At 38.4% G+C, this 129,893-nt stretch overlaps 4 protein-coding genes across 8 annotated transcripts; all 4 read left to right on the top strand.

The window, feature by feature from the left end:
• Window positions 1-23,000: 23,000 nt before the first annotated feature.
• LOC117288152 (nuclear hormone receptor E75-like) lies at window positions 23,001-30,727 on the top strand. The gene is made up of 4 exons (XM_033768872.1): window positions 23,001-23,128; window positions 24,812-24,922; window positions 27,094-27,216; window positions 28,892-30,727. Exons 1-4 carry the CDS (start codon window positions 23,032-23,034, stop codon window positions 29,113-29,115), a joined length of 555 nt encoding a protein of 184 aa, XP_033624763.1. The 5' UTR covers window positions 23,001-23,031; the 3' UTR covers window positions 29,116-30,727.
• Window positions 30,728-40,775: 10,048 nt separating this feature from the next.
• LOC117288608 (condensin-2 complex subunit G2-like) lies at window positions 40,776-73,290 on the top strand. Its single transcript, XM_033769528.1, has 27 exons — window positions 40,776-40,943; window positions 42,328-42,422; window positions 42,891-43,043; window positions 43,830-43,950; window positions 44,121-44,190; window positions 44,696-44,918; window positions 46,701-46,795; window positions 47,603-47,672; window positions 49,423-49,515; window positions 50,744-50,836; window positions 51,725-51,850; window positions 55,313-55,492; window positions 56,020-56,172; window positions 56,687-56,909; window positions 57,433-57,674; window positions 58,652-58,729; window positions 59,605-59,675; window positions 62,142-62,307; window positions 63,055-63,216; window positions 64,669-64,791; window positions 66,309-66,506; window positions 67,177-67,276; window positions 67,866-68,062; window positions 69,579-69,814; window positions 70,723-70,823; window positions 71,370-71,490; window positions 72,864-73,290. Exons 2-27 carry the CDS (start codon window positions 42,333-42,335, stop codon window positions 72,928-72,930), a joined length of 3,552 nt encoding a protein of 1,183 aa, XP_033625419.1. The 5' UTR covers window positions 40,776-40,943; window positions 42,328-42,332; the 3' UTR covers window positions 72,931-73,290.
• A 1,898-nt stretch (window positions 73,291-75,188) lies between these two features.
• LOC117288340 (myosin-2 essential light chain-like) lies at window positions 75,189-84,898 on the top strand. Its single transcript, XM_033769159.1, has 6 exons — window positions 75,189-75,268; window positions 75,379-75,403; window positions 77,173-77,313; window positions 79,792-79,956; window positions 81,383-81,460; window positions 82,779-84,898. Exons 1-6 carry the CDS (start codon window positions 75,266-75,268, stop codon window positions 82,805-82,807), a joined length of 441 nt encoding a protein of 146 aa, XP_033625050.1. The 5' UTR covers window positions 75,189-75,265; the 3' UTR covers window positions 82,808-84,898.
• Window positions 84,899-86,798: 1,900 nt separating this feature from the next.
• LOC117288379 (microtubule-associated protein 4-like) lies at window positions 86,799-128,694 on the top strand. Of its 5 annotated transcripts, none has more exons than XM_033769218.1 (10): window positions 86,799-86,851; window positions 89,850-90,122; window positions 106,119-106,486; window positions 107,391-107,553; window positions 109,181-109,302; window positions 111,678-111,776; window positions 118,801-118,896; window positions 126,748-126,840; window positions 126,957-127,142; window positions 127,549-128,694. In XM_033769218.1, exons 2-10 carry the CDS (start codon window positions 89,918-89,920, stop codon window positions 127,696-127,698), a joined length of 1,482 nt encoding a protein of 493 aa, XP_033625109.1. In that variant the 5' UTR covers window positions 86,799-86,851; window positions 89,850-89,917; the 3' UTR covers window positions 127,699-128,694. The 5 variants fall into 5 exon arrangements, with proteins under 5 accessions (XP_033625109.1, XP_033625112.1, XP_033625110.1 ...); XM_033769219.1 differs by lacking the exon at window positions 86,799-86,851 and adding an exon at window positions 87,111-87,157; XM_033769217.1 differs by lacking the exon at window positions 86,799-86,851 and adding an exon at window positions 88,838-89,020.
• Window positions 128,695-129,893: the final 1,199 nt, after the last annotated feature.

Genomic DNA, 129,893 nt, shown 5'->3' with positions numbered 1-129,893 from the left:
TCTGGAGCATTCTATATGGTTTTCTCTTGAGGTAGTTTTTATTTGCAAATCAGCTGAAATTTGCAGGTTATCTGCTAGCATATCGTGCGTGAGCATTCTGCTAAGCAAACCCTAATCAGGGAACCAGTCAAAAATAGGGTGTGTGATAGGGTACTTTAGCTGGGAACCTGATTCTGGTAAGCGTAGTTGTTTCATGCTTAGCTAGGGCAGCTCTATGGAAATTGCCACTGGTTATAGAATCCAGTGGGGTTGAGTTTACAGTGGGTAATGTATGGTTTTCAGCGTCAATCCGTTTGGGTTTACATGTAAAGTAAATTCCTTTTATTTTACACCAAGCTGCCAGTCTTCTTCTCACGGTATTGCTTAGCTGTTGATGGATTTTCACTTGTACTCAACAATGTTGGCATGAGGCCAGATCTGCAGGCCAAGAATACAATGATGTAAAAACTTTGTACCTCATTAAATTTGGTGACTGTTTATTATACCTCCACATTCAGAAATGATGATTAACAAGCTCGTTCAACCCTCTTTAAAACATGGAATAAACAAAAACAAAAGTCTGAAGGAGTTATCATAATATTTTCTTGACACAAAAGTTCAACGAATTGGTTCCGTTGGCATAAATATTCTGTGAGTTGTTTAAAATATGACAGATTACACTTATCATGAATGAATAATTGACATTCAAAATCAATCAAGCATAGCACAACTTTTTTGTTTGCACGTTTTGTTCTGCAACGTACGTACAAATTTTGTACCAGATTGTAGTACACAACATTTATTACAGTGGCGGACTAATACTATCATCAACGAAGCATGAGGTATGTTTGATACGAAATGTCAGCCGCCGCATGGGGTTCACATGTTAGGTTTTCGCTTCGGTGTGTTTTACTTTTTTAAAGGTGTGATACAGTATAGGTGAGGATGAAAAAAACATTTCTCAATTATAGTCTGAAAACTATACACTGCTCTAGAATTGTAAAGGTCGTGGGTTCAAACCCCACCTGAGTAATATGTCTGTGATTTTGTTTATAGAACTTGGGATAAGACAGTGCTAACACATCGTTGTACAATGGATATGGGTAAAACCAAAATGAGTTATTCTTGATTACCATGTAACCCTGTTTTTATCTGGGAAGAAATTTCATGCTTAGCAAATTTTTGTGCTTAGCAGCTCTATGCAATTGGGCCCTGAGTAGACAGTGCCAACACATCGGTGTACAATGGACATGGGTAAAACCAAAATGAGTTATTCTTGATTACCATGTAACCCTGTTTTTATCTGGGAAGAAATTTCATGCTTAGCAAATTTTTGTGCTTAGCAGCTCTATGCAATTGGGCCCTGAGTAGACAGTGCCAACACATCGGTGTACAATGGATATGGGTAAAATCAAAATGAGTTATTCTTTATTACCATGTAATCCTGTTTTTATCTGGGAAGAAATTTTTGTGCTTAGCAGCTCTATGCAATTGGGCCCTGAGTAGACAGTGCTAACACATCGGTGTACAATGGATATGGGTAAAACCAAAAATGAGTTATTCTTTATTACCATGCAAATTTAATAAGATCTATTAGTAGAACATCTATCAGTAAAGCATTTCCATCTGAAATGAATAAATATTCAAGAAAACTGTATCTGATAAAACTAAAGAACAGAATTTTTTTTAAAATATGATTTTGCTTGTTACAACCCAAATTAAGGACAGTGTGTTTACATGCTGAAAACTGCATGATTTTTTGTACTAGTTCCTCAAGACTCGCACAATGGATGAAGCCCAAATTTTCACAGGTTTGTTATTTCACTGGGTGTTCACACAAAACAACTCTCTCTCTCTCTGCAACCAATTATCAGCTCTACAAATCCTTTTTAAAAAACCTTTAACTTAAATTTCCACACTGAAGTGTGTAAAATCAATTTGAAAAAAAAAAAAAAACGTTAGTATAGTAAGCCTTTATGTAATGTGTAAGGCAAGTTGAGAGGTTTTCCCTCTAAAGATGTCTTAAAAGATAACCCTTTGAATATCCTTGCCCTTAATAGTTATTGGCTGTCAACATACGCTTGTTTTGTATGCCACATAAATATCACAGTTTACTATAGTTTCTGACCTACTGCACCACACATTATTCTCTAATTTTAATAACAGCAAAAAAGGTAAGAACTAAAACTTAAAAAAAAAATGAATATTTGGAATGCCTTTGGAAGAAAAACAACCCCCTAGTTGTTTCTGTTGGATTAAGATGTTCACTTTGTTGTATGACGGGTGGTCGTACTTTACCCAAAACATGTGACACCAATGAAATCCGTAGAGACACCATGCTAATAAAGACAGAGCTGACATACAGATGAAAGTAGGGCCTCCATGGTCGCCCAACCACCTACATACGTGAGAACCTCACCTTGGAGTATGACGCGCTATCTCAGCCTTCAAAATGCGAGGTGTAACCAAGCGTGACACGGCCCATGCTTGGCCTGATTTGCCACCATTGATCATAATATAAAAGTAACAATTATAAACTCCACTAGGAATTTTGTCCACCTTGAATGACGGTAGTCATCCATCCATCCATCCCCCCGGCCTCCAAATGTTCATTTTTCTGACAGAATCGGGTCGGAATTCGGGTATATGTGATCCAGATTCACGGGGTTAATGGATTGTGGCAGTTAAGGAACATGGGAGAATAGGGGGAAAATGACAATCAATTATTAATATACAATTACATCAAAAAGGGCCATGGATTACGCCGTCATGCTTGACCTACAAATTGTCCAATGTAGCTGGAGGTGAAGAGAGCTCGCTCTAATTAATACCGGTATAGACTGCTATGGGGGCTCTGTTAAACAGGGAGCCAGTCAAGCAGCAGTTGCCTTGAACTGTCTACTCATGCCCGTACAGTAAGCTAGTCTGTTCTCCATTTGCTAGATTATCCCATCATGACCAGGATCCATAATTAGAACCCCGTGACACAAGTCCAGCTGTGCCTTCCAAACCCCAAGAGAAACCACATTTTTATTACCTGTATGTGCGACAACGACGACGCTGTATACATGACCCACTTCTCTCCCCAGCGTAATTTTTGTTGAGAATGGCCGTGACTTTTTGCCCAAAGTACAGTCTGTGATTAGGGAGTGCAAGTCTCGACACAAAAGCTGCAAAGTGCGTCTTTTGTCCGGCTCCATTCTTTCTGTATTAAGGAAATGGCACAGCTTTCTCCCCCCTTCCATTTTGTTTTCTTTTACGTTTGTGGCTGGGAGCTTTTTCTCAGCGAGCTCGTGGTGCTGGGTATCCATGAGCGATGTTCGTCACACACACTCGTAGCCTTAGGTGAATCTTGACGGCTAAATAGATCATGTTGTGCTATTCAGTCATACAGCTCAGCTAGTACATGACCTGGTTTCTAGTCACGCAATGTACAAGGCTCAAATCTATGTCATTTACGCCACTGTGCGCAGCCTGGTGCGACAGCAATAACATACTTAACGGATTGTTGCCTAAACGATTAACCTATATCGCGCGGGAGATATATAGGCCCACTAAATTAATCAGAATTCTAATTTGATATCATTCTTACCATGACATCGGTTGGGAAATTATTGAAAATAGGAACATTCAACTCGGATTTCACCGATATTTGATCAGGGTTAATATAAAAGCAGTTTATATTTGTGACTGTTGACATTGGATAGTCAGTGCCGTGCACGGAACAGGTGTGAGAGGGGCCAATTTAATTAAGCACATTTTATTCGCGGCTGTTTGTTTTGCTGCCCTTGCCTCAACTCTTTAAAACATGTCCAGGACATACCTTTTTTGGAACAAACCCAGGTCAAACATTGGCCTACTTTCAATTTCATTTTTTCCCCCCTTCATCAAGATGATATAGAATTACCCAAGTTGTATAATGAAAGGTTCCTGATATGTAGAGTAATATCATTAAGGAGGAAACATGGCACGGTCCATTTGTAGCTGCAGGGGACAGCTGTATTAAGCCACCCTAGGGTCATTGTTACCTTTCATGAAATTGACCCCTCTTGTTATTATAAGTAGTTTCGGTCCCCCTCAGAGGAATCTGACCTGTACCCATTCATTGCCGTCAATTGTCAACAACCCACAAATTCATTATGACATGCAATAGTTGTCCATGAATAAAATAACACAAATGCATGACCGATTTCAACTATTTTTTAATTAACTGTATAATAACGGAGGCTAATCTCTTTCGTCTACAAAAAAATAGAGTCAGTGGGACCAATAATAATTATATTCACTTTTTTTTTGCCACAAATAAGGTTAATAGATATTGTGTATTTTATGTATTTTTTTGTAAGGATTCTATGCATGGGAGGTTTTACAAGCAGCGCACATCATAGTTGACAAGACCTTTTACCAGAGTGGACAAAGACTACAATGTTGGTGTACACTAACGACATGGAAGTACATGTTGAATTGTAGGGAAAGGATCGTCTTCAAAATGTTATCAAAAGTCTTTCAAAATTCTACTTCTTGGGGTGTTTTTTCCCCTTCTTCTTCTTCTTGGAGTTTGTATCCCATGGGCTTGAAAAAAAGATGACGTGGTTTCATAGCGTTGATCTATCAGCTGTTGGGAGGTTTTCTCTTTTTGAGTTTTATTCATTACTCTATACCTATGTATGTGGTTCCCAGCCGAGGGGTCTTCAGTCTCATGCTGGGTAATAATTGTCCGGTATATTTGCCGCAGCAAGGCTCCCCACCCTGGACTTACAATGTGTGCTTACGGTCCACATTCGCCCCTAAGTATTATTGGTCAAGTCGGTGAGGAGGAGGAGGCACCGTGCTACGTTGAGTCTGACTGATGTGGCAGAACAGGGTCACTGTGTCACGGGGACTTGGCGCCACCCTGTTGATCTCTTTGGAAAATTGGTCGCAAACTGGGTCGTGCATCACTTCCCGAAAATCCAGTCTGACAATTTATTGTCTAATTCAGGTAAAATTGGGGTCAACTGTGAGCACACAAGTAGGATGGTGTATATTTTGGGTTAATGACAACCATGTTTAGGGGGGGGGGGGCTAAGATTGATCAGCGACTGCGCCTGCCTTTAATATGTTTCTGCGGCTTTACCAGCCGAGCTTAAACTGGTCTTATGCCTGTATTTGTTTTCCTTGTTTTCCTTTCCTTCCCCCCCCCCCTTTCTCACAGTTGAATGTGGGCGCCTTAGTCGTGGTCACGAAACTAGCCCCAAGGTATTCAGACTCCATTCTTACTTTGTGAGAATTTTAAGTACTCCGCTCTATGTATGAACATGCCTCACTTATGCAACCTCAACACTTTCTCTCTCAGGAGGCTGGATTTTTTTTCTAATTTAGGTCAGATTTTGAGATTTCAGAAGTTCAGAGAATCTATAATCTTTTTTTTGTGTGCTGTGTGGTTTTTGGCCCTGACATGGTGAATTTCTATAAAGAGTCTGATTGGTAGTGAGTGATAGCCTCTCTGGATCCATGCCAGCCAATGGCTATCAATTAGTCTCCTTGCTTCTTAGCCTTATTCACATCTCTCACTCCTCCTCCTCCTCCGATGTTCCTCCAATCTCCCTCCTCCTTGGCAATCCAATAGTCCGAGCGGAAGATGACGACATGAATCCTGATTCCAGCTCCCTCGTCGTTCCGTCATGCGCATCCAAATGTGGCCATTATGCATGAGCGTCAATGCACTCTTGCATCCAGCGGCCAGCCATCGTGTCTCCACCACTGATAGCAGAGCCTCCAAAACTGTGGCAAATTACACCAGTAGGTTGTATTAGCTTTCAGTGGAAACGGAGGAGATCGGGACAGGAGGCTTGAAGCCTGGGCTTCATGTTGATATTACAGGAGGGTTGTTTGTTTCTGTCCATGGTTGATGGTCAACGTTATTATCCATTCAGTTTGTAATGGATGAGTAACTCCACTATAAAGCGGGGATATGTGTTTTTTATTATTTATGTGTTATTTTTAGCCCCGCAACTGGCCATTGAAAGTGTATCAAATATTCTTTGAGTCAGACAAATTTATTTCTGTGCTGAGAGAGTAGGGCAGTATTCTAATGAGGTATACTTTGTATTTGAAACTTATGCTGTTGAAGTATGAGTAATTGTATGGTTAGTTTGTATTGATAGTTTCATGAAAAATTGAAAGTCAGGAACTCACGTTTGAATTGAGAATGGATTCTCCTTATTATTCATGCTAGGTTTATTACAAATAAAAGATATACTGAACATGCAAACAAGTTTCTTACTTTATCCATGCATTACTTTATCAAATTCTCTATTTACACAATTTTCTATTTTTTTTTTCTTCTTTTCTATTGATTGATTGATAAGTATTTATTTGCTTATTTATTTTATGTTGGCGGTGAGACAAATCTTCAAGTATCATTTCAAGGTAGACGCACAAGTTCATGTACAGGTTGCCGCCATGACCCCCATCAGGGCCCATACTATGTCAATACCCAAATCAGATCTTGAAATCAATTAATTACAACAGGCAAAACGCAGGTCTATAAGATAAGCGCTCATAAAAAATAGTGGTGGGAAGGGAAACTGATTGCGTGTGATTCCATTCTTGTCTGCATGTTTACCCAGCCTGTTCAGATATCCGACATTTCCTCTCCGAGCGGTCGGCTCTACTTCCGGGTTTTTTTTTGTGTTTTATTGCGAACGAGTTATTTAGACTAAGACATGGAACTGATCTACATTATAAATAACTATATTTTTAACTTGTTTTATTTCCTTGAAGCATTAATTGGGCCAAGGGTTGTGTCATGAGGGGGGGGGGGGGGGTGGGTTCTCTGTCGGACATCAGGTTATAAAGCTGGAATGATCGTTTTACCATATGAGTTGCTCAAAGTACAGATTCCTTGATTGTTGGCGTTTTTTCCTGGCTATTTCTGTGGTTGGCAACTACCTTTGTTTTTAAAAATACTGGTTGCAAGAGTTTTACACTTGGTTTTTGGAGCCATTTGATTGTTTTAATACTATGTAAATATAGACAATCAAGCTAGCCAGGCCTGTTGAAACATAAGGTGCTGGTGTTTCTGAGATATTGTGAAATTCACGCAGGAAGAATAGTCTGTAAAGGGAACACAAAATCTGAAACTGTTTCGTGTTTACAATTGTTTCTTAGATTGAAATGTTTTGGATCCATCTCTCTAAAACCAAGGAAATTGTTTCTCAAAATGTATAAATCCATTATCAAAAGCTGAAGTGCTTCTGACACAGGAAGTTTGTTGGGTCACTAATTAAGGGAATCACTGTGTGGTGAAGAGGTTTTCAACTAGTGGTTTAATCCCAGCGAGGCCTGGTTCTTGACAGTTTTACCGAGACGAAGTCGAGGTAAATTAATAAAGAACCAGGCCTCGGCGGGTTTAAACCACTAGTTGAAAACTGATTCAATACACTTTGATTCCCATTCATAAATACCTTTTCGGTCAAAAACATCATCACTTGTTGGTCAAAAAGTAAAATAAATGCAAAAAAATTAATTGTTAAATGATTTCTTTCAACATAACACCCCTCCAGCTATGAAATGGTAGAGCCCTCCGCTTCCCTTATATACAACTCCTTATAAGGGAATGCTGTGGGCGTCGCGCGTATTGCGTGATGTGGCACAACTGTTTCAGCCATTGCTCTCGACCAATAGGAATGAAGAAACTGTCTTATAAGAATAGGTGCAAGGTCGCGTGTCACGTCCATGAATTAACACTTTTACCGGTCATTAACAAAAGGTTTATGCACACCCACGTGACGCGCTCTCCACCAATAGGAGTAGAGAAACTGTCTGGGGTATTATTGAATGTAGAATTAACTGCATACCGAAGTCACGCTCCGTTAAATGAGATTCATAAAAATCAAAAAAATCTAAATGAACAAAATGAAATGTCTGCAAATAGTAAAAATAAATGCTACTACAAATAGTCAAAATAAATGGTACTACATAGTCAGTTTGTCCATGCAAAAAGGCATTAAACTAACAAGTTTATGCTTTCTTGGTGAACAAGGAAACCATGTGCCTTCAATTAAATATTGATTGCACAAGAAGTAGGCCAACTCGTATTGGTTATACCTTTTTCTGCTCCACAAAAATGTCTGTTTATTTTCTGATGAGATAATTGAATAATTTAAGTTAACAATTGATCATGTGAGATGGGTATTTTGCACAGACATCAAAATTGTCTTCCAGTCCAGCGACAAATATTCTGCAAATTAATTTGCAAGCCCCCAGCTTCGTGATTGTTAGGTTTAAATGTGCCATATTTTTTACCGTGTGAGGGCGCTCTCAAAAGTATTTGTTCATTTTCTAGTAATGTACGCGATTCGTCCTGCACAGTTTTAATAGGCGTTCTTTCACTTTTGTTGCTCTGTAGTTTTAAGTTGCTTTTGAGGTGGATTAGAGCGGCTCCTTTAAAAGTCTTATTGTCCGTAATGGATTAGATGTCTGTGGTGGTAATGTGTTCCAGTTTTTAATAACTGGTTTGGGTATGAATAGACCTTTTCGCAAATACCGTTGCGCAAGTGCAAACTGTTGAATGAGGTGCATGCTGGTCTAGCTAGTGATCAAATTTGGTAGCTAGCTAGATCAGCATGCACCTCCTTCCATGTCTATCGTGCGCATACCGAGTATTTGCGAAGTGATTGAGAGCGCCCTCACACGCTCAAAAATATGGCAAATTCTTGTCTGTAATGATTTATTCAATCCTAGTTTTTCTGGTTGGACTACTCTGTTCCATCTCTGAGTCCCATATTTCCTCATGGATTTAAACTTCCCTCAGCCTAAAGATCAAACGCTCCCCCGCCAAGCATTTGCAAAAGAGAGAGAGAGAGAGAACTTAAGATCCAGTCGCAAAAAGATCGAACAAATAAGGTTTAAAATTCGACCCGCTTCCTTTTGCAGTCCATTGAGGGAACGTTTTTAGAAAGTAGACTACCTTGGTGTGCCGATTTCACTATAGGAACTTCCCCGTCCTTTCATCTCATTGAATGCCAGTACAATTCATTAACCCAAATATTTCTAATTCATAAGTGTCTGCCGTTATTCAGGACATCATTTTATTCTCTGCCTGCATGCATACTCTACTCTACCCATTGTTGTATTATTACACAGTAGCTATGCGGTTTTTCATGCCAACTTGGTTTTCCATCCTGCTTCTTTTTTTTTTTGAACGAACCCTTTTGTCCGTTGTGGTAAATGATTTTCTCTGCTTTTTTCTTCTTTTGTTGAGTTTGTGATTATTTTCAAATTTGATGGTTATCTAAACACTGCACGAATGGTGACACATCTGAAACTTCAACTGATTATTTTCTGTGATTTGATATTCATCAGAAACTGCTTCACTAGATAACATAACTTCTTTTTAAACTGTCAGTGTTTTTTATTCAGAAAGTCTAACAAATGTTCAGAAACAAAATCATTTTGGGGGGCTCCAAAGAAATACTTGTTGTGAAATTTGACTTTGTATTCTACTGGTTGAGCTGGAATTGTGTATTAGCTTATACCTGAGCTCGACCATAGATTGATATCTTGGCTTGACACAACGGGTTCTTGGTTTTATAAACTGTTACAGGGAATTTTTTTTGTATTGTATTTTTTGATGAGAATACATGAAACTTGGCCAAGAATGTCAGTGTCTTTGGTTCCCTGATGCAATTTATTTCAGCCTTTCCTTTGTCTTGACCATAAATCAAGATCTTTGTCCTGCACCTTAATCCATGTGACCCCCACGCCACCGATGGATTGGTCATACGATCGGAGAGATTACCCCAGCTCTGCCCTGCCCCGCTAGGTTGGCATTAGCGTCTATCAACGAGCCGCAATTGGCCGACCATCTATTACCGAAGAAAACTGTCTATCTTGTGCTGTTCAAATAGCTCAAACCCTCTGGATCGGTTTCACGGGCCCCCTGTAAGTTATCGTGTGATTGATATGATGGGATTTGTCATTATTGTGGTTACCAGTGAAGACAGGCCGTACTCAGTTTCACCACCAACCTCTTTCAGTTTCCTTGAACTATGAGTTTCATCAAAACCTGCAATTATGAAATGCCATTTGCGACCCTGTACTTTCACCCTTGAAAATGAAAACCGCCCATTTCCAATGTCGAAAACTTGGCTAATCCAATTCTTCCTTCCAGCTATTATTTTTTTTTTTCGGGAGGAAATTTCCATGAAACTAATTTTCATTCATATTTAATTACAAAAATTGTGTCAAAATATGAAGATTGGGATCAGCTGGTTGTGTTGGACCATATGCTTATGACAACCATATGTTGTGATGCATGGTTCTCTAGACATGGTGGAGCCAATTTCACATCCTAAAATTTAATGATAGCTACTGTACTACATCTGGCCATGGCCTCCAACTAGAACTGGTACACGTACTTTTGCATACTATTTTAGTACGTGTACTAAGGCTGTACTCATCACATATTGTAAGTTTTTTTAATGATTGGACATTTTTTGAGGGGTTTTTGTTTGTTTGTTTGTTTGTTTGTTTGTTTCAAGATTTGTTTATGGTTGGGGGCTTTTTTCCTGACTTTTTAATTCAACCTTTTAGGATCCTCACAACAAGTGTGTCTTGTTCTCTGCAAATTGTCAAATGGATACCTAGGTTGGGTTTTTGTTTTGCATTTGACAAACAGTACATGTAGGTTTACATTTGACACGTCAACCATTTGATCTTTCCTGGTAACCCCCCCGGGCAGCAGTTAAATAGATAACTAGTTCATATGCCCTCGTTTCTACATGGACAGAAACCAAGGAAGGAAGGAAATGGTTTTCCAAAATAAGTACGATCAACCATCGGGAAAAGTCATCTGTGTGCGGCAGCCACACTTTCACCAATACAGGATTAACAGGATTTCATGAGTTTTCTTAACCTAGTTTCACTACGCGGTCCAAAGCAGTGTTTCTTGTTACATCTGATGATTTTTTTCGTCTATCTGGGCCTATTTTTATCCCTCTCATTATAATTCCATAAAGTGGCGCCCGGTGTATTAAGTACCTTACGTTAACGTTCTCCCCCTCCGCCAATTAGAGGCCTAATATACATTCACGCCTTGGGGCGGACATGACGGTTTCCATGTTACATGCATTAGTCTAGATTTGTCAGACGTTGTCTTGATTGAGCTCAGCAATTGAGGATTAATGAATGGACGATTTCGGTCTGGTCTTAATGGCCAAGAATGGGACAAACGAGTTTAGTGATTTATCACCGCCCGAAAAAATATCAGGGTTAAATTTGTCATACAATTTTCCAGTCTGTTTCCTGTCAATGGGAAAGAAGGACTTGGTGTTAAAAAGTTCAGAGGGAGCGACTTTTTCTTTGCTCAATCACCAGAAGCGGCAAGTTTTCTTTTGGACTAATTAGGATTGCTCACTCTTGTGTAACCATGTCAGTTTCACTATCCACAGCCATTCAACATTTGTGATTACTGTCTGCTTCGTAAAGGAATAGTACAACGTCGTTATCGTACGCCACATGTCACCTCAATCATCCACGCTGGCGTCATATTCGATTGTCGTTAGAATCTGTAAGAGACTACTTATTTACTCATCAATAATTAAATCCCTGATCCAGTTCTTGTCTACAATCAGTCAATGAGCTGTGCCCCCCTGTATTGTTTTAATTTTTTTCCCGCTTGAAAAAGTTTCTTTGAAGACGGTTGCTCCGAAGCAAACAATCGCTTAGAGATGATGGTAGAATTGAAAGGTTGAGAAGTAAAAGTGAAGGTCAAAGTGTTTCAGGTTTTTTTTCCTTCTCGAATGTCATTTCCTGGAGGCCCGGGTGAGTTGTGGGGGCTGGGGGGAAGGAAGCCAAAGTCTGTAGTCGCAAAACAACTCATTTTTAGGGGACTATTTCAGGTACATTCTGTAGCACGATCACAGTGAGACACGTTCCTTTATAACTCATGACCTTTGGCTGCTGTCTTTTGTTTATGTAACACCGCTCTGCCGGATCAAGGAAAAGATGTACCAAATTACTATTGGAAACGTTTTCTGCGAACCCCTGTGTGATTTAAATTATTGTATGGTAAACTTCAGTAATTATACTTAGTGTTAGACACCAGATTTCATTCCTGTTTCTGGTAATATACCCTGTTCTTTTTCTTAACTGAGGGAGACATGCACAGATAATTTTAGAAGAAATTTGTTCATGTTTGTAAATGGCATGTAAATGTTCCTTGCGAAGCAATTGAGATCAATTTAACATCAAGATAAGTGCGAAATTTCAAGAATTCCTTTCGCCTGCCTTGCAGTTTCAAACATTTGTCTGTTGTGTTTGAATGTTTTGTGATGTTTGTTTCAATTCAATCTTGGCAGACTCAACACTGGACTACATTCACTTTGTTTAAAACTGTTGCGAGTTTTGGGCGTTTTTTTTTTTTTCTTTCTTCGTCTTCTGATCGCGTAATAATTGGAAGACTTTTTGTTTTACATTGTCTGTCTCACCGGAAGATCTGTGGGGTATACGTTTGACATGAAATATGTGACTCGTGGTAAAAATGCATTAGGGACACATCACATGGCAGCGTCGTTAAATGAGAGTCGTGAATGGCCGCTACGTGATTTCCCTCCATCTAGAGCCAGGCCTCGTTGTTAACGATCAACATCATTATCATCAGACAAAACAAGCTGCAAGGTGTTACTCATCGCTCGTATGAAGCCCACCTTCTTATCCATTTTGTCTTGATGAACTCCCCCTCCCCCAAGACCTCCGTTATTTTCTTACCCGAAACCTGAAAATAGAACAAGCCATGTAAATAAATAGTGTGCATTTTCAAAGAAGGGCTATTGTATTCAGCTCCGAGGGGGGTGGTGGTTGGAGAGAGAGAGAGAGAGAGAGAGAAAGCTCTCCCCCTCACATTAATGTTTTATGTGTCCCAATATTCTCATTCACATAGCGTCCTCCTCGCCAGCCGAGCACGTTGCTTCCTGCCCCAATAATTTTAATGCCGCAGTGGAAACGGGGGAAGTTACGGCCGCTCATAAATCATATTGCCTCTATATTGCATTAGTATCTCCCTCATTTGGCCTTAATAGCATTCTCACATAGTGATCGTATTAGCTGCACTTTGATTTGGTCACGGCCGATGCAGAGATTTTCTTTTAATCGCTACAAAGGCTGCACACATATGGAGGGGGCTTTTGTTGTGACCTACATTTGCTTTGCAGCGCCAGCGACTGTCAAAGTCACCGTTGTAATGAAATCTTTTCTCAAAGTAAATTCGTGTTGGATTTTATTTTCCTCTTCTTTTTTGCAACATAGAAAGTACACTTAGTTTATAATTTCAGGCGGATAGGGAACTGGTCTTTTGACAGCACGCTTTTTGTTAAGAAATAAATTCTGTTGCAGTAAATATCGAACCCTCAAACTCCAGTGCATAATGCTGCATTAGGAAATATTACTTTACCAAGATCAGTATTTTGGCTAAAAACAAGTCCTCCCTCCCCCCCCCCCCCCCCCACTTTTTTGTTGTTGCCGGATCACTTAGCGTCAGAAATAGAGCTAATGCCTTGGTGAACTCGTGTTACTTGACGACATCACCCACACCCCGCAGACCTAGACAGAGCCAACGTCAGCCTCTCTCCCTCGCTTCTATTTTTTCACTTTTGCCTCTCGAGTAATACAGTATCACAGCCGAGATAGTGTGTCATTCTCTTGTGTATACGCCATCGCCGAGAATGTAGGTATCGGACGGACATTCACCCCGCAATTGGAACGGGCAGGCTGATGCCGAGCGTGGAGAGGTGTGAATTGTGAAATGGAGGCTTTTACCACCTCATACTGTCAATCAAGTCCAACAGCCCCAGGTTGGGCCACAAGCCCCTCATCCCCAGCTCACTGGACACCACCATAGCTTGAGTAAGAGTTGTTGCTGGCCAACTATCGGATTTAAGAACGTCCCAGACAATAAGACAGTCACTGCCAGTGATATCGATACACAGAATGGATCGCATATTCACAAACAATTGTCTTGAAGGTTTAGGTCTGACTAATAATTGGCTGAGTGGGGAGTGGATCGAATGCGGGCAAATTGTAAGGGTATCCAGAATTTGGCCCGAGTTGGGTATTTCTATAACAATGCAGTATGTGGAGCCATCAGAGTAATAGTGCTTGTCTTACACTGCACTGAACCCCGTTGATCTGGTGACTTCATTACAGGATAGCATTCTTGTTGGCTTCCCTCGTTTGTCTTCTTGATTTTCCATGAATTTTTTTCTCTTTTTTTTGGTGGAGTGCTGATTAAAGAGATGAAATGTATCAAGGTTGATGTCTTGGTGTGGTGTCAGGAAATGTCATCTTATCCTTCCCTCAGTCCAAACTTCCGAGAACTTTAAGGAGTAATAAATGTCAATTGGGCTATTGATGTGCGACTTGAAACTTAAAGAAGATCAAAATGATCAAGTTTGATGAACAAAGCATCAAAATAGGTACTGATAAAGATAGTCAACTGATCAACTGAGAAAAAAACTTCTGTCCGTGATTTGAAAATTTATAGAATATGTAGTCTTCTACTTTCAATATTTTGTATCAAAGAATGTTGCTGACAAGTAACTGCATTTTGGCCTTCATGTTGCGAAGCTAGAATAGTTTGATAATATTTTTGATATATTATTTTGAGAAGAATTGCACCATACAGATCTGTAATTTGTGCAGCAAGAGTGTTTTTTCTTTTATTAATCTCTTGCAACTTTAAAGACCAATTGAGTCAAAATTTCACAGATTTGTTTTTGTACATGCATACGGACATCAAGTGAGAATACTGGTCTTTGTTGTCAAGTGGGATCTGTGTTTCAAAAAAATGTAAAAAGCACAGGTACCCAGGCTTGGCGCCAGCATCATTAACTCCTAGTGCTTCATCTGTAATGAATTTTATGTACTTTCACTGCCCTTGAATGTTTATCCAGTTAAATTAGTCCTAGGAAAGTTAATTACTAATTTACTGGTACAGATGCAATAAAAAAGATTGTTAACCGAAGAGATAGAACTTAAGAATATATGCAGGTTGTTTGAGGGCGTGAGGCGGCTGGGTGTTTTTTGGTCTTTTGTCCTAACCTATTACAGACACTGGACACTATTGGTAATTTTCAAAGACCAGTCTTCTCACTTGGTGTATCTCAACATATGCATAAAATAACAACCATGTGAAAATTTGAGCTCAATCGGGAGTCGGAAGTTGCGAAATAATAGTGAAAGAAAAAACACCCTTGTCACACGAAGTTGTGTGCTTTCAGATCATTGTTCGACCTCAAAATCTAATTTTGAGGTCTCAAAATCGAATTCGTTGAAAATAACTTGTTTCTCAAAAACTACGTTACTTCGGAGTCGCTTCTCACAATGTTTTATACTATTAACAGCTCCCCATTACTCAATACCAAGTAAGGTTTTTTGCTGAAAATTATTTTGAATAAATTCCAGTAGTGTACACACTGCCTTTAACTCGAATAAAATGAAGACGTGAGGTGGCTATTTTTCTTTGGTCTTTTGTCCTATCCTATTAAACACTGGCCCAATTTCATAGAGCCGCATCTGCTTAGCAAAATTAGCAGGATACCAGTCATAGATTGTAGATGTGGGAGGGTAGTTTGGCTGGTATTATGGAGAGCATAATTTTGTGCTAACACACATCGGTGTATGGGTAAAAACCAAAATTAATATTCTTTATCCCCGATGCAAATTTAACATCTATTATAATTTTGTTGTGCTTTAAATAGCTACTTTTGTGTTAAGCTACAGTTAGATTTGAATAATGTCTGGTACAACGACTCGTTTTTGGCCATGTCAAATAGTTCGGGGCAAGCTAGCCTTTGCAACCTCAAGTTGAGCAAACCCTGGTACCAATTCGATTCAGAATTGTGTATCGAGGTCTTTGTCTCTTAACGCAAAAGTCTGCCCCTAATCATGTGACATTGCAACTCTAGGGTGCCAATTTCCCCCTCGAGTGTACTAAACGCCATGGAACCCCATCACGGCGTGCAACAATTGTGAAGTGTTAACTTTTGATCAAGCACGTCATTGTACCAGACAATATTAAAAATCTACCACGCAAATAGCTTGTTGTCCCCCTATCAAAGCCTTTCCAATATCCCTGGTACATACATCTGTTAAATTCATTACGTGACCTATGTCATTCGCAAGTTAATGTTGGCCTCCTTTCCTGGTAGCATGGTAATTTTATATACCTTGAAATAGTTGCAGCATCCTGCGATGACCAATTAGAAGGCAGACCTCTTTGACCTGGTACCCTCATTAATTGTGCTGGTAGAGATCTGGTTGCTACAGGGTCATGGGTGACCTGGTTTTAGTTGTTGTCACTTAGGCTGCCTAAGCAGGAAATAAGTCTTTTAATAAAATATAAAACTGTCAGTTTTTTTTAGTTTAGTTTTCATGTTGAATTATGTGGTTCTTTCATGCTTGGATTGGCCGACACATTGGAGTTTAACAACTTTGTGGTAATAAATTTTCTTTGGATTTTTATTAGTTTGTAATGGATTTGCAGGATGGTTTGAAGTTGAAGTCTTAGAAAAACGAAAAAGAATGAACCATGAAATGTCTTAACATGAATGTATGGTTAATTTGGAAGTTTTGGTTACAGACCCCAGCCTTCTTGGATATCCAAATGCTAACCGTCAGGATTGCCCAAAGATGAAACCAACCACTTAAATTACATATTAATTTTGGTTTTTTACCCATACACCGATGTGTGTTAGCACTGCATACTCAGTACTCTCCCGAGTCCTGTGAAAAAATATCACATGCATCCCACCCGAGTAAGGCCGAGTAGGGGCTTTTTATTTTTTATTTTTTATTTCAAGATGGCCGCCATTCTTTGTTAAAATGTCAAATATCCATTGTTTTTTTCTACTGCTGAAATACACAAAACATAAATGAAACAATTTAGTCGAGGCATTCAGACAAGACATTCAGATTGTTTTTGCTGAGATCATTTAAAATAACCCTATTTAAAAAGAAAAAGAAAAAAAAGAAAAAAAAATGTGCATAAAAAAATAAAATAAACAATAAAATAAAAAAGGAGGCGGCCTGTAAAAAGGAAGCAGGCGGGGACGCGAAACATGTTTTATTTTTTACTTGGCCTAACATGCATGTGATATTTTTTCACAGGACTCGGGGTGGGGGGGGGGGGAAGTACTGAGTATACAGTGCTACACACATCAGTGTATGGGTAAAAAAATAAATTAGTATTCTTTATCCCCGATGCAAAATTAACATCTACATGTATTACACTTTAATTACCATGCGCAGTTCAAACATCACAAAGAGCATCCCCCAACTGCATTACTATAGCCTACCCGCATCCCAGCCCGCCCACTTCCCAATCCCACTCCCCAACCCTGAACCCATACCAATCTCACACCCTATATCCCTACCCCACAAGCCAACCTTCGTCCCTAACCCCCAACCCCACACCCCAACCTACACCCTACTTACCTAACCCTAAAGCCCATCCCACCCACCAACACCCTGACCCTACACCCAACCCACAACTCCTTTAGAATAACATGTCATCCATTGAAAACTGCCAACAGCGCCCCCACCCCCTCCCATCCCGCACACCTCAACCCTGGAGGAGATCGTCCAGTTCAGTTACAAGTGAGCCCGGTCCCCTCCTTCAACAACCACTGAATGAAGTAGGTCAGTTCCTGCTGGTCATTCGTCTGCTCTATATATCAGTCAGTCCGCAGATAGAAGTGCTGGTCTTTTGATGTCACGCACCATTAGTTGTTGAATGAAGTAGTCACTCACCTCACTGGTTTGACCCCATCCATTCAGAAATTGACAACACACAAGAGGGTCGGAATGAAAGAAACAAACAAGTCTTTCTTTTAATGATGCTTGTGTTTTATATCCAATTTGTTGTTCTTTTGATGTTGTTGCAAGTTCACTGACCCGTTCATAAGATTCTATTCATGAGGTTAAGGTGACACATCTGCGAAAAATTTCCATCTTTTCCAAGAAATTTTGAGGATGAGACATCAACAAAAGTTATGATCTTTTCTAAGAAATTATTTCGAAGATAGGTCAGTGCTTGAGGGGAAGCGTTGCAATGCAAAACACTCAGTTGAGATGTCTATATTTATTCTGAAGAAAATCAAGATTAAACAGATATTTTGTTTTGCATTTATCTGGCTGATTTTCTTTTTCACAGACTTTCTTTTTCACAGAATTTCACTTGACTTGAGTCAGGTTTATCCTGCTCTCTTTCCTTGAAAAACACAAAACTTTCAGTTTAATTATCTGGAAAAGGGGGTTTGGATTCTCAATATCAAAGCCAAGAAAATAAAGACTCGTTATTTTTGGGAGTGTTTCTTTGTTATTTTGTACATTGTGTGTAATTGTAGTGACACAAACTGAGAACTTAGAGCAAAAGAGACAATGGGTCCACAAAAGGAAGTCAATAGTATCCACGTTTGTCCTTGTCACATGTGTATCGTGTTCTATTTTTATCTGAATTATTGTCTTTTTGAATTAATAATGTATGCTTGGCTGAGGGGACGGCAGAGTAATTTAATATTACTTTTTTTTCCTCCTCTTTTTTTTTTCATTGTCAAATATCCTTAGGGGTACAACAACAAAATCATTTAGTCTGAAATATATGGGTCATGACTTCCATACATGGAGGTTGGTCTGTCGCTTCATTTACGATTGCCACGGACTACTCAGAGCAATATTAAAAGTGTTGTCAATTTGAGATTTGAATTTATTTACAACTGTTTTGGTAAGCAATCATATATATTCACATTTTGTGTATGAATTGAAATCAAGGTTTTTTGCTTTTCATTCGTTTAGGAGTTATTCAGAATATCTTTTCATGCTTACTTTTTACAAAAAATCACAAATCAATTGAAAAGAGTTCCTTTTCGGTAGGATTATCCCCCCCCCCCTCCCACCCATGTTAAAATATGTGGGCCATTTGTCACAATCACCCTTGACATTTCTGAGTAAGGAGGATGTGTGGCCAATTTAGACGTCTCCTTTATGATGTCACTTCGGATGTTTATGCAGGTTTGCAGTGCAAGTACATGCAGCTCGGGTGTAAATCACTTACTTATCACAGGCGCAGTTTTGAAAAGTACCTTGACCCCTATATACCGATCCCCTAAGGCATCATTTCATTCAGTCTAAACTTAGTTTGTGCACACTTTTGATTCACATTAACAGTCCAGACATTCTCTGGCTATAATACAGAGTGTGGTTGCGCAACAAATGTCTGCATGGTTAGCATTTCTTGCTGTTTACAGCTGATGGGTTCTTTGCACATAGGAGGAGTCTGGCTACGACACCCACCAACATGCCCTTTCTCCCGAATATGTGTTTCCTCTGGCCATGCAACCAGTCGTCGGAAAAACAGACGCTCTACCCGTAGGAAATTGGACCTTGCATGTACTTTGTCCAGAGTGAACTCTTGCACGACAGTACACACGGGGCAGCGTTTATCGTTATTCTTCCCCCTGACTTGACTGGGAGCAGAATGCTTAAGTGCCCGTGGCGCATTCAGGAATAAACTTTGGTAAATCATGAATTTGAGTCGGAGGGTGGCCGGGATTCTCACAGAAGCTGACTTGGGCAACTTGCCATGTTTGCCAAACGACATTTTCACTCTCAAAAGAATTGAAGGCAGTGGGGGAGATCATTCCTGAATGCGCCTCGCAATCTGGCAACTGGAAAATGGGTCAATCCTTCCATATCAAATTCCCTTGCAAAGAGTAAAGGGATTCTAAAAAGTTCTTTGCCAGCGGGTCGTCCGCCCTGGTTCTGAATTTCAAATTCTCTTGGGGTGAACAAAGAGTGTATTGTACACATGCTGTACGTAGCAAATTTGTTTGTAATTGACAGATAATTTCTTTAAAACTGTTATTGTGTATTGATCATCCTTTGAGCCTAGCACTTCCAGTACGTTCCAATTATCATAAAGAAAGGGGATAGTTATTTAAACTATAAATATTCACTTCACAGTTTTTGTATTTTTGATGAAACACAAGTGTCTGCTTTTTCTTTCAGAGGATTTTTTTTATTATTAAGTTGGATAGGCCTACATTTGTTTCAAATAGGCCTAACCCTTTTAAAAACGAGTTTAACAACTTTAGACTGTAGTCACCTCATCAGTGCCCAATTTCATAGCAATGCTTAAAGGCAGTGGACACTATTGGTATATACTCAAAATAATTATCAGCATAAAACCTTACTTGGTGACGAGAAATGGGGAGAGGTTGATGGTATAAAACATAGTGAGAAACGGCTCCCTCTGAAGTGCCATAGTTTTTGAGAAAGAAGTAATTTTCCACGAATTTGATTTTGAGACCTCAGATTAAGAACTTGAGGTCTCGAAATCAACCATCTAAACGCACACAACTTTGTGTGACAAGGGCGTTTTCTTCTTTCATTGTTATCTCGCAACTTTGATGACCGATTGAGCTCAAATTTTCGTAGGTTAGTTATTTTATACATTATGTTGAGATGCACCAACTGTGAAGACTACTGGTCTTTGACAATTACCAATAGTGTCCACTGTCTTTAATGGTTGTTATCAGCACTATGAAATAAAATTTGTACAGCAAGAACAAATCAGCTGTTAAGCAGCTCTATGAAATTGGGCACAGGTTTTTGAAGCACTTTTGTATACGACATTCACTATGAGGTTCAACTCTTAAGAGAAGTTAAAGAAAGTTTATTTGAATGTTTCGAAAACAGGTGCTTCAATTGTGAACTTGTTGTAAAACAGTCACTTGTGGCTATGACAACTCAGTCATCATTGACACCGTTGCCCCCCACCCTCCCCCTTCCTGTCATCACTAGATTATAACAACCCTAGTTTACCCTCCTGGTCTCCTCCCCCCCGCCCCCCCCCCCCCCCCCCTCTAGTCTCACCTCCAGGCACCAGATAACATTCTATGTCACCGGTGGGCCCCACTTTAAACTTTTTGTGTGTCACATCCCTTGGCGATTATGTGTTAACAACAACAGTAAGAGTTGCAGAATCTGTAACATGTAGACACACCCACTGAGATGATGCCCGACTTCTTGTCCCCTTTTTCTTGTTTCTTCTTAGTTTCCGTCTTTTTATGAGAAGTGCGAGGTCGTTGACTTTGTCCCCTATGCCCCAGTGTGATCTTATTTGAACATTTAGCAGTGGAACCTGTTTGGTTTAGTCAGTGTACTCCCTCCCCTTTAGTCGTACAAGCAGTCATCAGACGGGATGCTAGACTCCCAGCTTGACATGATAGAAAAACGTGCCCCCGGGGGTACATTACGCATAGGAAACCAGACTGAGCAACATTGAGAGGAATATTTAATCCAGGTATATTTAATATTGGGTGTTTTCCGAGCGATGTGACAATAGGGGTCGGCAATGCCCTGTTGTCGATAATGTCAGACTCGTGCCTCTTCAATGTGGCTGGCATGTCTCGCTGCCAGAACTTTGCCGTCGGCAAGACTGACTTATTTGGCGTGGCCTAGTTTCTATGCCTAGGTAGGCCACACATTCAGCCGCAACATAAGACACGGAGCAACAGAGAGAAATCTCGTGCTCGGGGACCAGTGAGCAGACTACCGCCTGTGCGGCTCTAATGTTTGGGCTTCCAATTATGCCTCGGTAGTCTTTTTTTCCCCTCTTTCTCCCCTTCGTTTTTTTATTCATCTGATTAAAGCTAGCCGGAGGGGCTTTTAAGATAAACTGTCATTTCATTCAGCTACTATTGAAATAACACCTTTTTATTCGTTCAACAGTTTTATTCTGTTCTGTTATTGATTGTCCTCAAATTTAGCTACTGTATTCTGGTTGTGATTTCCCCTCTTTAAAGGGAAGGTACACGTTTGGTAATTACTCAAAACAAATATTAACTTAAAAACTAACTTGGTAACGAGCATTGGAGAGCTATTGATAGTATAAAACATTGTGGGTAACGACTCCCACTGAAGTAACATTGTTTTTGAGAAAGAGGTAATTTCTCACTAAAATGATAAAAGACTTCTAGCTAGAAGTCTTTTATTCTTATCTGAAAGCACACAAATTCATCCAACAAGGGTGTTTTTTCTTTCATTATTTTCTTGCAACTTTGATGACCAATTGAGCCAAATTTTCACAGGCTTGTTATTTGATGCTTATCATGGGAGAACACTGGTCTTTGACAATTACCAAACGTGTACAGTGGCTTTAAAACAATTCCTGTTGTTATTTTTTTAGAGAATCATATTTTCTCCAAGTCCTGTTTAAAACATTACCTTCTTTTTAATCTCTCTGTGATAAATGAGATGTAAAAATAGATCAGTTATTTCTCTGGTCGTGACCTCAATTATGATCACTACAATTTCATCATCCTGTTTCATCATCCTGTTTCTTCTCGTCTTTCCCCAAGGATTTTTTTCTCCTTCTTCTTCATAGACGGAGTGAATGTCAGTCATTCTGTCGAGTAGTTCTTGGGTTGATAATTATGAGGAGGAAAAAACCACTTCCTTGAGGAATTTCATAGCTAAGGGAAATCTAACTGATTGTTTGGATGCAATGCAGAAAAGAAGAACTTTAACAAGTGGATTTTTAGATTGGTTTTGAAGCTTTAAATAAAATTTAGAAGAGATTTCAAATAAACAAAAATTATTTTTTTCTTCTTTGCTGGTTTAGTGCCCACACTGAGAAATTAAAATATGAAAAATTCACATTAAAAAAGCAGACAAGGGCCCAATTTTAATAAGCTGAAAAATACTGCTTGACCAACACTGATTTTTTGCTCAGCACAAAATAGAGTGGGACACCAGTCACAACAATGTAATTTGTGGCTGGTAACCTATTTCTGCCAAGCAAGATTTGTCTATACTTAGCAAGTTTGAAATTGGGGCCTAGTATTAAATGTGTACTTCACCTACGCATGATTATCCATTTGTCATAATGGCAATTTGTAGTTCTTACTCTTAGTCACCCGTTGCCATCCAAACTAACCCCCCTTCTTATTTGATGTTGATTCCTTTCTCCTGCAGTCCAAGGAAGAAATCAAGGAGCGCCTAGCCAAGCACATGGCAGACCAGTGGGACAAGATAACCCACTTTGCTGAGTGCATCCCGGGTTTCACTGGCTTCAGCAAAGAGGATCAAGACATTCTGCTGCAAGTGGGTAAGTCTGCGACATACGTACCCTAGGGGGGGAGGTGAGAGAGCGAAGGGGGTCGTACAACAAACCCTCACATACTCTAAAAGTCTTACTGGATTTGGGCCGCTCTATATCATTTTACCATTCAGGGAGACGCCTACCGACTGCCAGAACAGAAATCCACTGCAATTTATTTGGGTAAATATTGGCAATGAGCCATGGAAAAAAGGAAAAAAACTGGGTCTGTTGGAGTGGCTAATGGCGGTGGAATCTGGCAGGTTGTAGTGATGGAATGGATTTTGCAGACCATTATTTTTTTTATTTGATAATCTGCCTTCTCTATAAATATTTGCCATACATCAATTGGCTATTTGGCACTCATTTAATTTGTCTGGTTGATGTACTGAGACCGCACCCAGCACAGATCATTCTTCATTTGTTTTTATTCGGTATTTTCCAACATTCAACAAAACATCTGCTATTGTTTAAAGGATTTGAGTTCGTTTTCAAAATGTCCACAGATTTACATTAAACTTACAGGGTTTGAAGCTTCCCTTCAAATATTATTAACTGAGGTTCTGTAGTTTTTGAGAAATTAGTAAAACAAGTCACAAAATAATTTTCGTCTCAGGAAGACAATTTTTTTTTTAGCATGTTAAAACGTTACTAACCAGTTATGATATTATACCATAATCATAGCATAACTGGTTAATACATTTTAACAGCTAAACCTGAGACTAAAATTATTTGTTTTACTCATTTCTCAAAAACCTCAACACCTCAGTGGGTGAAATTTCAAGGGAAACTTTCTACTATCATAATCTTTAAACTGTGTAAGTTTAATGTAAATCTGTGAACATTGTGTTTTGTGTTGGGAAAAAGAACAAAGACCCTTTGAATTTGTTGTTCTTTTTTTCTTTCTTTTTTAGGGGGGAGGGTCTTTTTTTTATAAACTTGCTGTTTTAGTACAAGGAAGCAAGTCTGTATTTCTCAGTTATTGAAGCAAGAAGGGTTTGGGTTACAAATGTGTGACAAATTTCTTTGCTTAGCAAAAAAAATGAGTGGGGCACTAGTCACAACAAAGTAAACTTCATGTGGTTTAGGCTGGCAATATGTTTCTGTTAAGCAATACTGTTCTGGGGATTGTTTTTGTTTTTTTGTTTTTTATGCAAGTGGCCAGACACACAAGGGCTGAAGGCCACTTCAAGGTGTGGGCTACAATTATTTTCAAGAGGCCGTTGCCACCTACTCCTAGGGCTGAAACAGGGTTACCCCCTTTTAAAGTCCATACGGATGAAGGCCTGGGTATCATCAGTCCGAAACCTGGCCGGTAGAGCAGAAAGCACTACCTCCCCAATTTTATGTGGCAATTAAGTGTCACGACCGGGATCCGAACCCACACCCTGCTGATCAAACACCAGTGCTTGAATCCAATGCTCTTAACCGCTCGGCCATGACACGGCCAGTGTAAAACATTGTGGGAAACGGCTCCCTCTGAAGTGACTTAGTTTTAGAGAAAGAAGTAATTTTCCACGAATTTGATTTCAAGACCTCAGATTTAGAACCTGAGGTCTCGAAATCAGGCACTAGCTCCCCAATATAGAGTTTTGGGGGATTACTTTATGAAATCGGGCCCTGGTATTTTCAGATTATTTATTGATTCTGAATGTGATCTACATTAACCAATATCTGTTAATTGTTTTGCAGGGGGTCTGGAGGTTATCCTTCTTCAGCTCGCTCAGATGTACGATCATCGGACGCACCTATTACAGATGTGGGAGAATGAATGGCTGTCGTCAGAACAAGCTTGCAAACTCAGTAAGACGCAAAACTATCCTTGGCTCTTTGTTATTGGAGTGTGATGGCATTTGGGAAAAGGTGGAGCAAAGAACTAGTCGAGGGGGGGTTTATACTTAATACTTGTAGGAGATTTTCATACAGTAATAATCAGGGTATTTTTTTCTCTGTTCTGCTTTTTTGGGGTGGGGGGGGGTGGCAGGACAAAAGTTTTGAGCACAGGGGTTGAATTACTTTATAGACTGTAACGGAAGACTTCGAACGTAAGGTGGCTGCAGCCTTACCTGGTAAATTTCCATTGTTTACATAGTTTTGAGCGTGCGCATATTACCGAGGATGGTGGATTTACTTCCTAAGTCGGCTGCCACCTAGCATCCTTAAAGTCCCCCATTGTACAGTAAAGGCCGAGTCACACTGCAGCAATAACGAGAACGATCACGACGCAAAGAGAACGCGTTCTTTTGTTTGTTATTTTTATAATATTATTTATACATTTTTTTCTGCAAATTTATGTTTTGCTTCTGCTACAAGAACAATGGTCCTTAGCAGATAGACTGTTGGCAGTGACACCCATCAAAAGTCTGTCATGGAAATAAATTTAATTGTGAAAGTGAAATTCAATTCCCACATCTCACAGCCAAAAGACCAAATTGTGTTTATATTATAATTATGAAAGGTCATTGAAATATAAAAGTTCAACAAAACCAAACAACGACCTTGAGGCGCCAATTAAAAAAAAAACAGTTAATATCAAATAATAAAAACAACTAATTTAATCAAGTGAGGCCTTTATATCCAGTGAACTTTTTATAGCAACATCTGAGTCCTATTTTTAGGGTTATATTTTGAATGAACTTGAATATTTTGAATAGTTATAGTTTAAAACTAAACCACTGTAAATGTGTCCAAAGCAGAAGGGGATTATTTTCTTTTGAAGGGTCTGAGTAGTTTTAGTAGAACACAAAACACAATGTCCACAGATTTACATTAAACTTACAAAGTTGGTTAATAATGATGGTAGAAAGCTTCCCTTATTGAGTAAACTTTTGTCTCTAAAGAAAAAAATTATTTTAGCATGTCAAACGTATTTTTGTGACATTGCTTTACTCGTTTCTCACAAACTACAGCACCTCAGCTAGTAATATTTTAACGTTAACTTTATACTATCATTATCTTCAAATGGTAAATGTAAAGTGGTGTGCATAGGTATGCTTGCTTAGAAAATGTACATTTTATGAATGTCGCATGAGTGCAAATCCATTAGTACTCAATTTTGTTGTTGGGCGTTTCTCACACTAGAGAAGCTCTGCACAAAACTGTCATTCTGGGCAGTCAGGTTTTGTGTTTCCATCCGTGCTAGTGTTTAAAGACAGTGGACACTATTGGTAATTGTCAAAGACCAGTCTTCTCACTTGGTGCATTTCAACATATGCATGAAGTAACAAACCTGTGAAAATTTGAGCTCAATTGGTCGTCCGAAGTTGCGAGATAATAAAGAAAGAAAAAAACACCCTTGTCACACAAAGTTGTGTGCGTTCAGATGCTTGTTTTCAAGACCTCAAAATCTTATTCTGAGGTCTCGAAACCAAATTCGTGGAAAATTACTTCTTTCTCGAAAAACAACGTTTCTTCAGAGGGAGCCATTTCTCACTATGTTTTATACTATCAACAGCTCTCCATTACTCATTACCAAAGTAAGGTTTTATACTAGTAATTATTTTGAGTAATTACCAATAGTGTCCACTGCCTTAAACAAAAGGCAACATTGCTTCAGCTTTAAACACCTGAGGTTTTTATATGTTTTATTCTTTTGCACTGACACATTAATTATAAAAGTAGGTGTTTGTCCTGTTTTAGTGAACCGTAAAATTGTTGTTATTGTCTTCCACTTTGTAATGGTTGTTGTGAAGTGGAGCATTCTCCATATACTTTTTAGAAATGCTACGGTTAAAGTAACAAACTGACAGCCTTATATTAATGTCGCACTGAGCCGTAAACACTCTGTCTCCACCATGCCAGCAGTCTAGCATTCTCCTGAAGACCAGCAGAGTATAACTGTTCGAAACGTCAAGACCAAATCGACTCTTTTCAGAGCCAACACTAACTCAAAAGAGAGATTTACACACGGTTTTACCCACGAGGTCACTATTTTTGAATGATTTCTTTTTTACTCTTCTTGTTTCTCCTCACAGCGACTGATTTCAACCTAGCCGTATTCTTTGAGTTGTTGTTTGGGCTGGCTGAGAGTCTTCGGACCATGCATCTGAAGGAAGATGACCTGGCACTCTTTTCAGCTCTCCTCCTTCTTGCCTCGGGTATGACATGATCTTCCCAGACCATTAATGTCCAAAGTTTTTATTTGTTTTATTGTCCCTTGTTTCACGCTATCATTTCAGCCCCATGATGGTATCTGTCTCGGGTTTCTTGCAACTTCTTTAAGGCGTATATTTTTTTGGGGCCTCAAGAGAGGTTGTCCTATTCTTTGTTTATTGCTATCATTTTTTTTTTATTCCCTTGATAGTCTTTCACTCAAGAATTAGGTTTTCAAATCTGGAAGTAGCCTCCTCTCTGTGTTTTTATGCCTCGAGTGGAAACCTGTAAAGATGTTTTAGGTTTTGTCTTAGCGCCAGCCTCAAGTGTGTCACTATCGGTTACATCCCTTGCTGGACTTCCACTCCAGATTCTAGTTTTCTGAGCGTAACCTTCCCCCTTGGGATGAAAACCCTTCCAGGAGAAATCCTTGCAAGTTGTAGAATGTGAGATTTAGTTGTTAGAAGTACTCCCTCACAGCCAAGCTGAGTTGAAAACTTTTACTCCATGCAAATTGCTTTGAGGTTTTTTTGTTTGTAATTTGTTTTGTTGCCCTGTAACCTGAAATAAAGAGAGCAGATTCTCACGCAAAATCAAATGATGAGACAATTTAATTAACTGTTGCAAACTGCTTACCAACCACCTATGGTATAAATGCAAAAACAAAAGTATTTTATGGCCGGGCACTTAAGGGCTAAAGGGTAAATAAAGACTCTTAGAACGTCTTTGAAAAAGACTCTGCTAAAAAAGTCAGAACGTCAATTATATCTTGGCAAATAAATGGATTGCAATTTCTTTCTTTTCCAGTGTGCGAGACTAACTTCAGACACTATTATAAAACACAAACAACCTTCTTTTTTCATTTGTTCTTTTTCTCAGCTGCTCTGTCTTTATCATTTCTTGTCGTCTTCCCCCCCCCCCCCCCCCCCCCCGTTTCTTTTACTGCCGTAGAAAACCCCCAAAACACTCTTAAGTTTGCGCGTCTGGCAATCCCTTCATTTTTACAATTACAAAATTGCATGTCAGCTTTATGTTAACAGGTGTTTTTAATCTGCAAATCTTGACAGATTTAATTCACACAGAAAAATGTTGATAGGTCAAACAGTATTGGAATTTGTAAGTCTTTGTAAAGGGTTGATGAAACAAGTTTGAAGTTTAACACAAATATTGGTTACATGTTTTTTAAATGACCTGCTCACACTTTTTCTGATCTCATGGACTTGTTAAAGGGGTGACCTCATTTCAAAACATCTCCCTCAATCTCTGGGTAAATTTGTTTTGATTCGATTGAGCAAAGTGAGTGGTTTGTCGACCTAGGTAAATTTGAATTTATTTACTCATTTGGAAAGAGTAGCAACTATGCTTTTAATACATGATGGTAGCACCTTGGGTTCAAAGGTTATGAAGGTGGAAACTCAACGAAATGCAATAGAACAACGAGTTTAAAGTCGAGTTTTTTATTGTAAATAAATAGGCACATTTTATTTCAATGCTAACTTTAACCCCTTTTTGATATTATTTGTCAGGAAGGAAGTTGCCAATTTAAAACAAAATATATCTTCACGTTGACAACAGTTTTGAATATTTCACCCCAAAATGTTCAGAATAAATTTGGTATTCCAGAAAACACACACCCCTAAATTCTATCATTTTTTTCTTCTTTTCAAATCTGCTTTTTAGATCACCAGGGCTTGAAGCACAAACGACAAGTGGAAGAAACCCAGGAGAAAGTTCTAAACTGCTTTGCTTACGTTCTGGCTCAGAATCACGTTCAGGAGCCTGGACTCTTAGCCCAAGTGCTCATGTGTATGCCAACGCTACGCACAATCAGCACCAGCTACCTAGAGCTTACATCCGTGTCTACGCCAACACAACAGTGGAGCAACTGGCCTGTTGAGTTGTGACTAGACGGACATAGCCGGGGCACGGAGCCGACCATTTGTGGCCCGGTCGGCCTCCCTCGGTCATCGGCCTCCCCATCCCATTCTACTCAAGCAACGTGTCCGGCATTAGACTCTAATGTGCCGTGTGAGAATGCAAAGATAGACTCACTGTGTGCGCCCGGTCGTCGCTCAGTACTTGTGGAATTGGTTTGAACAACAAAACATTACGCGTTTGGATGGAAACAACGGTGGCGTATTACCCCTCGACCCAACTGGAGATGAGCAGATCATGGCAAACTGTGATTAAAGGCATTTACAAGTAATCTAGATGATATTGACGTCGTCACAGATAAGCAAAAAGAATACAGACACAAGTCAGCTTGCTGCTGAATCTATACATTGTATATTTGCTTCCCTTAAAGTCTGTCGTTAAGCGCGATATGGTGATCAGTTTCCAAGGGTCAGGTGTCTGCAAGTATAGGGCATGCGCATGTAGCACGCCCTCTATAGGCGGAGCCTGCTTATCTCACCAGTCAACAGGTAAATATGTGAATGGAAGACGAAGTCATGGAGCAGAGCATTGTTTAATTTGTCATCTCGCTTTTGTGTGTGTGTGTGTGTGGTGAAATCGCAGACCAACATTACAAGACTAAAGAAAGAGGCAATTGATGGGATTGGAGGAAAGACCATCACGGCTCTAACAAGAACAAAGCCGCGATTAATAAAACGCTGGACATCACAACGGTTATCTTCAAGATGGATTTCCGGGGCGGGGGAAGTCTGCAAAAAAAGTGGAATTTTGAAATGAATTGAAAGGCAATTGTCATGGAAAACCAGAAGAATTGTTACGTTGTTGAGTCACAAACATGCAGCAATAGAAAGAGAATGGATATATATACGAAGAGGCTGCCATTGTATGCAAACGACTTCCCAGAGGTTTCCGTGAATTCGTAGCTGTACTTGTTTGCACAAACCATCCACAGAGCGCTTGTGTGTCAAATACAAAATATTACAAATGTGAAGAAAAAAAGGAGAAAAAAAAAAAAAAAAAAAAAGCTGCCAACTTTTAAAGAACTTTGTGATCGCATGCCACATATGCTGTTGTATTTGATACATGCGTTAGATATGTTGCGTTGAGAAAAGCTATCCCCCAAATGTGTACAAAGGTTTAAAAAATTATATATAAAGAATGTTTTTTCCTTCACTGCTGATTCTAGTTTTTGTGTTAAAGATTTAATGTACATTGTAAAGTAAAAAAAAAAAAAAAAAAAAAAATCTTGGTTTATTTTCCGATTTTATGCTTTAACTTTGAAGAGAGACTTATATTGAGTAAGTGAGTTGTTTTGTTGTTTTGAACCCAGACGTCATAGCCTTGGTGACTCTTTACTTGGGCAAAATACAGGTTTGATATATACACTTACTGCAGTCCAGGCTACAAACTTGAAGGCTGAAGGTGCCATTGGCAACACTTTTTTCAAACGAAATTGGGTTGGATTTTGTTATTTTAAAGGGTTTGGTATTATGGAGCTTTTTTAAAGAAACAAGTGTTCATTTGAGGTTTTGTAATTGAGCTGTTGATCCTTTGACAGAAACCCTGATTTAAACCTTCACTGGTGAATTTTGGGGGTTTTTTTTTGGGGGGGGGGGTAAAGAGGGGGTATGGATAAAGTTTTGATTATGAAACATCTATACATAGTTTTGTTCATCTTTTAAAAAGTTGCCCGATCCCTCTATAAACAAGCTGGTAGGTCTGTTGAGTTTGATGCTAATTCTTTTTGATAGATATGTTGACAAGTGTATGATGCTAGTCTAAAAGACACTGTACACTATTGGTAATTGTCAAAGACCAGTCTTCTCACTTAATGTATCTCAACATTTGCACAAAATAACAAACCTGTGAAATCTTTAGCTCAATTGTTGGTTGAAGTTGTGAGATAATGACGACAGAAAAAACACCCTTGTCACACGAAATTGTGTGGTTTCAGATGCTTGATTTCGAGACCTCAAATTCTAAACCCGAGGTCTACAAATCAAATTAGTGGAAAATTACTTCTTTCTCGAAAGCTACGTCACTTCAGATGAAGCTGTTTCTCACAATGTTATATACCATCAACCTCTCCTCATTACTCGTTACCAAGTAAGGTTTTATGCTAATAACTATTTTGAGTAATTACCAATAGTGTCCACTGCCTTTAACTTCTCACATCCAATGTGACTTTGTGTTGTGTAAAAGCTTGTTAATTTGATTGGCTGCGTTGACATCCTACAGCAAACTGGTCTATGGAGAACCATTTGAGACGCATTCTGCAGCTGTGCGGTTTGCCATCTTAGAGTTCAAATTATTAAATATAATTATATGGTTTTTGTCAGTTGTTCAAACGATGCATGTCAATTTCAAAAGACGTGGAAAAAGCTGGCAATTTGAACATCTTAAAATAGCACAGGCAGTGTGGTGGCGGTGTCGGTATAAGTGGAAATACAATATGACATGTCTGCGCTAGCTATGCATCTGTAATCATAGCTTTATTTAATTACTTGACTAAGATTTCACTAACAAGTGGATTTATACCGTAATGCGCTAGTCATGACACCAACTGTATGCTTCAATCATGACGTCAACTGTATGCTCCAGTCACGCTTGTGTAATAATGGCTTCTTTTTTGTTATTAAGTTCATTAAGATTTTTGCATTGTACCCGGTGGCTTTCAGTGAGGGCTTCATATAAGGCTGACTGGGCCGGTTTTCTCTTCAAGTAATTATATATATTGCAGTTTGCTTCATCCAAAAAAACAGGTAACTTCAAACCATTAAAGGAACACGTTGCCTTGGATCGGACGAGTTGGTCTTTGAAAAGGGTTTGAAACAGAAATGCAAAGAACTAGAACTAGCAAGTATGACTTGAAAATTGCACGGTTTTCCTTTTACAACGCAAAAAAACATGGTCGGCCATTTTGTGAAGTCAAAACTTTGACTCAACAAAATGGCTGACCATGTTATATTCTACTTATAAAACATCTTTCTAACCATTTGCATTTCATAACAAACTGTTTCAAACACTTTTCAAAGATGAACTCGACCGATCCAAGGCAACATGTTCCTTTTAGAACTCAGTATTGAAACCTTACAGAAGGCAGCTCCTCTGTGCCCAGAGCAAGTTCTCAAATGGTGAATGATATGTTGAAGGTTAAATATAATCCAAATATTGCCAATTAAAGGAAACAAAGTCTATCTTTGAATGATGGTCAAAAATGTTTGACATTTCACAATAAACTTCTTTTGCAGAAAATACATATCTTTAATTCTTAAACATTCTGTGAGACATTTGTGTACGCATTAAATCATCTTGGAAGACTGGGTTTATTTTTAGTTCTTTGATAAATGTTGATGCAGTTAAATGAACTCTGAACTTGTACCTAACCTAAGATCAATTTAGCCTTTTTGAGATATGGTGGTCGGTATAGGAGTGCACTGTCTGGTTTGGGTGTATACAGACAAATTTAACCAAACCATTGTCAGTGTGCTGTGCACCATGTCTAAAAATGGCCAATGAAGATATCGTTGGGCTTTAAACTGTAGTAAAGCCTGACCCAACACTGTGACTTCTTTCATAAGAAACAACTACTCTTAACTTTGCTGGAACAGAATACTTAAAACACATGGGTTAACTCTCGGACTGAGGAAAAGTGTTTGAAATCATCAGTCTGTTTACGTAGCAAAAGAAAAACGATTGCTTGGAACAATAGACCGATCCAGTAGGCTCCGCCCACGACGCACGTGTGAGCAAGAACACGTGGGGCTCTCCAATGACTTTCTGCACAACTCTGCCGCGCGCACCAAGATACGCGCACGCATGTCGGACCTTAGTGTCGGACCTTCATTGCATTGTGATTGGTCATTACGCAATGGGGCGAAGCTTAATGGATCGGTCTATTAATTATCCTTTAAAGGTTTATCAAATTCTGAAAAATCTTTCGAACTATTCATTAGACTCTAATCCTGTTTCTGGTCAATGTCATTAAATGGACAAGTTCTCAGCCAAGGTTTGGGTTCTGTCATCAATTGTGCTCAGTATTTCAACATTAAATGAACACGTTGCCTTGGATCGGACGAGTTGGTCTATAAAAAACGTGTGAAACCTTTTGTTATGAAATGCATGTGGTTAGAAAGATGTTTTAAAAGTAGAATATAATGATCCACACAAGTATCACTCAAAGTTGCACGGTTTTCCTTCTACGTCGCAACTAACACAGTCGGCCATTTATGGGAATCAAACATTTGAATCCCATAAATGGCCGACCGTGTTAGTCGTCGAGGTAGAAAGAAAACCACGCAATTTCGAGGCATATTTGTGTAGATCATTGTATTATACTTTTACAACATCTTTCTACCCATATTCATTATTTAACAAACGGTTACAGAACACTTTTCAAAGACCAACTCGACCAATTCAAGGCAACGTGTTCCTTTAAGGCATCGGACCTGGGGCCTGAGCAGAGTTTTGGAACTTTTAGTTGCATTGATTCGAACTGAGAACTCTAAGATTATCTATCATAATATAGGCATATAGAAATGAATTTATGACGCACATAATCTTTTACTGTACCTTGCTGGTTGGTCATTTTCCATATATGGGAATCTTGGATTCTTCTTTTCTCTCTAAAATAACCCATAGACGAGCATTTCAAACCTCATATTATTCTTGAATAATTGTAACCCTTAAGGTAATATACTTCCTTCATAATTTCACTGTCAATCTCAAACAGAAGTGTTGTTGCTATTTCGTTTTTGTCACTAGTTTAACTATTTGTGTCAAATGGCTTTTTGTCAGAGAATGAGCGCATGTCTTGTTCTAGTTTAATACCTGCTTCATTTACCAATTAAATCAACTTAAAAACACATTTAAAGACACTGGACACCTTTGGTAGTTGTCAAAGACCAGTCTTCTCACTTGGTGTATCTCAACTAAAGCACAAAACAACAAACCTGTGAAATTTGAACTCAATTGGTCATCGAAGTTGCGAGATAAATATGAAAGAAAAAACACCATTGTTACACATAATTGTGTGCTTTCATGCTTGATTTCAGGACCTCAAAATCTTATTCTGAGGTCTCGAAATCATATTAGTGGAACATTACTTCTTTCTCAAAAACTACATTACTTCAGAGGGAGCCGTTTCTCACAATGTTTTATACCATCAGCAGCTTTCCATAGCTTGTTACCAAGTAAGTTTTTTTTGCTAACAATTATATTTAGTAATTACCAATAGTGTCCAGTGCCTTTATAAAGAGAAAGAAATAATCATAACGTCTCATCAGTCATCTCTGTACATTTTTCATGGGATGTAAAATTTAATTATAAGAAAATTAGAACAACTTATTTTTGGGTTGCCATGTGGGAAATTTCCTATGAGAGGTAAAGATTAGTGGACTATTTTGTCGGAGGTTTTGTTGATCCTTCCACATCTCTTCAGACGGAAATTTTGTTTGTACGAGTTATGGTAAAAAAAAAATGTTGTTCCAAGATAATTTTGTTCTGGAGATAATGTGTTTTTAATATGAGCATAAATAGAGTAATAACAAATTGTACAGTGAAATGTTATAAAAAAAAATTAAATTAAACATTATTAGTGATGACTTTATCTGGACAAAAATAGGGTTCAACAGATTTTGCCAAAGTGTGATTATAATGTCCCTTTTTTTCGCCCACAATTTAGAGTACCTATCTGTCCTTTTAAGTGATGGTAAAAAAAAGTTTTAAAAAACCTAATTTTTGTTTCCTTGTTTCATGTTTAAGATTTAATAGGAATAAAAACCACTTTTGAGGCTAATAAATCACACTCGATTAACAGTTAGATTTTTTTGTTATGAATTGTGAGGTTTAATGGATGCTTGGTGATTTTGGTTTTTGTTTTTTTTTAGAAAGTTGTCCTTTTTGGGGGTTATATATCATTGTCATATGTGTTGTTAGATTTTGTCTGCTTTTCATGTAATAGAACTACACCATATTGAATAAATAGTGTTATAGCTATGTCAATGTTATCTCTCCCGAAAAAAAGAAGAAAAAACCCAATTTGTAAATCGTCTGCTAATTTATTAGAAATCCTGCATCAAATGCATAATGGAAGTGGGAGATGCTTAGAATCTGTAATCATTTAGCGGCCATCTTGATTCCAGAAACACAAGTCTATGAGATTGAAAGAGAGGCTCAAGTCCAAATAGTTCTGTGCCTAGTTTATCATATTTACTGATTAAGTGTTCTCAATTGTGCCCTGAAGGAACTACACTGTATAGGCCATCAAAGTTAGATATTATACAATCTTATACAATCATTTCGATGTCCGAACTCTCAGAGTTTTTTAATTGTAGGTTTTCTCGGCCAATTTCAGCAACAAGTCATTCAATTTCATTAACAAGCACATTCCAATTCATGCATCTCTAGCTAGGAATACTTGGTAATGCATTCAGTTTCATTGAACATGATTTCCTTTTTCACGTTCAGATTCGTTTCAGTCATTCTGTTATGACATTAAAGACTACTCTTTCACACTTCTTAAGTTGAAATTCACCATTCTTAAGTTGAATTTCACCATTCTTAACAACATTCTTAAGTTGAATTTCACCATTCTTAAGTTGAAATTCACCATTCTTAAGTTGAATTTCACCATTCTTAACAACATTCTTAAGTTGAATTTCACCATTCTTAAGTTGAATTTCAACTACCACTATTAACTTGATGAAATTGAAAGGTTGACCAGCTCTTGCTGTTGGCTTTTACACATTTGAATGAGTCTCGCGGTCTAATGGAATTGAATGACCTTCTTTATCAATGAATGGGTAACTGGTAACATTTCATTTCTCTATATTATTTTTGAATGACGATTCAATAACACAAAATTCAATAAAGCTGAAAATAGCCGGGAAAACCTCTATTATTATTGTTCTTGTTTGTTTTTACAAGAGCGAATGAAGAGAAGGACTATTGAACAATTACTGTTAAAACGTGACTGGTTCATTACTAATCGTTTGTTAATTAGTGAACTGGGAAATTACCAGCTATTACTGTTGACATGGTTACTTTCTAAATCTTTACTTTTTTTAGTGTTGATTAATGTTTGGGATGTGGTGTTAAAAAAAGATGGATAATTTTATTTAGTGAAGATGTTAGACAATAATATAAGACACAAAGTATATTGGACAAGCTGTCGATACCAAAGGCCCTGAAATATGCTAATTATTGGCCTTCTTTATTTGCATAAATTATCTTGTAATTTATTATAAATATGTTAATTGCAAAGCTAAAAATGAGTTGTAAAGAAGAACATGATTGTACTGAAAATACACAAGAGCTGCATTTATAAATATATGTATTGCTAATTTGTTTCCACAAAAATAACATGCTGATTCTTGTAAGCATTGATATAAAACAATTGTACATTTTTAAACTTCAAGAAGATCGTTTCTATCATTCTCCAAATGCCTTGTGGACAGCTAACTTCCAATTTTGTTTTTATTTTGAGTTTTTAGTTGTTGTGCAAATTATTTTGGTTTTGCACTTCTGCTTTTACAATATTTTCTCCAAATGCCTTGTGGACAGCTAACTTCCAATTTTGTTTTTATTTTGAGTTGTTAGTTGTTGTGCAAATTCTTTTGGTTTTGCACTTCTGCTTTTACAATATTTTATTAAACATAAATCAAAACTAATAAATAAGAAGTAATATAAGTTAATGTTTAACGGAAAAATCAACAATGAAGATTGACAGTTAAACAACCGTTTGTGTTAATTTGAATCCAAATGTGCTGAAATGTTTGAAACAAAAAAGAAAATATTTTGGGGCACTTGGCACAACTCTTGGTTATGTTTATAGTAACTAAGGAAATGCGTTCTTTTAATCGCAGGAAGAAAACAAATCCAATCCACTGTTAAAGACAGTGGACACTATTGGTTATTGTCAAAGACCAGTCTTCTCACTTGGTGTATCTCAACATATGCGTAAAATAACCAACCTGTGAAAACTTGAGCTAAATCGGTCATCGCAGCTGTGAGATAATAGTGAAAGAAAAATAACCCTTGTCACACGAAGTTGTGTGCGTTTAGATGGTTGATTTCGAGACCTCAAGTTCTAAATCTGAGGTCTCGAAATCAAATTTGTGGAAAATTACTTCTTTCTCGAAAACTATGGCACTTCAGAGGGAGCCGTTTCTCACAATGTTTTATACCACTAACCTCTCCCCATTACTCGTCACCAAGAAAGGTTTTATGCCATTACTTATTTTGAGTAATTACCAATAGTGTCCACTACCTTTAAACAGTGAAAGTTGGTCCTGTTGTTTTTTGTATATTCATTAATATTATTTTTTGGTTTGTTACTTTTAGATTATGTTTGTTGTCTAGTTGCATATTGTGAAAATTGCAGCCCCTTTTATAAGAGTTCAAACTACTGGGCAATTTGTACACAGGGTATATTGTTAGGGAGTGCACGTCAGTTGCTCTTCCTCATTGAGGCTGTTCTCTTTTAAGACACACTTCTTGTGTCCATTATAACTTATGTAGAAAGGAGTCCCCCCCTCTTCAGTTCTAATAAATATTAAAAAGACCAGCATTGTTTTGGAGCACATGATTGTTTGTTTGTTTCACAGTTTATTTTATCTTGTCTCGTTTTAGAATTGATAGTGGATGTTTTAAATTCTAAAAAGGAAGATTGATAAATGGTCAACTTTTGCACGCAAATTAATTGATATAAAAAAGGGAAACTGAGAGGGATAATTTGGAATAATTGACAAAGATAAATTGGCTATAGAAGGGATATGAACCAACGACCTCCGGATTAACGTGCTGGCACTCTACCAAATAGCTCAGGTTGTAGAGCGTATGCACGTTAATTTAAGTCCCACTCTAGTCAATTTGTTCAACTCCAAATCAACAAATAATTGATAAAACCAGTCTGAGAAGCGTCTTACAAAATGTCTCGAAACTTAAATTTGAGAGGCGAAGCATGATGGCAAATGTAATAACATTAATAAACTGCTAAAACATTTATGTGCAAGAAATCCTATAAAAAAAATTACTTAAAACCTGCTGCCTTATATAACTCACTGATGATGTTTTGAGGTCTGCAATATTATCAACATTTTTCTAGATTACATTCTTGCCACAAAATGCCTCCTCCCATCATGGACTCTTACTCAAAATAAATTATACACATGATATCATATCAGTAGGGCGCCCTCACCTAGAGGTAAAAAAGTGGCCGTTTATTGGTCAAACCTGTGCACCGCGCAGACAAATCTGTGCATTTTCATTGTTTCGTCATCATTTTACAGCTAAGATGGAGGGATGACGTCAATGCATTAGGTCTGTAAGAGCATCCTTTGAGGGAGGACTCGTGAAGACATCTCTGGAAGTTTATTAACAGTGAATGTTATGGCCACAGTATAGTTGTACAGAGGAAACTAACGCAAAAGGGGAAAAAGTGGTCAATGGTCACTGAAATGATCTGATAGGTAGGCCTCTATTACGATCTCCGGGACTTGAATTTTGCACTGATATCACGGGCATGGCCCGAGGTCATTGATTTCAGTGTTTGGCCAGTAAACTCAATACAGGATAAGTGCGATGGTCTTGCTTTTTTCTTCAACTCGGCGTCTTTGTCACTTGTCTCAAAAGGAAATGTTGAGTTTGAGTCTCACAAATATCTTTCAAAGCTGAGTATCCCCAGTAAAACAGAAAAGATAAATCTTAGCCTTGTGTTTTGTTCAAATGAAACAGTTGAGATGATAAAAACTGTTTTTTAATTTTTCTCTTTTTAGTCTCTTCTCATTTTGATTCTGGTCTTTTGAAAAAAATCCCATCCAGTAAATATTCTGAGCTACAAGTTCTGTGGTCTTGTGGATATCCCCCCCCCCACCCAAATTTAAGCCCTGGTTCTGCACTAGTTTCCCCAATGAAACGAGCACAGTATTTTCAAATACAAATAAAGCAGGGACAATATTGTCATTCAGAGTTGTTGATTGATCAAAGGTACGTAATACCGCCTTAAAACAGTAAATAATTTCTTGTCACTAGAGGGAGGTATACAAGTTGAGTGGTGCAATTTTTTTTGAGGGGCTCTGTTAATTTGTTCAGAAAATTACCTCTGTAGACAAAGATTTCACACTTCACCCAACTGGGATCTCATAGTTTTCAATTCACATTGATAAGCTAATTGATTGGTGAACATAAAAAATGTATAAAGGCACCTGGAAGTGGTATTTTTTTTTAAATAAAGCTTTTGCCACTTATATATGTGTTTTGATGAGTGGAATGTGAATAAACAGTTAACTAAGGTTTTAAAAAATCAGTTGTTATGTTATTTAAAAATTTAAGAGTAGACCCCGACCCGAGAGGGCGCTGTTCGTGACGTCAATCGAGGCAGACTTTGCCTGTAATGCGTAGAGTAAATGCGTTTCAAAAAAATGCCGACCAGGTGTATTGCTGCTGAATGCAGAAAAAACACTTTTTGAAACGTACCAACTCACGACTTGGACGTACATGTACTTTGCACGTGTGTTTACTATACGCATTGCAGGCAAAGTCTTCCTCGATTGACGTCACAATAGGGGTAGGCGGAGTCAGCCCCCAAACAACTTTATATATTTTTTAAACATATAAATCGTAACAAACATGTACTAAAAAAAATGTTTTATTGTTCGTAAGCATATACTCTTATGTTTGAAAGAAAAAAATATATATTTCCAGGTGACTATAAAAATGGGTCTTGGATGGACCATTCCTCCATGGATGGACCATTCCTCCATGGATGGACCATTCCTCCACGGATGGACCATTCCTCCATGGATGGACCATTCCTCCACGGATGGACCATTCCTCCATGGATGGACCATTCCTCCATGGATGGACCATTCCTCCATGGATGGACCATTCCTCCATGGATGGACCATTCCTCCATGGATGGACCATTCCTCCATGGATGGACCATTCCTCCATGGATGGACCATTCCTCCATGGATGGACCATTCCTCCATGGATGGACCATTCCTCCACGGATGGACATGGTGGCACAAACTGTTTTGACTCCATGTCAAAAGGGAAGCCCCTTTTTTTATTGCACATGGATTTTGACTTTGACAGCCATCCCCCCCGATCCCCTTTTTAAAATGTAATTCCTTCCCTTGTATTGGCATCGACACTGAGAGCATGCCCATGGAACTTTGTTATTCAACATTATATGCGTCGACAAGATGGCCTGACCATGGATGATGATGATGATGGTTGGTTTGTGTGTACAAAACACAATATGCAAATTTGATGATGCTCTAAAATTTAATAGATAACTTATTTTCACAAAATCTGGTTGGTGGGCCTTGGAGTCACACTAGACTTCACCATAATAGTAACTGTGCTCAGGGTGCAATATGCATTGTTCAGTATCGGGGGTAAACTTTATGCAACTTATGTAGTCATCGCCATTGCCATTCATCAAAACATAAAAGAGATGTTGGGTTGCCTTGATAATGAAATGTTGGTTTTAGACTTCAAGGTTGGAGTTATTGCAGTTGAAAACAATTAAAATTGATTTTAAAAAAAATTACGAAAGTATTTTCTATTCAAATCATGTTTTCATTAAGTGCCGGTCGAGAACGGTCGAGTCCGGTCGAGTGACGCTTGTTGTCAAGCTATGTTTGACTTTAGAACCAAACTCGACCGTCTGTCATTTTGATTCTGCAGTTGACTGGTACCCACACGGTGTATGCTGTAGTACACGAAAACGCCTTGTACAATTAGAGTAACCAGTCAGAGAGAAAAATAACGCGGTGAATTTGGAATTGACCAAAAAGCAACTTTTTAACCGGTAAATATCTGACTATTTCATTATGATTTAGGAATTAAAAAGCCTTTGGATTAACTATTCATTAGTTTAGAATAGTTTTAAGGGCAACCTTTTGGGAATTTCAACACAATTACACGTAATTTCATGGACAAAAAAAATCTTAAGTCGGCGTTGACGTCGTTGTCGTTATTAATTTGGATTTACTTTTGCGTATGGCGCCACCACTTTTTTCACTCATTTTTACAAAAAGGGATATCTAATTTTGAGGTAAATGAGATACTAGCCTATATTACTACTTCATATCGAATGAAAAAGTGGTGGCCCATACGGTAAATTTCCAATAATTTAATAATAACAATAACATTAATTAGGCCTCGCCGCCTGTGTCTTTTCTTTTCTCCTAGAGTCCTAGTTGCGATAACGTAACCCTCCTCGGCTAGGACTACGTGTGTGACGTGTAGTTCAAAAGGTCGGACCACACATGTGTGGACAGTTGACGGGCTACACAATGCACCCCACGCATTGCCACGACCTTTTGAACTACACGTCACACACGTAGAGCCGAAGCTCCGCCCCACGCAGGTTCGACATTTGAACCTGTGAATTTCGCTCCGGTTCTGGTCCATTTTTCTTCGAAATATTTCCTAATGGTGTTTTGAGTATTATGGCAGGCTGCATTAGACATTGCGGATTAAGTTCGTACCCTCAGAATTTGTATGCATGATTTTTTAAAGTGGTAAAAATGGGGCAAATCTGGTGACTAGCTGTCGAAATTGTACGTGTTGGACCAGATTAACCGTTGCCGCTCGAAACAATCTCGTAACCCTCCGGCCTGGCGGCCGTCGGGAGGAGGGTTACGTTATCGCAACTACTTTTTGTCCATATGTTTGTATATTATTAGTATATGATTATGAATCCATAATGATGATGACAAAAAAATCACACAATTTGGCAAACAAATCATGGGCATCGATCGGTTTTTGTACAAATCATTTTCCTACACTGTGTAGAAACCTCCTCTGGAGCATACTGACATAAACTCGGCACCTTGCAAACTCAGCACCCACAAACTCAGCACCTAAGCTAGCCCCAGTTGTGTGGCCAAGGCTAGCTGAATGTAATTGCATGACAATTCGAACATTGTAACTGATTGGAATATTTGCACTTAAAATTCCCTACGCTTTGCATGAATTATGAACCGGGCGTTCATCATCATCATCAAGTCCACTCTCGTCGGACTGCAACAAAAGCAGCTCTATGAAATTGGGTCCTGATCTCAGCTGCAGATGTTAGCTCAGTACCACGAGGCAACTGGTCCACATAGGTTAGCTTGGCTTACAGCTATCTCTAAATGACATACCCAATTATCTTTTTTTAACATGTCTATTTTTGGTTTCATTTGAAGGCACAATGGTGGCGCCAAGCAGTACGCGTGAAATGTTCTTACAAGCTGTGGAGTGTGATGATCGAGATGAATTTATTCGTTTTGTTCAACGCCATGTAAGTCAGTCAAGATGTTATGTGTGAGGTGGGAGGGGGGTGGAAGGTATGGAGTGGGCAACATTCAAGAATACATTATCCACTCTTATTATAAGAGGTTTTTATTGTGCTTTGATCGTGTCGAATTTTAGAGGTAAAAGATCTGCTAACATCAGCCCGAGTGAAGAACTCACCATTGCTAACAGGACTGGAGTTGCATGGAGACCATGATGACTACGACTAGCCAGCAAGACCAGTTAGAATCTCATTTCACTATTCACCAATTTATTTTGTTACAGCTAGTTCATACAAGTATCACATTTTGTAGGGATACTTTTTGACACTTATAAATCTACATTGTAACAAGCCAGACCAACTGGAGAGTATTGTGACTGTTCACAAGGTGTTTTAAATAGCATTTGGCCAGCAGACCATTGTTAAGGGAGATTGATGGAAATAACTTTGTTCTCTCTCTCTCTCACGCTACAGAATGCCAAAGATGATGATTTCACTATGGAAGAGCTACTGCCAAGCTTTGCTCGCAAACAGCACGATCGTATCTGGACTGGTCTCAGTCAGATGTGTACATCATTACTCCTTAATTCACCATTTGAAAATGATGAGGAGGTGGCAGGGAACAAGGTCAGTAGGATAAGTACATACTTGATCAGTTATTTTGTTTATTTACTGCATTTCCGCTTTGGGCACATTGAGGGGGCTGCACTTTCTCTGTTCTGTTGAGAATTAAAGAATATTTTAAAATACTGGACACTATTGGTAATTGTTAAAGACCAGTCTTCTCACTTTGTGTATCTCAACATATGCATAAAAGAACAAACCTGTGAAAATTTGAGCTCAATTGGTCGTTATAATAATGAAAGAAAAAACACCCTTGTATTATGAAGTTGTGTGCTTTTAGATGGTTGATCTCGAGACCTCAAATTCTAAATCTGAGGTCATGATATCGAACTCGTGGAAAATTACTTCCTTTTCGATAACTACGTCACTTCAGAGAGAGTCGTTTCTCACAATGTTTTACAACGTAATTGTTGTAATACTTGATCGCTTGAAACATGTCATATTATTTGATGTAAATTTTTACATTTTATTCCATATTTCTAATATTTCTAATAAAACAGTCAATCAAAAAGTAGGGGGACATCTGGTATGCTGCCCCCCCCCCAACACATCGACGCCCTTGAACACGGTTGGCAATTTTATGGAGTCAAAATTTTTACCACATAAAATGGCGGACCGGTTTCTTCAAGATGTAAAAGGAAAACCTTGCAATTTTGAGGCATATTCTACTTTTAAGTTATCTATCTACCAAATGCATTTCATAACAAATGTTTTCAAACTCTTGTCAAAGACCAACTCGTCCGATCCAAGGCAACGTGTTACCCTTAACCTTTTCCCTTTATTACTCAGGATGCAACCCCCTTGACCCATGCATGTCTCCAAGGTGTTGTCACTGTGGCTACAGCTTGTCTAGCCATGGAGAAACCTGTAGTGTCTGACCATATGCTGGAAACTGCAATTATTCTTCACGGTAAGTGAGTTTTGCTCTCAGTTTCTGCTCTTCCTAAAATTTCTGGTTATATTAGTCTCCATGGAATCCTGGAACACCCATAAGCTCAATATCAATATTAACATTCCAAATTATACAGATATAACAAGTTTCAGTTGATTCACAATTTCTGTGTTTGTTATTGTATGTAGGAGTGCTATTGGATCTTCCAGATTGTGCTAGTAAACTGCAGCAAGGGATTGCCAAGCTTTGTGAAAAGTGGTATGTTTGACTGTAACTTCAAGATTTAATTTCTTGGTAGTGAAATGATTTAATGGAGACCAAGGCGGCTGAAAATAGCTAGTACCAAATTGCCCAAAGCGGCTGAAAAAGGGATTGTAGCAAAATGCCCAGAGCATTTTCTCTCCATCAAAAAGGTCAAAGTAAGGGTCATGTTCCGAAATGACATAATTCAAATGTTTTCCAGGTAAACAAAGTCTCCTGACGACAGACAATACTGTCCGAAACGTTGAAAGAGATTTATCTACATGGTGTCACTGCCAAAAATAATTTGCATCGTATGTTCCCAAAAACAAAACAAAATTTAAGTTCCATATTTTTTTTAAAGACACTTTTAGATGAAATATTGTTTTTTAACAATTCCAATAAAACCCATAGGGGTATGGTGATAGTCTTACAGAAATGAATGGTCTCTTAAGGCTAAAGCAGGCCTGGCTTAAAGGATGTGTACTTACAATTAAACTAAACTCTACTCACATGATTCAAGGTGGACCAATGAACATGCAGGGAGGGAAGAGCTAGTTGCCAATACCCTGATGTACTACCTAGTAAGGAGCCTACAGCCTTCAGCTACAGTCGCTGATGTCAAGAGTGTAGATAGTCTACGTCAAGCACTACTTCAAATCAAGATGGACGATGACAGTAGTACAACAATCAAAGACTTGCTGGAGCAGTGTGTTACGAGACCAAACTATCTCAAGCAAGATAAGGTGTGTTATATGTATACAGTTTGACCAGACTTTATAAAGACACTGAACACTATTGGTAATTGTTAAAGACCGGTCGTCTCACTTGGTGTATCTCAACCTTATGCATAAAATAACAAACCTGTGAAAATTTGAGCTCACTCGGTCGTCAAAGTTGCGAGATAATAACAGAAGAAAAAAAACACCCTTGTCAAACGAAGTTGTGTGCTTTTAAATCTGAGGTCTCAAAATCAAATTCGTGGAAAATTAATTCTTTCTCGACAACTATGTCACTTCAGAGGGAGCGGTTTCTCACAATGTTTTATACTGCCAACCTCTCCCCGTTACTCGTCACCAAGTAAGGTTTTATGCTAATAATTATTTTGAGTTATTACCAATAGTGTCCACTGCCTTTAAGGCTCGCTGAAGCTGCCTGGTTGCAACAACGTTACTTTTTGTGATTTTGTACAAATTTAATTTCTTCACTCCAGATTTAAAATTGTAAAACAGGTGGATTCAGAAACAAAAAACAGCCCAACCATTTTTTGTAATGAATACTGACCTATTGGTGATATTTTGTTACTGAAATATGAAGCAGACGTTGTGCACTGCTTACCAACAAAAATGACTCGTGCCCAGTATCATAAAGCTGTTAAGCAGAAAAGAATGCTAAGCAAATAATGAGTGGGGCAGTAGTTGCAACAGTGTAAACTTTATGGAATTTTGGCTGGTAACCATTTTCTGTTACAGTGGACACTATTGGTAATTGTTAAAGACCAGTCTTCTCACTTGGTGTATCTCAACATTATGCATAAAATAAAAAACCTGTGAAAATTTGAGCTCACTCTGTCGTCGAAGTTGCGAGATAATAACAAAAGACAAAAAAAAACCCTTGTCACACGAAGTTGTGTGCTTTCAGATGGTTGATTTCGAGACCTCAAATTCTAAATTTAAGGCTCGCTGAAGCTGCCTGGTTTCAACGATGTAATTTCTTCACTCCAGATTTAAAATTGTCCAATAGGTGGATTCAGAAACAAAAAACAGCCCAACCAGTTTTTGTAATGAATACTGACCTATTGGTGATATTTTATCACTGAAATATGAAGTAGACATTTTGCACTGCTTACCAACAAAAATGAGCTGTTCAGCAGAAAATAATGCTAAGCAATTAATGAGTGGGGCACTCGTTGCAACAATGTAAACTTTATGGAATTTTGGCTGTTAACCATTTTCTGTTAAGCAACATGTTTTTTGTGCTTAGCAAGGTTTTTTTGCTTAACGTTGATAACTCACTTTTCGACCCTAACATAATCTTTGGAAAGAGAGCACACTTCAAGGGAATGTTGCCTTGGATCGGGCGAGTTGGTCTATGAAAAGCGTTTGAAACCGTTTGTTATCAAATGCATATGGATAGAAAGATGTTTTAAAAGTAGAATATAACCATCCACACAAATATGCCTCTAAATTTCATGGTTTTTCTTATACGATGTGAACTAAGACTTCTATGCATTTTGTGGAGTCAAGTTTTTGACTCCATAAAATGGCTGACCGTGTTAGTTCACGTCGTATATAAGGAAAACCACACAATTTCGAGGCACATTTGTGTGGATCATTATATTCTACTTTCTAAACCATATAAATTTCATTTTAAAAAATGGTTTCGACCGATCCAAGGCAACGTGGGTCTTTAATTTTTTCACAGGAAATTTTGATTTTTGTTTAAATAGTGTGAAATTGGTATTTGTTCCAGTAAGAATCTTAAATATATCTGGTTGATATGATGATGATATCGTTGTTCCTATCTAGGGTCGTCGTTTTTTGAGTTTTCTCTTCAGTTTGAATCTAGCCTTTACAGAGAGACTTCATAAGGCCATCAAGTCTCAACTACCATCCTCGCCAAGGTAATCAATTTTATATTGGTGATTATAATAATAACAAATTATTATATAGTGCATTTCACAATAACCCGGCAGGCCTGATAATTCAGGGAGACAATGAAGGCGACTGCCTCCGTGGCCCCTGGTCATTGCCTCGGTGCCCTTGAAATGCTACAGTACAAATTTTCTCATAGGGTGCCCTTTACCAAAGACAAAATGCCTTGGTGCCCTTGCCCTTTCAAAAACGAAGCATACAGGGCTCTGTATCAATGCGCTTATTGCCCTGCAGCTGATTTCTCGAAACCCTCTGATTAATCCTATCTCGAGTTAGGTCAAGTAACCTGTTCCAACTTAGGATGTGTTCAATGCATCCTATGTCTTTGGATATGGAACTTAACTCGTCCCAAGTCCTGAGATTAACCCTAAGTTAGGAAGAGTTTGGTGAAATTGACAGTTGGTCATGGGGCCAATAACGGCCCTTTAATCTTTCTCAGCTCCCTGGGAAGTATACATGTACAGCCCTGAGCTGCTGTGGCGCTCCATTGGCTTGTTCATACACAATATCACTCTCTACCCTCGCAGGTACCCATTTTTACCCATGGGGAAGAGAAGCAATTATAGTTAAGTGTCTTGCTCGAGGACACAAGTGCCACGACCGGGATACGAACCCACAATCCGGTGACTAAACCACCCGAACTTGAAACCAATGTAATGCCGGGATAGCTCTGTCGTTAGAGCACTCGTGTGCCGTGTTTCATGAGGTAGTTGGTATGAGTCTGCGATAAGCTTATTTTGTGCTGACCTGTTTTTAATTTAATTGTACACTCACAGGGCACAGATTGACTTCTATGGTGAAGTATACTTCAAAGCGTGGAGAGTTGCAACAGGTCCTACTTTAGAGGTAACTTTTAATATTGCATCGACTGACAAAAAAGTTGTTATAGTTTATTTCTCTGAATGAATTTTGACAGATAATGATGCTTCTAAAAGATTGTTAATGGTAGATTTGTTTTCGTGCAACATCTTAAATGAAAGCTTATGTCAACTTTTTTAAAGCCACTGAACACGTTTGGTAATTGTCGAAGACCAGTCTCAACATAAGCATAAAATAACAAGCCTGTGAAAATTTGAGCTCAATTGGTCAAAGAAAATTATGAAAGAAATGATACCCCTTGTTGGACGAATTTGTGTGCTTTCAGATTTAGTGAAAAATTACCTCTTTCTCAAAATCTATGCTACTTCAGAGGGAGCCGTTTCTCACATTGTTTTATACTATCAACAGCTCTCCGATGCTCGTTACCAAGTCAGTTTTTAAGTTAATATTTGTTTTAAGTAATTACAAAACGTGTACCTTCCCTTTAAATCTATAACAATAGCTATTTAAAAATGTATGTCTAAATGTTGGGGTAAAATCTGGCAAAAAAAAACACTTGCATATAAACTTATTATGTTTTTTGACACCATGTCTTTTGTGTAAACGTCTATAATGCTATTTGTCCCTCCTATGTTTGTAGACCTTTCTAGCGCAACGTCACAGCCCAAGTTTTTGCCAACTGAGGTTGGAAAACTATGGAAGGCCATAAATACAAAACAAAAACAGATGGCTACTATTTGTAACAATGTCACACAACTAGTCAAAAATAGTGTTGAGCTTGTTACAACCAAATCAATTAATCATTGGAGATATTCTGTTTAGTTGAAAGCTTGCAATTTTTGTTTTAAATTTGATCAGAACATCTGTTAATACGATTGAATTTTGTTTACTAACATTCAGCATTCCATGGCAACAATAGAAAAGCCTATTGACCCCTTGCACGCACGTCACACATGGCGACTGATGCCATGCTCACCATGTTGGTAGGCAGTTAGGTTTACGTGTACGACGCCTTGTCGCCTGAAATGCGAGAGAAAGTTTTTGAGAAAGAAGTAATTTTCCACGAATTTGGTATCGAGACCTCAAGTTTAGAATTTGAGGTCCCGAAATCAAGCATCTGAAAGCACACAACTTCGTGTTTACAAGGGTGTTTTTTTCTTTCATAGTTATCTCGCAATTTCGACGACCCATTGAGCTCAAATTTTCACAGGTTTGTTATTTTATGCATGTTGAGATACACCAAGTGAGAAGACTGGTCTTTGACAACTACCAATAGTGTCCAGTGTCTTTAATATGAATGAGTGTTTTACTAGCATTCGGTTGCCCATCCAATCAACAATGGAAAGGCCTATAGACCTTTCTTTTGTTGATAAACAAACCGCCTTGGTTGGCATGGTCGGCCAAATGTTAGTAAAACACTCAATCGTAAAAACAGATGTTTCCATATAATTTTCTTATAAATAAAATACCTCTCATGATAAGTTGCTTTGTTTTAAACAACATCAACAAATTTTGAAATATTGTTACCAAAAATAGCGATCTATTCTTGATTTGCACTTATGGCTTTCTATAGTTTTCCAATCTGGGTTGGCAAAAACTCGGGCTGTGACGTTGCAAAAGAAAGGTCTATACATAGAGATCAAGGCTGTCAAGGAAGTAGTCTGGTTCATTGTGTTTCTATTGTTGTGAGCATATAATAATGTACAAGGAACCCAACAAAGATGGATGCCATACGACCAGACGACTGTTTTACTTGACATTCATCTTTTCACTGCAGAAACTGGAGGTTTATTGTATTCAGGACCTAATGTACCATGCTGTACATGCTTCACGTGTAGGTGCACGATCCTTGGCCTCAACACTGAGACAGGTGAGTGGAAACTCTTTATATACAAGCATGATTATATTCCTACTTAATAACAATAGCAATAATCGTTTTTTATATAGTGCTTTATACACCCAATAGGGAGTCTCAAAGCGCTTCAAATATTAGTACCCCTGGTTACTGGTCCATTTAATTCATTCCTTTAACCATCTCAGCTCCCTCAGGAGTATACAGCTGGTGCTGCGAGATTTAATCACAAGAACCATCTCTGCCCACACGGGTACCCATTAACCCCTGGGTGGAGAGACACCATTGTAGTAAAGTATCTTGCTCAAGGATATAAATGTCAAGACTGGGATGTGAACCCACACTCTGCTGAACAGAAACACCAGAGCTTGAGTTCAGTGTTCTTATCTGCTCGGCCACGACACCCCACTATGGCTCATTTCCATTGAAGTTGAACAATCCCTTTAGAAGAACAACAATTTAAAATATCTGTGAGGGGATCTGGGCCCAGGTGTAATAATAGTAATAATAATAATAATAATAATAATAATAATGTTAATATCGAAGTCTTATATAGCGCAAGTATCTACCTCTCGCAGCAAGTTTCTGCTCTTCCTCAAATTTCTGGTTATATTGGTCCCCCCTTTTTTTCCCATGGAATCCTGGAACACCTATAAGAGTACTATAATATCGAAGTCTTATATAGCGCACGTATCTACCAAACAAGGTGCTCAAGGCGCTGAGTATATACAAGCTTATTGTAGTTATTGCAGTGATAAAGTTTGAGACCCAGTTAGTTATCTCCTTATAAGGGTTTACAAGGTGCTACGGCGCATTAAGCAGTACGTTCAGAAAGATAGGTTATTGCAGTGATGAATTTTGAGACCCAATTAGTTATCACCTTATAAGGGTTTACAAGGTGCTGCGGCGCATTAAGCAGCCACAGCCAGGAACACCGGGGCAAACCCCTTCTCTTTCCGATAAGTGCACTGGGTTCTTTTACATGCGTTACACAACACATGGGACCAACGGCTTTACGTCCCATCCGAAGGACGAAGCAATGGTCAAGTGTCTTGCCTAAGGACACAAGTGTCACGGCTGGGGATTCGAACCCACACTCTGCTGATCAGAAACACCCGAGTTTGAAGTCGGTGATCTTAAACGCTCGGCTACGACACTTCCACCACTATAACAAACAAGCGGGCAATAATGATTTCAGCCATATGATTTGCTGACGAGTGTCATTGTGTTTCGTGTTCTCTTACAGCTCTTGAGTTACTTCACCAAGCAGAAGAGGCAGCAAGGAGTAGATAAGATGCTCTTAACTCTGTATGAACCGATCATATGGAGAGCAGTCAAGGTAAGATGGTCATGCAACAGATTTCACGATACGCTAGATTAATCCTGTCTCGAGTTAGGACGAGTAACACGTCCTAATTAAGGATGGGTTAAAAACGTCCTGACGCATTGGATATGAAACTTAACTCATCCTTAAAGATTAATCCTAAGTTTAGGAAGATTTTGGTGAAATCAACGGCTGCTCTTATTTCAGTGCAATAAACAATTCTAAGAACTTCTAAACCATAACTTGGTTACACCATAAAGACAGATAATGGTTTATGTACACACTTGGATTTAACTGCGAATCTATTCTAGAAAATATTGAATAATGAATATGTACGCTCATTTATGGCTCATTTAAATATGCCAGCATATAGCACATTTAAATTTGCCAATTCCAGGGGTTATGATCGAGCAAGGCATGCTGGGGAAAAATGGCGCGGTAAGATCAATCACCCGTGGGAACGAGGTTGGCGCTGCAGCTCTCCTTGATACGTTTTTAGGTTGACATAAAGAATAGATAACAACTAATGTTTCCTCTGTATTTGAAGGTACCAGGTGGCTAATATGTTTCCTCTGTAATTGTACCAGGTGGCTAATGCAAGTGTTTGTGCAAACGCCACAGCTCTCTTTAAGGATACGTTTTTAGGTTGACACAAAGAATAGATATAAACTAATGTTTCCTCTGTATTTGTAAGTACCAGGGGTCGATTTCACAAAGAGTTAGGACTCGTCTTATCTTGAGTTAGGAGGAGTAACTCGTCCTAACTTAGGATCAATCTTAAGGTCTGCATGCTACAGTACAGGGTTGGGACTCGTCCTGAGTCCTAAGATTAGTCTTAAATTAGGAAGAGTTTTGTGAAATCGACGGCTGGTGGCTAATATGTTTCCTCTGTATTTGTACCAGGTGGCTAATGCAAGTGTGCGTGCAAATGCTGCAGCTCTCCTTGTAGACACATTTCCTCTTCAAGATCCTGAATCAAATAAGGAAGACTCAGATGCCCTCACACAGAAGCAGTTTGACATTCTCCAGGTAAAGTTCTCTCCTTAAAGACACTGGACACTATTGGTAATTGTCAAAGACTAGTCTTCTCACCTTGGTTGTATCTCAACATATGCATAAAATAACAAACCTGTGAAAATTTGAGCTCAATTGGTCGTCGAAGTTGCGAGATATTAAAGAAAGAAAAAACACCCTTTTCACACGAAGTTGTGAGTTTTCAGATGCTTTTTTGAGACCTCAAAATCAAATTCAGAGGTCTCGAAACCAAATTCGTGGAAAATTACTTCTTTCTCGAAAACTCTGTTCCTTTAGAGGGAGCTGTTTCTCACAATGTTTTATACTATCAACAGCTCTCCGTTACTCGTTACCAAGTAAGTTTTTATGCCTTAAAATCTCACCTTGAAGCTTCCCAAGGGATGCAAATAATCACACACCTGATCCCTCTATGATGCATGCCTTGTCATTTAAGCCTGTCACAGCTACACGTTTACATTGTTTACTGACCCATCAACTGTACACCTGCCTCTACCAGAAATTTGGCGCTTGGCAAAATCACACGCCTAGAAAAATTAGGTGTGCTTTCTGTCCACACGTCTGTGATTTTCAAATCAGAAGGACTGACTAAGGACATTATAAAGGGGATTGATAAAACTTAGTCTTTGACAGGATAATGATGGTGGTCAGTGTATAGTCTATGGCGGTATATACGCCTCTCTAACGAGTCCCTGCCTGTAAGAATGTACCAAGTGGTGATTCATGGGTTCTCAGATCTTCTTCTAAAAAATTAGAGTGATACATTATCATACCAAACGAATAAATCCAAAATTTTAGTTTGCTGACGCTTTTGGTTTGGGAGTTATCAGTTATCAAAGTTTTGGCTTAAAAGCCTTCGTGAAACGAATAGTACATTCCCTGTAAACACAAAAATGTGCGCCAAGGTCATCCCAACAAAAGTAAAACATTTTTTGAAACCTCCAGTTGAGCTCATAACAAAAGTAAAAAAAAAAGTTTGGGATCTCGTTGGCGCGTCATGTTTACGCGCACCTGAATCTTTGACGAACAGTGCCCTCGTGCCATTTTCAACGCCTCATAACTCAACGCGCCTATACGATCCCATGAATTAAACAACTTTACATGAAAGAGCTTGCATCCCTAAAACAAATTGAAGTGCAAAGTGCGTGGGATCTCGTTGGCGCAGAGAAATAATAGAGGTCAAAGTTCAAATTTAACCAATATATTGCATTTTCGCACCTCTGAACCTTGCGCGCCAACAGCAAAAAGTTGTTTTTATGGCAACCGGCTGTTGGAACAGTTTTCATCTAATGACAAATGAAAAAAGAATCTTGGGATCTCTGCAACTTGCATGTCAAAAGATTTTTTGAAAATTTTCTAAAGTATTGCCATTCCACACATTTTGGCCTAAATTGGCACAACATTCACTTTTTTCATCACTGTAAGTATCTGTGCCAACAAGATCCCATCAATGTTTTCTTGTATTTGGTTCAGTTGAGTGTTCCTAAACAGATTTCAATTGGAGGTTTCAAAAATGTTTTACTTTTGTTGGGACGAGCTAGGCGCACCTTTTTGTGTTTACAGGGAATGTACTATTCGTTTCTCGGGGGTCTTTTGGCCCAAACTTTGATAACTGGTAACTCCGCAACCGAAAGCGTCAGCAAACTAAAATTTTGGATTTATTCATTTGGTATGATGGTGTATCACTCTATTTTTTTAGAAGAAGATCTGCGAACCCATGAATCACACCCCCCCCCCTAATTTTGTACATTCTTACAGGCAGGGACTCTTAATGTTCATGCATTACGTTACAATTCTTACCCAAAATGAGGCCATAGGCGCATGTAACGCCACCACCAGGGTTAAGGCCCGGTCACACAGGCCCTGATAAAAAGCACGCCCTCGATTGGTTGAATAAGCGTGGGCATATTCTACATGGAGCTACTCAACCAATAGAATGCGTTCTCATTGCATTTTTATCGTTATCGTTTTCGTTATCGCTGCAGTGTGACTTGGCCTTTAGGGTTATGGCCTCATTTTGGGTTAGAATACATCATGCACAATTTTTAAGAGAGGCATGCCGGGTGTGCTTACCAAAGGGGTGAGTTATGAGCTTGAGTGCGTGGGGAAGGTTGTGGGACGGTAGCTTGATAATCTTCTCCAGAAGAAAGTCAGGGCACACTGAGCGAATTGTCCAGCAGTGCGAATCGACTTTTCATCGAGCCACCACTACTCACCAAGAGATTTTACATGGTGTCACCGCAAACCTTACTTGCTTACTACGATTAATTGGGTTGGAAACTGTAAGTTTGTATTGGAACTTTACAAAGGGCACCCACATCGAAAGCACAGGGCACCTTAGCAATGCGTTGTATTTTTAACTGCGTGAGGGCGCTCTTGATGTTATTTTTATCACTTCCGCGGGTATACACGATTCGCCCTGCAAATTTATAATGGGTGATCGGTCATTTTTGTTGTGTCGTAGCGTTAGGTTGCCTTAGAGGTGGATTATATCGGCTCCTTTAAAATTCTGTCTTTGTCCGTGATGTCTGTTGTGGTAATGTATTCCAGTCTTTAACAACTCTTTTGGGTATAACTGAATATACCCCGGAAGTGATTGAGAGCGCCCTCACGCGGTCAAAAATATGGCACATTGCTGCGGGTGTCGTCAATTAATTCGAGGCCTGCGGATGATTTAGTAGTTGATCGGTGTCATGTTTGACTGATTGTTTCTATTGAACCTTGACCCCTTAAGGATATTCTAGATGACCCTTGCCCTGTTGTCCGAGTGACTGGTATTCATGGTATATGCTGTATTGCCAGTGTGTTCTGGGAGGTCATACCTTCTACTCTGGAGGGATTCATGACTAAGCTTGTTAGAGACATGTATCGTGCTTATAAAGTGATATTTTCTATTGAACCAGGACCCCTTTAGGATCTTCTAGATGACCCATGCCCTGTTGTCCGAGTGACCGGTATTCATGGTATATGCCATATTGCCAGTGTGTTCTGGGAGGTCATACCTTCTACTCTGGAGGGATTCATGACTAAGCTTGTTATGTTAGAGACATGTATCATGCTTATAAAGTGATATTTTCTATTGAACCTTGACCCCTTTAGGATCTTCTAGATGACCCATGCCCTGTTGTCCGAGTGACCGGTATTCATGGTATATGCCGTATTGCCAGTGTGTTCTGGGAGGTCATACCTTCTACTCTGGAGGGATTCATGACTAAGCTTGTTAGAGAGGTGTATCGTGCTTATAAAGTGATATTTTCTATTGAACCTTGACCCCTTTAGGATCTTCTAGATGACCCATGCCCTGTTGTCCGAGTGACCGGTATTCATGGTATATGCCGTATTGCCAGTGTGTTCTGGGAGGTCATACCTTCTACTCTGGAGGGATTCATGACTAAGCTTGTTAGAGACATGTATCGTGCTTATAAACTGATATTTTCTATTGAACCTTGACCCCTTTAGGATCTTCTAGATGACCCATGCCCTGTTGTCCGAGTGACCGGTATTCATGGTATATGCCGTATTGCCAGTGTGTTCTGGGAAGTCATACCTTCTCCTACTCTAGAGGGATTCATGACTAAGCTTGTTAGAGACATGGCATTTGATGTCAGTACAGCAGATGTCAGAGTTGCCGTTTTTAAGGTAAGAGAAAATAAACTTTGTATGTTTTTTAGTAGGTACTGTAGTTTTTTATTCAAGAGCAGATATTTCCAACTCTGCTTTTAAGAAGGTTTTTCCAAGTAATTCAGATTGGTTATGACCCTTGACCTAAAGACACCACCCTCCCCTCCGGCTTGTCTAAAAAAACATCCTGTTTTAAGTTTCCTTTTCACGTCCACTCTCTCCCGTCCCCTAAATTAGTTAGTTTGCACCAATAATAATAATAATAGTAATAGTAATAATTATAATAATAAAAAAGACTTGAAGTGCGCACATATTCACCCTGCTGGTTGTTCAAGGCGCAGTAAACCAAAAACACAACAAAGAAAAAACATGCACAACAAAAACAGTCCTTGAAAACCTGTGACATAAGATATGTTTTGAAAGGAAATTTGAATTTTGTGGTACAAAGACACGATTTAACATCAAATGGTAGAGAGTTCCAGATGAGTGACACAGCTGATGACCTTGGATGTGATTTGACCTTTGACTTGACTTACCCCCTCTAGGGTTTGACATTCTTGCTGGATAACCACCTCAGTCACCCGCTGATGAAAGGCCTGCTCCTTGTCTTCAAAGATTTCATCCATGACTCGTCTGAGAAAGTACGCGTTGCCTTTGTTGATCTGTTGATCAAGGTGAAAGGACTCAGAACCATAAAGGTAACAATCCAAACATGCTATTGCTTTTCCTTTTTATTTAAGGTCAGCAACTTTGAAAGTGACTTTCTGTCGCTATTGGCTTTCCCTGCCAGGGTTCTTGTCTTTTGTTTTGTCTCTAGTGTGTTGTGTTCCACCCCCACTGGAGGTGTTTCCTACACAATCCTTATATCTGCCTGCGGCCAGGCCAGGTTTCTCAGTAATTTGCTTGTGTTTTTGCATGTTTGTATTCCTATTATAACCATTGTGCCACAAATATTTTGTGTGCTTTCTGAAGCCTGTCTCATGTTCAAATATGTTAGTGAGAAATTACCTCTTTTTCCAAAACTACATTACTTCAGAGGAAGCCGTTTCTCACATTGTTTTATACTATCAACAGCTCTCCATGGCTCGTCACCGAGTAAGTTTTTATGCTTGGAAATACTTTGAGTAATTACCAAACATGGCCAGTTTGAAATTTACTTTGATAACACCCCTCCAACCCCTCCCCTTCCCTTTTTTATCCCCAATAATTTAGTACTGGCATATAGTTCCTATGGAGAATCTCCTTGCCCAGCTCGTTCAAGATTCTACCCCTGTAGCTCGCCGCTTGGTCTCTCTGCTCTTCAATTCACTCCAGCCATCAGCTAAGACTGGAGAGGTACAGATTGAGCGGTGCATAGCTCTGATTCAGACCAACCCAGCTGCAGCCAGGGTGTTTTATCAGTACGCACCAAGGCACATGTCAGTCACTACTGCAGGTAATTCTATCCACACAATGATACTGTACCAGAGTTATAATAATAGTAAATATAAATATAACTTAAGCTTAACTTAAATGCATTTATAAAGCACTTTAACACTGTTTCAAAGCGCTGTACAGTCAAGAAAAACATTCAAATGCAGGATTAAAAAACATGAGAAAAATAGCAATATGGTTTTTTAAAAATACACAACAGTTAAAAAAGTAGCAAGAAATTAGTAAAAATATTGCAATACAAACAATCATATTACACAGAATAAAATACAAAATAATAAGCGTCAGACCCAGTGTAAATCAACCCCATTTCTGAATTAAAAAAAAATGTATTACCAGTCAAGAAGACGGATATACCTTAGTTAGCTGATCAGAAATCCCAGTCCACAGGACAGCTATGATCTCCAGCATGCCTTCCATCACGTCTGTATCTTGAAGAAACACAAAATTAATTAATGTGGTTACTAAATATCATGAATTCTTGTTACCAACTCATCAAATCACTAACAAAAATTCATCTCTTTCAGGTGAGTTTCTTATGCTTCTTGGTCAATGTGTCCTCGGCTGTGTCAGGCGAGCTCAACCCACCAACGGCCGGGCCCGTGCTGAGGCTGAGGATGGGACTGGAGAGGAGAAAGAGAATGAAGCTAGTCCTGGAGACGAGGAGGATGAGGAAGAAACTCTGACAATTCAAGATACAGACGTCATGGAAGGTATGCTGGAGATCATAGCTGTCCTCTGGACTGGGATTTCTGATCAGCTAGCTAAGGTAAATCCATCTTCTTGACTGGTATAAATAGTTCATAATCCTACAGCTAGTAGCTAGATCAAGTCATTTTGGGGGCATGGTTGGCATGTGTGTAAAGCGCTCGCCTCTCACCAAGGTGACCCTGGTTTGATGTGCAGGCCATCCGGTTTTCCTCCCTCAGGAAAAACACTTTCGATCTTGGCTGTGCTCTGTGATCAAAATGGGTTGATGTGGCTGGCTGCCAAAGGCGCCCTTGCATGCCTGCTTCTCGAACACGCTGTAGCCGCATCCTTCACAATTTAGCTCTCCTAAATTATTATTATTACTTTATGATATCTTCATCCCTGTTTATCGGGCATACTCGGACCATTCCTCAAACTTGCTTGACTCACTAGGGAGCGTACAGCCTCAAACTGCTGGGAGTTATCAGTGATGTGGTTACTAAGTAATTTACACTCATTGTTGTTAAAGAAGTGGAAGTGTCGTGGTCGAGCGGTTTTTAACCTCTGGTGTTTCTGATCAGCAGAGTGTGTGTTCGAATCCCCATCCTTGACACTTGTGTCATAACACAAGACACTTAACCACTGCTTCGTCCATCCGATGGGACGTTAAGCCGTTGGTCGCATGTGTAAATGTAACGCATGTTAAAGAACCCAGTGCACTTATCAAAAAGAGAAGGGTTTTGCCCCGGTGTTCCTGGTCCGATCGGCAGCAAATTGCGCCCACAGCACCTTGTAAAGCATTACCTGGTGCTATCAGAATTAGCCCACAGCACCTTGTAAAGCATTACATGGTGCTATCAGAATTAGGTCTCATAGTTCCAACGTAGTCCCACATCTGGCAGGAAATACTGTATGTTACAGCGCCAGGAGCGTCACTGGGTGATGGACATATGCGCTATATAAGAAGCCACAACTATTATTATTACTATTAAAGTATGCTGCAAAAGTCAATGTTTTTTTATATATTTACTGTTACTTTGGTTTTCACTTTTACAGCCTGAAAATCAGACCACAAAGAAGAAACTTGTGAGTAGATTCAGCAAAGCTCTGCCAGAGTTCCTGACAGCATTCCAGGCAAGTATCATGATATGATCATTTCTATGAACCAGTTTGCTTCAGGATTAAAGGCAGTGGACACTATTGGTAATTACTCAAAAGAATTATGAGCATAACACCTTACTTGGTAATGAGTAATGGGTAGAGGTTGGTAGTATAAAACATTGTGAGAAACGGCTCCCTCTGAAGTGGCGTAGTTTTCGAGAAAGAAGTAATTTTCCACTAATTTGATTTTGTGATTTCAGATTTAGAATTTGAGGTCTCGAAATCAAGCATCTGAAAGCACACAACTTCGTGTAACAAGGCTGTTTTTTCTTTCATAGTTATCTCGCAACTTCGACGACCAATTGAGCTCAAATTTTATGCATATGTTGAGATACACCAAGTGAGAAGATTGGTCTTTGACAATTACCAATAGTATCCATTGTCTTTAAGCAATATTTTTCTTGTTACCCGTGCAGAATTATTTTCAGTCAAAAGGCAATTTTTCTAGCCATTAACAGTTTGTTTTGTATGAAACTCAGTTTGGACACCAACATAAAAAGCTTTCGTATCATTTATGTAAATGCACATTTTTTGCTCAAATTTGTTAATAATCATGTTTCTGAAACACGAACAGATCAATGTAAACCCATTATGTGACAGCCAATCATCGACCCTCACCTGATCGAACAGAGAGGGATCTGATGCAGTATAACCCATCGTTACAAAATCTTGGCTGGTATGTGAAAGGAACAGGTCTTTGACATAGGCATCAGACCAAAATCCATGCAAAGAATTAATCCATCCATGGACGATAGGATAATCATAGGTTCCTACACATGCCCAATTTGTAATCACCCAGCAATTGTGATTTTATAATTTGATTGTATGCTTGGTTTGGTTTTGATCAGGAGGGTAGAGCCCTGTCTGCTGTCCTGGTCATAGCTGGTTATGTGCCGTCATCCTCCATCCCAACATTCAGGTAAACATTCAATACAGAAATTACTTGCTTCAGTTTGTTTGTGTTCAATTCAAAACAAAATTTTCTTTTTTTTAAAATCATTTTGGGACCCAAAATACGAGTTGAACTTGATGTTTGTTCCTATTTTTTGTATAACGTGTAAACATTGACAAATATAAGCCATGTTTACCCTAAATTTGCCTTAAATTCACCCTGAATCTATCCTGATTTTACCCTGAATTCACCCTGAATTCACCCAAATTTACCCTAAATTCGCCCTGAAATTGCCCTGAATTCACCCTTAATTCAACAAGAATTTACCCTGAATTAAACCTGAATTCATCCGAATTTACCCTGAAGTTTACCCATGTTTACCCTAAATTTAACCTGAAATTGTCCTGAAATTGCCCTTAATTCACCCTGAATTCCCCCGAATTTACCCTGAAATTTACCCATGTTTACCCTAAATTTGCCTTAAATTCACCCTGAATCTATCCTGATTTTACCCTAAATTCACCCTGAATTCACCCAAATTTACCCTGAATTCACCCTGAAATTGCCCTGAATTTAACCTGAAATTGTCCTGAAATTGCCCTGAATTCACCCTGAATTCACCCTGAGTTCACCCTCAATTCACCCTGAGTTCACGCTCAATTCACCCTGAATTCCCCTGAATTTACCCTGAAATTGCCCTGAATTCACCTTGAAGTCACCCGAACTTACCCTGAATTCGCCATGAAATTGTCCCGAATTTACCCTGAATTTACCTTGAATTTACCCTGAATTCACCCTGAATTCACCCGAATTTAACCTGAATTCACCCAAATTTAACCTGAATTCACCCAAATTTACCCTGAAATTGCCCCGAATTCAACCTGAATTCCCTGAATTTACCCTGAAATTGTCCTTAAATTGCCTTGAATTCACCTTGAAGTCACCCGAACTTACCCTGAATTCGCCCTGAAATTGCCCTGAATTTACCCTGAATTTACTCTGAATTCACCCGAATTCACCCTGAATTCACCCTGAATTCACACTGAATTCACCCTGAATTTAACCTGAATTTGCCTTGAATTTACCCTGAATTCACCCTGAATTTAACCTGAATTCACCCTGAATTCACCCTGAATTTAACCTGAATTTGCCTTGAATTTACCCTGAATTCGCCCTGAAATTGCCCTGAATTCACCCTGAATTTAACCTGAATTTACCCTGAATTCGCCCTGAATTTACCCTGAATTCACCCTGAATTTAACCTGAATTCACCCTGAATTCACCCTGAATTCACCCTGAATTTAACCTGAATTTGCCTTGAATTTACCCTGAATTCGCCCTGAAATTGCCCTGAATTTACCCTGAATTCATCCTGAATTTAACCTGAATTTGCCTTGAATTTACCCTGAATTCGCCCTGAAATTGCCCTGAATTTACCCTGAATTCACGCTGAATTTAACCTGAATTCACCCTGAATTCAACCTGAATTTACCCTGGATTCCCCCCTAATTTACCCTGAAATTGCCCTGAACTCGCCCTGAATTCACCCTGAATTCACCCTGAATTCACCCTGGACTCCCCCGAATTTACCCTGAAATTGTCCAGAAATTCCCCCAAATTTACCCTGAATTCACCCTGAATTAAACCTGAATTCACCCTGAAATTGCCCTGAATTCACACTGAATTCCCCCGAATTTACCCTGAAATTGCCCTGAATTCCCCTGAAATTGTCCTGAAATTCCCCTGAATTAATTCCCCCGAATTTACCCTGAAATTGTCCTGAAATTGCCCTGAATTCACCTTGAAGTCACCCGAACTTACCCTGAACTCGCCCTGAAATTGCCCTGAATTTACCCTGAATTTACTCTGAATTTACCCGAATTCACCCTGAATTCACCCTGAATTCACCCTGAATTTAACCTGAATTTGCCTTGAATTTACCCTGAATTCACCCTGAATTTAACCTGAATTCACCCTGAATTCACCCTGAATTTAACCTGAATTTAACCTGAATTTGCCCTGAATTCGCCCTGAAATTACCCTGAATTCATCCTGAATTTAACCTGAATTTGCCTTGAATTTACCCTGAATTCACCCGAATTTACCCTGAATTCACCCTGAATTAAACCTGAATTCACCCTGAATTCACCCTGAATTCACCCTGAATTCACCCTGAATGCACCCTGAATTCACCCTGAATTCACCCTGAATTTGCTTGCCTGCCAGAAAGGCCCTGGAATGCATCAGTATCAGGGCTTTTTGTAAGCAAAGGTTACAATGTCTATTGTGATTTACTGAAAGCTCGGTACTTTTTTGGAAGTCTGATGGTATTATTTTCCCTTAAAAAACATCTAGACAATAAATTGGGTGGGAAACATTTTTTTTGCCTGAAAAACTATAAAACATATGCAATTTGAATAAATAGAATTTCTTCATGACCTGTTAATAATTTAAGTGCATAAGTTTTATTGCAATGTTTTTGGCATTTAATAGCCGTGGCTGCCTGACAACACTAAAGAACATGTCCCCCTGTGCCACCTCTAATGACTATGCACCCCTACTGGAATGTCTTGTGTCCTGGGGTCATGGGTCAAGTGTGCTGGAGCTCATCTCTGACTGGTTGGTGGCTATACTTAAGACTAGCCCAAAAGGAAAAAAGGTAAGTTTTACATGGAAGTCATTTTCAAATTTAAAGTGATTTAATTTGTTGCAGAAATCAGAATATAATGTCAGGCAGATGTTAACTATGGGTGTTCCAACCTTGATATGTCCTCATAAAAAGGCGTGTTTATGTCCCTTATTCATTTATTTTGTATTTTTGATGTAACTTTTATCTATCTTTTTATCTTCTCCATTGTTGGAGGTTTTGAGGAAACAAATAGAAAATAAATAAAATAAAATAACTTCCCTTGGAGTTTGCATCAGAAGGGCAGTTTTAAAATTGTTTTAGACATGAAAGGTTGTTGTTGCTGCTTTTATCGTGTTCAGTTGATTGTGTTCATTATTATTTATGTGCACTTATTAAATGAATTTTCTACAAAACGCAGCCAATGCTCATGTAATTTTTGTTTATGTTTGGACTAGTTTCCCTAGTCATCCTCAGAACCATTTTACCAGCCTGATGAACTTCTTTCATGATATTTATGCGCATTTAACCATTGTTCAAACTGCCTCTAGCTACCGGGCAACCTCGGTAGTCTAGTTGGTAAGACACTGCTCTAGAATTGCAAGGGTCGTGGGTCGGAATCCCACCCGAGTAACATGCCTGTGATATTTTTTCACAGGACTCGGGAAAGTACTGAGTATGCAGTGCTTAACACACATCGGTGTATGGGTAAAAACCAAAGTTAATATTCTTTATCCCCGATGCAAATTTAACATCTCTTATAACTTATTCTTGATACAGAAATCTAGGAAAGTCAGCTTCAATGAGCCAGTCCAGCCCAAGCCGACCCTTTCTCTGATGTACCTTGACTGGCTCTTATCGCATTATCCAACTCTCTCTGCCCTGCTGACAGAAAGCGTTGATAAATTGCAAGATCTCACCTCTATTCTCAAAAACACTCTGGTAAGAAGAACAAAAAACACTCAAATAATTCTGTTGGTTTGTTTTCAGGTATTACTTAAAGGCACAGGGCTCGATTTCACAAAGCAATAAAATCCATCGTAAGACAAATTTTCAGTATCACCATAGTGATTTGCATTGTGACATCACACTTTACTAAGCAACTACGACTGATTTGCAGTTACGATCAGTTTTAGCTCTTTGTGAAATCGGCCCCTGGACACTATATTGGTAATTACTCAAAATAACTGTTAGCATAAAAGCTTACTTGGGAACAAGCAATGGAGAGCTGTTGATAGTATAAAAAAGAGTGAGAAAAGGCTTCCTCTGAAGTAACATAGTATTCAAGAAAGAATTTTCCACTAAAATATTTGGTTTTGAGGCCTCAAAATTAGATTTTGAGGTCCTAAAATCTAGCACCTGAAAGCACGCAACTTTGTGTGATAAGGGTGTTTTTTCTTCCATTATTATCTCGCAACTTAGGTGACCGATTGAGTTCAAATTTTCACAGGTTTGTTATTTTGTGCATAAATTGAGATGTACACCAAATGAGAGGACTGGTCTATGACAGTTACCAACGGTGTCCAGTGCCTTTAATAATTGTTTTCATATTTTGGTTTAATTCTTTTTCATTTTATGATTGGACAGAGAGTCAAGCATTTTGTCTGATCGTAGACTGGAGGCTTTTTATTTTATTAAAATTTTGTTTAACAAGAAGTCGCCTAACATCACAAGGCTAGGCAGCATTTCAAGGTGAGGGCTACACTTAATTGGTCGACCCAAATCAACTGCCACCAGGGGCACGTTGCCACCATAGTTTGACTTTAGTTGTCTTAATCGCTTGGCCAATAAAACAGAAGAGATGCAGACTATAATATTTGAATAAGTCTCCATGGATGTAGTGTAGCTTGTATGGGTTTGTCTTAAAAATAAAAATTATTTCACCTATATATTTGGTTTGCAATAACACCATGTGTGTATCTACTTGCCAGGTAGAGTCTGTTCTTAGAGAACTGTCTTTCTTTATTCTACTATCGCAGAGTAGATTTATCGGATGTTCAGGAGACTTCTCTGTTCTGAAAAGAACTGTCCTGCTTTTTAACTACAACCCAGGCAGAAGGTATAGAAAAAAGGCTTGGACTACTACTTTAGCTTTATAGGATCCTTATTAACTGTAGTATTGTGGAGTCAGTTCTTACATTGGTCTTAATCCAAGAACTGACTCCATGGTAGTACAGTTAATTACGAAATAAAGAAAGACAGTTCTCTAAGAACAAACTCTACCTGGCAAGTAGATACGCAGATGATATTACCGCAAACCAAATATATATTGATACCTCACCATGCAATGCCTCAAATCATATATAACATTTCACCTATTATTTTTAGAAAAATGTGCCAAAATAAAAACACTATCTTAAATTTGACAGATGTTTGATTTGATTCTCCTCTTAGGTTTGTCTAGAGCAGCGTCTGATGACCCCTGACCTATTGAATGACCTCTTGACCGATGAGGTCATGGTTAAATCACTAGAAATGCATTGCAGGCTTAGCATCCATCTAGCAACACGTACCTCGGTAAGCAAGATAGAAACCAATCATTGAGAGGCTAAAGTCACAGTGGACATAACATGAAAATAATAATAATATAGACATTTGTAAAGTGCCTAATGCAAAAACCTCTCAGTGCAATAATAATAATATCGAAGCCTTATATAGACGATGTGACCTCTGATTTCTCTCATAAACCATAACATGATTCGCGCGCATACCGCAGGGCAAAACCTTTATGTTTTGGCAGCGAGCTAGAAAGTGTATGCAATCTTACCATGGCTACGCGTCTTTTTGCCCGGTGAAACATGACGTATACAGTGTTTTTTTCAACAGAGGGCGGTTTGAATGTAAACATGGGTCACATGGTCTGTATAGCGCACATATCTACCAACGAGGTACTCGGGGCGCTTAGTATATACATTTATACAGAAAGATAGGTTATTGAAGTATGAGTTTTGAGACCAAATTATGTAGCACCTTATAAGGGTTTACAACGTTTTTAGCAGCCACGGCCATGAACACCGGAGCAAACCCCTTCTTTTTTCAATAAATGCACTGGGTGATGCTGCATTATAGTTATCCAATCTTCTTGTACCTTGGACTTATTTTGGTGGCATGGCTGGCTAGTGCTTTTAAAACCATTTAATGCACTATTAGTGATAAATTGATCATATGGATACATTTATTGGTACTCTGGTTTTTAAATGGCGACCCCAACCCCCTGAAAAAAGGGGGTCAAAACAGCACCCTCAAGAGTCACGTTGAAGAGTTCAAGCACTCACCTCTCACAACTGTTCTGGGCCCAATTTCATGGCTCTACCAACCGTAAGCACAGACTCGGTGCTGACGGAAGCAGGGAATTCTGTGCTTACGCAAAGCGTATTTCACGCTTTAGCAGGGAATTTTGGCTATTGCGCTTGCGCACTCTGCATTACTAGGCATTCTACGCTTACAAGGCTAGCTCAGAAATTTGGCACTTGCCACGTAAACCCAGAATGGTGATCCTAAGCGTAGAATTTGGCAATAAGCAGAGCCCTGGATTGATTCCTGGCTAGGGTCACGTTGTGCTTGGGTTCTCTCCTATGCCATATGAGGGTTTTTCCACAGGACCTCTCTTTTATCTCCCAGAAAAATAAAACAACTTTGGCTTTGGTCAATGTAGCTGGCAACCAAAAGCGTCTTAATAAATGCCTTCAACTTGAACAGGTTGTTGCCCCGTCCTTAGCAATTCTGTTTCTTAGCTGCGCGTAAGGATGATTAGCCTCCCAAATTGATAATTAATTGATGTTCATCTTTCATTTGTCTTACTTGTTCTTACCTCAATCAGATCCATAGCTGGTGGTTTTTGTTGTGTTCTCATTGTCCCCATTTATCCTTTCTCCTCATACATGTTGTTTATGATCAATAACATTTTTTTCTAGTTTATGACAGATCAAGAGTTTAAATTTATTTTTGTATTGATATGCTCTCTTATAATTCAATGTTTAATTTTGTTATCATTTTGTTGTAATTCTTGTCTGTTTTGGAATTCACAACGCCAGGGTCAAGATCAAACCCTTAACCGAGATGCAGTAAACTTCCTGAGTGAGCTTATTGCTTGGGCAGATAGGGAGATACTCCCCATGATACACAGGGTGACAGACCCAGGGGAGGATGAGTCTGATGGCCCTGCCGCTAAGAGGACTACGTCAAGTCTATCAGAGAAGACATTACTGGATCTTGGAAAGAAAGTCCTCCAGGTGGGTTGTAAATTGTGCCTTATAAATTGTATGTTATTATTATTATTATTATTATTATTATTATTATTGTTTTCTCTCACATAGGGCCAGATTTCAAAAAGCAAAAACTTGCTAAGCACAGAATAGTATCGCTTAGCAGGAACAGGTTACTAGCCAGAATTACATTAAGTTTGCCATGTTGAATGGTGCCCCACGTACCTTTTGCTTAGGAAAGCAATTTGTCAAGCATTATTTTCTGCTTAGCAGCTTTATGACAGCTTCAGGAGTGTCACAAAGCTGAAATTATTTTTGAAATGTATTTTAAGGGCACTGCAGCCGATTTCACAAAACTTTACGCAACTGCTTTAGTCCACTTGTGCAACGTTTATGGAGCAACTTGCGCCATAAACGTGGCGCAAGTGGACTTACGCAGTTGCGTAAAGTTTTGTGAAATCGGATGCTGGACACCTTTACTTTGGTAATTGTCAAAGTCCAGTTTTTTTCTTTGATGTATCCCAACATTTTGATTAAAATAACTCTACGAAAAAATTTTCCCAATTGGTCAAAGAAGTTGCAAGAGGATTTAAAACAAATTTGTGTGCTTTGAGATGCCTTTAAAAAGCAAATGGAACATTGTGTTTTCAATAGATATATACGCTTTAGTCTGAAGCTTTTTGTGCATTTATTACAGGTTATCCTGAGCATGAGTAGTGAGACCATCATGCTAGGGATCACTGATAGAGAATTCCAATCTGGTGTGGTCGACTTCTGCCAGCTGCTTCTCAGAACAGGTACAACTTTAAGAGAACACTTAGTATGTGATCAACTGTGCGGGGTTGGGGAACAGTTCTATAGCCCTGAAATCATTTAAACAATCTGTATACACTAAACATGTGCATCCAAGGAAACTTGTATATTATAGCTTTCTTAATCTGATATTGACTAGTAGTGAGGGTTTTGGACAAAATGCTGTTGAGGGAGGGTAGTCCAGTGTTCTCTGACAACAGAATTTACTTACATGACACAATTCTTACTATACTACTAATGCATTTTGGGAATTAAAGGAACACGTTGCGTTTGATTGGTCGAGTTGGTCTATAAAAAGCGTTTTTAACCGTTTGTTATAAAATGCATATGGGTAGAAAGATGTTGGCAAAGTAGAATACAATGATCCACACTAATTTGCCGTGAAATTGCGTGGACTCCCATAAATGGCCGACCGTGTTAGTCGAGGAGGTTAAATGAAAACCGTGCCATGTCGAGGCATTTTTGTGGATCATTGTATTCTACTTTTTCAACATCTTTCTACCCATATGCATTTTATAACGCGCGTGCAAGGGGTCAATAAATATGTTGGTTTTGTTGTTGTTGCTGGTTCAGATCATGGTATGGAGTTCCTACCAATGACCACGAGGCTTCTATACCAGATGGGTCAGCAGGATCTTAACAGGAGCCTGATGCCAGACATAGATGCCATGATGGGGGATACAATGCCTTCTCTTCTAGTAGATGTCATTAAGACATTGGCAAGAAGGAACCAGGAGGTCTCAGAGGAAAACAAGAAGGACATTGATGAGGTAAATCAAAAAGCAAATTCCTACCTTTTTTTCCCCAAGGATCAAATTTTCCACATATCTGCCTGTTCAAAATTTATGACACTTTATTCATACCTTAGACGGCTCATCCATTCTGAATGCAGATCTTAAAGACTCTGGACACTATTGGTAATTGTCAAAGTGATCTTCTCACTTGGTGGATCTCATCATATGCATAAAATTACAAACCTGTGAAAATTTGAGCTCGATTGGTCTTCAGAGTTGCGATATAACTATGAAAGAAACAAAAACACCGTTGTCACACGAAGTTGATTTCGAGACCTCAAATTCTAAACTTGAGGTCTCGAAATCAAATTTGTGGAAAGTTACTTTTTTTAAATTTTTTTTAACTACATCCCTTCAGAGGGAGCCGTTTCTCACAATGTTTTATACTAACAACCTCTCCCCATTACTCGTTACTATTAAGGAAGGTTTTATACTGATAATTACTTTGAGTAATTACCAATAGTGTCCACTGCCTTTCAGGCTATGTTTAAACATGCGATATACATATGATGAGAAGTGTTTCAACATGGCCTGAGGAAATTGAGTCAAAAGAGGGCACTGTCGCATTATTGCAAGGAGCACAACTTTCTGGCCCAATTTCAGCTGGTAGGTCACATGTTTGGCTCCTAAACTTATGTGAGGAACTACTTGGTGCTTAAGGTGGAGAGATATTCAACACAAGAGTCAAGGCGAGCTGAGGCTAAACTGTCAGATTTGTTTTCAAGCCACGACCCTGCTGGTTTTAAACAGCCATTAAAGACTTTATCACAGATCTTTTACTCTCTAAGAAAATACCAAAGTAACTTTAAAGGCCTTTTTTAAAACTTTGGGTTAGGCTTGGGCTCTGGTTAAGGCTCTTTCTGTCCATTTGAAGCTCTGTACATTTTCAAAATTATTGATGGCAGCCTAAGCCTAAGGTGGTTTCAAAAAGGGCCTACGTTCCAAGACACACTGAAGAAGTCAATAGGGATTTTACTTCAGCAAAACAGATTGTCTAGTCACTTGGTTTACTGTAAGTCAAATTAAGTTTGAGAACCAATTACATCTGATGAGGTATTTTGACTTTCTATGGTTAGCGGATCAAGGCTTTTATCTTGAAAGCATCCATCTTAGGTGTCGTGGTCGTGCGGATAAGAGCACTAACCTCAAGCTCTGGTGCTTCTGTTCAGCAGAGTGTGGGTTCGAATCCCGGTGGTGACACTTGTGTCCCTGAGCAAGATACTTGACTATCTCTACACCCAGGGGGTAAATGGGTACCTTTGAGGGCAGAGATGGTTCTTTTGATTAATTTTGCTGAGTAGCACATATTAATGTTGCACAGGCTGGATACTCCCTAGGGGGCTGAGATGGAATGAATTAAGGCCCAGTGCCCAGGGGTAATAATGTTAGAAGCGCGTAGAGACGCCCTTCGGGTGCTAAAAGCGCTATATAAAAGCTGGTTGTTATTATTATTGTTAGTATCTTTATCTTTCTCTGTTTTTGACCTTTTAAGGCGCTGTCTGAGATCAAACCAGCAGTGAGGGAAGTCCTTCATTGCTACCACCAGAAGCAGACAGTCATCGGAACTGAGAGTCAGGAGATAATGGCATCCATCCTTACGGCGGTGCTAGATGAGATCACTCGTCATGTACAAGGTGCAGGCCTTGACCGATGCGAGAATGTCGCTGAGTTACCAACGCTGTCTTCCTTCCTTCTTGGATTGATCGCAAGAACTAAATCCATGCTCGGGTAACTCACCTCTCCTTATGTGATCAGTATAAGGATCAGTATAGACCCATTGCAAAACGCGCAGCGCATTTGCACGCGTCTCTGCTGTCCACCATTTTGATTGTCAAAATGCAGGCAAAAGGATAGTACACGTGTTTACGCACCTGTAAACAATGCGTGTCTACCATTTCTGTCTCTTTGTGTGGGTCCATTCCTTTTTGACACAAAGTGGCGGACAGGAGGTGTGCGTGTATGTGTGTTGCGTGTTGTGCAAGGGTCTATTGGTTCCAGTTTGTAGTGCCTCATGTAGGGATGCATCTCATCAATAGGAGTGTCTCATCAGGGCCCAATTTCATAGGGCTGCTAAGCACAAACATTTGTTTAGCATGAAGTTTTTGCCTAGATAAAAACAGGATTACCAACAAAATTTCCTTGTGATTTTCAGGATAAGCAAACAAAAGCTGAATACCAGTAACAAGCAATTTGCAGCAAATGGAAATTTGGTTGGTAATCGTGTTTTTATCTAGGAAGAAATTTCATGCTAAGCAAATTTTTGTGCTTAGCAGCTCTATGAAATTGGGCCCAGATGTTGTTATAAGAATTTTCCTGTGCCTAATTTCATAAAGCCTGTAAAAATAGATTCCCAGCCATAATACCATAATGCCATAATGATGGTTACCATTGCTGTGACTGGGATTCCGGTCATCTCTTGCTTAGCCAAGAATTAAGCAGAATTATTCTCTGCTTAACAGTTTCATGAAATTAGGCCCTGGTCTTCCCATGGTCCCAACTTGTGCTCGAAATCTTATTTGTTTAAAGATTGTAAATTTTTAAAGAGACTTTCTTGCAGTCTGAAAATTTGAACAGGGTTTTTAAACCGAATAATGCTTTAATTCCACTTTGTGGTTATTGTTTGTGTTTGTTTGCAGTTCATTTGTGTTACAAATGGAACAGTCTACATCATCTGGCTCTGTTAAGTCAACAGAGGGCCTCCTAGCTACTCTACATGTGCTACATGCCATCAGTAAAGGTGAGTAAAGAATACTGGCACCACCATCCTGAAAAGTTTATGCATTTTCTTTGTAAAGAGTACACCAATTCAAAGTTTAAAGTCAAAGGATACCTTTTTTTTTTTTTAAGCGTTTAAATGTTTGAGTCCTGTATAAATGTAGATAGATGTATACAAGAAAAACTAGCATGCAAAGATTTTAAGATATCGCCGAAAAACCTGGAGGGAATACGTCCACGCACGAGCCCTCATAGGAGGAATACACCATTTGATAGTAACGCTTCTCAGATTCAATATTTTGGGCATAAAAACCTATTTTTATTACATCATGAAACCACATTAAAACTTTGAAGCGAACTGTTTCTTAAAAAAAACCTGTATATTATTGAAAGCTGCTGTAGGCTTCTTACTAATAGCTTGTACTGCCATTAATTTGAAGAGTGATTACCAAACGAATACCTGCCCTTCAAAGAAACACATCTTCAAGTCAACTGAAGATTATTATCAGATTTGTCTTTCTTTTAAGATGGATTCATCCTTTTTACGATATCTTTCTTATTTTTCCAGGGCCGAAGAAGGTGGAAGGAATTAAGACATGTTTGTCAGCCGTGAGTACAAGGTTGGCAGAGCTAGAAAGGATTAACCAAGAAGGATCTGAAGATGCAGAGCTAGACACTGTATCCGATACGTGAGTCTAATCTTATCCCCTTGTTTCATTTGGCCCAATTGCTCAAACTGCTTAGTACAACAACAAGTCACCTGGAAATATAATTTTTTTTTTTTTTTAACATAAGAGTATAAGTTAAGTAACAATAAAACAATTTTTTTAGTAATTGTTTGTCACGATTTATATGTTAAAAAAATAGTTAAAGTTGTTTTGGGGGTTGACTCCGCCTTCCCTTTTTGTGATGTCAATTGAGGCAGACTTTGCCTTGATGCGTAGAGTAAGCACACGTGCAAAGTACATGCAAGTCCATTTTCTCCTAAAATATCGCGCCTCGACTGACGTCATGAACAGCGCCCTCTCGGGTCGGAGGGCCTACTCTTAAATTTGTAAATAAGATAAGAACTAATTTTTGTAAACCTTAGTTAGGCCCCCCAAAAAAATATGTTGGATTGCCCCTTCACCCGATTTTTTGCTTGGGTCGGTCGGTTGGGATTTAAACAAAAGAATTCAGATGACAAAGAATACCCAAAACTGCATAAACATTTCATGAAAGATCTAATTGTCAAACAAGCAAGGTATATCTTATACATCTCGCTTCAAGCGCTCTTTTTGCGTCTTTATTTGGGCAAATTCCTTCAAAAACAATTTCCAAGAGTCATTTCATTCACCATGTTTTTCGTCCGTTCAATAAACGAGCGATACCATATATGGGCATAACTGGAAACAGCGCTCTCTGTTGTTCAATGGAGTGTTAGACTGGTTCCTTGTGAAATCGTGACGTCGGATAAACGGGCGTGTGGTTTGATATGTGACACAGGCTCGCCCTATCTGTGCGTGTGAGGGAAATCGATCTACATTTGTACGTTGCATTTTTATTAACGTTGAAACCACGACTGTTGCACGGGATAATTATTGTCGACCATAAGTAGTCGGCGGAATACAAAGATTTGTGTCAAATCTACCAATTTGTAAGCAGAAAATATTCATGAAATCGAAATTCGGAAGTAAAAAAAAGGAAGGAAAAAAAACGAAAATATATATATATTTTTTTTTACCGCGACCGAGATGTTGCTTCTATTACAGTCGGTGGGGATAGGGCAATCCAACCATTTTTTTTAAGGCCTTATTCACATTCCACTCATCAAAACACATATATTAGTGACAAAAGCTTTATTTTGACAAAATATAACTTCTAGGTGACTTTAGATCAAAACACAAACACATCACTCACTAGAATCTACTTTTTAACAGCTTGGTGAAAATAGCCACTGAGTCTACTTCCATGAATGTGTTATGCAGAAAATAAAGTTGATTTGTCTGTAGATATTCAACAGCACATTATTGTTTATTGTCTATATTTTTAAAACTTTTTTGTTAATTTGTTTATTTTTCAGTACACTGTTGCAGGAAGCCGCTGTGATGGCCCAAGATCTGACAAAAGCCATTGGAGGAGTGGCATAGTGTTCCTGTATACCTCTCCTGCTAAACTTCCACTTCTCAATGATTTCAAAATGTCTAAATCTGGGACCTAATGGTACAACTTAATGATGCAATTTTTTTCGTAACAAACATAGCTATTTGAAAATGTATACCGATTATTATTGTAATTATGATTATTGCTTAGTTACTTTTTTTAACAGAAAATATTTTTGCTCCGAACAAAATAACTTGATATACATTTAGAATTTAGATGATTTCATCTTTATTTTAAAATAAAATGAAGTTCCCGAAATAAAGACAAAGGTACAAATCTTAAAGACAGTAGACACTATTGGTAATTGTCAAAGACCAGTCTTCTCACTTGGTGTATCTAAACATATGCATAAAGTAACAAACCTGTGAAAAATTTGAGTTCAATTGGGCCTTGAAGTTGAGAGATATGAATGAAATAATAAACACCCTTGACACATGAAGTTGTGTGCTTTCAGATGCTTGATTTCGAGACCTCAAATTCTAAGCTTGAGGTCTCGAAATCAAATTTGTGGAAAATTACTTCTTTCTCGAAAACTACATCACTTCAGAGGGATCCGTTTCTCACAATGTTTTATACTATCAACCTCTCCCCATTACTTGTTACCAAGTGAGGTTTTATGCTGATAATTATTTTCAGTAATTACCAATAGTGTCCACTGCCTTTATTAAAAAATACATCACTTTTGGAGTATCATTTTTGAGAGGGCATGTCTTTGGGAGACTTTTAAAGGGGCACCAAGGCCAAATAGTCATGTAGTTTATTGAAGGAATCGTGACTGACTGGCCCAAAGCACAATATTTGGCAAGTACGCTCTATGGGCCACAGAAATAAACTTTTGGAAGAGGCAACACCTGTATTTTTTATTGTGACTAGTTTGCCAAATTTTGTATTTAAATATTTTTTTTTAATTGTTGATTTCATTTGAAAGCAAAGTAATTAAGAGATCTGTACCTTGGATGTTTTGCTTATCATATCCTGATTTTAAAAGAACATTTTGTGAACAACTGATGTGCCTTGAGTGGTAAATATATATTAGCCTTTTAGAAAACACTGCTAGGGTTAAAGCCACTAACTGTTTTGTTGTTGTAAATATTCAACCATAATAAAGTACCGTGGTAAAAATGCTTCATATTTTGTTGTTACTACTGTCTGGGAATTAAGTGCTGTTGAACTATTGAAATAATCCCACTTTTGAATAAATAAAAAAAATTAAATCAGTGCTTCTGCTGCACTTGCAAAGTGTCATGGCCTTCTTGTTCTTTCAGGCCCGTAGTATATTTTGTGTTTATGAACTTTTCATATCTCAAGTGAAATAATCAAATGACTTAGAAACAGTTGTATTTATTAAAAATGGGAGGGGGGGGGGCAAAGTCAAACTAAATACTCAAAATAAACTTCTTAGTCATTTTAGGAAATACACTTTCACTAGGTTGATAGATTTAAGGTCTTGAACAATAAAATGGTTTTATTTTCTGGATGTGCCGAATATGGTTTGTCAGTCCCAGTTATTCATTGTAGTCCTTGTTTTTGAATTTAGGCCAATTCGATTACTTGTGTACTCTATGAAACACCTCAAAATTGCATTATGTATTATAGCTAAAAACACACAAAGCTGGAAGCTTGGGGGGGGGGGGGGGGCAATTAAATAATATAAAACTAGTGTGCCAAAATTAAATTATCAAGAGATTACAATTTAAGTGTTGGTGTATTTAATGTGGACATGTGTGTAAACAGATGTACAACAACAATTTAACCTCTTTAAAAGAAACTTCATGTCGTTGTTGGTGATTATTTTTGCGTACTTTTTTTTTTTTTTCAAGGCATATCCAATGCAGTGCCATAACCCCTATTTGTTTTGCTTTGTGAAAAGTTATGTGAAAAGTTATCAGTTCTTTTTTTTTAGGGGGGTGTCAATCTTATTGAGATGTGTCACTACTTCCCCATTTGTAATTCAGTTTCATAAAACGATGTGGGGGAAGATGAAACATAATTTTTCAACTTTCGGTCCAGTTGTGGTTGACCTTAAAAATGTCCAAACCACATAGCGGAACAGGAAGTTTAGGGCGTGGCCATGCCAATGTAGTTACTGGACGGGCCTTGTGCACTAAAGAGTGCACACTGCATTGATAAAACAATCCCAAACACTCTCGAATAATTATTCGATTTTTAAGAATCGAATTTGTGCACTCAATACGTTACTACGCGATGCACCAATTCAGTATCGTCCAATCTAGTATCGATACCTTGATAAACTGTTTACGCCACCTACCTCGTCCAATGAGTACGCTTTAGTTTGTTAAGTCAGCGGTCAGGATTGTCAAAATGGTGAGTTCAATGAAGTTATCCGTACATTTTCTTCTGTTTTTCGACATTTTAAATTACTATGAAACATTTGTTCCCTTAATAACAATTTGTGTTCTCTTTTTGACTTACAGTCTCTCTCAGAAGATCAAAAGAACGGTAAGTTAAAACCATTTTATAAAACGATCTTCCGGTGAAGATCGGACGATTTGGTTGTTGGAAGGTTCTGAACATGCCGAATAAAGTTTGCCATGTCCTGCGAGTGCGAGTTTCCGTTTTTGTCACAATCAAACATAATTCAAGAATGAATATTGACGAGTGTCATTAAATAATTTTAGAATTGCTTGAGTGAGGATACAGGACAACAGCAACTTAGCTGACGTTAGTTGTTGTGACAAGAAGTAGAACATGAGAAGGAAAACAAACCATTTTGCCGTCGTGAGGAAACATTTGTTTTTCTGGGTCGCACTGCACTAAATACCGACAACTCACGACAACTCACGACAACAATTTTTAAATGCACTTTAACAGAACATTTGAACATAATTCAACCGGTAAATATATGCACAAGAGTCATATGCACCCAAATCACTTTCAAACTGTTGAAAAAATTGTATTTTTAAGTGTACAAAAAGTGTTTTTTACCCCGAATTTAGTAACGAACGGAAATATCCGCCATGTTGTCTTTCGACGTACTTGGACAATTCCATTACACCGCAGGGGTGATACAATATGCAAGATGATTATTTACCATGTTATGTGCCTTTCATAGTCCCCATAGAGTTTTAAACATTATTATATTTAAATCTTTCCTTTTATTGAATTCCAGAGTGTCGGCTTAGTAACAAAACAAGAAAAAAAAAAAAACAGCAGCTAAAACCAAAAAGAAAAAATACAACTCAGCCCTCAGAAATTACCCATGCCCCCTGCGGCGTAATAGAATCGTCCAAGTACGTCGAAAGACAACATGGCGAATATTTCCATTTGCTACTAAATTCGGGGTAAAAAACACCTTTTTTACAGTTAAAAGAACAAAATTTTCAACAGTTTGAAAATGATTTGGGTGCATATGACCCTTGTGCATTCAATTAACGGTTGACTTATGTTCAAATGTTATGTTAAAGTGCATTTAAAATTGTTGTCGTGAGTTGTCGTAACGGTCGTAAAACTTTCACCCATCAGCGCTGATTTGAAAAACGTGTAGCAGAAAGGAGGACCTAAATATGAGACCCCTATAAGGCTCACAGGGGAGCCTTATAGTTTCTAGAAGTAACTACTCCTCTAGTAGCTAGTAGTAGAACTATTTCGGTTTCGTCCGCTTTCGTTACGGGAGGAGATAGCGGATAGAACCAAAATAGTTTTAGGAGTATCCTGCCACCACTTTTATAAAATAGAGTCACTGTGTTTAGAAAATCAGATGTTCAGTAGTTGTGATAACGTAACCTTTCTCCCGACGGCGGGAAGGGTTACGTTATCGCAACTAGATGTTCAGAGAAGAGGGAAAATTTTGCCTTTAACTGGAATTTCAGTGGTAGATAACACATCTGTCCGTAGTCTAGTGCAGCCTTCATGATTGAAGAAAGTCACACTGCCAGACACACCGGGGCAAACCCCCTTCACTTTGCGATAAGAAGTGTGTACTGCTGGGATCTTTTACGTGCGTTGATAGTTTTTATAACAACACACAGGACCAAGTACCAACAGCTTTATGTCCCATCTGAAGGACGAAGCACTGGTTACAGGCGTCAATTACTTTAAGTTAGGACACAAGTGTCACGACTGGGACTCAAACCTGCTGATCAGATACAGCAGAGCTTGAGTTGAATGCTCTTTGAGGATCCTTAAAGAAATCTTTCGGTGTTTCATTGAGAAGGTTGACATAGAAAATGTTTCCGGTTTTCATATTGTCACTTTTCCTTTGCATGCAGAGTACAAGGATACCTTCTCCCTTTTTGATAAGAAAGGGGATGGTAAGATTGAGACATCTCAGCTCGGAGCGGTCATAAGAGCTCTTGGACAAAACCCGACCCAAGCAGACATCAAGAGATTTGCCCAAGGATTTAGTAAAGGTAAGATAACTCTTGCAACATTGTTAAGGCCGGTTTATAGTCGGTCGCGCGACGGAAATCTTGCGCGCAATCCTAAGACTGAGGCCTAAAAACCGTGTCTTTTTATGATCGCGCGTCTAGATTTCCGACGCCCGACCTTCGCGCGACCGACTATAACTCTGCCTTTACAGGATTATTCTTGGTGTACGCTAACACAATGAACCTTTCAAGTGAATGAACGCTGTTAAATTGTCCCACATAACATGGTTAGCGGATCGAACATCAACTGTACACACACACAGACATTACAAATGTGTGTTCAATGCCTGCTTTTGTTTTGCATATTAAACCTAAAATGCCTGCAGCTTTTTATTTAAAAAAAACTCTTTGAAATTCTGTAAAACAAATTTGTCTTTAAAAAGTCTTTCTCACTAACCAAATGTTTCTTGCTGATTTGTGTTGCCATGGTACATCACAAAGTCTTTATTGACTAAAGTCAATAGTATTTTTCCAGTGATAATGCCCTCTCTTAATAATGTAAACATCAGCCCGATACTTCGGCTTTTAAGGGGCACGGCAGTTTTGCCTTGACTTTTTGTAAAAATGTAGGGCACCAAGGCAATTTTCAAAAATTTGGAAGGGCATCACGGCAATCATAAAAAGTTGCGAAGGGCACGATGGCAGTTTGAAAAAAAAACCTCCGAGTTGCCTGTAAAAAATAGTTCTTCCAATTTTTCCATTTTCTAACTGTTACCCAATGAAAAAAGAAAGCATTCATCTAATTCAACAAAATAAAGAACAACTACTTACAATACACAATATATAATTTTTGTTCATACGTAATCCTACTATTGGTCATGCACGTTGTGTAGTTTTTCGTAGAGACGCTAAAATTCCCACATAACTGCTCCATTTTGACACGATGTTGACAGAATAAATGCATGCGGTGCGCGACGACTATGCTGTACATGATGGTACATCACATGTACCAAGCATGGGGAAAACCACTATCCCAGCATGCACAGACACGTTGAGTCTTTGTCTCAAGGCGTTTAGCGTTGGTTCGCGTAATTTTACCACTAGAGGGCGTTTAATCTCACGCTATCGCTATGTTCCGAAACGCCCTCTAGCGTTCGATATTTCGAGTATTTTTTTGTCGCACGCAAAGAACAACGACTAACGGGCCTGAAATCTGCTGTTGTGCCTTACGTGCGTGAAGTTGGGGTCTATTTCGTTGCGTGAAATTTACACAGACATCGGGACTTTTTGGCTTATTTTCGAACTTTGACAACGTTGAATATAATTTGTTTTCGGAAGAGGAAGGGCACGGGGGCAATGATGAGAAAAGGGCACGGCAATCATTGCCGTGAAAAATTAGGTTTTTGAAGAGCATTGCGGCAATCGGTAGGGGCAACGACGGCAATTGCCGTCGTTGCCGTCGTGAAGTATCAGGGCTGAAACATACTTTAAAGACAGTGGACAATTGTCATAGACCAGTCTTCTCACTTGGTGTATCTTAACATACATGTATGCATGAAATAATAAACCTGTGAAAATTTGAACTCAATTGGTCTGTGAAGTTGCGTGAGAATAATGAAAGAAAAAACACCCTTTTCGCACAAGTTGTTTGCTTTCAGATGCCTTGAATTTGAGACCTCAGCTGAGGTCTCGAATTCAATTCAATTATTACTTCTTTCTCAAAAACTACGTTACTTCAGAGGAAGCCATTTCTCACAATGTTGTATACTATCAACAGCTCTCCATTGCTCGTTACCAAGTCAGTTTTTAAGCTTACACTTATTTTGAGTAATAACCAATAGTGTCCCGTGCCTTTAAGGTCGTTAATGTATGATTAATGACACTTTTTGTGGACATAAAATATATCGTACATGTACGATAATGACGCTTTGGAATACATACATGACATAATGTACAATACAGTGGAACAGGCACAACCTTGTCACTGAAAGAGTTGATGAAATCTAATTTTCAATAAGACAAACGCAATTTCAAATACACATTTATTTCCATGAAAATATCAACAATTACATGTATTACGGAGTAAAGCAAAATATCATTTAGTAACAGTAAACATAAATGTAATAAATAGAGTATGGGCCGTTTTGATAAGCAGGAGCATGTAAAAACCTGCCAGACAGACGAATAAACAAAACAAACAAACAGACAGACATGCAGACAAAATGACAGCCTGACATAAGACATGATACAACAAGTTCAAAATATTAGCGACAAGATGGCAGAACAGCGGTTATAAATAATCGTTGTACATGGTTAATTCCTAGTTATTTATTTATTATTTGCTTTAAGATTATATTGTTTCTGTACAATTTAATGTGTTTTGAATTTTTTTTACATTTCTATGTACAGTTTTACTCTCACAACTGTTCTTTTTATACAACAAGAGTATTATGGAATAAACGTATTATTGAATAAAATAACTAACAAGGATTGATGAGGAAAGTCAATACTCTTTTGCAGATCACCGCATCAACTTTGAGGAGTTTCTGCCAATCCTTGCCTCTACCCAGAAGATCAAAGAGCAGGGTGGTGTGGATGACTACATTGAGGGTCTCAGAGTATTTGACAAAGATGGTAATGGTACCATCAGTGCTGCTGAGCTTCGCCATGTCCTGACAAGTCTAGGTACGTGTCTTTGTTTGTTATAGGGAACCTAGTCAGACAAGTATTGATATACTATCTATAGTGAGCAATCATCATCATCTTGTGCAGAAACCTCCTCCGGAGTGTACTTGCACATTGGTTGAGGTGCAAACTAGCAGGTGCAGACAATAAACTCAAGGCATAAAAAGATACGCATACTGTGCAAGTAAAAGCATTTAAGCATCTTGTGATGGGGGATGGGTAATTAACTGAAGGTGACACCGTTCAGTCTGGTCTTGAAGACATCCAGAGTTGGTGACTCAATAACTTGCTTGGGCAGTGAATTCCACAGGCGGATGGTGTCTGGGAAGAAGGAGCCTTTCAGTAAGTTTGTGCGGGAGGATGGAACAAGGAGTTTCATGGTAAATATTGTCGAAAATGTCCACGCAGGAAGATTTCAAGTGAATTTGAATTAATTGCCTGTATTAATAACTACTGCAGGCATGAAGTAAATTCCCATCTTTGCAGCTGATACTCTGTGGAACTGTATTTTCAAATTCGTTGGCTTTTTGTAGCCCAATTTAATAAACAAATGTTGTTTAGGAGAGACGGTTAAATAACGTGCAGTTTGTGATAATTGCATGGTTTCACACTAACACAACTTCAACTATATTGCTCAGTAGTTTGGATAGTCTTTGGTCGACTATCGAATATTGACATGTATGACTGCACATTTTGATGATATTACTGTTAAATTCAAAACAGAGTCTGTGCTCTGAAATAAGTTCAATTTTATGGCTCTGCTTACCAAAGCAATGAATCGACACTTGCGGAAGCAGGGAATTCCGGGCTTCCGTCAAGCATATTTCTTTGGGAAATTTTGGTGAGGGTAGAAATTCGGTGCTTTCCCTGCAAGTGGAGATTGTGATTGTCAGTAAGCTTAGCCATATGAAATTTGGCCTCGCTCTTTAGATGGCTCAATGGTCACAGGTGGAGGTAACGTTATCAGCAATGGCTCTCCTCTTTCCTAATGGTGATCATTATGTTATGCCTCGTTTGTTCATTGATTCCATTTGTAAAGTTGTATTAATATTTGATCCAACAAAGTATAAAGTAAACTAGTCTAATTTTCCATTTGTTTGTTTGTTTGTTTGTTTTGTTTGTTTGTTTTTTTGTTTTTTGGGGTTTTGGGGTTTTTGGTGGTTTTTTGGTTTTTGTTTGTTTGTTTGTTTGTTTGTTTGTTTGTTTGTTTGTTTGTTTGTTTGTTTTTCTGTCTGTCTGTCTGTCTGTCTGTTTGTCTGTCTGTCTGTTTGTTTGTTTGTTTGTTTGTTTGTTTGTTTGTTTGTTTGTTTGCTTGCTGGATTGTTGGGGTGTTTACTTGTTTGTTTGTGGCTTGGGGGGGGGTTGAAAATATCGGCTTTGAATTTTATACAAAACTTTGTTTTTACTTTAATCAATGTTTTTACAGGAGAGAAGATGTCAGATGAAGAGGTAACTAATCTCTTACTAGGAATGGAAGACCTACAAGGACAGGTCAACTATGAGGGTAAGTTTCCTGAGAGCAACATTCTCATTAAAAAGTATTGCTCAAAAAATTGTCTTCCCTGTTTGTCAATCTTTGCATGTTAGCTTTTGAACAAAATGGTTACTTTTTTATGTCAAGGATGGAGCCTGTTGCTGTACTGGGTTGAACATGGTTCTGTTGTCTTTTGGTTTTCTTGCACAAAGAGTACAAGCTTTAAAAGCAGTGGAAACTATTGGCAATTACTCAAAATAATTGTTAGCATAAAAGCTTACTTGGTCAGGAGTATGGGGAGATCAAGGTTGATAGTATAAAATATTGTGAGAAACAAGTCCCTCTGAAGTAACGTAGTTTTTAAGAAAGAGGTAATTTTCCATGAATTTGATTTTGAGACCTCAGAATAGATTTTGAGGTCCGGAAATGAAGCATCTGAAAGCACACAACTTGTTGTGACAAGGGTGTTTTTTTCTTCCATTACTATCTTGCAACTTAGACAACCAATTGAGCTCAAATTTTCACAGGATTGCTATTTTACCAGGTGAGAAGACTGGTCTTTGACAAATTGCCAATAGTGTCTAATGTCTTTAACCTTAATTTGTCTAAGGGGTCTTGTCAAAAATAATCCAGGCGGCAAAAGTTGGATAAAAATTTTTTTTGGGGGGAGACATGGTTTTACCCGCTGAAACAGTTATCTATTATACTAAACAATATGCCCAATGCCAATGCACCCCACTGAGTGCTCTGTAGTTTGACCCCAGGCACTATGAACTTCTCCCTTGGTTTCTATGACTCCCAACTTCCTACAAGGTGAATGAACGGCAGGTAAAGAACCTTGTCTTGGGGCCAATTTCATAGAGCTGCATGAGCAAAAAAATGTGTAAAGCACGAAAATAGCTTGCTTATTTTACACGTGTTACTGGCCAAAATGTCATGCCATATACATCGCTTGTGACTGATATTGAGCTACTGTTAACTTAGCATAACATTTGAGTGGAGTCTTGGCCGTTTTACTAATTTGGCTGATTTTACTAAGCATTGTTTATTTTGCTTAAGCAGAATTTTTTGCTTCAGCAGCTCTATGAAATTGGGCCCAGGCCAGTCCTTATCTACTAGTTGTCACAGACTTATTTTTGACAAGGTCCCTAAGTTCAAGACAGGGGTCAACCCTGTAATTACGTTTTTTAGTTTTCTTGTGCTGTATTTTATCCAAGGGTTTGGCAGCTTTAACGGTGCATTTTGATTTAGCCTAATTAATACTGCCAACTCAAGTTTGACATTCTTTCAAATCATACTCGTGCCAAGATGGTATTGTGACTTATTTTCGTCTTGTTTTTACTCGCAGAGTTTGTGAAGATGGTTCTTGCAAACTAGAAATGGCCATTGTCTCTCCTAGACAAGTAAAGTGACTCACAATCCCTCTCAAACCATCCAAGTAGCAGATCTTCCAGAAGACCACCAAAGTTGTCGCCAAACACCAAAGTCTTAAAAATGTACATCATGTCTTTGGAGTATCCCAACCAGACATACATCCTCTATGGCATGAACTGAAACATAACTTGTAGCAAGCTTGTTCAACGTCTAGCAGTAATTATAGTACTGTGGCATGCTCTGTTAAAAACAAAACTTTCACCACCACTATGAAAGTTATCTTTCTAGATGTACAAATTCTGTACTTCACAGGAATTTTTCTACCTTTTGTTAGAGCTCAGTTGAAAAATAAATATGCCCTTTTAAAATGTAAATTTGAATCCAACTGTTAGCGGCTTGTGTAATTTTAAGCAACATCCAAAGACACTAAATTTCTGAATTGATCCAAACTGAAAAATACCTTTCATAAAGCAGCTAACCACACATACTTAGCTCAGAAAAATCTGTTTACTGGAAATGAGGTACTAATGAAATCACAATGTGTTGCATGTTGTTTGATGACTGGTTCTCCTTTTAATTTGGTTAAGCCTTAGTTTCTGATTCGCAGCGCTAAGAAGTTAGACCTTCATTGCGACATCTCATCTATGCATCTAATTGTAACAGTTTTTTAGTGTTTGTGTGACGTTTAAATGTGTGTCGAAAAAGAATACTCCAAAGTAAAGATCTGGTTCTCAACATCGTATTTTTCATTTTCATTTTCTGGGCCCTCATCATCTTGCTGTTTAATTTTTATTTTTTGTGGCCCAATTTTGTACTCAAATTAAGTCTCGGTTAGTGTGTACTTTGCATTTTACTTAATTTAACGGCAAGGGAAAAGCATGAAAGCTCGGCAACTTTATAAAGTGTGCTGTCTCACTGATGCTGTCAGATAAGTGAATAGGATCATATTGTCAATGCCTCGTTATATGCTTCTGTTTTTCCAATTTTGTTTGTTGTTTTTCTTTTTTGAGTTCTTTTCTGACAGCTCTGCAACCATCATGTAGTTAACATAAATCAAACAAACCAAACTATTACGCAAAATATTCATATAGGGGCCTAAAAGAGAAAGCTTGACAACATAATTATTGAATAATGCAGTACATCGTTTTATAATCCGCCCTCATTACCATACCTTTTTTATTTTAATGAATTTTCTTTCAATTGTGACTAACAATTAAACAATGTGCTGTTTTTTTCATTACTTTAATTGATTAATTCAAATAATATGCATAGATTTAATAATAAATTCTGTATAATATAATAATTCTGCATACATTGCCATGGTATATGTAGGAAAGCGTAGTTATATTTTTATGGGTAGTTTGTTTAAATATTCTAAAACTTTGACGAATTTTGCTCACAAGATCTGCCTTGACCAGACTGCAAGGCTTTTTTAGTTTTTTTCTTCAGCGATCTTTCCTTTTCAAGAAAATTTAGAATACTATAACTGGGAAAATTATAACAAGTTCAGCATTAGCATTAATGAGTTTTATACTATTTATTTTAGTTGTAACAAAATGTAACGTTCTTTCACAAAAAGTAATTCTATGGATATTTACTGAGCCACCTTGTTCTCAAGGGCAGCGGTCTGTATTGGTCCTCCCCCCCCCCCCCCCCTCACATACAACATGCAGAGAAAAAAACATAAGACATGCAATCTGGGAATGAGTTTAAGCATCACCCGTCAGCCAGAGCACATTCTTAGGCCGTGTCCGAAACGACGACTTCGGCTACAGCTACGTCTAGATCAGCGCGTCTACCAGTGTTGAAGAATAGGCAGACGCGCGCGATCTAGCCGTAGCTGTAGCCGAAGTCGCCGTTTCGGACACGGCCTTATTTGAAGGTCCCATTTTGTTCCATGGAAACTATAAGGTTTACATGATTATATAACGGAACTAAAATAATTATCAAATTTCTGCATGATAATGCTGTAGGTGAGGACATCAGCTAGTTTTGTTGTGGGTATATCTTTGAATATTTTAAACATTCCTACGATCATTTAAATTGTATCTTTTTGTGATAGAATAAATCATCAGTCTTGTAGAAAATTGTAAACAATTGTATCTGATGTTTGTCCTTGCTTGGTCATTTCACATTAAGGTATGACCATGGCTATTGGTTCGTGCAAAAGAATAAATCCATTCCGATCATTAATTTGTCAATTGGATACACCAACCATTGTCAACACAATGGTCACGTTCTTGAAAAAAAAATACAGAGAAACAATTGAATTCGTCTTGAAGCAGGTTCTTATAGGCACTTGCAAAACATGTTGGTCCTTCATTGATGTTGGTTGACAAGTTACTCGCACATAATGGCAGTGCAATTGAGATAGGGACAACAGTTTGACACAGTTGTTTTTCTTGAAGAACGGTTGTGTGTCACTATCAAAGGACAACAATAGTTTCCAAAATCATGTACCCTCGGTACTGGTCATCAGAACAATTGTCTAAGTATCCACACCGGAGTCCTGGCAATAAGTTGTTTTAAAAAAAGCGTAACGTTGGGGCCTGCCGTGTTGGAGTTCTAGATGATCAAATTCAATAGGAAGAAGACAATTTCCATCTTCTGTATTTTTTAGAAGTGATGTTTTTCTGGAACTTATCTTCGATTTTATTGAAAATGAGTTAACTGTGTAACATTTGCAATAATCAGCAGGGGACATCAAGCGAAGTTTAATGATGGCAAGTGCAAACTTTATTTAATGTACACATCGATGTACAGCTGTACACCAGCCAGCGTTTTCTAATGGAGCAGCGGGGGACGTAGGGCAAGGGTTATTAAATTAAATTTCGGTCACATCGGGGGAAACTAAGCCGTAAAAATTTGGAGGGGAGGGTGGGTGAAGGAAGTCCCCACCCTTACGCCGCCCCTGGAAATACGGTGTGAGGCCTTTTGAAAAAGTTTATTGCACCTGAGGTTCGGGACGCCAGCATTGCTCCAGACTTGCTCTATGCACATAACAAGTGACCTAACCGATATAATTGATTTTTAAAAAGACATAATGGATCGATAAGTCGCTTCAGCGTAGCGTCACAACGATGCACGGTGGCACAAAGGGCCCCTATTGTCATTTTAAGCTAAGCTGACATTTCAGTGTAAACGGGCAACGGTGAGGACAGTCAGAAAGAATGTTTAGATAGCAGGAATGTTTTATAGAGGTGTAATAAGTTGATTCATAATATTGCACCGATTGTAATCTAGCCGCAATCTTTGAAAACAGTTCCTTTTGAATTCCCCTTCTTGAGCTTCAAGGTGAATTCCTGAGTGCGACAACGCCGCTGGGACTGCTATTGAAGGTAAGCCCGCAGCAGGGGAGGGAAACCTATCTCTTCTTTTTTTTAAAGGGGGCACTCTTTAGAAATAGATCGCTTGCTTGCCTTTGGTAAGTCCGCACTACTACACTTCGTCCTGCTATTCGTCTCCCGTAACGGGAGACGATAGCGGAACGAACCTCATAGTTCTAGAGGAGGTTAAAAGTCACAGGATTGCGTGAATATTTAAAGGTGGCGGCACAACATTTCAAAGTGGTTTGTGGTATTTCAAATTCTTAAAAGCGTATAAAGGCAAAGAACTTCACATTGTCTAAGAACGAAATAAAGGAAAAGAAGAAGCCATCATTCTCATGATTTGCTTTTTATTAAATTATTAGCAGGTTTTATCATTAAACCATCAAACCATAGAGCAAGGACTAATTGCTATATTGTGCTCTATCGGATCACCTGGAGCGCTGCACAGGACTGATAGTTTTAATAACTGCGCGTGTCATTTACCTGTCAGAATTATATCAATAAATAACATTCGTCCATACTATACTGTATCTCCATGATATTTTTTAAATTAATGATCTTTGCGTGTAAACTCTTTCTGGAACAAAACACCCCACTTGTTTTTAAAGAGCGCCACCACTTGACAGTGTGTACTCATTGTTGATGTTGATTACGTTGGTTGTCGGACGGGATCGAGTTCCTGAAAGTTTCTTTGAAAATGACAATGACAAAACTTACTGTAAGTATTTCATATTCAAATAACCTAAACAATAACAATTCCCCTAGCAGTGGTGGTAGGGACTTTGTTATTTTACAAAGAAACACCTTCAACCACCAATGACATGTTTTGAAAAGCAATCAAACTTAAAAAGGGCCGAGAGGTTACTTGATGACTTTTAAAATGCCACTCTTTTCGTGACCGCCTGTGAATAGCGCGTCGATGGCACTGGTCATAAAGGGGTAGTGGGCAGAATGGGGAGTATTACGGAACTAGCTTGACCTGTTGGCCTCGTGGTCCCTCGGGGGATGGAGTCAAGTGGTACTGGTTAGTAAAAGATTGTGACCTTATCAATTACCCTTGGTATGAAACTCTTTTACATGATTTTGTACGTTTGTGGTTGGAGTGTAGTTGAGTTTGTTTTGCTTGGGTTTTTATCTCTATGATCTAGTTCTATAAATTCTAGGCTATATTATATATAGCCACGCTGTGCATGCCGAGACAAGACATCCACTATCCAGTCCTGCTAGCTGCATTCAACTCACTCATGCCCCACTACATGTCAGTGATGTACTCTCTACAACAAGACATTGACCCAGTCTTTCTACGTCCATGGTCTGAGTCAGAACTGGGGCGCTGGGCTAGCTGCGTTCTTTTTTACTTCGGTGGCCGTCGTTTTCATAGGCAAACTTATAAAAGAGGAGTACAGTGCCCTACTACTTTACTTAACTTTGGTCTGCATCTTTAATTTAAAGTTGAAGTAAAAATGAAAATACAGGGAGTTGGAGGGTTGGTTGTACTTTAGCCCCCATCAATAATGCCAATACACTGGACTCCCTCCCCTTCTTGAGCGGAGGGAGTCCAGCGTTTGGCACTATTGGGAGAAAGGGAGTCCAGCGTATTGGCACAATTGATGGGGGCTAGTTGTACTCTAGAACTTGTGGAGTAAACCATACTTGGTTAATAGTAACAAAGTAATCTGCGACTTAAGTAAATATCATGCTGCGCTAGATGTCATTAAAAAGCGACACACCTCCATGACAGAGGACAGGTTTTGTGCTAGGCTCTGCTACTGAGGCTTTCAGCTAGCGTCCTCATCAATTACAAGTATTATTTTTTAGTATGGCATTTTATTTACCAATTGCTGACAGTTCAATGAGTGTAAACCTGGTTTTAATACTCAGGATTTTGGGTCTTGACCATACTTGAAATGAAGTCCAATAACTTGCCAATAATTAGTCTATTTTAATTTTAATTTTAAACTTGTAATTTTGCAGTATTTTGTAAATCTGTTGTTGCGCATCCAGCATGAAAATGTACTGTAAAACCCATATTTTAGCCATTGCAATTTGAAAAGTGTGCAACTGAGTTTTGATGTATCAAAGATTTCAAGATTGGGAGTTTACAACTCTACACATTTTTTGTTTGTTTTGTTTTGTTGTTGTATATTGAATGGCTTTGAAATTTTGTTGTTGTTGAAAAGTAGAGCCAGAAGGATGTGAAAAAGCTGATGAAAATAAATATTAAAATCATCATTAAATCAATTAATTTTCTTCTAAAAAATAATTTGGAAGTCTGTCAAGAAGCAACCCACTGGTTTCAAGAAATTACTCGATAAGTAAGAAATTCTTAGGTTGATAAAAACCATGATTAAACACATTCACTGTGTCATGAAAGGACTGGGTCCCCAGTTCAATTGGCATCATAATTGAGTCTTATTAAACCAATTGCTAAACCCAAGCCAGCCACTTAAGCGATTTGTCACATCATATAACCACACTACACACAGTCTTTTTGCTCTGCCAACATACTCTATAATCAAATTGCTGGAACCATCTGAGAATGGTCAGTAGATAACCACACTACATACATATTGCTCTGCCAACATACTCTATAATCAAATTGCTGGAACCATCTGAGAATGGTCAGTAGGTCTACATGTATGCTAAATGGATCTTGTGCTTCCTTGCTCTATGGTCTAACGTACAACACTGTACTTGGCCACACTATGTTATGTTAATGAGACTGTAGGGATCTGGCAAGCACACAGAACACTGTGTTCAGCTGCCGTAGATCACTCACAGCAAGTGGGCTTCACTTAAGTCTCGCAGTGCGGTGCACTCTCCTGAAAAGGTGTCCTTTCTCAAGGATTAGCTTTTTTATAAACTCTGAATTGCTCTTTCATCCCGGGTAAGTCATAAAGGATAAATAATAGTTTCATCTTTGGAGTTTCAGATGTTTTTTTTTTTTTAAGAGATAAGGTTTTGATGTTTTGAGAATGTTGTTTTTGTGTGTCGGTCATCTTACAGGTTGTATGACACTACTGTCAGGTGTTCTGTGGTGAGAAAAGCACCTCAATGTGTGTACATAATATCACACTTATCACTATGACGCGTGATGGCACTGCCTGAATTTGTTTTGAATTCCAGTAGCATGCATTTAAAGAGGGTATTCTTTAGATTTTTACAATAAAAATGTATAACTTGATGATTATTTGGATTCTGTTTTGGCCAAGATTTTGAAATTGGTTTTATTTGATTTGCTGATTACTATTTTATAAAGTTGAATGAAGGATTTCTTATTATTTAAAATTCACATTAACATAATTTTTTTATAAATGTGAATTTTCAATAACCAGTGATTTTTTTTTTTTTCGGACTTCTTTTTCTCATCCTTTTCAATTCAAATAAAAAGTTTGTGACAGAATAAAATACTTGTTTTGATGTTGTTGGGGAGGGGGGGGGGGGGGGGGAGGTTTTAAGCATACTAAATGCCAGGTGCTGATTTCGATAGTTTTTATATTTTGATGTTTTTAAAAAAGATTTTGATGGTTTTAAAAGATTGAATTTTGATAAATTATTTTTGTTTAATTTGTTTCAGTGAAAGCATGGTGAAAACCCCCACTGGATGCATTCGTACACTCATTAGTTTGATCATTAGTTTGATAGAATTTTCATCACCTGTAGTTTGACATTCCCCTCTTTTCTTCTTTGCCCTGTTGCGTCTTTTTTATTTGTAGCTTCAACCTCCGACCCGGGATATATAGTTGTCATCGCACGTACGTAGATAGTATTTCCCCCTCACAAGATGGCTGACGCAGTGTTTTTACCGAATGATAACCATGTATCGTCCTTTGAAATGCCAACCCATGATGTGAATGGAGCTGGGAATGAACAGGAATTGATACAAAATGGGGGCATGGTTTCAAACGGACATTCATACACAGTGGATGATGTTAAGCGAGTTGTGAATTCTGGTCTAAGCTTAGATAGAATGGTTATTGAATCGCAGGGTGAGTTGAGTCTTCAGACAGCCATTTTGTTTTCGTGCCTTACCCGATTGCTGTGGTGTGATGTGTTTACTAATAACAAGCCCTTTTTATTATCTCCATCTGGCATTGCATGGTTTATTACTTTGGTTTTCTTTGGGGAAGGGATTCAACTTAGCATGAATGCACGGACAGTTTGTGAAAATAATTGTGTACCTGCCTTTGCATGTTACTTTATCACTTGCATGTAATTTGTGTTTTCTGCTAGTTTAAATAATACAGTGACAGGTATGTTTAACGCTCTGAATATATGCATGAAAAGTGCAACTTTATACTTTCTCGAAAATTGGTTTCAAAAGTCCAATCAAGAGGTAAAACTTACCTTAGAATTAGTTATTGTAAAAAAAATTCAGGTAAAAAAAACAAACTTTTACCCACAATATGACAATTTATCTTGGCTATTTAGAGAACAGAAGTACTTGGAGCGAAAACACAAAATCCTATTTATTCTCTTGCTTAAAAGATAATAGAGAGTCTCAGAATGTGTTGTCATCTTCAACGGCTTCTCGTCTCAGTGGGCCTAGATTCTTACTCCTTAATGACCAAAATCCTGGATCCAAGCTCCACACTGAATAAAGTTGATAGGACATAAGTATATTTATTTTACCCTGACACTGATATGTATTTTTTACTAATCACTGTATACTCAGTACTTTAATGAGTTCTGTGAAAAATTCACAGCAAATCACTCAGGTGGGCAGGGATTCAAACCCACAACCTTTGAATTGCTATCGCTTATCAAGCATAAAGTCTTTACATCTGTTTAGGACATAATATAATTTCATAATATATTTTTCTCACATTGATAATGTACGCATTTTTTACAATGATCCCCCACTTTCCAAGACAGATCTAAACCAACAATGCATACATGTAAACCAGTGCTCCTTTACACGTATACCAAGGGCGTCCACGTTGCTAAAAAAAAATGTCCAACCCATGATCCTAAAAATGTCTTTCAGAGTGAGCTCTTTTGAAAGAATAATTCCTACTGTTAAAATATTAATCAAGTTTGATGTAAAAAAAGAAGAAAAATTACAACACAAGATATTTGTTATTTACTGTTGAACTTAAGTTATTAATCTTGGCCCAGTTTCATAACTCTGCTAAACACACAAACTTGCAGTTTGAGCTATTAAATTAGAATTAAGCCCTACTAAAGAATATAATATTACACTACAAGCTACTCTCTTCCTGATGTTGGGCCTACATGTCAAATTCTACACAATATTTTGGAGAGGCCTTGCCCTCTCTGGGATATTTTGAACGCTGGAATTGCTGATGCTTTCATCTTTTTTACAAAGACCATTCTTCTCACTTGGTGTATCTAAACATATACATAAAATAACTAACCTGTGAAAGTTTGAGGTTAATTGGTCGTCGAAGTTGCGAGATATTAATGAAATAAAATAAAAAAACCTTGTCATACAAAGTTGTGTGCCTTCAGATGCTTGATTTCGAGACCTCAAATTTTAAACTTGAGGTCTCGAAATCAAATTCGTGGAAAATTACTTCTTTCTCGAAAACTATGTCACTTCAGAAGGAGCCGTTTCTCACAATGTTTTATACTACTAACCTCTCCCCATTAATCTTTACCAAGTTAGGTTTTATGCTGATAATTATTTTGAGTAATTACCAATAGTGTCCACTGCCTTTAATGCTCATATTTTATGGAATTGTGGATCCAATATGGTCCGGTTTCTATTTCTTAAAGATCGTTCAAAAGGACCTTTGATAAAAGCCAAAATAACTTTGAGTAAAAAAACACAATTGTTTATTATTTAATTGCTTTATAGCACATCAAATTTCTATGCTCAATTGTAAAACTCAATGTGAAAAATATTTACCCACCGGCTCCTGATATACTAGGAGCTTTAAAACAGATTTGTGAAATTGACATAAAATGAATTATGAATAGAACATGCACAATAAGCAAGCCAACAAATCGGTAGCCTGGGAAAAGGATTAATCTCCGGGTAGATTCTGAAGTTCAGGGGCGCCATTGTTTGCTAGTACAGTGCAAATACACATATTCATGAATTAACAACGGCCACCTAAAAATTGGATTACTGGATTGAGCATTGTCCATACATATTTCCTGACTAAGTTCGCCAAACCACCATAAAGAAATTGTTTGAAACCAATGGCATAGGTGATGACAGTATGAAAAGCACACCGTGATTGAAAGCATAAAATCAAATGATGTATTTGTCATTTCAACTGACCGAGATTCAATCGATAGTGAGCAAACATCTGAAATTAAGCAAATCTGGAGATGTGATTGCTTAGCACAATTGTATCTCACAGTGTTTGTTCAAATTAACATAGAGGTGGGGGATATTTCATTAAAGGATTTGGGTACTTTTTGTAACACAAAACACATATTTACATTAACAACACTGTTAATTGTCAAAGACCACCCTTCTCACTTGATGTTTCTCAGCATATGCATAAAATAACAAAGCTGTGAAACTTTAAACTCAATTGGTCATTGAAGTTGTGAGAGAATCATTAAAGAAAAACACACTTGTCGCACTAGTTGTGTACTTTCAGATGCCTGAATTTGAGACCTCAGCTGAGGTCTCAAATTCAATTCAAATAATTTAGTGGGAACTTACTTCTTTCTCAAACACTACGTTACCTCAGAGGGAGCCGTTTCTCTCGATGTTTTATACTATCAACAGCTCTCCATTGCTCGTCACCAAGTAATTTTGTATGCTAACAATTTTTTTGAGTAATTACCAATAGTGTCGAGTGCCTTTAACGCTGCTTCAGAACTCAGTTGAATATTTCAGTCACATAATGAAGGCAAGGCCCAACTAGAAACCAGGTAAACAAAGTCATGTTTACCACTTAACCTCTTTCCCCACTGCCCCATAAATGAAGTTTCAATGACTTCATAAACAAGGTAGCTCGAATATTCAAGATCCAAATTCTATGAGTTGTGAACCTTCAATTTTTTTTCTTTGTAGGCTTACAAAGGAGTAACCTGTTTCCTTGTCAAAAAATAAGCACTAAAATGACTGAGACAGAATATTAAACAACCTTCAACGAGTTAACTATAGAATCTTTCTTTTTTACCAGGACTAGTTTTCTGATCCTTAATCCGTGTCATAAATTCATCTATTTGCCTTTATAATTTTTTTTCATATTTTCATGTTTTCCCCTTGGTGCGGTAACAACAAATGAATTGGTGAATATAAAATAAAAGTTCTGAGTCTCCAAGTCTCTAGTTGGTTCATTGATTGCAATGGCTGAAACAAAAATATAATTTCTGTTTTCATTCCACCCCAAAACAATGCCCCAAACCCCTGATAAATTGAACATAACATGAAAGGTTTAAAGATGCTATGTCAGATTTTTGGCCCTAAACATTAAAAAATATTTTTTTTTTTAGTGAATGGTAGTTCAAAGAGTATCACCCGCTCTAACGAAAAAAAAAGTTTAACTTGTACTTTCAATGGTCAGGAACCATGACAAAAATTTAACCTGTTAAACACATCAGAATTGGTCGCGTGATATATTGTCGGGATCCCGACAAACACTTATTTTGAGCACTTCCGGACTTTTTCGAGCAATGGCTCAAATGAAAGCTTGTAACTTACTCGCCCTCCATCAAAATACTTATTAAGTTTTGAATCAAAATGTTTAAGTCAAATCGGCCAAAAATCTTACATAGCATCTTTAACATTCTATAAGTGGTTGTTTTGTGCTAACAGAGCATAATTCACACATTAACATCCTTTTTAACATGCAAAATTGTATTTATTGAAATATGGTTTATAATCACCATTGCTATGTCTACATATTCACAGACCCCTATTTTATTGTGACAACTACAAAATAGAAAGTAATAATTTCCCCGATGGCAATAAAACAGAATGCCTGTTCTGCAAGAGAGTGATATTTCATTGCACCTGCTCCCACGTTGGCACCGTATAAAAAACACCAGACGGTCTTTCATTAATGTCTTGTCAGTCAATTTGTGTATGAGCAATTCAGCTAGGAGTAATTAATCAATATAGAAAATGCTTGTGCCTGTTTTCTAGCTACTGAACAAGCATAGCACCATTCTCTGCACCACGACTATAGTTACTATGGTGCTACTACTACCTCCATGGTTTATCCAATAATTGGTTTGCGATGGGTGAAACGCCATTTTGTGTGACAGTTGATGTTTGGTCGAATTAGGTGTTTGGTCGAATTCAGCTGACAACATAGTTGCATTATTCATGATTTGCTTATGATCAGTGGTTGACTTCCCGTTTGACTTTTGCTATGAACTGTTTGTTTTGAAAAGACACAATATGACTATACCAGGAAATGTCTTCTTGTTTGTTTAGTTTCATTTGTCTTGCAATCTCTGTTAAGTCTGTGTAAGACTTTGCTGTAAAAGACTCTGCTGAAGACTCTGTTAGACCCGTGCATAGTCCCTTGAAGGGTCTGGGTACTTTTTGTAGGACACAAAACACAATGTCCACAGATTTACACTTAACTTACAAAGTTTGAAGATAATAATAGTAGAAAGCTTCCCTCAAAACATTACGTGCACAGGTGCGGTAGTTTTTGAGAAATGAATGAAACAAGTCGCAGAAATAATTTTTTTCTCTAAAGACATTGTTTTACTCTTTCTAAAAAACTACAGCACCTCGGCTAGTAATATTTTGAGGCAAGCTTTCTACTATCACTATTTCCAAACGTGGAAGTTTAAGGTTTATTTGGGGACACTGGTTTTGTGTTACAAAAAGTACCCAAATTCTTGAATAATGACGACCTGAATCTTCTGTTTTATTTGTTCACTGCAGATTTCATATTTGTCTTTGTAACCAAACCATTAGTCAACCATCGGTTCTTTTCAGAACAAACACTCCACAAAAGAGATTTATGCATCGTGCTACCACAAACCTTACCTGACAAAACATAACTGACAATCATATTTATAATTGGTGATCGCGCACAGCATATTTCTGTAATTATAGATGAACCTTTTGCCTGTACCAAAAAACATTAGTTGTCAGCCACCGGTTCTTTTCAGAACAAACAGCTACACAAAAGAGATTTATACATGGTGCTACCGCAAACCTGAACTGACAAAACATTACCGACAATCATGTTTATAACTGGTGATCGTGTAATATAAACATAAGAGGTGTTTCTGTAATATGTTTAAACCTTTTGCCTGAAGTCAAGATGTGAAGACTTGCAAGTTATTCTAAATCTATCCCTTTTCCTTTTCATTTAATTTCAATTTAACAATATTATTTACAAACTCCTACTCACAAATAATTTCATCGTTTCATTTTTTCTTTCAATCCATCACTTTCCAAGCGTGCAGTCGCAATGTAATTTTTGACCTGAATCTAACGCGTACAAATATTTAATAACAGTAATAATATATTCGCTCTCATATCTTAAGGGACGAAGGCAACCTCATGTTGTGACCTAACCATGCTAATGATTTATGCAGTGTACTGTTCATTATATGTTACCGAGCCTCCTCTGTGCACATTTTAAATAATTGTTTGATGAGGAGAGGGACATGCACTGGGCGGTGCCATTTCTAGTGAACCATCTTAGCTCCGGGCTGCATTGACATGTGACCATGTTTACACGCACGCCAGAGGCTGTAATTTGCTTCAGTGCTGCTGGCAGATCTACCGCTCTGGTTGTACAATATTGAGGTTTAATTTCATTTTTTCTTAAGAAAAGAAAGTTGAACAGAAAATTAAGTTAAAATTTGTTTCTTGGTTGTCTTGACAGATGAATTCCCCAGGTCATGTTGGATTGTGACGGTGTGTACATTGAAAAAGTAAAGCATTGGACTTAAGATTGCAGTCAAACTGATTGTGTTCTGCAATCTGTTTTCTTTGCATAGCACTACTTCCACAATGACCAAGAAGTCACAGCACCTCACAGCTACTCTTTTCAGGTTTTATGAAAGGGAATTCCCAGATGTCATTTCAGAAATGTCATCTTACAGATCAATTTTTATTTCCAGCTCTAATCGGCTTTACCATACAGCACAGCATCCACCACACTATCCGCATGTTAGCCCTCTGCATGTGCAATGTTACTTATCTTAAAATATTGATTGCTTAATGTGGTTCTGCTTAACCCAGTCTATTATAAGATAGATTTTAATGGACGAGATTATTGTTTTATTAAAGCTGTTATCCCCAACTTTTTAATATTTTATTTGGAAGATATTCTGAAACACATGAACGTGGGTTTCACAGGACTAATTTTTTTTGTACATTCTGCTTGGTTTATAACGATGGAAAATGCAGTTAGACGAGATATGGGGTGTCATGGCCAACTGGTCAAGTGCACTGGACCCAAGCTCTGGTGTTTGTGATTATAAGCTGTTATCCCCAACTTTTTAATATTTTATTTGGAAGATATTCTGAAACACATGAACGTGGGTTTCACAGGACTACATTTTTTGTAGATTGTGCTTGGTTTATAACAATGGAAAATGATGGAAAATGAAGCATGGGGTGTCATGGCTAACTGGTCAAGTGCACTGGACCCAAGCTCTGGTGTTTCTGATTATAAGTCTCAGTCTTGTTCTTAGCAAGACACTCTGACATTATTGCTTTCCCGTTTGTGTTGTGTAACCTAAGTAGGTTCTTTTACATTGTGTAATGCATGTATACAACAAACCCAGTACACTTATCATTAAAGGCAATGGACACTATTGGTAATTACTCAAAATAATGATTAGCATAAAATCTTACTTGGTAACGAGGTTGATGGTATAAAACATTGTGAGAAACGGCTCCCTCTGAAGTGCCATAGTTTTTGATAAAAAAGTAATTTTCCACAAATTTAATTTCGAGACCTCGGATTTAGAACTTGAGGTCTTGAAATCAACCATCTAAACGCACACAACTTTGTGTGACAAGGGTGTTTTATTCTTCCATTATTATCTTGCAAGTTCGATGACCGATTGAGCTCAAATTTTCACAGGTTTGTTATTTTATGCTTATGTTGAGATACACCAACTGTGAAGGCTAGTCAATTACCAATAGTGTCCACTTCCTTTAAGAGATGGGGTTTGCCTGGGTGCTTTTTGGTTTGCTGCAGTTTTTAAGACAAAGAGATAGTATCATAACATCATGGTGCTTTATAAATAAGAGGGTCAAATACATGTATATTGAACACAGCTCTGCATACCTTGTAGAAAAAATAATGAGCGCCTTGACACACCCTCGGGTGTGATAAAGTGCCAAGTATGAGCTGCAAAATAATCTTATTAATAGTGTGGGTGTGTGGAGGGATTGCTTTTTGAAATTTCAAAAATCTGTGATGTTTTGTATGTTCCTGGAAATCTTAAGCTAAAAAGTTCTCTAATCTCTGTTACGTAGGCCTACTAAATGCTGGCCTTGAATTTCGTTCTTGAAGGGGAACAGCAGTTTTCCTCTGATAAGGGGCACTTCTTTGAGGACAATTTTAATTTTTATTGGAATTTTGCAAAAGGCACTGCAGAACGGCATCATAGCAATAGCCGTGGGGGTCGTTGGTTATTTCAAAACCTGTAATTTGCATATCCAAAACAAATCACATACAGGATCGGTAGATGAAATTGACAACATGTAATCTTGCTTCTAAACTTTTCTGTCATCAAGTACACACATGCACTGAGATTATTGAAACTTATCCCTTCAGAAAATTGTTTTTTTTTTTTCTATCTACTCCATTTTCTTCTTTAAATAAATCTGACACATCTACCGGTATTCAAATTACAAACAAGACTTGTAAAGTGACACTTGAGTTTACACTTCCGATGAATTTTGGATTCACATTTTTTTTCAATCAAAAAGTTCATACCCAAGTCACTAACAAGTAGCTGACACAGTAGATTAATTTCTCTGATGTAAATGCCATCAAGAGTGAAACCTGAACTCGTTCAGTGATATGGGAGCCAACATATGTTTAGTTACCAGCGTGGTTACTTCTGCCAAGAGCCAAGAAAACATGAACCCAGGCATTGATTCCAATATAATTACATCAGCGTCGTGATGAGAATATTTCTCTTGAACTTTTCTTAAGATCTTTGGCATGGGATTAGTCACAGGGGACTCATGAAAGATAGCAAGGAAACATGGGCGTGAAATTCTTGAGAGGGATGGATTACTTTTTCTCTTAAAGGAACACGTTGCCTTGGATCGGACGAGTTGGCCTATAAAAAAGTGTTTGTAACCGTTTGTTATAAAATGCATATATGGTTGGAAAGATAATTTAAAAGCAGAATACAATGATCTACACAAGTTTGCCTCAAAATTGCGTGGTTTTCCTTTTACTGTGCAAACTAACATGGTCGGCCATTTATGGGAGTCAAAAATTTGACTCCCATAAATGGCCGACCGTGTTAGTCGTCTAGGTAAAAGGAAAACCGTGCAATTTCGAGGCATGTTTATGTGGATCATTGTATTCTACTTTTACAGCATCTTTCTACCCATATGCATATTATAACAAATGCTTTTCAAAGACCAACTCGACCGATCCAAGGCAACGTGTTCCTTTAAGCACTGGACATGCACTATTGGTAATTACTCAAAATAATTATTAACATAAAACCTTACTTGGTAACGAGTAATGGGGAGAGGTTGATAGTATAAAACATTGTGAAAAACGGCTCCCTCTGAAGTTAAGTAGTTTTGAGAAAGAAGTAGTTTTCCACAAATTTGATTTTGAGACCTCAGATTTAGAATTTGAGGTCTCAAAATTAAGCGTCTGAAAGCACACTACTTAGTTTGACATGTTTTTTTTTTCTTTCATAGTTGTTTCAAAACTTTGACGACCAATTAAGCTCAAATTCTCACAGGTTTTCTAAATGCATATGTTGAGATACACCAAGTAAGAAGACTGGTCTTTGACAATTACCAATAGTGTCCAGTGTCTTTAAGTCTTTTCAGTTTGATACTTTTTAAGGAAGAAATTTGAAAACATGTCAATAATAAAAACAATCGGGTCTGTACATTCCAAAGATGAATTTTTGCATAAATGCAAAGGTCAAATTCAATGCTGTTTTGACTTGATTCTAATGGGAAATGTAAGAATACACAACACATTTTCTGTACACAAAAACATAATCCATATATATGAAATGTGATAATATTTGATGTTTGGGGATTTTGAAAATAGCCTCTTGAGGGGTATCACAATGGAAGTTTTCACAGATTTAATTGAAAGCCATTGGACACTCTCTGAACAGAACCAAAACTAAAAGTTCACAGATTTACAAATAACTTACAGGGTTTACATAAGGTAATGGTGAAAGACTTCCCTTGAAATATTATTTCATGAAATGCTTTACCTTTTGAGAAACGTTAAAACAATTGTTAATTCTTGGTATCGAGAATAACAGATTTATTTTAAACACATGCTATGACATGGCAAACAAGCGGAAACAAGGGTGGGTTTTCCCATTATTTTCCCCCAACTGCGATGACCAATTGAGCCTAATTTTCACAGGCTTGTTATTTTGTATATAAGTTGATACACAAAGTGTGGGCCTTTGGTCAACACTGTTTGCCAATGTTGTGCGATTGCTTTAAAGTGATGAGACTCTTTGGCCACTTTCATAAAAACTTTATTTGAACATGAGTGCATCTCACAACGGAATTTGATCTTGGGGTCCACCCCTTCATTCTTTGGAATGTAATTATTTTGGATCCTGTATTTTGGGTTGAAAATGTACAAAACACAATGTCCACGGATTGACAATAAACATACACTGTACACAGTTTGAAGATAACGACGGTAGAAAGCTTCCAATAAAGTATTAGTTGCTGAGGTGCTGTAGTTTTTGAGAAATGGGTAAAACCCCTTACTCTATGGTAAAACAAGTCACACAAATAATTCTTAAGCATGTAAAATGTCCTACTAAAAGTAATACTGAGAAAGAGATGAGCAATGTTTTGTCTCCCCCATAAACCAATATGTTTCTTAAATATTTGTATGCACATACATTCCCAATGTCATCTCGGCCTGTGTGGAGAAAAATCTTAAAGAAATATTTGTAATTTGTTGTCTTAAAGGGTCTATGTAACTTTTGTAGGACACAAAACACAATGTTCACAGATTTACACTAAACTGACACAGTTTGAAGATAATGATAGTAGAAAGCTTCCCTGAAAATATTACAAGCTGAGGTGCTGTAGTTTTGGGGAACTGAGTAAAACCTATGTCATGAAAATAATTTTCGTCTCATGAGACGAAACTTATTTTGATCATTAACAAACGTATTTTCATGACATTGTTTTACTTATTTCTCAAAAACGACAGCACCTCAGTAAGTAGTATTGAAAGGGCAGCTTTCCACTGTCACTATCTTCAAACCCAGTAAGTTTAATGTAAATCTATGGGCATTTTGAAAAAGTACCCAAATCCTTTAATACTAATAGTACAACCACCTTCACATTCCACCACATGGATTAATCCAACCAAGCTTCACAAATGAATGATTTTTAGAAAGCTGTGCGGCCTTTTTGTTCAAGATGTAAAAACCGCTGGACTTGTTTTGAAAATATCAGCGGTACCCAATTTAAGACTTGTTAATATCTGCTGATCTGTTGTGCATGAGCAAGTCTTATTATACATGGTGCATAGTCAGGGTGAATCAAACTGCACAGGGGGTTGCTAGGGTGTGTTTTGATTTGCGTGGCAGGTGTCAAGGGCAGAACAGAAGGCTTGGTCTGCCATATTGTGATCTCCAACCCCAACCCCCCTCTTAGTTTAAGCAAATGACCTGGGGTTACCACATATTGTTTTCTTACAATGCATATAATTTTAATTTGAATAGTGCCAGACACTTTCTTCATTTGACTTATCAGGTAATAAATCTCATGGGAGAGTACTGGGTATAGAAATCCATTTTGGGTGAACCTGTAAAAATATTACAAAGATGGGACTTGAACCAGGGAACTCTGGATTAACGTGCCTGTGCTCTACACACAGGGTTTTAGCCCTCTGTTGGTAGTCTCTTTATTTGTCAATGTTTTGGGGGCCGTTCAGAAATCATTCAACCTACTGGATCACGCCCAGTTTTACAAAGAAACCTTGGATGTATCAAGGGGAAGCAGCAAATTCTGTGCTTACCATAAGTGTATTTCACGGGTTAGCGGCGAATTTTGGCTCCTGCCTGCACGTGCGTACTCCGCGTAACTAGGAATCCTACGCATACAAGGCTAGCGCAGAAGTTCAGCGCAGAAGTTCAGCGCATGCACGTAAATGGGGAATCGTGATCAAAAGCGCAGAATTCTGCGGTAAGCAGAGCCATGAAACTGGGCCCTGATTTTACCGCAAACTGCATTGATACCTCACCATGCAACGCCTCAAAATCCCAGACAGTATTGCACACGTACATGTGGTTGTTTGGATTTATTTGCACATATCAATTTCTGAATTCCATCAAAGCCTGGCTCAAATTTAAAACAAAATAATACTTCAGAGGACAAAACAGAAACACAACAGAAACTGGGGTTGATTAATGGATTCCCTTGAGCATCGCCGCCAGTATTCAAAAGAGGTCTGTTTCCATAGTAACTCTGAATCTGTTTGCTGTGCTGGCAATACACGAGAGAGCCAAGTGTTTTGCGGCAATGTTGTTGTTGAGCGTGGACCGTTTCTAGTGAATTGATTAGTGCGGGCCACTCTAGGATGCAGGCAGTCAAAATTGCAGCAATCGTACCTTGGACTTGGAGAAACTTGCCTCTCAAAATCACCTCAATCAAGTGTTTATTCCTCTAGAGGGATATCATATTTCTGTTGCTCCGTGTTTTTTTAACTGATTTTTTTTTCTGTAAAGGTCATGTTGGGTGATAATTTCTATCAAATAGAATGAAATTGCGCTAAGGTTTCTGACCTCAAACGAGAGCGGTTACAAAATGTTAGTCATGGGTTGTTTGTCTGCTCCTCCACATGATGTATTGCCTACAATGCAATTTTACACATTTTTGGAATGTGTGTTTTCAATCCCCGGAGAGGTTCATAAAAATGTATTTAATCAGTAAGATACTCATTTAATTGACAAAATAAAATAAAATATCAATCTGTCCTAATGATTATAACAATGATTTAAAGGCACTGGACAGCTTTGATAATTGGCAAGACCGGTCTTCTCACTTGGTGTATCTCAAAGTATGCATAATTAAAACAAGGCTACGAAAATTTTAGCTCAATTATTTGTCTAAGTTGCGAGAGAATATTGGACGAAAAAACACCTTGTCACGCGAAGTTGTGTGTATTCAGATTCAATCAAATATTTTAGTCAGAAATTACTTCTTTTCAAAAACGTTGTTACTTTAGAGGGAGTGGTTTCTCACAATGATTTATACTATGAACAGCTCTCTTTTGCTGGTCACCAAGTAATTTTTTATGCTAATAATTATTTTGAGTAGTTACCAATAGTGTCTACTGCCTTTAATACAAGAGTTTCTTATCAGCTTTGTACTCCACTCAGTAAACTCAAAAAACAAACTATATTATTTTAGGTATCCTATTGATAAAAGAGTCCCTTCATAAGGAATAGAACACCTGTTAAAAATTGTATCTTTGACCATGGCATGTCCTGGCCAAGGGATAAGAAAGCTGAACTTAAGCTATTATAGTGCTGTCGTCCTTCGGATGGGACATAAAGCCATAGTTCCGAGTATTGTGTTATGTCTGTACATGATGTAAAAGATTGTGCACTTATCATACAGAGAAGAGAATCGCCCTGGTGTTACTGGTTTCTTTGGTAGCATATTGCCCCTCAGCACCTTGTAACCCATTACCATGATGCTTTAAAAGAATAGGTCTCATAGCCCCGCATACCTTGTAGGAAAAGACTGGGTGTTTTATACATCCATAAGAACCCAGGGGTCGATTTCACAAAGAGTTAGGACTAGTCCTAACTTAGGACTAGTCCTAAGAGATATACAAATTGCATGGATAGTCCTAAGTTAGGACGAGTAACTGGTCGTAACTTGAGATAAGACTAGTCCTAACTCTTTGTGAAATCCACCCCAGTATTATATTATGAATGATTCCTTCACTGTACCACCTTCATTGTCATCACCATAGAAATATAGGATTCAAACTGCCTCTAGCTACCGGTTAATCTCAGTGGTCTAGTTGCTAAGACACTACTCTGAATGCAAAGGTCGTGGGTTTGAATCCGCCTGTGATTTTTTCACAGAACTCAGGAAAGTTCTGAGTATTTGATGCTAGCACATATCAATGTAAGGTAAAACCAAAATTGACATCACTATAGTGAATGACCCCCTCTCTCAATGGCGGTTCAGTTGTCTGGAGTCCAATCAATTACTGTAGTAAAACAAATGATGGGCAACCATGAATAAGCTTTGTTCGTTTCATAAAGGGGTCCTTTACTGGAATAGTCTTAATGCAGAACTTAAACAGTCTGTCATCGTTTTTTCTTTTCGTAAAAAGCTTTAAAAGATTTTGATTGATTTATACACCATTTAATAATTATTTTGGTAAGACACTGCTCTCGAATTGCAAGGATCGTGGGTTCGAATCCCACCCAAGTAACATGCCTGTGATATTTGTTCACAGGACTCGGGAAAGTACTGAGTATACAGTGCTAACACACATCGGTGTATGGGTAAAAATATATATATATATATATATATTGCCTCTGAAGAAGGTCCGGATTGGATCGAAAGCTAAGGCCATCTACCCTATTCATTATATGATATATATATATATATATATAATAATAATAATTATTTGTCTCTTTTACTTTTAAATCACAACATTTGTTTAGTAATTATTTATCTATTGCCCAGTCTCACTCATGCATAATGTCCATGTACCTTTTGTTTGTTGGTGCTCGTTTTTGTGTAAATTGTCCTTGTCTTTAGAGAAGAGGGAAAACAAGCTTTTGCTTCTTCTTTTTCCTACATGTTAACGTCAAACTAGTTTCTATTTATTGTTCATTAACTGGATTAAGTTTTCCTTAGTACAAGTTATTATATGTTTTCTGAACAATGTTATCACACCGTATTGATTGATGTTGACATGAAATAAATTTATCTGAAATGAAATTAATACGAAGGCATAAATCCTGCTCAATGTAGTGGTAAATAACAACATTCTCCAAAGTATACCGTAGTCACCGTTGGGTAATTACAACCCACCAACCCACAGGGCAACTGTTACGCCTCCCCTAGTCCCAGCTTGTTTTACAGCAACAATGACTAGAGTGCTTATTCACACAACAGCAGATTAACTGGGGTCCCTTGCTTAATTGTAGCATGGTTGTAAAATGTAGCAATGTTTGACAAGATTAAGCAAGAGAAACTTGGACAGTATACACAATTGTTGTCCTTTCACACTAGTTGTAAATATTTACAGCCATGTTACAATTTAGCAAGGGACCCTTGCTAAATTGCTCTTGTGTGAAGAGGGCTTATGTTGTGCTGTACGTAGCTCGATATCTTGCATGGTATGTTTGTGGTAGTAAACTTGTCAACTACCTTCCTTCCCCCAATTGACACCACATAGTAAATGACCCCCCTCTATGAGACACTTGACTCGCCTGTCAGGAAAAATTGTCATAATACAGGATTTCCTACACACCCTGGTTGCATCCCTATAGATGACGTCCGCTCATTCTGACTCATCGTTGATCCTTCAAGTTTCCAGGACTCATTCACCTTATTTCATGTACAATGTACATATTGATCCAAAGCTCAATGTCATCAAGCTATAACGGAATGGGTTAAATTTCATACAGTAGCTATAATAGAAGAAAATATTGCATAGTAAACTTATGCTTTGGGGTCATCCAGTGTCAAATCACACAAAAGAAATGTAGTGTAAACCCTTTCTCTTCAAATTTGGGTTAAGGCGTCATTTGGCTCAACAAGTTAAATGTTGAATTTTAGCTCCCTTTCCGTTAAATGGTTTTCGCGCTACAGCCTGCACTTTCTTATTGATTTCGGTCAAAATGCGTGCGACTGCCGATATTCAAACAACCATTAATCAGTAACCACTTGGTCAAATCGGTTGAAATTTTTTGAAAGGATTAATAGCATGAGCATTCCAAATCTGCCATTACTTTTTATGAAGAAACATGTTTTGGGTTGATAACCCTTTGACCTCTACTTTGGCCTTTTAAGTAGATTTTAAAAATTAGAGCTATAATTATATTTCTCCTTGTTTTTAAGCTCTTCTTAAAGTTGCAAAGGTGATAATTACTTGCAAAATAGGTGATGACACAAGGCATGTGTTCCACCAATCAAATGATAAAGATCTGTGTTTGTGGAATAAACTTTTATTTTATGGTACATTGTTTTTGAATTTTAATTGGGCTTTCTTATGCACGCTTGTTTTGTTTTGAATTAATCAAATGCTAATATAATGTTACAAATTTCTTAAAGCACTTTCAAACTTTATTCGAGCATTTTCTAAGTACTGTACTTATCTTGTGCTTTGCTAAAGTCGTACCCTCTTAGTGAAGAGGAAAAATGTAAATGCCCTTAAGATTTAGCTTGCTTTTGATTCATTAAGAAAAGTAAAGCATGGTAAGTATGAACTCAACTTATGTTTGCCTTGTTAACTTTCTCTCTAAAAGTTTAAGGAGAAATATGTCTGTGTGTTTGGAAGTTTTTAAAAAAAATGTAAAAATTTGAATTGCTCCAGTTGTCGATTTCACCACACTCTTCCTACCTCCGGGATTAATCTTAGGACTTAACACGAGTTCAGTTCCGTGTCGAAAGGTGTAGGACGAATTGAAACCATCCTAAGTAAGGACGGGTAACTCGCCTTACTCGTCTTAACTCGAGATAGGATTAATCCTAGCGTTTTGTGAAATCGACTGCTGAACTGAAAATTTGTTTAATACAGAATGTTTTTACCACTTGTACTTCTTTTGGTCCGTAACAAAATGGAATTTTTTCCAAGTGCAAGGCTGAAGCTTATGTATGATTTGTTTGTTTTGGTTGCCAGGAGAACCTGACGCAGCTCCCTGTGAGGCCTTTAACCCTGATTCTATCCACAAAGAGCCCCAAGCTGCTGCAAAAAGATCCCCCTCCCCACAGATACCACCTCCTTCCCCAAGATCAGAGCAGGAGGCATCCCCACGGCAGAGCCCATCCCCATCCCCAGGTAAAGGAACACCCACCAAGATTCCATCTCTAAGGCAGAGGCCAAGATCAGTCGGATCTTATGACGATGTTGTGAGGAGACCACAATCTCCAAGAAAGCAGTCTCCGAGACCCAACTCTTGTGTGCTGAAGTCGACTTCACCAAGAATCAACAGTAGACAGGAGAATTACATACCAGGCGGTGGAAACGTCAAAATTGCTACAGTCAAGGTTAATAGAACAGTTTTATTAGCGCAGTCTTATTGAGTATAGATGTGGTATGGCATTAAAGGAACACGTTGCCTTGGATCGGTCGAGTTGGTGTTTGAAAAGCGTTTGTTATTAAATGCATATGGGTAGAAAGGTGTTGTAATAGTAGAATACAATGATCCACACAAACATGCCTCGAAAATGTACGGTTTTCCTTTTACCTCGTCGACTAACCATGGAGTAACACGGTCGACCATTTATGCCGACCGTGTTAGTTCGCAGAGTAAAAGGAAAACCACGCAATTTCGAGGCAAATTTGTGTGGATCATTGTATTCTACTTTTAAAAGATCTTTCTATCCATATGCATTTTATAACAAATGATTACAAACGCTTTTTATAGACCAACTCGTCCGATCCAAGGCAACGTGTTCCTTTAAGTTTACCCTAACAGAGCCCTTTGCAAAAGGTTTCAATGGTGTCATAGCATCGGAGAATTTGTTGAAGGTCATTTTACTGTAATTTATACTAGCCTTAAAGGCACTAGACACTACTGGTAATTGTCGAAGACCAGTATTCTCACTGAACTCAATTGGTCATCGAAGTTGCGAGATAATAATGGAAGAAAAAACGCCCTTGTCACACGAAGTTGTGTGCTTTCAGATGCTTGATTTCGAGACCTCTAAAGCTAATTCCGAGGTCTCTAAACCAAATTTGTGGAAAATTACTTATTTCTTGAAAACTACGTTACTTCAGAGGGAGCCCTTTCTTACAATGTTTGATACTTTCAACAGCTCTCCATTGTTCATTACGCTAACAATTATTTTGAGTAATTACCAATGGTGTCCAGTGCCTTTAAGTATTCTGGGATTGTCATGCTGTTTGTAAACTAATGGTCCTATAATTTGCTTCTCATCTTGTTAACAGTCAGACATGTCTGGTGTCAAGTCTCGTACAGTCAGCCACACAGGGCACAAACCAGGAGGCGGTAATGTCAAGATATTTGACAAGAAGGTGGATTATTCTCATGTCAAAGCTAGGAGTGACATCGGCAGTGGGAAGGCAACCAGCCCAAGCCCTAGGAAGTCAGGTGAGACAAGTTTTGTTGTTGTTAAAGTCAGGGATGAGATTGTTAAGACTTTTGGCTGAACTCAGACTTTTGGCTGAACTCACTTTTTATGTGAGCCTGGTGAAGAAAATCAGTATATTTGGTCCTAAAAATGAAGCTCATTGGTCTACTTCTCTAGTGCTTTGGATACCATTTCCAAAAGCTCCTGGAATCTATAACCCCAGGTGTTACCAAACAGTAGAAATGGCATCATTTCATCATACCTTAGAATTTGTATCCAAGTTTAAGATTTTTTCGTTAGTAATGACTCTCACCCCTTTAAAAAAGACCCCTTTCAATACGCGCAGCATACCCACATATGCCTATCCTGGGTGTCATTTTGGGTGTCAAAATCGCATATAAACATGCACAAAAGACAGTTGACTCCCTAAATTTCGCGCACTGTACGAAGGCGCGTTCTGTATTGTGTAAAATCAATAGTTTCCCCTTGCATAACGCGAAACGCTACAGGTGCGCTGAGGTCACGCGCACAGAGAACAGCTGTTGTCCAATGACCTGCCTCCTTTTTGAGAGTGTGACGTCATATGCAATGGTCTATATGTTAAATTTGCATTATGGATAAAGAATATGAGTTATGATTTTAACCCTTACAACGTTGTGTGTTGCAACCCTGTATACTGTGAAAAAGTCACTGTAGGCATACTACTCGGTTGGGATTCGAACCCATGACCTTGGCAATTCTAGAGCAGTGTCTTACCAACTAGACCACCGTGATTGCCCGATGGCTAGAGGCAGTTTGAGTTCTATATTTTAGCAGGGGTTACTGAACGACTTAATATATGCTAAATTTGAATCGGGGATAAAGAATATTAATTTTGGTTTTTACCCTACAAAAAGTTTGTTTGTTTGGTTAGATGATCTTCCCGTCAATGGAACTCAGCAAACTTGATACACACTGAGCCTGCAAGAGCCAATCTCTCTCATATAAACATTGGATTAATATCTATGATTATGAATTACACAAGTAAATGAATTGTGTTTCAGTAACAAGACTACAGTTTTGACCTACTTATTCTAGACATAGTGAAATCAGCGGTTAGATTGGGGGATTCGAACCAGTGGTTGACAACTCTCTTTTGAGTAGTATTGGTTCTGAAAAGAAGCAGTGGTTGACAACTCCAGTTTATCTCAGAACCAACACTACTCAAAAGAGACTTACACATGGTGTGACTGCAAACCTCACCTAGTTATACTCCACCTTTTTTTTATATATTGTTTTTAAAATTCTTTTTATGCAAGTTGCCAGACACACAAAGCCTGAAGGCCACTTCAAGGTGTGGGCTACAATTATTTTTTCCAGAGGCCGTTGCCACCTACTCCTAGGGAGTCCATACGGGTGTAGGCTTGGGTATTATCAGTCCGAAGCCTTGCCGGTAGAGCAGAAAGCACTACCTCCCCAATTTTACGTAGCAAGTGTCACGACCAGGATTCGAACCCACACTCTGCTGATCAAACACCAGAGCTTGAGTCCGGTGCTCTTAACCGCTCGGCCATTACACGCCACAAAGTAATAAAGTAAAGTAATAAGATAAGCTATAAGTTATCTTTTTCTAAAAGATTTGTCATTTTTGTTTTTGTCATTTGTTAGCATCCTCGGAGCCTACATCTCCTCGTGCTAAGACGATGTCCACTCCTATTCCAAACACCAAGAATGTCCAGTCTAAGATCGGCTCCAAGGACAACTTGAAGCACACACCAGGCGGAGGAAAGGTAAGAAACCTTTAAGGCAGTGGACACTATTAGTAATTACTCAAAATAATTGTGAGCATAAAAACTTACTTGGTAACAAGCAATGGAGAGTTGTTGATAGTATAAGACATTGTGAGAAACGGCTCCCTCTGAAATAAGTTTTCGAGAGAGAATTAATTTTCCACTAAAATATTTGAGTTTAATTTCGAGACCTCAGAATTAGATTTTGAGGTCCCAAAATCAAGCATCTTAAAGCACGCAACTTCATGTGAGGATGTTTTTTCTTCTATTACTATCTCTCAACTTTGATGTCCAATTGAGTTCAAATTTTCACAGGTTTGTTATTTTGTGCATATGTTGAGATACATCATGTGAGAAGACTGGCTTTGACAATTACCAAAAGTATCCAGTGTTTTTAACAAAATAAGCATTGGCAACACTTCATCTTCAAGAAAGATCCCCTAACGCTGAGTAGTTCTAAGAGTGTCAATGTTCTGCAGCCCGACCCAATGCGCCTTAAAGGAAAAGTATATTATTGGCAATTGGAGCCCAATGTTTGTTACAAATCCTTTAAAGTTGTAGATATGCCGGGCAAAACCTTTGTGTTTTGGCAGCTAGCTAGAAAGTGTACATGACTACGTGTATTTTTGCCCAGCAAAACATGACGTATACAGTGTTTTTACAACAGAGGGCGGTTTAAATGTAAACATAGGTCACATCGTCTGTATGCAGGAAAAATAATCCCTAATAGGAATACACAATCTAGTAAGCGTTATCACAGATTCAAACCTTGGGCCCAACAACTAATATTTTATTACATAGCTACGAAATGATTCTCAAAATGCTTTTTTGTTACTATCGAAAGCTGCTGTAAGACTCTAACCAAAAGTTGTTATTGCCATTAATTTTAAAAGTGAGAAAATAGAATTAGATGTTGCAAACTGCTTACCAACCCAAAGGACCTATGGTGTAAAAGAAAATAGGTAATGGCCTGACATATCGACCCTAGTAGAGTTTAAATGGCCTGACATATCGACCCTAGTAGAGTTTAAATGGCCTGACATATCGACCCGAGTAGAGTTTAAATGGCCTGACATATCGACCCTAGTAGAGTTTAAATGGCCTGACATATCGACCCTAGTAGAGTTTAAATGGCCTGACATATCGACCCTAGTAGAGTTTAAATGGCCTGACATATCGACCCTAGTAGAGTTTAAATGGCCTGACATATCGACCCTAGTAGAGTTTAAATGGCCTGACATATCGACCCTAGTAGAGTTTAAATGGCCTGACATATCGACCCGAGTAGAGTTTAAATGGCCTGACATATCGACCCTAGTAGAGTTTAAATGGCCTGACATATCGACCCTAGTAGAGTTTAAATGGCCTGACATATCGACCCTAGTAGAGTTTAAATGGCCTGACATATCGACCCTAGTAGAGTTTAAATGGCCTGACATATCGACCCTAGTAGAGTTTTTCTCGCAGGCTAAATGACGCCACAATAAACAACAGGACTCTTGAAAGTTTTTACATAACAACAAAACTTTGTAGTGAAATGTTTCTCAAAATGCTTTATACTATCAAAAAGTGCTGTAGGCTTCTAACCCTGTTATTACCCTTAATTTTAAAATGGATTACAAGACGTAAACCTTCCCTTTAACTAAGGGTATTCATAACTGATGCCAAGGATGTCAAAGCTTGTCACAGCGGAGTTGGGAATGTACTCTTCACATTTGAAGGAGGTCAGCTGCCATGTTGATCAAACTCCGCTACCTACTACTCAAATCTGACAATCTGAAGGAGGGTGGATGTACTTTTTACTTTTTGTGAATTTGCGCTTTCTAGAAAACAGCTGTTTGCCTTTTAAGCAATTATTGCGTTTGTGTATTGAAGAGTTTTGTAAACAATTTATTATTTTGTTCATTTATTATTTTGTTCATTTCATCGATTTCATGTAGGTTTAATTTTGAATTGAATGACTGTTAATATTAACTCTTTTTAGTGCCATGGTCAAGTTCATACGATCTATTTTATGTATCGGAAAGCACCGCTATTGTTCGTTCTATTTTATTAACTCACAAAGTGTCATCAATCACATATGTGCAACCCATTGTATACATGTTACCAAGAGAAGGCATAATTAATCCAACAAGAAATACTATTGCCTTTTTTTTTCTTCTTCATTTTTTAGGTTTTGAAAAAAAAAATCACACAGCTGGCCATTTAAGAAAAAAAGCGTATTAAAAAAACCCAGAAAAAACCTGTAACAAAACCAGGTCCTGAAAGAGTTAATACTACAAGATTGAAGACATTGAGTTGAATGTAGTGATGTTTTGTTAACCAAGTTGAACTGACACTTGTTGTTTACAAAGGCTGAACCATTTTGTTTACAGGTGAAGATTCAGACGGAGAAAGTAGATTTCACCACCGTACAGTCAAGATGTGGCTCCTTAAACAACACCAAGCACAAGCCAGGTGGCGGAAATGTCAAGGTAAAAACCATTGTAATTATATTCCAGGAATACATCCAGTAAAACAAGTGCAGTTACATAAATAGTTGATTGCGTTATTGTTAGCCAAAATTCGTTGGTAATCCACTTGTTTTGATTGTGTTAAAGTATATTTTTTATTCCTTCAATTTTCAATTGCTCATTGAAAAAATATAAATAACCATATTTTTTTATCAACGTAACATTTCTCTCAGCAGCAGAAGGCATCTAACGATAGTAATTCCTCATATGTTATTTGCATAACAATGATCAAACAAGACTCACATGTCCAGTGCCCCACCCCTCCCATGGTTGAAGTTGATGGACATCGAGCCAAAAGTGCCAGTTCTGGTCTCAAATTATTAAAAAGACCCCATCTAAAGGTGACATACCAGAAACGCACTGCCATTTTGTAACCGGCCCACCCATTGCAGTGACTAGGATGTCGTGGTATTTATTGTCTTGCACTCAACACAAACTTCTGCGTCTTTGTAGAATGACGAGCCTTCTTGACAGTGAATCGTGTCAGTAAATCATGTACAATTTGAGTGTAATTTGCTGTGGTGTTTGAAATTACTCCCATATACACGTAGTCAGTTTCTCATGCCTTCACAATGTCTTGAGTTCGGAAATGTAAACTAGTTGCACATCACACTTAACCAAGACCATACGATTGGTAGAAGAGTTGTAGTTCGCACATTATAATTTTTCTTTTCTACCCATACACCGATGTGTGTCACCGATGTGTGTTAGCACTGTATACTCAGTATTGTCCCGAGCCCTGTGAACAAATATCACAGGCATGTTATTCGGGTGGGATTCGAACCCACGACCCTTGCAATTCTAGAGCAGTGTCTTACCAACTAGACTACCGAGGTTGCCCGGTAGCTAGAGGCAGTTCAAGTCCTATGTTTTATATTCATTTTGGTTTTTACCCATACAGCGATGTGTGTTAGCACTGTGTACTCGGTACTTTCCCGAGTCCTGTGAAAAAATTTCACAGGCATGTTACTCGGGTGGGATTCGAACCTATGACCCTTGCAATTCTAGAGCAGTGTCTTACCAACTAGACTACCGAGGTTGCCCGGTAGCTAGAGGCAGTTCAAGTCCTATGTTTTATATTCATTTTGGTTTTTACCCATACAGCGATGTGTGTTAGCACTGTGTACTCGGTACTTTCCCGAGTCCTGTGAAAAAATTTCACAGGCATGTTACTCGGGTGGGATTCGAACCTACGACCCTTGCAATTCTAGAGCAGTGTCTTACCAACTAGACTACCGAGGTTGCGTGGTAGCTAGAGGCAGTTCAAGTCCTATGTTTTATATTCATTTTGGTTTTTACCCATACAGCGATGTGTGTTAGCACTGTGTACTCGGTACTTTCCCGAGTCCTGTGAAAAAATTTCACAGGCATGTTACTCGGGTGGGATTCGAACCTACGACCCTTGCAATTCTAGAGCAGTGTCTTACCAACTAGACTACCGAGGTTGCGTGGTAGCTAGAGGCAGTTCAAGTCCTATGTTTTATATTCATTTTGGTTTTTACTCATACAGCGATGTGTGTTAGCACTGTGTACTCGGTACTTTCCCGAGTCCTGTGAAAAAATTTCACAGGCATGTTACTCGGGTGGGATTCGAACCTACGACCCTTGCAATTCTAGAGCAGCGTCTTACCAACTAGACTACCGAGGTTGCGTGGTAGCTAGAGGCAGTTCAAGTCCTATGTTTTATATTCATTTTGGTTTTTACCCATACAGCGATGTGTGTTAGCACTGTGTACTCGGTACTTTCCCGAGTCCTGTGAAAAAATTTCACAGGCATGTTACTCTGGTGGGATTCGAACCTACGACCCTTGCAATTCTAGAGCAGTGTCTTACCAACTAGACTACCAAGGTTGCGTGGTAGCTAGAGGCAGTTCAAGTCCTATGTTTTATATTCATTTTGGTTTTTACCCATACAGCGATGTGTGTTAGCACTGTGTACTCGGTACTTTCCCCGAGTCCTGTGAAAAAATTTCACAGGCATGTTACTCGGGTGGGATTCGAACCTACGACCCTTGCAATTCTAGAGCAGTGTCTTACCAACTAGACTACCGAGGTTGCCCGGTAGCTAGAGGCAGTTAGAATCCTTTGTTTTGGCAGTGGGTAGGCCAATACATGTAGCACAGTGTTCTGAGTACAGTTTAATTAGTACACAATCATAATGCCACCCAACGCTTCACAGCACATGGTCGTGCAGGTCCAGTAACGAGTGGTCGTGACATGCGCGTCACATGTAAGTACTTCAGGATGGCGAGTGTGAAAATAGTGATGACATCTGGGAAGGGTCCTGATTGGTTGTTTGAGTCTGTCATGAAGGTTATACTAGGGACTTTTCGTTTTCGACGACGGATGGTTCTGCGACGGTTGTTCAGCTAAACGTTGTCGTTTTCAGCACAACGAAGATTCATCCAAAGTACTGTCGTAGAAATTGAGGGACGGCCGTCCTCAAAGCCGACGCATGCGCAGATGACGCCAAATGTCATCTTACCCGTCGCAGAACCATCCGTCGTCGAAAACCAAAAGTCCCTATTCTTCTTCATGGGAACCACCTCTGTAACCACTAAGACAATTGAAGGCAAAAAGTGTGCACTAGTCACTGGGACAAACTATAATTTATCTTGTGTTTCTGCGCTGGGCCCAATTTCATAAAGCCTGTAAACACACAAATTTGCTTAGCATGATTTTCTTTCCTTGATAAAAAACAAGATTACCAACCAAATTTTAATTTGTTGCATATTGCTTTTTACTGGCATTCAGCTGTTGTTTGCTTATCCTGAAAATCATGTGAAAATTTGGTTGAAAATCCTGTTTTTATTAAGGAAGAAATGTCATGCTAAGCAAATTTTTGTGCTTACAGGCTTTATGAAATTGGGCCCTGTTTTGTTTAAATTTAATATCAGGTGGAGATTAACGATGAACAGGGTCTCTCATACATAGAATGTGAACAGTGTCATCAGCTACTGTGAATAACATGGGACACACTTTCTTCATTTTAACATTGATGACATATTATTCTCACAAATTAATATCTCCAATCCTGCAGATTTTTGATCAGAAGTTAGATATCAGCATGTATGTTAGAAGCCGTGTGGGCTCATTAGATAATACATACCACACCCCAGGGGGAGGTAACCTTAAGGTATCAATTCATGAATATGCATGTTAGCTTCATCTCATTTACATATCATTAAACACTGCTTGCCAAATACTAAACAGCCGTGTAGGCTCATTAGATAATACATACCACACCCCAGGGGAGGTAACCTTAAGATATCAATTCATTAATATGCAAGTCAGTTTCATCTCATTAACATATCATTAAACACTGCTTGCCAAATACTAAACAGCCGGCAGAGTGGGCTCATTAGATAATACATAACACACCCCATGGGGAGGTAACCTTAAGGTATCAATTCATGAATATGCATGTCAGCTTCATCTCATTTACATATCATTAAACACTGCTGGCGAAAAAACGAAACAAGATGAAAGATACATATATTCATCTCATTTGCATATTGGCGGATGCTGAATATGCCAAGTACTACATCCTTGGCTGTGAATATGCATGACGAATTCTTACGAATAAAAAGCAAATATTAACATAATTACCCCCAGTAGAAACATGAGAGTTTGCCTTAGCATGCAAATTTAATTTACATAAACTTTGAATACATTTTGTGCAAGATACCAACTATGCTTTTGTAAATCTTCACATTATATGTCATAATGTTAATATTTACTAACCTGTGCTGCAAGGATAAAAGGTTTGATTGATTTGCAAGATGAAATATTTATTTCATAACGCTGATTTCAAATAATAATATAAAAAATCTAAAATTGAAATGATCAGTATATGTTCGGAAAGAATGATTGACTCTCTGTATTTTGATAGCAAGTATTTATTTCACTTTTGAAATGCATTCATTGTTTTTTCCATTGCATCATATCCAGAGCAAAAAGAATACACAACTTTCTCTTGAATATGCATGAGTATTGTACAAAAGCTTGAATACATTAACATGAATTAACATAATAAACCACTGCATCAGTTAATTTGCTGGCCATATGACCATACAGTCTTCTAAAATAAAACGTAATTTTCTCTGATTTCTAGATCTACGAAGAAAGGTTAGCATTTAAAAAGAAAGCCTTAAGTCGAATTGGTTCCTTTAGCAATTCTCACCATCGTCCAGGAGGTGGAAACTTTAAGGTAGCTTGTCATGGCATCTGTTGCATCATGGGACCTTGTATGCAGAGCATTGTGGGATTGATTTGAGTATATGCCTAAAACACATTCAAACTCAGAGCCTAGGGAAAGTGAAGTAATTTGTTTGATCTTAGAAAGCAGTAACTTGAGTTTTGATCTGAGAAGCATCCATACTTTGAGCAATTGGTAAGGTAGTGCGTTCTGCTCAATACCAGCGAGGCTCCATAGTTGGTGACCCATGCCTCCAACCTACAGAGTGCCCTGGGTGGCAGTGTGCCCTGGGTGGCAGTGTGCCCTGGGTGGCAGTGTGCCCCTGGTGGCAGTGTGCCCCGGATGGCAGTGTACCCCTGGTGGCAGTGTGCCCCGGGTGGCAGTGTGCCCCGGGTGGCAGTGTGCCCCGGGTGGCAGTGTGCCCCGGGTGGCAGTGTGCCCCTGGTGGCAGTGTGCCCCGGGTGGCAGTGTGCCCCGGGTGGCAGTGTGCCCCGGGTGGCAGTGTGCCCCTGGTGGCAGTGTGCCCTGGGTGGCAGTGTGCCCCGGGTGGCAGTGTGCCCCGGGTGGCAGTGTGCCCCGGGTGGCAGTGTGCCCCGGGTGGCAGTGTGCCCCGGGTGGCAGTGTGCCCCTGGTGGCAGTGTGCCCCTGGTGGCAGTGTGCCCCGGGTGGCAGTGTGCCCCGGGTGGCAGTGTGCCCCGGGTGGCAGTGTGCCCCTGGTGGCAGTGTGCCCTGGGTGGCAGTGTGCCCCGGCTGGCAGTGTGCCCCTGGTGGCAGTGTGCCCCCTGGTGGCAGTGTGCCCTTTGGTGGCAGTGTGCCCTTTGGTGGTAGTGTGCCCCTGCTGGCAGTGTGCCCTTTGGTGGCAGTGTGCCCTTTGGTGGCAGTGTGCCCTTTGGTGGCAGTGTGCCCTTGTGTGGCAGTGTGCCCTTGTGTGGCAGTGTGCCCTTGTGTGGCAGTGTGCCCTTGTGTGGCAGTGTGCCCTTTGGTGGCAGTGTGCCCAGGGTGGCAGTGTGCCCTTTGGTGGCAGTGTGCCCCGGGTGGCAGTGTGCCCCCTGGTGGCAGTGTGCCCTTTGGTGGCAGTGTGCCCCGGGTGGCAGTGTGCCCCTGGTGGCCGTTGATTTGATTTGGTAGCCCTTGCCTTGAGTGTTTGTTAGTGGTGTACACCTAATGGTGGTATTCCTTTACAAAGTCTGCTGTCAGAAATATTGTTTTGTTTGTTTGTGCCAGATTTGTTTATTTTTGTTTTTACTTTGTTGAAGCATTGTATATGAACACACTAATTTTTCTGTTGCAGCTTGTAACCAGAGGCCTTTGATCTGACACCAAATTAAAACACTCTCTCTCTTTTTTCAGTTGTCTAGTTTGATTCCGTAAATTCCTGTTTCTTAAACATACCTTTCATGACTGAGACTAACTTTTCTTTTGCAGCTTGTAAAGAAGGCCATTTTAAACAAAAGTTCTCATTAGACCGAAGATTATATGAGATTAAACTGAAATATTTGCATCATGATTTGATTGTTAAGATATTTCAAGGGTCTGTGTACTTTTTGTAGGACACAACACGCAATGTCCACAGATTTACATCAAACTCACACAGTTTGAAGATAATGATAGTAGAAGGCTTTCCTTCAAATAATTACTTACTGAGGTGCTGTAGTTTTTTGAGAAATGAGTAAAACGTATTTTTGTGACATTGCTTTACTCATTTCTCAAAAACAACATCTCAACAGCACCTCAACTAGTAATATTTTAAGGTAAGCTTTCTACAATCATTATCTTTAAAGGGTGTAAGTTTAATGTAGATCTGTGGTCATTGTGTTTTGTGTTACAAAAAGTACCCAAATCCTTTAAAGAGAATTGGACCTTGGGATATATTTTTGTAGACTTCTGAAGATCTGTTTTATTATATAATTATATTACTTGCTGTCCCAAACATAACTTTATAAATATATTTTTAATGCCACAGAATTCCCATTAAGACTGTTTGTAACAAACAAAAATTTTCATTGAAACATTAAACTGTTATGAAATCGAAAGACAGTTACACTTTTTGTTGTTGCTGTCTTGTTTTTTAAAAGTCATCAAAAATTGTCTCCCAAAAATACCATACTTATTTTCTTTTTTAAATTCATTAACCATGTTAACAAAGCATCCATTATTTTATTTGCATTTATTGTAGTAGGAATACCATTGGGTTACCCACATTTTAATTTGGAATGTCGGGGTGTGGGGACGTGGGTTCAAGTTCTGTAATTTACAGAATATGGGTTTGAATCCTTGCTGTGTCAGTCGCGACACTTGTGTCCTTGAGCGAGGCACTTTATCATAAATGCTTCTCTCCACCCAGGAGTAAAAATGGGTACTGAGAGCTGTGGAGTACTGTGGACTGGCATCCTGTCGGGGGGGGGGGAATAGAAATATTCTCAGTTGATTAATTCCAAGGAAACCGGATCTAAACACCAGCCTGATGATCCACATTGGCTTATGATGGACTTTACTTACCCAAAATTCAAAGTTTAAATTTCAGCTTAGTGTACAGCGAATTACGCTGTTTACTAAGAAAGAATAATGAAAAATATGTTGGCCTGAGACCAGTGATTTTAGTGTAGGCCAGTCAACTGAACATGGGAAAAGTATAAACTAAGGAAAACTTTGCTGTCTAAAAAAAAGAAGTGGATTGTTTGTCACTTGATGATGTGTCTCTGCCCCGGTCCGTGGACTATCTGCTGCAACAGGGTTAACCCATTCTGAGTGACTTGGGGATAAACTCTTCCCTTGTTATCCCCTCAGATTCTGGATGAAAAGGTGGAGTTCACCTCCAAAGTCCAGAGCAAAGTGGGATCTCTGGACAATGCAACTCACACCCCTGCTGGGGGTAATGTCAAGGTCAGATTCAAACAGGGTTCAAGGGTCACTTTTAGTTAGTGCATCATTGCAGGTTTGCATGTATTTGTTTACAATAGAAACAACATCATTTTCCAAGTATAGAAAGAAAACAACTTTTCAGTGAAGTTTTGTGAATGAATGTACAATCCCAGCCATATCTCGATGGCCCCCACCCCCTGTTCAATGTTGTTTCTTATTGCGAGGTGTGTGCTTCTAACGACATTGAGCTGGGGAACAGGAGAATGGGAACAGGTTATGTTTAGTGTCACCTGGCCCAAGCATTTTGGCCGGGATTGTAGAAATCAAGATAAACTTTTGCAGTTAAAATGATGAAAAATGTGTACCCAGGGGTTTGACAAGTTCGCTGTAAACTAAAGAAAGGTGGTCATCAATTGTTTTGTCTACTTAAATTTCTGGTGGCTTAGAAAAAGTGTCTACACATAAAACCTTAAAAGCAGTTGACACTATTGGTAACTCAAAATAATTATTAGCATAAAACCTTTCTTGATAACGAGTAATGGGAAGAGGTTGATAGTATAAAACATTGTGAGAAACGGCTCCCTCTGAAGTAATGTAGTTTTCAAGAAAGAAGTAATTTTCAACGAATTCGATTTCGAGACCTCAGAATTAGATTTTGAGGTCTCGAAATCAAGCATGTGAAAGCACACAACTTGGTGTTTTTTCTTTAATGATTATCTCGCAACTTTGACGACCAATTGATTGAGCTCAAATTTTCACAGGTTTGTTATTTTGTGCATATGTTTAGATACACCAATTGAGAAGACTGGTCTTGACAATTACCAATAGTGTCCACTGTCTTTAAAGGCAGTGGACACTATTGGTAATTACTCAAAATAATTATTAGCATAAAACTTACTTGGTAACGATTAATGGGAGAGGTTGATAGTATAAAACATTGTGAGAAACGGCTCCCTCTGAAGTAATGTAGTTTTCAAGAAAGAAGTAATTTTCAACGAATTCGATTTCAAGACCTCAGAATTAGCTTTTGAGGTCTCGAAATCAAGCATGTGAAAGCACACAACTTGGTGTTTTTTCTTTAATGATTATCTCGCAACTTTGACGACCAATTGATTGAGCTCAAATTTTCACAGGTTTGTTATTTTGTGCATATGTTTAGATACACCATTTGAGAAGACTGGTCTTGACAATTACCAATAGTGTCCACTGTCTTTAAAGGCAGTGGACACTATTGGTAATTACTCAAAATAATTATTAGCATAAACCTTTCTTGATAACGAGTAATGGGAAGAGGTTGATAGTATAAAACATTGTGAGAAACGGCTCCCTCTGAAGTAATGTAGTTTTCAAGAAAGAAGTAATTTTCAACGAATTCGATTTCGAGACCTCAGAATTAGATTTTGAGGTCTCGAAATCAAGCATGTGAAAGCACACAACTTGGTGTTTTTTCTTTAATGATTATCTCGCAACTTTGACGACCAATTGATTGAGCTCAAATTTTCACAGGTTTGTTATTTTGTGCATATGTTTAGATACACCAATTGAGAAGACTGGTCTTGACAATTACCAATAGTGTCCACTGTCTTTAAAGGCAGTGGACACTATTGGTAATTACTCAAAATAATTATTAGCATAAAACTTACTTGGTAACGATTAATGGGAGAGGTTGATAGTATAAAACATTGTGAGAAACGGCTCCCTCTGAAGTAATGTAGTTTTCAAGAAAGAAGTAATTTTCAACGAATTCGATTTCAAGACCTCAGAATTAGCTTTTGAGGTCTCGAAATCAAGCATGTGAAAGCACACAACTTGGTGTTTTTTCTTTAATGATTATCTCGCAACTTTGACGACCAATTGATTGAGCTCAAATTTTCACAGGTTTGTTATTTTGTGCATATGTTTAGATACACCATTTGAGAAGACTGGTCTTGACAATTACCAATAGTGTCCACTGTCTTTAAAGGCAGTGGACACTATTGGTAATTACTCAAAATAATTATTAGCATAAAACTTACTTGGTAACGATTAATGGGGAGAGGTTGATAGTATAAAACATTGTGAGAAACGGCTCCCTCTGAAGTAATGTAGTTTTCAAGAAAGAAGTAATTTTCAACGAATTCGATTTCAAGACCTCAGAATTAGATTTTGAGGTCTCGAAATCAAGCATGTGAAAGCACACAACTTGGTGTTTTTTTTTTTCATGATTATCTCGCAACTTTGACGACCAATTAATTGAGCTCAAATTTTCACAGGTTTGTTATTTTATGCATATGTTTAGATACACCAATTGAGAAGACTGGTCTTGACAATTACCAATAGTGTCCACTGTCTTTAAAGGCAGTGGACACTATTGGTAATTACTCAAAATAATTATTAGCATTAAACTTACTTGGTAACGATTAATGGGGAGAGGTTGATAGTATAAAACATTGTGAGAAACGGCTCCCTCTGAAGTAACGTAGTTTTTCGAGAAAGAAGTAATTTTCCACGAATTTGATTACGAGACCTCAAGTTTAGAATTTGAGGTCTCGAAATCAAGCATCTGAAAGCACACAACTTCGTGTGACAAGGGTGTTTTTACTTTCATTATTATCTCACAACTTTGATGACTGATTGAGCTCAAATTTTCCACAGGTTTGTTATTTTATGCATATGTTTAGATACACCAATTGAGAAGACTGGTCTTGACAATTACCAATAGTGTCCACTGCCTTTAAATCAGCTCAATTTATCTCTTGGTGGCCCTTGATGTCTACATATTATCGTCCTGGTGGAGGTATTTTGTGTTGCACCTCTTTTGTCTGAGAAAATTCTTCTGTGCCTCTCTTCTTTATCATAATTTCTTGCTTGTAGCATGTTGTGCTTATAAAACTCCTTTGCTGATGCTAAGAGTGGTTAGATGCTTTGTCTTACTTCTCTTTGATGTGGCAGCCAACAAAATTGGTACATCTGAATTTTTAATTTTCTTGCGACCATGTTGATTATGTGATCGCCTATGGTTAGGTGAATGTGTTAAGCATGTTGGCTTGATTTCACAAATTACTAAGCTTCATATTAAGTCTTTTAGTTGAGAAAATAGTATTCGCTGTTGCAAACTGCCTGCCAACCACAAGGACCTATGGTATAAATACACAAAATACTTTTAAAGTGGCCTGACGTTTCCTAATGCCATTGACTATTTTTTTTGAAAATATCTTTTTGAAACTTCAAAATTCTGTATAACAAATAAGCAAATAAGTCTTTCTAACCAAACGAAAATGTATCAAGCTGATCTGTGTTGCCTTGGTACATCCCAAAGTCATTAGTCTTTCTTGTTTATTATTATTTATTTTAAATCTTTAGACATACACAATAGTTACAAGTTGTGCAGTGGCTGTCAAGGTTAAAACAAACTGTCATCAAAAGATGTGTAAAAACCAGACCCCTGCCATTGATAAAAATATAATTATTCGTTATAAAAAGGAAATTGAACTGAAACATTTAAAAATCACACAAAAGAAAACATTAAAACACAAAAATCCAAATTATGGGTTCTATCTGTACAACAATGGCTCTTTCGGAATACATAAATAGACAGCCTTGGCACTGAAACAATTAAGATGAGTTGAAAATATCACCATAGAGATTTGTATTGTGTTGTGATTGTGACATCACGTTTTGTGTAGCAGTTAAGATTGATTCACACTTAAGATCAATCTTTAGCTCTTTGTTAAACTGAGCTCTGATACTGCATTCATTGTGTATACTTGCACCTCTATTAAGGGAAAGTGATTTCCAATGGAACATTTCAAAAGACTGAGGTGATTGTAGAAAATCTTCCCTTTTTCACCTCCATTAAATGCACTGGACACTATTGGTAATTACTCAAAATAATTGTTAGCATTAAAAAGTGACTTGGCGTTGAGCAATGGAGAGTGTTGAGTGTTGACAGTATGTATAAAACATTGTGACAACATAGTTTTTGAGAAAAAAATATATTTCTCACTCAAATATTTGAATTTGAAATGCCCTGTTGATTAAAAATCACTAAAAGTATGCCCAAAAACGGTAACCTTCAAAACTCGCATCAAGGCGAGTTTTGGTGATTACAATTTCCATTGTGTTTCCGTTTTGAGAATGCTGCAGTCAGAGATGCGGTTTGTACCCTGAATGGCCCCTAAGTCATAGTTCATATTAGTAAAATGAGTCAAGGTTGCTTCCAAGAAAAACACTAATCCAACATTAGGTTTTCAGTTCCCAATAGACCAATGACTAAAGAACTGGATGAATAGTCCTGTTAAATGGTTATGCTTTCTCTATTATTGGAGCAAACCCAGAAAGTAGGAAAGAGAATTAGTCAAATTACTTATACTGGCTACATTATGGAAGTGTCGTAGCCGAGCGGTTAAGAGCACCGAATTCAAACTCTGGTGTTTCTGATCAGTGTGGGTTCGAATCCCCAGCCGTGATACTTGTGTCCTTAAGCAAGACCCTTAGCCATTGCTTCATCCTTTGAATGGGACGTAAAGCCGTTTGTCCCACGTGTTGTGTAACGCATGTAAAAGAACCCAGTGCACTTATCGAAAAGAGAAGGGGGTCGCCCTGGTGTTCCTGGCTGTGGCTGCTGTATGCGCCGTAGCACCTTGTAAACCCTTATAAGTGCTACATAATTGGGTCTCAGAATCCATCACTGCAATAACATATCTTTCTGAAAGTTTGTATATACTCAGCGCCTTGAGTACCTTGTTCGGTAGATACGTGCGCTATATAAGACTACTATATTATTATTATTGTTTGTAAACAAGGAAAGATTCAATACTTGTGTTAAAGCATTTTTTATTAGATGATAACAAAATAACTGGTTGGGTAATGCACTGCTACTCATTTAAAAAACCCTAAATCCTGCACATTTATTTGTCACTTCTCATTTAAAATAAACCTTGATTAACTTCATTGGCACTAATATACATTGGTTTGTTGTGATTTTACTATTTATGTAAAAAATAAACAATTGTCACTAATACCGATATTTGATCTTTATAAATTATTCACAATGAAACTTATTTAAAACTGAGGTGCACAATTATGAATTTGCTGTTGAATTACTATACATTTTTTAAAATCATTATATTATGTTGTTATGATTTTTTCCATATATCATGATGGATGGACAGCTAAATTCACTTTTCTTGTCTGAGCTGTATGCTACTCTACAAGTCTTTATAGTGTTGACTGTTTCCTTTATGTTGAAAGACTTATGTATGTGGTTTACTGATTTCTTTTGATCATTAATATTCCAACAATACCAAGCTAAAGGCCAAATTGCATTAGAAGTAGAAATACCAAATGTTTTGGAAAACACAACATTCTACTTTTATGCAAAATTCTGCAACATGGAAGTTCAGTTGAAAAACATTTACAAAAGAACAAAGATATTGACAAAATAGGGAGATCGCCAACAACATGTAGGGCTACATGTATATAGCTCAGTAGCTAGAGCGCTGGCACGTTAGTCCAGAAGTCGTTGCTTGGTTCAAATCCAACTCTGCTCATTTGTTTTGGTTCGACCCACAATTCAAAATATTTGCTCACAAACCGAAAAACAAGGCAGATAAAACCAAACACTTACAAAAAAAATAGATGACAGCCCATCTCAAGAATGTTGTTAAAGAGTTGTTAGTTCATAGAACAAGCTCAGATAGACCCTCATAAAGAATTATGCAGACGGATCTTATGGGACTGAAAAGGAACAAATTTGGCTTTGTTTTATCTTTTTATTTGTCCGTCCATCTTCTTGTCTGTCTGTTTGTTGTTACGCGTCTCTTCTGCTAATCCTTCTGTCTGTCAATCTAATTAAACAATTTAATCCAACAGGAGCTTCATTGTAATCCCATAATCCAACTGGCACAGTGTAAATCCACACTAATCTCTTCCTTAATCTTTGACACCTGCAGCTGGCGTCTGAGAAACTGGATTTTGGTCAGAGAGCCAAGAGTCGTATTGGCTCCCTTGACAATGTTCGCCATAGCCCTGGGGGCGGGGCTGTAAAGGTAGATCCCTGATTGGACAATGCTGTGACTTGTTTCCATGGTGATCCAACTACAACAACAATGACTACTACTCTTTATACTAACCGTGTGTTTCGTTTCAGTGGTTTTCAGGTTGTGGTGTGTGTAGACTTTTGGTGTGTGTAGACAAGTTGTTAATGTTTGTTGTGCTGATAGTTGAGTCGTGGTGGTGGCCTAATGATTCAGGTCTCCGTGACCGAATACTGCTCTCGCGAGATCACTGCTCCCGCGCAAAGCTGCTGGCTGCCGACTACCTCCTCATTTGAGACTGCACAGTGTGAGAGCAGTAGACTTGAGAGGGCAAGCAGTCTGGCGAGAACATCCTCAGTGTCGCGGAGAAAGTTGGAATGCTTTCACTGCGACAGACATCTAACGACTTGTCCACAAGTCTAGGTTTTGTGCAATGAGATCATCGCTTTCCAGCAGATGTTATCAATCAATTAATATATCTGATGAATCAAGCAGGATGAGCAGTCTTGGTGTGTTTATTGATGACACATGTTGGGATGTTTCACTCCCATGTCTGTTGACGTACTTTTTATTGCCGAACCTGATATTAAAAAAGGGCAGGTTTTTATAACATTAGAAATAACTACAGAGTCACTTTAGAGATACAGCATGGACTATTGGATGATGCACAATATTGAGGGCTTCAAGATGTAGCGTAGGTTAAAGGCAATGGACACTATTGGTAATTGTCAAAGACTAGCCTTCACAGTTGGTGTATCTCAACATATGCATAAAAACACAAATCTGTGAAAATTTGAGCTCAATCGGTCATCGAAATTGCCAGATAATAATGAAAGAAAAAAACACCCTTGTCACACGAAGTTGTGTGCGTTTAGATGGTTGATATCGAGACCTCAAGTTCTAAATCTGAGGTCTCGAAATCAAATTCGTGGAAAATTACTTCTTTCTTGAAAACTACTTCACTTCAAAGGGAGCCGTTTCGCACAATGTTTTATACCATCAACCTCTCCCCATTACTCTTCACCAAGAAAGGTTTTATGCTAATAATTATTTTGAGTAATGTCCACTGCCCTTAAGGAGTAACCTGGGAATCGTTGTAAGGGTCATGTCGCATGAGGCAATTTACAGCCAGTTCCTGGCAATCTCAGAGAAGAAAATGCATTCATATTTGAATGTTCTCTCATTTATGTTTATGTGGGATAGTTAAGGATAATTGATCCTTGAGCATAGATAACATAATGAGGGGGCCTATTCCTGACAAGCACTGCTTTGCCCCCCCCCCCCCCACAACCCCTCACCCCCAACACACAATTTATTTTTTTTTCCTTTTTTTTTTCCACTTTACTTTACGCATAACACTATTCTTACTAATTTACCGTTAATTTATACTATTTTTGTGTTATTCTGGCTAATAGGGTAGCGTGGATTTTCTGTAGAGCTCAGTATTGTATTTTCGTATGTGAAAGCCAGAAGTCGAAGCCGCCCTAAGTTGTATACTACAAGCATTAGTTCTCTCCGGGGGTAATAAGTGAAGTAGTTGTTGCTATGAAAGCTCATACAGTTTTTCTTTTAAATAGGCCATATCCGAATTGGCAATTGGCGGCTATGGCTACAGCTACGGCTGTTGCTAAGTGTGTTGCTAGGGACATCCTATACCTCAACGCACGATAACGTGGAAATCTAGCCGTAGCCGTATTCGCTAGTTCGGACACGGCCTTAGTTGCTATTATTATCTTCCTTGGTGGTGACTAATCATAACATACTTTCAATGTACTTTCAATATTTTGCTCAAGGCCTCATCAGCAAAACTGGGAGTTTTACATATCGGTGTTTATTTGTTTGTTTTGTTGTTCAGATTGAATCGAAGAAGTTGGATTTTAGCAAAACATCATCGAAGGTCGGATCAAAAGATAATCTGAAACATCAGCCTCAGGGCGGAAACAAAAAGGTAAACCAAGGATGACATGAATATCTTATGCTATGGTTTGATCGACGAATGTGTATTTAAGCTTCTTATCCAATGTAAATGTTATTATTTATTAATCTTTCGTTGTTTGTCTGTAGATTATAAATGAAAAGATTGAGTTTAAAGCAGAATCAAAGATCGGATCGAAGGATAATATCAAACACCAGGCTGGAGGTGGGAAGGTTAAGATCCTTAATGAGAAGGTTGACTTCACTGCTAAGGCTGCGTCTAAAGTTGGCTCCAAGGATAACATCGAGCATAAACCAGGAGGGGGAAATGTCCAGGTAGGGATGTCAGTTCAGTTTCTGACATTGTCTATTTCCGTATCAGGCATGACACTTGTGTCCTTAAGCAAGACACTTCACCATTGCTTCGTCCTTCGGAGGGGACGTAAAGCCGTTGGTCCCATGTGTTGTGTAACGCATGTAAAAGAACCCAGTACACTTATCGAAAAGAGAAGGGCTTCGCCCCGGTGTTCCTGGCTGTGGCTGCTGTATGCGCCGTAGCACCTTGTAAACCCTGGGTGCTGAATAGCGTTGAGAAATCGGTCAATGAGAAAATACCGCAGAAGGTGAATTAATTGTTACCATAGTTACTGATAAAAAGTATAATTTTCTTAAATAATATTTCCCTTTCATGAATTTTGTATCCACTTTTTGTTATAAGCTGCTTTCATTTTCCCAATTTCAGATCATGGATGAGAAGCTAGTGTTTAAGGACACCGCCTCTCCACGGACTGATACAGGTGTAAAGGAACCCAGGTCACCGGGCGGGTCACTCTCGAGGTCATCTCGAGGCTCCAGGTCATCTGTGGGGTCACAGGAGGGCAAGACTGAATGAATCACGGCCACAAAGGAATCAAAGAGGTGAATTCTCTCTCATCACTATCCCAGAGCCATTGTCACCCATTTGGGATATAATAAATACCCAGATTGAGACCCTTGTATCCCAAGGAGGGTATCAATGTACCCCAATCGAGGAAACCTTTGGGCTACTAACAAAACCTCATCCTTCTATATAGTTTGATGTTTAAAGATAAGTCAATTGTTAGCCTTTAAGTATGGAGAAATACATTTTAGCTGTTTAAGACAGAGTTATTGTGTATCTTAGGATATCACCATGAAGTGTTCAGGGCCTTCATACATGAAACAGTTGTAGGATCTTGAGCCACAATGTACACCCAGTGGATCGGAGACCAAGTTATCGGCCATGGCCGTTGTTTTCCCAGGGCATGGCGAGTCACTGACTGCACAGCCTGCAAGGTATTTGAAATCCCAAATGGTCTATAAGTCACAGGTGTTGACTGCTCAAGTTGAGTTGTGTTTTAGTTGACAAGTTGTCCAACTGTAAACATAATGATTTATCTGATGATTTATCTGTGTCTTTCTGTTCCCAATTTCATAGAGCTAGTTTTAAGCAGAAAGGGAGCTAGGCACACTAAGCACAACAAAGGTATGCTTACTAGAATAAGTTTACCATGCAAACTACGTTGTCACATGTACAATCTGTAACTTACATCTGCCTCCATTGCTTAGCAGCAAATTATTAAGCAATATTTTGCGTAAATCATTGGGCAGCTCTTTGGAATTGTGCCCTGTTTGAAAAACACCTCCATCCTAACTTCCCCAAATCCATTGATTCTTTGAGTGTGATTTTGATCCTGGTTCACTTGGAAGAAGAAAAAACCAATTTGTGTTGATTCCAGTCCTAGGTTTGGATGTAGATTCCTGGCATTCTGTTGGCTTATAGTGGATCACTGGAAATGTGAATGGATTCTTGTTAATGCATTGTACTTAAAGCCATTAGACACTTTCTGAACAGAACAAAAATTAAAAGCTCACAGATTCACAAATAACTTACAGGGTTTACAGAAGGTAATGACGAAAGACTTCCCTTGAAATATTATTCCATGAAATGCTTTACTTTTTGAGAAAACATTAAAACAATTATCAATTCTCGATATCGAGAATTACGGATTTATTTTAAACACAGGTCATGACACGGCGAAACATGTGGAAACAAGGGTGGGTTTTCCCGCTATTTTCTCCTGACTCCAATGACCGATTGAGCCTAAATTTTCACATTTTTATATATAAGTTGTGACACACAAAGTGTGGGCCTTTGGACAATACTGTTGCCGATGTTGTGCGATTGCTTTAGGCATCAGCAAGATATTGAAATTCACATCTGGATTAATTTCTACTTATGGTGAATCTACTTGAATTTAAAAAAAAAAAAACTCAGGAAATATGGAAATGAAAAAGTGGTATTTAAGCTGTTGCAAAGTGCTAACCTAAAATAGCGGTATGAACACTTAAAGAAAGAACGGTATGAGTACTTAAAGAAAATAGTCGGTGGCCTGACATTTCGACCTTAGCAGAGTCTTTCTCGACGGCTAAAAATATGGAAATATTACTGTTCCTTTTGATATGAATCCAATTTCATAACCTACTTGTTAACTCTGCTCCTTCACTCACAGGATGCACCATAGCTTTAAGATTTTTATGATTGAGTCAAGAAGCTCACTAGTTTGAAATAATTTAAAAGTACAATCTGAGTTTAAATAATCGTTTAAAATCAAGTAGAATGATTTAAAGCTCCCAGTTTTTCGAAATTCCAACTGAAAAACATTGGAGTTATTTTAATTTTGTGTTATGGACACTGATGGCACCTCGAAATGAGATGGTTTTGTAACAGTTTTGTTATTTTATTTCAGTCAGGTTCCTATTTTTATTTTGCAGAAATTTTTGTTTAAATTTTCTTTTTACAAATGCATTTGTTTTAAACTACATAACAGCGTTATTTTGTTTACACTTACATCCCTTTTTGAAAATTTGATTTTGTTTTGAGAAATGATTTTTTTTCCTCCTCTTGTACTTAATTGCAATTTAAAACTTAAGGAAAGCACCGTCGAAGTTACTTGCAGTATGTTAGTTTTCAGAATTGCATGCGTTGCTTTAAACGTTAGAATTAGATGGTTCATGTTGACACAGACTTCTACCTCTCAGGGAACTAACAAAATGTCTCTGTGGTTT

The sequence above is a fragment of the Asterias rubens genome, chromosome 3, assembly GCF_902459465.1.
Source record: "Asterias rubens chromosome 3, eAstRub1.3, whole genome shotgun sequence".
NCBI classification, from domain to species: domain Eukaryota; kingdom Metazoa; phylum Echinodermata; class Asteroidea; order Forcipulatida; family Asteriidae; genus Asterias; species Asterias rubens.
Note: the sequence above shows the minus strand (reverse complement) of the source record. Positions and strands in the feature narration are given on the sequence as shown.

What these genes read in the sequence shown, in the direction of transcription:
- LOC117288152 (XM_033768872.1), top strand. Translation starts at nt 23,032, where the DNA reads ATGGCAGACCAGTGGGACAAGATAACCCACTTTGCTGAGTGCATCCCG. An exon ending in AGACATTCTGCTGCAAGTGG is followed by an intron (nt 23,129 to 24,811) that starts GTAAGTCTGCGA and finishes ATTGTTTTGCAG; the next exon opens with GGGGTCTGGAGGTTATCCTT. An exon ending in AGAACAAGCTTGCAAACTCA is followed by an intron (nt 24,923 to 27,093) that starts GTAAGACGCAAA and finishes TTCTCCTCACAG; the next exon opens with CGACTGATTTCAACCTAGCC.
- LOC117288379 (XM_033769218.1), top strand. Translation starts at nt 89,918, where the DNA reads ATGGCTGACGCAGTGTTTTTACCGAATGATAACCATGTATCGTCCTTT. An exon ending in AATGGTTATTGAATCGCAGG is followed by an intron (nt 90,123 to 106,118) that starts GTGAGTTGAGTC and finishes TTTGGTTGCCAG; the next exon opens with GAGAACCTGACGCAGCTCCC. An exon ending in CTCAGGGCGGAAACAAAAAG is followed by an intron (nt 126,841 to 126,956) that starts GTAAACCAAGGA and finishes GTTTGTCTGTAG; the next exon opens with ATTATAAATGAAAAGATTGA.
- LOC117288340 (XM_033769159.1), top strand. An exon ending in CTCAGAAGATCAAAAGAACG is followed by an intron (nt 75,404 to 77,172) that starts GTAAGTTAAAAC and finishes CTTTGCATGCAG; the next exon opens with AGTACAAGGATACCTTCTCC. An exon ending in AGGACAGGTCAACTATGAGG is followed by an intron (nt 81,461 to 82,778) that starts GTAAGTTTCCTG and finishes TTTTACTCGCAG; the next exon opens with AGTTTGTGAAGATGGTTCTT.
- LOC117288608 (XM_033769528.1), top strand. Translation starts at nt 42,333, where the DNA reads ATGGTGGCGCCAAGCAGTACGCGTGAAATGTTCTTACAAGCTGTGGAG. An exon ending in AGCAGTTTGACATTCTCCAG is followed by an intron (nt 51,851 to 55,312) that starts GTAAAGTTCTCT and finishes TGACCCCTTTAG; the next exon opens with GATCTTCTAGATGACCCATG. An exon ending in AAGGACTCAGAACCATAAAG is followed by an intron (nt 56,173 to 56,686) that starts GTAACAATCCAA and finishes CCAATAATTTAG; the next exon opens with TACTGGCATATAGTTCCTAT.